Raw genomic sequence first — 142,729 nt, 5'->3', positions numbered from 1 at the left:
TTAAAATGGAAAATATGTTATTATCTATTTTTGGAGGATTTTCTAACTCTGCCTCCTTTTCACATTTTTTTTTTTCAGTCTCATACAAACTGTTTTTCTTTCTGGGATCTTTAAGGTATGTTCTTCCTTCTTCTGAGCTGAGATCTAGTGAATGAAATCTGTTTTTCTGAGCTCTAACTCTATCCCCAAGCCCATGGAAGCTTTTTCTGGATTTGGTGACATTAAGACCCCAGTTCCCTACTTACCCCACGCCCTCAAAATAAATTTTTAGATAGGATTACACAGGAAAATGCATTAGGAGAGGAAAGGCATTTAAAAATAGCTAGAATCTAAATCTGGGTGTAATCTCCTCTAATTCTCCCAGTATCTGAGCACAGGCCATGGGACTGTACTAGCCTGCTGTTGGTAAATTCAAGCCACGTGCAGGACATACATTTCACAAATAGTAACAGCTGGAAGCAAATCATAAGCCAGGGAGCAAAGAGGAAAGGCAGCACTATCCTAGTGCTTAAGTTTAATCAACAATGCAAGAAGAAAGAGGAAGAAATTAAGATGCACCAAAATTGTCCTAATTTTGATGGTGTTACTTTTAGTTGTCATGAAACCTGCAAGACTGTTAATATTTCAAAATTTTATATTGTAATGGCTGAATTTAAGAAGCTATTGTGTTTTAAAGTCACAAAATAAGTATTTGTTTTAAACTTAAACATAACAACAGGGCTCTTTATTTTAAACCCTGTTAGTTTTTTTAACATTGCAGATTTTTCATAGCTTTCTTTATCCAGCTTAGGTTGCTTGTACATTTTTTTCTAGCAATATCAGTGACCACCTGGAAGGTGCAACAGGGGAAAGCTAATGAAAAATTTTAAATATGTGACAATGAATAGGAAAATTTATTGCAAGAGGAACTGGAATTTGCGTCCTAACTCCTGTGATAAACAAAGACTTCTAGACTTCAAAACTCATTAACTCTTCCAGTTTCCTTATTGCATGAGCTTTGCTGCTCAGCAAGATTCTTTAAATATTTACAGACACCTCGTGATACCAGATAACGTCATGGTCAAAAAGAAACAGCTTTCTTTTAAGGAAGGACAAGAGATATATAGGATGGATGGATAGGATGGACATATATAGGATGGACAAGAGAGCCTCTACAACACATACAGTCTCAGTAGCATATTTTCAGTACAACCAAACTCCTTCCAGTTTCAGTTAAGCATGTGGAACAGCAGTTTAACTCACTTCCACTAAGTATTTTCCTAATTTCAGTTTCTTTTACTGCCTCTGCAGATAACTTATGCTCAGTTACAATCTTGGATCATGCTGTGGTGACTTGGCTGTTAATGTGTAACTGCTCCTCTTGCTCCAGGTCCACCATAACTCAGGGCTGGTAACAGAAAACATGAAGAGAACTATAAAATACCTACTGATTTTCTGTTAGCTTTTTTGTTTGTTTGCAATTTATGTTGTCCAAATAGATCTTCCTCCCAGAAATGCATGTTTGTGCCAATTTCTCATGTGTTTTCTGTGTGTACTGATCCCTGTAGCACACCCTTAATTCATGGTGCACTCAGTTATTTTAGGCATGGACATTGGAGAAACACAATTAATACAAGACTAATTAAAACAATCATAGATATGCAATTACTTTTTGTTTTCTTTCTTTTTTTTTTTTTTTCCTTTAGACACTGAACAGGCCAAAGTCATTGTTGGGGTTTCAGTTTAAAAATCCAAGGCTGTGGTTCCATGTGCTGTGTGAAGCTGCCCCTCTTTCCATTGTGTCCCTGCCCAGGCCACAGTCTCAGTGGTGCCACAGCTTCTCCATTAGATTTCTTGCAGGAAAAGGATCCAAGCTCCAAATACCCATCTTTGGTCAGGTTATTTTAATCCAGATCAGGTCCTTGACCGGGTTCACCATGCGACCCCACATGCAATTATGCCAGCAGAGCTTAGGGAAAGATGTGGGACTGGGGAGAAACAATGTGACTTTGGGCTGCAGCAGGCAGAGCTGCTGCCAAGAGAAACACTGATCAAGCTGTACCAAATATTTGTTTAGAAATAATTTTGAAATACAGTTTCAGAACACTGGCAAATGAAATGCGTTTAGTTGTTGGAGTAATAGGCTACGGCCAAAGCTAAATCTGCCCCCTAATTATACAGAATAAACAGATACAAAATTAGACTACAGAGTCTAAATAGGTAATTTCACTGTTCATATTTAAATATCAGCTCTTTAGCAACAAAAATGTTAAACAAATATTTTTGATTACTCATGTCTGTCACCCTGCTCACCAAACTACAGCTCATAATCAGTGTTTAGGAGTGAAGAGGCTTCCTGGGCAATGATGGACCCCTAATTCAAGCATGTCCTCACCTCACTTTAAAACTACAACAAAACTAGTTTTTTGCTAAAATGTCCTGTCTCACTTTTTCAGAATAGCTTTATTTTTGTTAATGATGCTGGGACTGGAACATTTCAGAAAGAGGTAGTTGAGAAGCCATACCCTGTAAAAACTTGTTGATTAAAGATTAGCATGTAGGAAAATACCTTTTGTTCAAACTATACAGAATGTTTTTCGTCTGGCAACTATTTTCCCTTTAAATAATAAAACATTAAAACCTGAACTAAAAATAATCCTGTTGACTGTTCCAGTTCAGGAAATTTCTATGAGCCAAGTTTTGTTGTTTTTTTCAGTGGCTGTTATTCCAAGTTAAGTCAGCTCAGCAATTGCTGACTCCACAATCTCAACTGCTTTCATACAACCTTAATTTACTTTCTTTTATTTTCGGAAACTATGACAAAACATCAGCTGGAACACTCAGTCCAGAATTTTCTTAATGTATCTGGAATAAAACAGCAGAGGATCATCTGCAAGAGAAATATTCTATAATAATGCACAGCCCCCTAAGGGATGTCTCATATCCCCGCCTGGAAGGTCCTCTAACACATGAAGATGTTTCTCATGCTGTTGTTTAAAATCACCAGTAAGTTGTAATTACAGTAACAATTTTATGCAGCAAAGAATATTTTAAGAAGAACAGTTCTCACCTTCCCAAATCCTTCACCATTCTGACAGGCATTTAAATCAGCATTTCTCATCTTTCAGCAGTTCTACATCTCTGTGTTTTGAAGGAGAATTTTATTTTGTTTCTTGTGAGAAGTTTGCTTTCAAGTAGAGTAAGAATCTGATAGAAAATGGTGATTTTTAAAGCTGTATTAAATAATATTTTCTCTTAAGCCATATGCCAGCATCTAAAGTAAATCTGCTATTAAACAACTCGGAGAACCAAATCCCTTGTGAGTAGTTGCAAGGATAACCGTGTGCATTAGAAATTGAGCTTGCTAGCAAAGGGCACAACCAAAACTTTTCCTTTGCAGCAAAAAATCCCGACGCTATGTCTGTGCAAAAGACGTGGACAAACACTCTGGGTTTCCAGCTGCCCAGGGAGGAGGCAGCGCGCAGCCCGTGGGATGCTCTGGCTGGAGGGGAGGGAGCGCCGGCACCGCGGGGCTGATGGAGGCGATCCCGGCTTTGGGAATTCTCCGCAGCCGGGCTGATGGAGGCGATCCCGGCTTTGGGAAGGCTCCGCAGCCGGGCTGATGGAGGCGATCCCGGCTTTGGGAATTCTCCGCAGCCGGGCTGATGGAAGCGATCCCGGCCTTGGGAATTCTCCGCAGCCGGGCTGATGGAAGCGATCCCGGCTTTGGGAAGGCTCCGCAGCCGGGCTGATGGAAGCGATCCCGGCTTTGGGAAGGCTCCGCAGCCGGGCTGATGGAGGCGATCCCGGCTTTGGGAATTCTCCGCAGCCGGGCTGATGGAGGCGATCCCGGCTTTGGGAAGGCTCCACAGCCACACCTGCTGGCCTGGCGGGCTCGGCACACGCGGCTGCAGCCCGGGAGGTTTTGGGGAATTCACTCCCTTAATGCTGTGTCACACCGCGGTGCCCTCCCGTGGTGTCAATGGTCAACGTTTTAAAATAGTGTTACACCGAGTGCTGTCTAGAGGTTCCTGTAAAAACCTCTTTGTGGCCAAGGCAAGCATTAAAAAAGCTAAAAAATAGAAATTACCTTTACTAAGCTCCAACAATCTGCTGGTGCTTCTTTATATATTAAAAGGTAATTGGATGGTATCTGCCATTCAGCTAGAGAGTTTGCTTTATTCACTGTCTATGGATTTTTTTTCACTGTTCACTCTGTGATTTCTTCACACTGCAAAAGGCCAAATTAGGTGCTTTTCCATGATACAGTTATGCCTTTTGGGGAGCAGGCTCAGAAAAGTGAAGACTTGGCCACTGTCTCTGAGTCTATGCTTGTGTAGGAGAACATAAAATCAACATTTTGTGAAAGCTCTTACAGAACTTTTGGGACACACAGGCTTTGGGGGATCTTCTGGGACATTCTGGGGCTCCTCTGAGTATCCCTCCTTTACTGGACACCCACACATAAACCAAGGACAATCTGTTCTACAGAAGCAGTTTACCAATGTCTACATAGTAATGGGCTGATATTTGTTCGTACCATTAGATAATCCATAAATTAATATAATCAGGTTATTAAAAGTCTTCTCATCTAGTACTATTCAATATTTGTTCTCTACTTAAATTATCTCACGTATTTTTTGTCATTGCACCTACTTCAGTAACATCTGGGATGTCTGTGCCTTATTCTATTGCTGTGTAACCTAGTTTACAGGTTTGGGCTCATCATTTTGAATAGGTACAGTGGGTGGGTGGAAGGTGAGTTATTATTTTAGATCCTAGTTCTAGGGTAGGTAAGGGCCCCAGAGTTTTGTCTAAATTATACTGGAGAAATTATTCCCTCTAGGAGAACTCTGCTGGCTGAGGACTGTCCCAAAATACTCTTCTAATTTGCTAGATAGAGGTTATGAATGGACTGTCAGGTAGCCGAGGTTGTTTCACCTCTCTTTAGCTAGTCCTTGTGTCTTTATTTCCAAATTGCATTTACTTGTGCTGCCCTACCCTTTATGTTTCTGTGGGTGTGAGTCACACTCATGAACAGAGCCTGAAGTTCTTAGAGTCATGCAGTTTTTCAGCATGGAGTAGGAAATTAGACACAAGATCATCAACTTAAAACTTCTGGGCAGCCAGGAAAATGTAGCATCCTTGACTATAGATTCTTCCTCCAACGTGCAGGAATCTTCTCTGAGTGTGTCAGAAGATGCAATGAGTTTTCAGCCCAGCTCAGGTGGGTTCAGACTCCCTGCCAGCAGGGTTTACAGAGCTGATTTTACCTTATCCACTTCCATATGTTCCTCTTCTGCATACCTGAGGGATATTGCCCAGCTTTCAGTCAGTCTAGAGCTTCTTAAACTAACGAGCCCGTGTGAGAAAGGTAGGATCCATATCTTCCATAAACAGTTTGGAACATCTGATTAAATAGTTTAATTATTGCCTAATTTGAGTCACATGAAGCATTTTCTGAGAATCTCTGCTTCTCTTCCTTGGCTGTTTGGATGAAAAACAGATGCTTCCAACATAAACCAATAAATCCAATGTGTGAAATGGATGGACTAATACCCCTCTAAAGCTGGAGGAAGAGACCAACTTCCTGCATCATGTCCTCATTCTGAAAGAACATTCTTCATCCCTCCATTTCTATTTAGCTTCCAGCCACCACAGCTGGATGGTGCTGGCCACTTCTGAAGGGGGGCACTTTATAATCCCTTTATGCTGCCTGTGTGGGATTCATCTTACATGGAAAAGAAACCCAAATAAGCATACTAAGAGAAAATAAAATGAATCTTCCTGAAAGCTCCAAAATGTTTGTGAAGGATTTTGAAGGGTTATAAAGACTTCTGGGGAATCTAAACAGCCTAATGGATAAATTGCTTTCTCTTCTCTCCAAAGCTCCATTTAATTTTAAGTGTTAAACTCATTATTTTAACTCAATACCTTCTGAAAATGTATCTGTAACACTAAGTCAATCTATCATCAAAAAAATCAATGACTCTGGAGATTTTAACACGTCCCACTACAGCTATCAGAGATTTGGAAAGACAGAACAAGAGAGATAAGGAGTAACCCCTTCTGTAATTGAGCTGTGGGAGGAAAACTTGGCCTCTGGTCTTTCCTTTTCCCGAGAAATGAACGAGATCCTTCATTCCTCTGCAGTAACTGCATTTTCTATTACAATAGAAAGAATGAGTCAGAAGAGCCTGCTGCTGGTGAAAGCTTCACTGGGCTGTCTTCAACTGAGTGCTTCACCCTTTTTGTTTGAGTTTTCGTGGTGTTAATCAGTTATTAAAAATGTCTGCTATCACCACGAGCATTCTGGATTTATAAAAAAGCTTTTTGCTTGTCATTTATTCTAAGACTTAATGAACAAGCTATCTTTGTGGAAGAAGACATTTTAGGTATGCTCTTAAAAATAAAACAGAGCAAGCTAGTAAAAAAGAAAATGCATCTCAATTAGATTATTCTTCCTCCATCTGTTCTCTCAGATCTTTTTATGGCAGGAAATTGCCTATTGGATTTTTGATTTTGCTTAATGGAAATGGCAAAATTTAAATCCATTCCCATTCTGACTGACATCAGAGGAAACAAAATTCAGTGTCTGAACACAACACTTTTTTTTAACCATTAGTGCCTGCAACTGCATCTCAGTGAATATAGAAATTATAACATCAGTGAATTTAAATTAACTGAAGTACTTAGAAAACTGTGGACTGGCACTTACACTTCTGAATCTTCTTGGCATTTCTGAAAATCCCATCTTCTCTAATTAGCAATTTCTCATATGCCACATTCTTCATGTGTGGACAACCCAGTTAAACCCTGTGAACTTCCCATATGATTCCAGGGCAACAGACTGCAACTGAATGGGATTTATAATAGGAAATAGGATTTCTAATAGGAAATAGGATTTCAAGTAAAGCAGTGAGGAGAAACCTTTTCCTTGCATATTTTAGGATCTTGAACTTCAGGAAGTACCATCCCTGAAAATCCTGGTCACAATAAAAATCTTCAAGTGTTTTTTGGAAGTATCCAGCTGCTTGACAAACAAGACATTATGAACAGACAATAAATCAGCTGGTTAAAAGAGACATAAAGATCGGATACCATATTCTTTTTTTTTAATCCATGTGGGGATTGGTAAAATACATTGCAAATCTCTCATCAAAAAGCCTACTGTCTTCAAAACTGAAATTAATCCAAATATCCAACACTGCTGTGCTCCTCTCTGTGCTTCCTCTCAGAGAAGAATCCTTCTCACTGACTCATTCTGCTCTGTAAACTCTATCTGAGGTTTGAGACTAAGGGAATTATCCTGGCTTGTTATTTACCTCCATGTTTAGAGTTCAGCACGGCCAGAATAACTGCTGCAGGGTACTGTTGTTATAATTATTACTACTACTACTAATAATAATAATCAATATCTAAAGCATGAATGAGACCATGACTTAGCACAGGAGTTCTCTCTCCTCTCCACAATTCCAAATCTCTACTGAATTTCATAATAGTAGGTGGACAACAACAGAATTTTATGAAGTCTTTAGTGGAAATTAAGTACACGCTTGGAAAAACTTCCAAGTTACCACGTACTTAACCATGTGTGCTATGTCTCCAAAGTTCCACATTCTTGCTTCCTCACTTTTCCAGCATTTTCTCTCGCATTGCTCCATAGAGAGCCCTTGTCACTGATCATCCAGGGGCTCAGTGCCAGCAGTGAGGGACATTTTTGATAAGGACAATATGGAAAACCATCTGCAGGGTAAACAGGCACAGGTTACCTGGGAATAACATAGACTACCATCTTCTACATGTTTAAAACAAGTCTGCTGTTTGGTTTATATAATAACATTGCTATTTTTGAAGACTAACTTTGCACTTCTTTGACTGAATCTGGAACCAGAACAGAATGGTAACTCTGACCTTAAATGTAGGCACATTACATGTCACCATTTTAATTTAGCTTTTATATTATTATTTTCCTTTTTCTAATGTAGCACTGTATCCAGAAGTTCATGTGCAGGAAACTGCTTTTTCTATACAGTTGAATTAGAGGTGCCATCCCCCTCCAAAAAGCCCTACACATGTATTTTTTATGTGTAGGGTCTCTTGAAATCAGTTAAGGAGCCCTGTACCATTGTGTAAGCACATAATCTGTGTAAACATCACCAGGGGCAGCTCATGCTTAAGCAAAACTTAAATCAGAAAGTTTAGTAATTCCACTTTGTGTTAACAAAATATTCTCAGATTAAATCATGGTGTATAACAAAGGAAGGGGAAAAATAAAAAGGAAAAAAAAGCCAACAAAACCAAACAATACATTTTAATAAGAAGCAGATTCTGTTTGTTTTAAAAGTACTCAAGGCATGAAAGCATGGGCTGAAAAAATCCTCCTGCTACATCAGAACTGACTCGGAGGCACAGAGTGCCCTCATTTCCCAAAGTCATCAATGTCCTGATCCTACTGCAATTAGCAACTCCTAATGTAGGTGATGAGCAAAAGAGAGCAGGATTTTGGCACAGCACAGTACAGATTTCGGCACAGTACCCAACCCATCAGCAGCAGGACAAGCCAGAAGTGATTAAAAGACAGAAGACAGAGTGAAGGAGAAGGACGAGGTGGGAATGCAAAGTACTGAATGCTTCTGGCTCTTCCAAATTTTAGAGAAGGGTCCAAATTCTCTGGAGCAGCATTGCTGCTACCCAAGTCCTCTTTCAATCATCTAGTCCAAGGTTCCAGTTGTGCAGGTAATTTCATACCAGTTGGAAGCCTTAAACTACAAAACTAATCCTTGTTCTTAATAAAAAAATTAACACATTTGATATCTGTATGACAAATCACAACAGTAAAGGTGTGGTCTAGAAGCAATAACATTTTATTTATGATTAATCTTTCCATGAATTCTTTCATGATTGTTGTGAAGGTACTCAATTGCTTTTCTAACTGGAAAAGGTATTTTTAAGCTCTTAGTTATCCAATCCATGGAAATGACACTGTAGCTCATTTAGAATTGTATGATTGATAAATTCCAATACTAACTAAAGTCTTTTCTTTCTGCTTAAATACATCCATCAGGTTAACAACATTTTTATGATGAAATCATTGTTGATAAAAGAAAAAAACCCACTTTCTACCATGGCTTTTTATTTCAGTTCATAGAGACTTCCTCTAAAATCCTGACAACAATAACTGTAATTTGCTTAGCTAAAGACTGTCATTAATTTGAAAACACACTCAAAGTCTTTGTTTCTGCTCCCTCAGCCTTCCTCCAATATTCAAACACATGTATCAGATTACTTTTCATGGTGCATCTTCAGGCTCTGAACCAACACAGCAGCATCAGGGATACAGTAAAGAAAGGAGCAGCTCCTTTCATCAGCTTAAAAATACCCTCTTGAATGTGTTTGATTTACACTAATAAATCATAGATAAGAACTCCTATATTAAAAGAATCAGTAAAAATATACTTTTTCACACTGAGGTCCATTTACCATTTAATTTTTACATTACTAGCTACTGATAATTTGAAGCAGTTTTAGGGTAACTACAAAACTGGTTTTAACTTGCTATAAAAGTATAGCATAAAAATATAAAATATATTTTAATTACAACCCCCATCCCCCTTTATTTTAAATTGAGGGCTACACTCTCACTGGTGCCAGGTCTCCTTATTGCCACCAGGACATAGACTGTGTTTAGAGGGAACTTCGAGGGAAGCTGAGGAACCCATATGGCAAAATGTGCCATTATCCTTAATTAAAAATTGAGAAGAACTAAATTTTTAAAGCATTCACTTAGAGCAAAGAGTGGAAATGGGATGGATATAAAGTATAGAGGTAAGAATCAAAATAAGAATCTAAATTTATAACCTTGTAATCTGACCACAAGTTATTGTTTCTGTACTTGGCAGGAGTTCAGTTAAATCACAGTGAGCTGATGTGTCCAGTATTGTAAATGCAGGTGAACCCAATGGGAAGAAATGACAATGTCTGACTTAATTCAGAAGGCTGAGTTATTTCTTTATTGTAACTATACAAAAATATATTAATATACTATATAAAAGGAGGATACTAAAACTACATACTACTTTCTCTAACACAATTCATGACCCTCTTTCGAGAGCCTAGCTACAGCTGGGTTGTATTGGCCATCAGGCTCAAACAATCCTGACCAGAATCTAATTAAGTACTTGCTCTAGGTAAACAATTCTCTAAACACATTCCACATAGGAAAAACAAGGAGCAGAAATATAAATTGTTTTCTTTTTCATTTCTCTCCGTGCACCTCTATGAAAAATCCTGAGAGTGAGAGAAATGTGCTCGCCACAGTCCAGCAAGGAGCAAACCCCACCTGCCCCACGTCCAGACTGAAATTCTTGTGGGCTTTTCACAGGCAGAGGTCTGAACTCAAGCTGAGCTTTTCAGGGAGAATTGGGCACTGGGCGAGCTCCCAGGATGGCCCCAAACCACAGAGCTGGCGTGTGAGAAATGCAGATTAAATGGCTGGCTCTTCACAAATATTAAATGGAATACTGTATGTGTTATGTTGGAAAGTTATTTTGTAGTATTCATCCTTTTAAGTAGTGTGTTAAATATAGTTTTAGATTATAGCATAATATTAAAATAGAAGCTGTATGATGTAAATATTCTTCATTACTGTAAATATTCTTAATGAAGAATATTAAAATAGAAGCTATGTGCTGGTCATAAGGAATGGATAAGATAACCAAGAAACTCTTTGCATAGAGATAACAGCAACAAGACAAAAAAAAAAAAATCCTAAAACAAGATTTATTGCCTCTTTATCAGACCATACAGCCTTCTTCCAGGCACTCAGAGACAAAAGGAGCTCCAAGGATGGCCTGTGAAAAATGCAGACTAAATGGCTGGCTCTTCACAAATATTAAATGGAATACTATATGTGTTATGTTGGAAAGTTATTTTGTAGTACTGTATTCATCCTTTTTATGTAGTGTGCTAAATATAGTTTTAGATTATAGCATAATGTTAAAATAGAAGCTATATGATGTAAATATTCTTCATTATTGTAAATCTTCTTAATGAAGAAAATTAAAATAGAAGCTATGTGCTGTTCATATTTTTGTGACCAGCATAAGGAATGGATAAGATAACCCAAGAAACTCTTCACATAGAGATAACAGCAACAAGACAAAAAAAAAAAAAAAATCCTAAGACAAGATTTATTGCCTCTTGATCGGACTATACAGCCTTCTTCCAGACACCCCAGAGCCAAAAGGATTCATCTATAAGATGAGGGGAGGAGCTGACAGAAAAAATTCCTAGTTTGAAAGGAATATTTGCATCATGTATGAGATATATAAATATGCAACAGGCTATTGCTTTTAAGAGTTAATCCTTTGTTAGCGAGCCATGTTTTCTTGAGGAAAGCATCCAGACGTCCGTAATTCTTTGCTTTTTATTGTCCTTTATTGTCCTAGCTCTGATTGTCGAAATTCTTATTGCCCTAATTTTTATTAATGTTTTTTTATAACTATTTTATTACCATTAAACTTTTAAAACTTTTAAACAAGCGATTGGCGCTTTTCACATGGGAGAAGCCTCTCAGCCAGCTCTGCTGTCCCTCTCCCATGGCTGGGTGGGGCTGAGGACACGCAAGAGCTCCGGGATGGAAGCAGCTCCAGCAGCTCCCAGGCAGGACACCAGGAACTCACCCAGCTCACACACATCCTCTCATGATGGGTCAAAGTTACCTTAGAAATTGTTTTGGTTTGTGAAATGCTGCACAAGGATCTAGTACTTACTCAAGATTAATATAAATTGTGCTGTAAAAAATTAAATTATTAAAATTATGTTGATATTTAAAATCATAAAACTATAAACCAAAATGTATTAAAATATTAATATTTTTAAAATTATAAAAATGCCCTATCAAATGGCATTAAAAAAAATAGAAATAAAAATTGAACTTGAAACAGCTTTCTGATCAGGAAGTTGTTATAGCCATCCCAGTATTATTTAGGAATGAACACATTACTTTCTGTTCTAGACCACAGATTGTGAAAGGATTTTTTCCAAGTGTTTGAAGCACTGTTACAGTGGATAACTTTAATGGTTGCACAGGAAAAAAAAACCTCTCCAGGAACCAAATGACAAAGTTAGTATTGCAATTGTTCTTTCCACTCATCAATGGAAGTCAGTGTGTTACAAGTACATGATAAATTGAAAACATTCGAACTAAAATGCCCATAGTGACATTATAATGGCAGTGATGCATTTAAGTTCATTAGGCAAGGAAGTACTAGAAATAATTATCACCAGATACAAATCTAAAGTGGATATTTAGTGCAGATTTCATTTTGAGACATATTAAACCACCTTTGCAAGGCCAGAACCTATATTTTATGGTTAGTTGGGACTGATTGCTACACATGTTACTGCCAGGTAGGATTAAAATATTCTATTAGATAACATCAATACACTGTTCCTCAGTGGTGTCAGAGGAGAATAAATATTGTCCCTGATGAGACATTGCTGAAAAAGTTCCCAAGCCATGTGGAAACAACAAGGGATTTCAGATTCAATCCAGCTTGGTGCTGCTGTTCAGTTTTTTGTTTATTTCCCTGCACAGGCTGAGTGTGACTTGGGCTTCAAAGGCAAAGAGCTGCCCTGGGCACAGGGGATGCCCTGTCTGGGCTTTGAAGCAGTGCCTGCTAATACTGAATTAATCAATGTTGTTGTGACCTTCATTTTGTGTACAGGTCCAAGCTTGCATTGGTTGTCACAGATTGCTTTCTCCCTCCCAAGTTAACAGGAGTGAAATAAAAGCTGGATAAAGGTAAAGGAGCAGCAGTGGAATGAAAACTGGAACGTGTGTGGTGGGAGGATGAGGAGGAGGAGGAGAGTCCAGAGGAGGGGATTGCTTGCCAGGAACCATTCCTCACTAGTGTGGGGAATAATGTTTTAGTGGCTGGGGTATTATAGTTTCTTATTACCAAATCTTTTGGAAAAGCTTGCTCCCCTGCAGTACCAGGCTTTGTGTGAATTCCTCACTTTTGCCATCTGACTGTTTTCACTAAGGTGGGACATTGGATTAAAGTGGTCTGAATAAATCTTTGCAGAGTTAAATCCCACCCCATGTGAAATGTGAATTCAACTTATAAATAACCCAGTCAGTGGTGCTGCTGCAGCAGGGCTGGCATTAACTTGGTGAAAAGGCAGTACTGAGCTTTGTGCTGTTAAACCCTGGGCTGATGCTGTTCCACCACCTGGATGGCTGCAGGCAAAGGGAATGGACAGGCAGTGTTTATTTCTGTCATTTCATTATACGTCCCATGATGGTTTGACCTCCTTAAAATCATCTGGAAAAAAAAAAAGCAGGGAGGCACATGTAACCACACAAATCCAAGTTCAGGGATAACTTCCAAGACTGCTTGTAAGAACTGGGTCACGACTTCAAAGAGACCTGCTCTGTCTGTTGGAGTAATGGGATTTTTAAAAAGGGCTGAGAGCCAGGACATCAGCCTGTATTTAGAGGGAACTTCGAGAGATGCTGAGAGGCCCATATGGCAAAATGGACCATTATCCCTAATTAAAATTTGATAAGAACTAAATTTTTAAAACCTCCAGTTACTGCAAATAGTGGGAGTGGGCTGAATACACAGCATAGAAGCAAGACTCGAAATGTACAACCTTGCAATCTGACCACGACTAATAGTTTCTGTACTTTGCAGACGTTCAGCTGATCACAGTGAGCTGGTGTGTCTGGCAAGGAGAAAACCCCACCGGCCCCACGCGTGGGCTGAAACGCCCGGGCAGCGCCGGGCTGGGCACTCCCGGCTCCTCCCGGACCCTGTCCCGGCACTCCTGGGGTGCCGCAGTCCCGGCTCTCTCCCGAGCCCTGTCCCAGCCCTTATCCCGGCAGTCCCGGCTCTCTCCCGGACTCTTTCCCGGTCCCAGTCCCGGCTCTCTCCCGGACCCTTTCCTGGCTCTCTCCCGGTCCCTTTCCCGGTCCCAGTCCCGGCTCTCTCCCAGACCCTTTCCCGGCTCCCTCCCGGACCCTTTCCCGGTCCCAGTCCCGGCTCGCTCCCGAACCCTGTCCCGGTCCCTGTCCCAGCAGTCCCGGCTCTCTCCCGGTCCCTTTCCCAGCTCTCGCCCGGTCCCTTTCCCGGCTCTCTCCCAGACCCTTTCCCGGCTCCCTCCCGGGCCCTTTCCCGGTCCAGTCCCGGCTCTCTCCCGGACCCTTTCCCAGCTCTCGCCCGGTCCCTTTCCCGGCTCTCTCCCAGACCCTTTCCCGGCTCCCTCCCGGACCCTTTCCCGGTCCAGTCCCGGCTCTCTCCCGGACCCTTTCCCGGCTCTCTCCCAGACCCTTTCCCGGCTCTCTCCCAGACCCTTTCCCGGCTCCCTCCCGGTCCCTTTCCCGGCTCTCTCCCGGACCCTTTCCCGGTCCAGTCCCGGCTCTCTCCCGGTCCCAGTCCCGGCTCTCTCCCGGACCCTTTCCCGGCTCTGTCCCGGACCCTTTCCCGGCTCTCTCCCGGACCCTTTCCCGGCTCTCTCCCGGACCCTTTCCCGGTCCAGTCCCGGCTCTCTCCCGGACCCTTTCCCGGCTCTCTCCCGGTCCCTTTCCCGGCTCTCTCCCGGTCCCTTTCCCGGCTCTCTCCCGGACCCTTTCCCGGCTCTCTCCCGGACCCTTTCCCGGCTCTCTCCCGGTCCCTTTCCCAGTCCCTTTTCCCGCTGCCTCTCCCCAAACTCCGCCGAGCGCGGAGCCGCGCGCACCCGCCTCCCCGCGCACCCCCCGCGCGGCGCGATGGTGCGGTCCCGCCCCCCCCGGTGCCGCAGTGGTGCGGCCGGCGCGGCCCCGCCCCGCGCGCGCCGCCGCCATTGCGGGTTGTTTGTGCGGGCGCAGCGGGCGCGGGCGGGAGGCGGCGCCGCGGCTCCGCCATGTCCACCCCGGCGCGCCGCCGCCTCATGCGCGACTTCAAGAGGTGAGCGGGGCCCGCACACGCCGCTGCCCGCGCCTTCCTGCCGGGCCCGGGGCTGGCCCCGAGCCGCCCGGGCAGGGGAGCGGAGTGCCGGGGGGAGCGGGGGCAGCGCCGGCTTTGTTCGAGCCGGCTCGGCCGGCGCCGACGGCTGGGGGCGTCTGAGGATAGAAGTTGGAGCTGCGAGCGGGGCGGGCCGGCAGCGCCCGCGGGGCCGGGGGCGCCGGGCTGGCGGGGGGACGCGGGCTCGGCCCGGCTCGGCCCGGCTCGGCCCGGCTCGGCTGGCACGGCCGTGCCCGTCCGCCCGGCCCGCCACCCGCGGGCTCCGGCTGTGGAATGGCTCGGCCGGAATTCAGAAGCGTTCCAGGCTTGCTGGGTCGCAGGGTCTCTCTGGAAAGAAGTTCGTAGCGATAGGCACCTGGAAACGAAGCGCAGAGAATTGGCGAACGCTTCGTTTGTATGTAGTAAGAGCCAAAATGACCTTTTGTGTTTTTATGCACAATCATGTGATACTGTGTTTAAAGTTTGCAATCATGAGGAGTCTTGTGTAATATATGCGAACTGCTAAAGGAGCGCTTATTAGTTGCACTCTTTTAAATGTTAATGACTGAACCACTGACTCTGGAATACATTATTTCCAGTCTGACACGTAAACATACTTAGAGTGTGGAAAGGGGTGGGAGGTTTCCTTGTAAGATGTACAGTAAGAGTTCTCCAGGCTGGGTCACTCAGCAGTAGTTGGAGGTGAGTCAGCTTTGATAGTGTCTCTTTTTTTAGCATGGCTATGTTATACCAGGCCCTGCGGACACATCAGTTAACACTTGACGTGTATTGTAGTTGCTTTACGTGGCTGCACAACAGCAACAGCGACAAAAATCTGATTCGTGAATCCAGAAGCAGTAGGAGGTTTTTGGGAAGTGGAGCCCTCCCCTGCTGTTTGTGCGAGTGTTGGTGTTTGTTAAGTGGGTGTTGCTTGATTCCTGTTCAAATCAAAACAGGATATTCAGACTTTTTATTGTATTTGGTTACACAGATGAATCAGTGATTTTTTTTTTCAGGCTGACTACCTCAATTTTTCAAGATTGCAATCAGATGTGGGTTTTATGCTTTTGTATTCCTACAGGGACTGGTTTAATAATTTTGGAATTAAGGCTCGAGAGAAGACTCTAAAGCTGTGGAAAAATATAACCAAGTAGACAATGTAAATCAAATCCATCAGTCATATATTTAGCGGCTTTTATATTCCAAAACTTATGTAACTTTTTCATATTAGTTTTTGTTTTACTCTGCTCTTCTGTGCTGCAAGTTGTGTATTTGTTTATGTTATTATACTTCATACTGAAAGAACAGACGGTGTGCTGTGAACTCTGATTCACTTCAATAAATACAAACTGCTTTTGCATACTGTGATTGTCAGGAGCAGTCAAGAGAGAAGAGTTCAGCAGATTTCTTACCTCCTCTAATTTGTTTGAATAAACCAAAAGAAATAAAAGGTTATTTATTTACTTTGCTGATAAAAAGGGCGTACTAAAACCACATTTTCCCTACTGTTTAGGACTTTCAGGATTAGTCCTATTTGCAGTCCTTGCCAGATCCGTTCTGTAGTTAGACCCTGTGACAAGTAGGGTGCACACATGCTTTGAAGTTGATCTAAAAACCAAAGTCATCTCCCAGATGCACTTGGCAGGCTAACACTCAGGCATTGCTGCTGGCCTGCAGCCTGGCTGTCACGTAGGAAGAAGTCCTGTTCCTGCTTTCCCTGACCAAAATAGTAGGTGGTTTATGCTGCTGATATTCAGCGGTCTGGACTGTGTGTGCTCAAAGAGCAGAGATGTAAACACAGAGTTTAAAGGGGCTCTGAGCAGCTTCAGGGCCCTCAGCATCTTTGGACAACACACGGTGTTACCCCAGGCTGAGGCAGGGCAAGTGCAGGGAGGGTTGCCTGGCTGTGCTGCTGACAGCTCTCAATAAATCTGCATATGGCATTTAGTGAGAATTTGTCCCTTGGTCTGCAGAGCTTTTTGTAGTGACTTGTTTATAAGTGTGCTGTGATATTATCGAGCCACATGGTAACACTCAAGAGTTGTTTGTGACACAAGGGCAGTCACTGCATTTTCCTTATTGGATAACTCCGGAGGCAAAACAGGTGAGGGGAGTAGGAGCTGTCACTGAGGGGGTTTGAGCAGGTGGATTGATTGGGGCCTGCTGGTGTACATTCATCAGGGTCTTGTGATCCTTAATATGGAGCAGTGATGGGCAGGGGGGGCATTTGGATCCTGCCCTCTGGCTGCAGTACATATTTCTGTTAGTGAAGCTTTCAGTAGGTAACATGCTTTTCCCTAGTCCGAGGATTAAGGAACTAAAAATAATTTCACATGTTCCCGTAATTGCTTTAGAGATAAACACGTTTGTGGGACTGGTAAGAGGGGGTAGCAGCACACAGGTTTCCCCTTTGCTCCCTTTTGAAGCAATCAGCTTGTCAGTTGAAATAGGCTTATACCAAATTTAGCCACTTGTCATGCATGGGTCTGGGTATGCAGGAAAAGCTCCGCTGACGGTCCTTTGCCTTGAGTCCCAGCAAGAGTGCTCTGTGTGTGTGTGTCACTGCCTGGATTTCAGCTCCTGGTTGTGGCTGCAGCTTGTTCTCCAATTCACTGTGGCAGCCAGCAGCAGTTGCTCTCTCATAGTTCACAGTGTAGCACCATAAATCCCAGCTGTCCGGGTGCTATAAGTTATTCTTACAGCTAATCCTTTGCTCCCTGAACACCTAATCAGACCTCTTGTGCCCTTGTGTCTCCATGTAAAACACGAGAAAATCTTGATGTGTGTTGCCTTGTAGATCTGTCTTTCAGAGTGTTGATAATCTGCATGTAATGCTTTGTGTATATTCTAATCTAGAATGAGAAAATATGTATAAAATGTGGATATTACTGGTAAATTATATCTGCAGGTGGAAGTATTTCATATATATGACTTGTGATTCTATGTAATTCTTAGATTGCAAGAAGACCCTCCTGTGGGTGTCAGTGGTGCACCATCTGAGAATAACATAATGCAATGGAATGCAGTTATATTTGGGTAAGTTTTTATCATTATGAAATTCGGTATTAGAGGGCTAAATATGATAACCTGATATTTGTTTTTAGTTATTCTCTTGTTTCATGTGTGTAAAGTCAGTAAACTTAAAAATGTCCAAAACGGGGAATGGTTAGGAAGGAAAAAAAACCTAAATTTTTAATTTGTTTAGCTTTGTTGTTGAATAAAGCTTGCATGTGGCTTAATAAGTAAGTTATACTGTGTTATGAAAAAGCAGAATTCCTCTTTAAAGTACATAAGTGCCACATGTTCTCAGCCATTAAATCCAGATGTATTAGTGATTGAAATGAATCCTAGTAGGACAAGGTGCAGGATCTGTCTGGGAAGTTACATTATGTATCCTGTGCAAGAAGAAGTGACAGTATCCTTTCCTAAAACTGAAGTATGCTTGCTAATAATCTGCTCATTTGTTCCAATCTAGTCACCTAAAGGCATGTATATTGTTTGGGATGATGATAAAGTAGATATCCCAAATAGCAGGTGTCTAGATACAGCAAAGCTCTCAGAGGTTACCTATGGATGCTTCTCTAATAATTTAAATTATTGCTTCTGCCTGTATCTTGGAGAGGATGAGAAAGAAGATACACATCTATTGTGCCTGTGTGGAAGTAGGTAATGATCACTTTTAACTAGAGTTTCTTTTTAAAACCTTTCAGGCCAGAAGGGACACCTTTTGAAGATGGTAAGTTGCTAACTTTTGTATCCTTTGTCATTCTAATAAATGTTGCCGGTATGAACATCGTTCTGCTTTTGAAAAATAATAGATGTTATCTGTGTATAATTTGAAACAAACCAAGTAAGTGAACCCATGAGGCTTGTTGGCTATAAAAATGTGTCTTGAGCTAAGCAGTGTCTCATTACACTGGCTCATGGTTGGTTAGAAAGCTACGAAGCAATGCTTCTATCAAGGCTTTTTCATTCATGCCCACAAGAGCTTTTAGCAGGGTTTATTGGACTTACACTGCCAGGTGTGTTTGCACATCTCTTTAGCTGAGCTCAACAAGAGCTTTTCTCATTTCATCTGTGGCATATTTGATTCATCACTGTTCTCCTAATGAAGAACAGGTGAGAAACCTTTAGGTGTTCTCAATATAGAACTCAGTGAGGTTGAGGGAATCCCAAATTTGTACATAAACATGAAAGCTAGTGTGTAATGACCCTCCCTTAGGCATATGAGGAATAATGAGTTTAATAATTATAGTATTATTACAGTAATTGGCAGCAGATGGGTTTTTCTCTGTGTTGGGTTGGAGGAATTACAGTAAATTATTCACTGATCCATAACAAAGGTTTTCAGTGAATAAGTTTTGAGCTCCAAAGACTGAGATTGCTGATTATGAAATTCCAGTGTTTCTTTGATGGCACCACAATGCCTTCTTAATGAAACGCCTTAAAGTCACCCAAGTCCATGGACCCAGCATACCTGGGTCGTGGAAAAGTGGGATAATGTTGGATAAGGCTGCCTTTGCCATGTATGCAGTGAGTCTCCAAGCTCCTACCCAACCACTACTGCAGGGTTTATTACTATAACCAGTAGTTCCATAGTTGCATTATCCCTTGAAATATATGAAAAGCAATCAGATTCACTGTTGCTTTTTTATATAATGGTGAGGAGAAATGCTGGTCATGGAGCACATAAATTAATTTCTTGTCTCTGTTCCTGGATATAGTCTTTTGTTGTTAGTTATCTGATTGTATTTATCTTTGTTTGGACAGGTACTTTTAAACTAGTAATAGAATTTTCCGAAGAATATCCAAATAAGCCTCCAACTGTTAGGTTTTTATCAAAAATGTTCCATCCAAATGGTGAGTAAACCATCTTTATTTAGCTGTAATACTCAATAAATATTACAGTGTGGTCATGCATTCTCTGAAGCTCCAGAATGCTTAATCTCTCTTCACTGCCATCTCCTAAGTATATATCTAGGACAGCAACTGCTTGATGAAAAATTGAGAGTTATGATGCTATTAAGAAGCAGCTATCTGCCTCTTAGTAATCAATATGTAGCCTCAGTAGCAAAGCCTGTGAGTATTTTCAGCAGCAGCTGCACTTAGGTTGGTTCAAAGAGGCAGTTCTGGCTGCAGATTCCTGCCCCTTTCCATTTAACAGCAGCCGTGTCTGTGCAGCCACAGCATGAGCTGCAGGGAGCTGCTGGGGCCAAGTGTTAATTATTCCCTGCCAGGTGAGGTTTCACCCAAGTCCCTGCTTTCATCTGGTGCTCTGTGCCTACCAGGACTAGCACAGGGAAGAAAATGAGGATGCTCAGTTGTAGAGGAGGTGTCTGACCCCATCTCATAGATGAAAGCAGCGATGAAAGTGCACTGTGCTGCCTCCCCCAGCACTGATAGGTTTTACTGAGTGCAGAAAAAGCCTGCCTGCTGCTCCTCTGTAGAAATTATGCCTCACATACTGTGCAGGCCAGTTTGTCTCTGCCCCAAGGTCTGTAATTTGTTAGGAACAAGCTGGAAGACAAGGGTGTAGAAGTTTGAGCAGTAAGTCTCAGGTTCATGTGAACTCCATAAGACTGAGAGATATCCGGACAGAAGTAGGATTTCAGGCACTTTTCCGTATTTTCTACTGTCTGCCTTGGTGCCTCTCATAGTGAGTGTGGAGTGTGTGGAAATGGGGTAGGAGCTGTCCCTGCTTGTGGAGTGAGAGTGGGAGTGGTGCCACTCCTGCAGTGAAGGCCTTGCTGCTCTCTGGGAGGCCTCTCTGCTGTGACAGTGTGGGTCAGTCACACTGGAGGAGCAGGACACCAAGTCTGCCCGTTCCTGTGCTAATGCCATAATCTTCAGACCTTCCTTCTTTCCCTCTTAGGTGTTCTGTTAATTTCAGTAATAAATCTGAATTCAAAGTATGTGTCAAGCCACAGAAGATGGTAAGACAAACTGCTGTCCTCTTTCCTAAAGCATTAATCTAAGCACAGACTGAATTGGAACAATAACTGCCCTGAACAGTGCCATAAATCTGACAGTTTCTAAGTGATACCTGTGTTGTATTTACAGTGTATGCAGATGGCAGCATATGTTTAGATATTCTTCAGAATCGCTGGAGTCCAACATATGATGTTTCATCTATTTTAACTTCAATTCAGGTAACTTTGCATCTGTTGTACCAAATAATTATGTTATTGTTGGTCTCTATTCCAGAATTCACAGCTCAGTGATGGGATAGCCATGTATCTGTATCAAGGGGAGCTGCAAATCCTTGTGAGCTAAGCAGTATTTTTATATCAAATAAAACCAAAATGCTACATAATCGCTAATTCTAAGATACAAAACTACCATTGTATATTTTTGCACAGGAAAGTGGTTACTGGTTTGTGTTAATTTTTAGCTGTTTTTACTCAAGATAGGATATCAGATGCAGAAATTTGCCTTGTGTTTGAAACATTTAACTTTATTGTGAAGCCCTCAAAGGGACAATATTACTGAAACACACTACATATAAGAAAAAATGGCCTAGCACAGTGGAAATGCACAATTCCTTTGCTTCTGTGTAATTGTTCTAATTTTTCAACAGTGATGTTTTGTAGGAGACATCTTAGCCCCTCTTTAGTCCTGAATGACAGTATAATGTAATTACCAAATAGTCAGCTAGCTTCATAGTGCTGACTAGCACAAACTGTCTCTGTTTTGTTTGTGGAGCTTCAAGTGTGTGCAGCACTAATGCATAGGCAGGGTGTAATTTGAGGGTCAATAATATAATTAGGGGTGCCTAACCATGAGTTTAACTAGGTTTTTTAACTGGGCCGTTCTGAGTTGTGTCTGCCTCTGAAACACATTTGACTTGAAAGTGAGTTGATTTTTTTTTTCTTGATTTACATGTGTTGGTTTGTCTCACATTATGTTTTCCCCTTTTTCCAGTCTCTGCTTGATGAACCCAATCCAAACAGTCCAGCAAACAGTCAGGCAGCACAACTTTACCAGGAGAACAAACGTGAATATGAGAAAAGAGTTTCAGCTATTGTTGAACAAAGTTGGAATGATTCGTAACAGCTGCTGTGTTACTCTCCATCCTCATAATCATTATGTACAATTTAACTCTCAATAGAAAGGCTACCAGAAATTTCAAGTGCCACAGTTCTATGAATTTGCATAAAAACTCATTTGCAAACAAAATTAAGCCCTCCAGTTTAGGGAAAGCTAAAAGCTTGTGTATCTCAATTAACGTCCTTTTTATTGCATGGTAAGAACTAAGTTATTGCTACATGAATTTGTAATATATCCTGTTTGTATTTTTTTTCCAAGTGTATAATGTTGGTGTGGAGTTTTCATGACAGAATATACACATTTTGTAAATCTGTACTTTTTCAAATATTGAATGCCTTATTTTTGAATTCTTTAGATTTTTAAATTGGAGAAAAGCACTTAAAAAAGTTTTTATATATGAATATTTCATGTAAAACTGTTAAATACATAACCTTAGTGCAAGACATTCTGCTCTCACTCTTATCTTTTTCCAAGGGCTCATTTTTTTGTCCATGCTGTTGATACCCTGCACTTTACAAACAGAAAAGTTAATCCACGATGCAACTGTCTTCATGGCATGTCTTTGCTTCTGCACCACAGCTTGACTTGATTCTGTGTGTCCTCAGTTGTATGAGGAAGAGACATTTTGGTAGCTGCCAATTACAAATGGGGAAACAGATGTAACTATTTTGCTAAAAGTCCCACCTTAAATCAGCAGCAGAGTTGCAAACATAACCTGGATGAGCAGGTTTGGTGATAATGTATTCTAATAAGTTTTATTTTTCTGAAATATTGTGTTTTACAAACCTGAAAATATTGTCATCCAAATCTGTCCTATATTCACATAGTGATACTGTAATGTAGTTTTGAATATCTTCTAATAATTAAAAGAGGTTTCCCATTAGTTTCCCTTGGAGATAGGGAAAAAATTAATCACCAATGAAAGAAAACATGTCTGCAGATTTAATGGAGTTATTCTTTAAAGCTGGACTGTGTACTGTGTGGTCAGGTCTCATGTCGGTATCACAGAGACTCCACATATTCTTAAACTGACAGTTTAAAGAACTTTGTTTTTGTAAGTGTTGATGTGGTGGTAATTTTTTACTGTATTATGTAAACCAGGCTAGCTGACTACAGTAAAGAATTAAGCTATTTTTTTCTTTCAGCATTAAAATTGTAACAACTTTTCATAATTCCAGCCAGCATTACATATATATTAAACTCCCCAAATCCCATACCAAAATACAGCTCAGTGGTGCCTAAAAAGCAATGGAAATGGATTTCACCTGGAAAAGAAAGTGTTGTTTATTTGCAGCAGTCATTACTAGAAGTTATTCTCAATGCACTGCAACAAGAATATCAATTTACACCTCACACCTGCTTGCAAAGGTCTGTGGTTTCTAGGAGCAGCACTCAAGTTTAGAAATGGCACTCAATACTGTGAAACCAGTCTGCGTAGCTTGTGGAGTAAAACTGCTGTGCTTTGGATAAGCATTAGTGAACAAAGGCTCAAAAAATATCAATGCTATATAATAACTTTGCTCTCATTAAGTCAGTATACTTTCCTTGAATTGCTGAATTTGTGTTTAAGAATTTCTCAATCTATGTCTGATTAATAACAGAAGGTCCAAAGGATCCAATTTGCTTTTGGTTCTGTTGAAGTTACAGTAACACAGGCAAAGTGGTGCTATGTGGCTTAAAACATCAATGCAAAGACTTTTTTGTTCATAAATATAACATGGAAAAGCGTCCTCGTTTTAAGAATTAATCTAAACTTGGATTTTTTTTTTAATTTGCCTCCTCTTTGAGTATTTTTATTCCTTTGACATGTGCATGAGCTGAGATTTGCTGTTCATTAGCGTTCACATTAATTTGATTTTTCCTGAACAGTCAGTTTGGCACAGTTATAGATTGATGACACTCAGAACATGTTTTTGTGTGTCTGGGATGCATGAGAAAAAAAACTGGAGCAGAAGGGAGTTTAATTAATGATGGGCACTGCAGGCTGCCTGTGCTGGGACCCACACTGTTCAGGGACAGGTGTTTTCTGAAGGTGTCTAAGAGTATTCTCTGCAGAAGGCAGAACTTGAAGCCTACACTTGGTAAAGTCTGGCTGGAAAATGTCCTGCTGTCCCTCAGACAAAGGTGAGGTGGGGAAGAGCATTCCCTTGCTCACTAGATTTCCCACAGTAACACCCGAGATGACTGTGCAAGCTGCATGGGCATGTGGGAATGGTGAGAACCCAGGCTCCACGGTCACCTGCGGGGACACAGGTGCTGTAGAGGAGCTGCTGCTTCTGGAGGGGGGATCCTGCAGCAGCTGGGGGCTGCACGGTGCATCCCCAAGGGGTGTGGGAGAAAGGGTCACTTCTGTGAGCCCTCCACCAATACACATTACAGAGAGCATAGGTTAAAATCTGCTAAAACTTGCCAGAAAACATACATTACCAGGCAGAAGGAAGCAGGCCAAAGGTGATGGTGTAAAGGACATAGTGAGTGTGAGCTGTCAGCACTCACTGGTGCTGCTCAGAGCTACAGATTCCTCTTGGAGCCTTCACATACCTATGTTCAGCATCTCCAGTGGGTTTAGATGTACTGACTGTTCAGACCTGAGCTTCCTTACTGCTCCCTGCTCCCACCACCCTCCTTTTGGGACTATCTGGTCCATGGGCTGAGCCATGCTGGCTGCCCCAAAGCTGTGTGTGGGTGCTGAAGCAGCTGGTGAGGAGTGTGGGTAATAGACAGGTGAAAGCCCTTTCCCTTTTTATGTTACAAATAACAGGAGTGATGACAAAAAGGTTCAAGTGCACTGATTCACAAGGGCACTCAGTAGTCACAATAAACTTCATGGCACAATTACCTTCTTAAATAGTATTCTGGGATGCTTGATTTTTAATGTATTAGGAGATGTAATGCACTAAGTTTGCTAGGATAGTGGGATTAATTAAGAAAGGACTGATGGGTTCACAGTTTTGGATTTATAGCTTCTCATGGGGTTTTCGTTCATTGATATTAAACAGTCTCTAATCACTTATTTTCCATTGGATTCATATAAAGATTGAAAAACACAGTGGAGATGTCTTTAAATTATTCACCCCAGAGTTGTTGTCCTGTACATCCATGTCATTCCCCTGATTTTACAGGTGGACAGATGGAGGCACCCAGGTTTGCAGTGTTACTGTGTGAGTCAGGAAGCCATTGGTGCGTTGTGGGTGTGAACCATTCCTGGGCATTCCCCAGTCTGAGTTTCATGTAAAAAACCACCTTTGCCTTCAGGTTTATCACACTAACATTATTCATAAGAAGAACCAAACACTGCACTGCTCGTGCTGCTTTCTTCAGATCTCGGTTCCCTGAAGATGTCTCATCCATATGCAGTCCCAAGCCAGAACTACGGGACTTGGATCTTCACAAATGTGATTAACTTCACTAGTGTGAGTCCTCCCATTGGGATTCTTCACCATAGTACAGATAAATGTGTGTAATTGAAGAATCAAGGCCTTAGGCTGTGAGAAGTGAAGAAATCACAGCTTGAGGTACTATATCTGCAGCTTCTTTGTGGGAGGTTTTGTATTAATAGTCAGTTAATTCAGTGTGTCAAACAAATAAAGCTTTAAATATTTAGAGATTAGGAGGTGCCTAATAAAAATTCACAGGAAAAAAGAAAGATTCCCTGATCACTACAGAACCACTGATATATTAAAAATAAAATAGGTAGGATAATGTAGACAGTTAAATACTTCACTTTTAACGTGTCAAGAGTCTGCGAGAATAGCTTTTGATGTATATAAAAACGTACCAGGAGAGGAAGAGACTTCTTATCCGGCCAGACTTCCCAACCTGTGTTTTTATTTGAGGTTTTTACTGTTTGTGGAAGCTGTCCCAGACAAATACTATGCCTTATTTGTTTGGAATTGATTTCTGGAAGAGGAAAGGTGTAATCAGCAGGCAATCTGCTGTAATGTGTGAGTTGGCAAGGCAGGTTCTCCACCTCTGCTTTGGATGGGGCTCCATGGTGAGTGGCTGGTTGGACTGTGAGTGGGAAACAGTGACCAGAGACTCTGGGTGAGTGGGCAGCATTTGCATGAGCAGTGCCAGCTCCAGCACTCTCTTTAATTTGTTGTTTAAGTATCAAAACAATTATCTGACCTCCTCTTCCTGATTTTATTAATCTTCCTAGTGGAGGAGCTTCAGGAGGGTACAGAATGTGAGTGTCCTATGTTGTCACAGACCCTCCTCAGCACACCTGACCTCCTTAGAAATGTAAACTGATATTAACCCTTGGGTCCAGCCTTGGGCCATATGAACACCCTGTAGCTACAGCAGTAATTCATAGGGGTTCTTTTTATTTCATTAAAGTTTTGGGGATAAAACCAGTCCAAAACTAGAAGACCAGCAAAGAATATGTGCTATTGCAGGCAAGTGGACAGTTTTGTTGAACATGAATTATCACAGGTAATCTTTGAAAATCTCTTCATATTAATGATGGTGAAAGAGGTGAGAAGGAAAGGTGCTAAGTCTAAAAAAAACTTAAATATGAAGAATCGATGAACAAACCCCATTAACAGGATGCTGCACTGCTTTTGCTGTGCATTCAAAGGATATGAGTCTTCTAGAAAATAATTTATCTTGGATTATGTGTGTGTATAGGAGAGGACTTTTTGAGCTATTATAGGAACTTGAGGTAGTAGTGTTTGAAAATAAATGGGCTTTGGGATTTGAGGAGATTTTTTGCTTAGCATTGTTACTGCACCTTGAGTTCATCTCGTAGCTCAGCCACCATGAGCAGAGAACAAAAAATAGGCAGAACTTTTTAGACTTTCTGATAATGACTGTAATTAGCATCACAAGCTATGGAAATTGTGATATTCCCTAAAGGTTTCTTGTCATTATCCTAGGTTTCTGCATTGAAAATAAAGATTTTCAAGACAGGGTATCTTCTGTATTTGGTACTGTCCCACTAATGGTAACATTCAGCCTCCGTGACTACGTGAATCCATTCTTAATGCTTGTGTCTGCTGTGGTCTGTGTGAAAGCTGTATCCTGCCAGAGAGCAAACATGCTCCTCTCAAACAGGGGATGTTGTTCAGCATCCAGAATGAGCCCTTTTTCATGATGTGGTCAAAGCACGTAGCGAGGGAGTTTTTGAGCTGGTGCAAATGTTACTAGAAGAAAGTTTGTTTTAAAATCCCACTATGTTAGTGTTTCAATCAGGAGTTCAGTGAGGTCATAAAATAAATTATTTTTGCCCTTTAGCAAATGCCAAAGCTGGGTCACACTAGTGCAATAATGGAGACGTGGTTTGATGGCACTGATAACAGACTGCAGAGGCTGTTAGTGGTGAAGGTGGGCAGATGTCCCTGCCCCAGCCTCCACCTGTAGCACAGGGTATTCAGCCCTCAGCCCCTAGAACTGAAAAGATCTTGTGTTTCTTCCCTTGTTTTTCAGTTTGGGTCATTAACCGCCGTGTCTGATGCATTTCTAAGCTGAATCATTTTGACAGCTGCCAATTTGGTACACATACCGTGGGAGCCACCAAGCTGGGGAGGATTCTGAAGCCTGAGCAGAGGCTCTACCTGGCACAGCAACAACCTCAGGCATAAAGGGGGCCCTAAAGAGGCATTCATCAGGGAATGAGTTGGTCAGAGAAAGGTCACCCCAAGCATCTGAGACCCACAGAGGTTTTTATCCTGGATAAAACTTGCAGAAATCATTGAACACATTCAATGATTTCACAAACAAACTCTGCTTGCAGAAATCATTGAACACATTCACATTGCTTACAAAGCCCTGTTGAACTTTTAATCACTCAGTCTCAGTGATAGATTATTAATTACACTGTTCATTATCATTGCCGTTTATTTACACTATAAATAATATTTTTAAAATGTTTTCTGGGTTTTTTATATTTCTGTCAATTTTGAAATTGATTTGGGTATGACTAGAAGATTATGGGTTCAGGGCTTTATGTAGAACTCTGCCAGATAACTGCAATGTCCAGTAAATATAAATATTGTTATTTAATTACTTCATGTTAGTTCTATCATTATGGGACTCGAAGGATTTAATTCTGAAATATGATACTTCACACAGGCTGAGGCAAATTGTCTTCAATGACTGACTGAAGTGGGAAGAAGGCAGAAATGCCATCTCCTCTGAATTAATTATGAACCACGCAGCTCTTGCTATTATCTGTTTACACATTATTGGCCTAGTGATGTGCTGGTGAGAGATTTTCTTTCACTGTCTGGTCCAAACGTACATTAAGTCCAATTTCATTAAGAAGGCTGCTCGCCTGCCTTGTTGAAAGGGTCATTGTGTTAGTTATTACAGTGTTTTCTTTGTGCTGGCTTCCCCCAAATTCCAGTAACTATTTTGTAGAAAAGTTGGAAAGTGAACTTTTGATGCCTGTGAAAGCTGCTTCATTGACTTTATTGACTCCAGAGCCTGAAGTTCTTTATCCACAGAGATCTTTTAATGGACATTAAAAAAGTTTCAGCCAAAGCTTATAGAATTTGGTACTTATAGTATAGTTACGTATTATAGACCCAATGCCGTTCCCATGGAGATCTAAAGGAATTTTTCCATTGAATTAAGTGGTAGCAAAGCATACCCTTTATTGAGTGGGAAAACTACTGGACTGGAGAACTCCATTTGTTGTTCCCAGTTTTGTTTGTGTGCTTTCTCTTCTGTAAAAAGAAATAGCAAGATTAGATTTTAGGTATTTTTAGTGAAATTTCAAGGATTTTCATTGTGATTCTTCTGCTTGAAGCTTGTGTTTGGGGGTGAGAGGTGTGTGTTCTAGGGTGATAACCCATGGCAGGCAAAGGCAGAGCTCTCCTTTCACTCACTGCTGGTGTCTTTCCCTGCAGTCTGGGTGGGAAGAGTTTCAGTTTCCCACTCTCCTGTGTGGGAGAGGTCAGGGGTGCAGCTGGTGCTGTTGGCAGGTGGTGTCAGTGCATCTATCTCGGGTTCTGTGCCACCTATCCTTGGGGACACTTCATGTCAATTTGTGGAAACACCAACTTGTTAGTGCTGGAACTTCAATTGTTTACTTAATACTCAAAGAAGTCCCAGGTAGACTCATATTTAGAAAGAGCTTTCCCATGCTGGAAGTTTGGGATATTGCTCAAAGGGTTGTTGGAATCCCCAAGGAGCCCTGCTCCAGCCATGGTTTCCAGTGGGAATTCTGCTGTGGGCACATGGCCAGATCCTGCAGTTCTGGGGTATAAACTTACAGAAAAAAATAGAATTGAGGCCTCAGATTGTACAATATGGCGCTAAAAAGTGGTTTTGGTTGAAGATGTGTCATTAAATCCTTGGCTACTGAAGTCAACAGATTTATGATTGATTTAACCAGAGTCAGAGTCTCGTCTATAATGAAGTCCTTTCATTTTGTGTCACTGAGATTCCTCTTGTTCTTTCTTAGTGCCTTATAACTTATTCACTCCATCCTTGCCTCAAACAAAGAGAAATTATACTATCATGATTGCCCTTTAAATATTTTCTATTTGAGGACCTACTGAAAAGGCTCCAGAGGCAAATTCTTGGTTTAGAAGTTGCTATTTATGTTTAGACACATCTGAATGTTTTTATGCTTTGAATGTCCTGGATTACTTGCTGCTTTCTTTGTAGAGATGGATGAGTCAAGAGAGAGAGCACATTATTTTAAATTAACTTGAAATAAGCTTTAAGCAGCTCAGGGTTTTACTTGTTGCAACTGGCTCCCTTGATAAAAATACATAACAGAATAAGTGACACCACAAGGAAAATCCTTATTTATTGATGTTTTAAAGCAGAGCAGAAGCAGGTTCTCAATACATGACATTGGATTCTGTTTGCATATTATTATTTGAATTATTATAGTGTCTCAGACTCCTGGACATGGCAAGGAGCCTACATGAGCTCTGCCTTGTCTTTACTCCAAAGGGCTTCCAGCACAGGTGTAAGGCACCAAAATCATGATTAGTGCCAAGAGAACTACTGGTCTCTTTTTGCTAACCAATTATCAAACATCATAATAAATCAATAGTTAAGCATGGAAATTTGTATATTTCATTAAAAATATGCACAGCTGAAGTAGAAAGCCAAATTGTCCTCAGTGTGTGTATTTCAGCTCCACAAGCAGGTTACACAATACACTTCTCATAGACCGGGTGATCTCCACCTCTGTTTTTCTGCAATTCTGCATTTCTAAAAGTATTGTAAAGCACCACAAGTTAAATTACTGCTTGTTTCTCTTCTTTCCTGCAAACTGTATCTGCTTACCAAGCAGGTGAGAGTTATGAAGGTCAACATGAAGAGCAGCCTGGCTCTCCAGCTGTACTGGTGCACATCCATCTAAAAAAGGATGGATTCACAGCTCTGAAATTACACCTTCATTGCAGTTTTGTAGGTATATATCTCACTACATTCCTGGGTGGGTTATATTAACAAATACACAGTTCTCTAGGATTTTTATTTCATGAGAAACAGTTCCTCTGGGTCAGTCACAAGACTTCTTATTTCTGAATTTGGTACAGGCAGGGCAGGACTTGCTGCAATATCAGTAGGTAAAATGTTAGGTGTGTACAGGTACAGACATAGCACAGAACCATAGAATCATTTAGGTAGGAAAACACCTTTTAAATCATTGAGTCAAACTGTTAACATCTCCATATCTGCCCTGGACCTCAGGGGTGGAGCTGCACAGACACTGAGTGCCTGTGCTGGCTCTGGCATCCACGCTCAGCCCAAATGGAATGCTTGGGCAGCATCTTCAACAACATTTCATCCTTAAAGCTGGCAAGATAGAGGCCAGATGTATACAGGAGAAGTGAAACTCTGGGTTTACATCACTTGAAAGACCACAAAATGTCATTAAATCTCTGCATATTAATTTATCCAGCTAAATTGTCTCATGCTGACTGCATGCTGGGTTACATTCATTTTCAAAGGATGAAGCAAATATTTCAAATGAATGATCAAAAGAATATTTTTCTCTTTTCGCTTTCTGAGTATGGAGTCTATGAAACATTTATTCAGGAAATGAGGTATTAGGACCTGACAGATATCTCTAGCATCACTGAGTAAGCGGGTTATCTGGAGATTTCTAGTGCAAACAATCCTGCACTTTGATGAATGCACAAGTAATTGCCATTACAAGGGGCTGGAAGCAATATTAGATTGAACTTCCAGTCATTTCAGCAATTATAAATAAACTCTCAAAATTAAATCAATTAAAATGAGAAATACCTTTTTTCATCTGTGCATTTCTTAAGCGAAGAATAGCAGAGAATTGTGCTTTAGAGTGTAAATAATAATGTTTTTGTTGAGCAGGGGGCTGGATGTAAGGGAAATAGATTGATGCCTGGAGTCTTAGGGAATTCTGCAGCAGTATCTGTGAAATGCTGCAGTCCTACATGGTCATAGCTTATGTTTGTCCTTGATTTTGTGTATGACATTCGTCTGGGATTTTGACACTTTATTTTCACTCACTGTTGTCATCAAAATGATGCAGACCTTCTCTGTTAACTTAAGTGTTTAGGAGCTCTGAGACCTTAAATTGTAATTACATTGCTTCAAATGTCAAGTTCTTCAACATCATATCCCTGCTGGTGATAGAAACCTAAGCAGCTTAGGTGATATAAACCTAAGGAGCTTAATAGCTTCACGATGCCACATAATGTATGGGGAATCTCCCTGCACAGGGAACCTGATAGGGGACATCTGAGTCACGGTGACAGCTTCAACAAGCAGGCAGGAGGGGAAGGCAGGGAGGGTGTGATGAGCTCAGAGGAGGTGAGCTGATGATTTGCTATTTATAGATGCACAAAGAGGCTCAGAGACAGGAACTCCAGGCAGGGCCACTCTGCGCTTTGCTGCGAAAATGATTCCTCGTCAGAGCTGCGAGAAAACACAATTTGTAGCTGGCAGAGTCTCAGGGTGCCCTCGTTGTATGAACACATGGGCATGCCACAGCAGCAGCAGCTTTTGATGAGAGCCTGAAATACAGCATGTTTTAGCAATTCACTGCTGAATTTTATCCTCCTATTCCTTGGTGTGTTGCTTTTACAGGGAAAGAATGAAATAATGCTTTCTATCCTCTACACCAAAAGCAGCCTCCTCTCATTATTTTAAACTGAAGGAGTGCCAATTAGATTAGATATAAAGAAGGGGATTTTTATAATGCAGGTGGTAAAATACTACCACAGGTTGCCTGGAGAGGTGGTGGGTCCATTGAAACATTTAAGGTCAGGTTGGACAGGGCTCTGAGCAGCCAACACCATGTCATTGATGTCCCTGCTCATTGCAGTGGGGTTGGATGGAAGACCTTGAACAGGTCTCTTCCAACTCAAACTGTTCTGTGATTATGATGGGGTACAGTCCAGGAATTAATTATTCCAGTTTATTTACTGGAGAACTCTCTTCTCAGCCAGTTCTGGAAACTAGAGTTGTAGTATTTAAATCCAGTAACCTTCTCTTCAAAGAAACAGTGATGATTACAAAAACCAGTTGTATCTAGCATCCTCATCACCTTCAATCAAAACCAAAGAGATTGTGTTTGTTTCAGTCCCTTGGTAAAAGGTTGTCATGATTTAGTGATTTCTGTAAAAATAAGGGCAGAAAGGGCAGACTGAGCTCAGAGTTCCAGCTAGAAGCCCCACAGTCATTGCTTGGAGACCATGAGCTGCAGCTGCAGCACTTTCCCAGACCATTTGTGTCCTAGGTAGGACTAAAGAGTAGTTTGGGCCATTTTCAAGCCGTGGTTTGGCCATGCCCCCTCTGCACCAGGGAGGGGAAGGCTTTAATGCTAATGCAATCCTGTCCTAACTACTCCCAGTTCCAGAGAGGGGTTCAGCACCTTCCATTCAGTCAGGGAGGCACCCCCTTTTTCCTTGAGAAAGGAAAATGTTCAATTAGATTAAGCTATAAACCAGCAGACATAATCTTACAAGCAGGTTGGAAATTCTGTCATAAATTACTTTCTCAATACTTAGAATCATAAAATCATTTGGTTTGGCAGGGCTCTTACAGATCATCTCATTGCAATTCCCTTGCCATGGACCTTCCTCCATCCCAGATTGCTCCAAGCCCCATCCAACCTTGGACACTTCCAAGGGATGTGGAAGCCACAGCTTCTCTGAGCACCCTGTGCCAGGGTCTCAGCACCCTCAAAGGGAAGAACTTCTTCCTAACATCTAATCTAAATCTCCCCTCTTTTAGTTTAAAACTGTCCCCCCTTGTTCCATCACTTTCTGCCAGTATAAAAAAATGTATCTCCCTCCTTTTTATAGGCTCCTTTTAGGTACTGGAAGGTGCTGTAAGTTCTCCCTGGACTCTTCTCCAGGCTGAACAACCCCAATTCTTTACCTGTCCTCCTAGGAGGGGTGCTCCAGCCCTCAGAGCATCTTCATGGCCCTCCTTTGGACCTGCTCTAATAAGATCTTTTCTGCCTTTCTGCTGCAAGAAAAAACCACTTCCCCAGCCCACCTGCATGAGTGAATGTAGCTCTGCTTCTGCTGTGTCTTAGACCCATCCAAGCCCAGGATCAATGTCCTGCCTGTTTCAGATGCTGAACCAAGTGCTCAGGGCTGAGCTCAGAGCCTGCACTCTGTTAAATCCCGAGGAGCTCAGAGAGGGAGCTCATCACCTCGGTGGATCAGGTGGATAGTGAAGCCACTGAAGCCCATGTCACATGCTTAGAAAGGCCAGTCCTATATTTACAAAAGCCCATCAGAGCTGAACTGTGCCCTGATTGAGATTTTACTGGAAGGAAGACCTGGCTGTGCTGATGTTATACATGATTTCCTGAGAAAGTAAAATTCAGGCATTTATTTCTGATGGTTTTGCACAGCACAGAGCTCTCAGCCTGATTTGTATTCAGCTGCTGTATATTAAGACTGGTCATTGCTCTTGTAAATGGTAGATAGGAAGAATTGCTATACAGAGAAATATTTCTTCTGTTTTAGGGTAGATTTTAGCTGTAGCCCTTCAACTCCTGATAACCAATGCCAGAGTGATGTGTCTGGCATTCTCTGCCCTGCACTCCCAGTTATTTATTCTGTGATGTGCAGGAAGGAAGGAGACGTGTGCAATCTCCATTCTTGTTACCAGGAATTGTGCACTTAATTCTCTGTGCATTGTACTGAAAATGAACTAGTAAGATGTGTTCTGCATCAGCAAAAAGGCTCCCTTATTCAGCTGGAATGAGAACATGCACACTTTAACTTAGGAGTAAAGAAAACCGCTGTAAATGATTTCTTTAAACAGAATCTGTTGGGTTTTGCCTTCAATTTTTGCTGAGAGTGAAGATTCTACAGAGTTTTTTCTCCTTTTTCCTACCCAATTGCTAACCTTGCTGTTGCATGTGTTTTTGCTGCTTCTAGCACTTTTCATTCTGATGGCAGTTTTTCATCTCTTCACTAGCTTATGGCTAAAACAGTCCCTGTAACAGGAATTTCAGTTACTCACTCTCCAGAATAATTATTTCCATTTGTTCCCACTCTGGTCCTGGGGCAAAGGGCTTCCTCGTGTCTTGCCTTGATGGATCTGTCCTCCCAATTCCTCTGTACAAATGTCTTTTCTGCAGGTGTTAACATCAGGTGACAGCCCATCCCTGAGATGTATTTTAAGTCAATCCCAGCTAATATGTGGCCTGTACATATTAGGACTTATTACTACTACTGGAATTTCCCGGCTGGCTACTCAATTAATAGAAATGCATCAGCATACACATGCATAATTATGGAAATGTGCATAATTCTGCGACTTACTCAGTCTGAAAACTTTGCAGAATGGTTCACAGACGAGCTGTGAAGTACCACTAATCACAGCGCAAAATCCAAACACACACAGGGAATGGAGTGGGTTCTCCTCACACTGTTACTCAACAAGTCCCTAAAATAACCAGGGAAACACATTAAAATCAGAATCTCCTCACCCACTGTTCTTTGTGTTAGTTACTACCTAGATCCAAGGTGTTATTTCTGTAGCAAAATTTCGAATAGAAAATTGCAACTCAGAGTTTTTCCTGAAGCAAAGTCATTGGTATACTGTGGTTGTCTAACAGTACAGACCTACAGCTTTATATAGTGCCTAGAGCTTTTAAAATTACATGTCTTGATGAATCTGAAGGATCTGAAGCTGATAGATATCTATTAATGAAAGAATCACTAAAATTAGAGGAAGAGTAGCTTATCTGTTCCCTCCACCTAATAGCTGAACACTGTTCTGTACAATCTTTTTTCCTATCAAGGTGTGTAGGGTGAAGGTAAAACCACTGCAGTTCTGTAAAGGCAGATGTTGGGGTACAGCGTGAGCACCTCCACACCAACCAAACAGCCAGGTACCAGGGAAAGGACAACGTTTGGAGCACAGGACAGGGCACTGCAGGGATGGCAGAGAATCCCTTTGGGAACAGAGCTCCCTGTGCTGGCACCTCACTGTGCATTTACAGGAGAAAGCCACCTGCTACACCTGATCTCTACATTTCAATCAAAACAAGTTAATATCAATTTTTCCTGGTTTGGTTGGGACCACATTTGACTAACCTATAATAAGCCACTTTATATGGAAATCAGTGTCAGTGCAGTCCTCACTCCAGTCAGACTGTATCTGTTTATGGATTCACATTAAGTTCTGCAGCAATGCAACTTTCTTCTTTAGCAAAGCCCTCGGAGAGTCATCAGCTTCCTGTAGCATCAAGGCATGGAAATATGAAGTGAAGGCTTAGGACATTTCAGCTGTATCAAAGTTATGAATTCTGCCTGAATTCATGAGGCTGCTGTATTATTTAATGCCTCACTGTATAAAGACTCAGAGCTTTGTTTCAAAATTTATGTTGTCTGCTTCAGGTTGGAGCTTAAAGAGTTTTGAGAGGAACAACCCAGTGTCACTTACTGCAGTGATCTGCTGGAGGGAGGTGAGGATGCTGACCTGGGCAAAAGGCAGAGGAAATCTGGGCTCTGCAAGGGACTGACAGCAGTGGGAAAGCCCCAGCAGAAAGGAGTAAAGGCAGATTTGGACTTAAGGGCTGTGAAGAGGGGACGTATCTGGTGATGGGAGGAGTGGTTACAAACAGGAATCATGAAGGAGCCCATGCCCAAAGAGGCCAGGAGGCAAATGACAAAATTAAAGCAGAAACCAAGAGGTGATGTGGGTTCTGAAGGGCTCGGAATTGCCTGGAGATGTTTAATGTACCACCTAAATCTGTGTGCACTCTCAGTCTGTGAGTAAATGCCTCGTGTGCCTGTCTGCCTTCCTCTGAGAGCCCTGTGCACAGAGCACTGGCTCGGGCTTTATTCCTCAAGGGTTAACCTACAAACTGAAGTGCCCTTGACTCAGAGCTTAAGTGAGGGTGGTTTTGAGTATCCAGCAGTCTTATAGCAGCTGGAATGTGGATTCTCATTCCTGAGCAGTAATGCCCGTGCACAGAAGCCGGGTCTGCAGAGACATTCATAGCACATTTACAGCAGCTCCCAGCTTTATGTTGGTCGTAAGCCCCCCAGTATTGATCAGAGGGGTTTCAAGGGTGCTAACCTGCATAAAAGGAAAAGTGGTCTTTAAATACTAAATAAAACAGCCATTTAGAGTTTCACCACTACAAGGATTTTCTGCTTGCTGGGAGCAATGTCTTGGCACTCATGGACTGTAGAGTTGCTTAAGGAATGAACCATGATGGATGAGCACACACAAATAAAATACTGATCCCAGCTCAGAGCTTCTAAATTCTACCCAAATCCCTTTGGCTAGTGTTTCACACTGGTCAGGCTTTGCTGGCAATAGGCACAGGGACCAGACACCTGACACTTTATGATAAATAAGAAGAAAGAAGAAAGATTTTACCCTTTATGAGAAGTAACCATGTGAAGTCATAACATTCCAAGAGCAGAGGTGTCCTTAGGCCATTTCCAGCTGTAAAAACCAGTGCAGGCATTTTGGCTGGGAGATATTCCTGGGATGAAGAGGCTGGGACACTGACCTCTCCACACCCATCAGGAGCCAGGGCTGCCCACAGCCTCAGAGTTCACTTTATGTCTGGCCTTCATAAGACACCAAAACAGAGATACCCATAAAACTGTCTTTCAGGTTACATTCAGTGAAAGGATGGTTTTCCTTCACCCTCCAGGGTTTACAGTGGGGATTTACACACCCAGGCTGGAGAACAGCAGGTTGTGTGACCCTGTTCACCAACACATCCACACATAGGGTCAGATTTCTTTATTTTTAGTTGCCTTGTGGCTTCTTTTTTGTCTTCAGTCTGGTGACTCTGTCCTGCAAAGGAAGTGTATTTAGGGAGGTACATCTATAGTTGCAGCCTTTTCATCATGTTCATTTTCCCCTGTAGAGAATATTTAACTGCTACTGCTGGAATGATTCTCCAGTGGTTCACATTACTAATTATTGAACACCCATTACAATTACAGTACTCTCTTCTTTCAACCCTGGGGATAAATTTTAGAGTATTAAGATTTATTTTCTTTTTTTTTTCAAAACCAGTGCAAAGCCGAACTTTCTGTGTTGCCCCTGGGTTTCACACTGCAAACTTGGTCAGTCAAGCATGCAAAAATCTGGTAAAATAAACCCTGGAGACCAGGTTTTAAATGGCCCTTTCACCATCCAGAATTCTCTTCTGCTGAAAGTAGTTGCCCAAACTCAGCACACAAGGTTTAATAAGAATTAATTACTCTAAGCCAGATAATGAAAAAGTGGTATGGACAGACTCCATGTACAGTTGAAAGCATTAAATTTATTTTCTTCTGGTGCAAACCATCAGTAATCAAATTTCCATTACCCAGTGATGGGTGTGAATGGTCAAGAAAAATACTTGGTCAACAGATTTCCAATTAGAGATCTGTGAGTATCCTGCTTTAAATATGGCAAAGTAAGGGAATATTTTCCCAAGAGGATGGTCCTCTGATGAGTAAGTATGGTTGAGTATTTCACTGTAGCAAGTATTTGGCAGGAACAAGATCAGTGAAACAAGCCTTTCTCAAGTGCCTGAAGAGAAAAAGAGAAGTGGTTTCCTTTGTAAATGAATCAGTCCTGCTCTGAAATTCTTCTTTAAAACATGGAGAAGCTTAAAAGTATGGTGAGACTGTCTCCCAAACATGACTTTTCATGCTGTATTTACTGCAGGATACTATTTATTCCATTTCTTCTGATTTGGAGGTACTGCTCAGATTTGGATGGTTGTTTGTGCCAGGTGAAGGATGCTGTGAGAAGCTACAGAGCATTATCATTCCTTGGGAAAACATGAGCAGCCATCCTTGCAGCTGGAGAGGAGGCAGGGTTGGGTTTGGTCCCAAAGATGAGGGCGTCAGGAGAGGGGAGTGCTTCTGACTTCACTACAGTCCTCATGCCTTTCACAGCCATGTAGCTGGGGTTTGCCTCAAAACTGTATGTCTTAGCTACATCACACATGAGCTTGAGACATAATTAATATTAATAAAGCCAAATATGTAAAATTAGCCATAGACAGGAGATTCTTTAAAAGGTGAAATCATAATAGTCATGATCGGAGTGTCTGTGTTGCTGGGAAACTGGGAGCTGTCCTGGGCTGCTCCTCAATATTTGCCTTTCATTACAGATCTTTCCTCCCTACTTGTGGAAAATGGGGGTTTAAAGGAGAAAAACAACAATGACTACAAAGAAAATTCTTTCTCTGAGTTTTGGTATTTTTTGCAGTTGGGTGTCTCAGGTCCAGCAGGTAAAAGACATGTGGAGATTCCTTAGCAATGTTGCTCTGCAAGGAAACCAGCAGCAGCACAGGTGGGTGTAAGGCATGATGCTTATTTGTTTGGGAGTATTTCTGGGGGATCCTCATTACTCATTCTTCCATTTTGTCTTCAGAAATCGTGGGTCAGGTTCCCAACCAGGTGTTATATCTGCAAATCCCTCATTTCCAGCACAGACTTTGGCCATTGACCTGTGAACACGTCCTTCAGCCACTCCAATATCTGTACATCTGCCATGAGAACTTAGGTGCAGCCTTCAAATAAAGCAGCTACACACTCTTGAAAAACCTGCAGCAAAAGTACATAAGCTTAAAAATAATCCCACGAGTGGCACATTCAGCTAATCAGGAGTTCCGATTGTCTCGGTGTTTCGGTGCACAAATCAGTTGCATTTCGGAGGCTGAAGCAGGGAGTCACCACTGGAGCCTGATTACATATTTTAAGTGCTGCCTGATTAAATTAAACTTGGTGCTGTTTAAGGCTGATTTTGAGCAAATGGGAAAAATCAGAGATGCAATTCAGGCACTTTAAGCTGATCCAGATTTTGAGAATGAAAAATTCAGGACTCAGACCTAGATCCAAGTTTTATCCTGAGGCCCCTATCTTCAGAATGGGCTGATTCAAAATCTTGCAAGCAAAGTCTTTGGGCTATTCCCCTGTAGTAAACTTATATTTACTTAGGAATAAGTGGCTTAATTCTGGAAGGCTTGTGTCCTCGGCACTGAGTTCACCATAACAAAATTCTAAACCACTGAGTGGTTTACTTAGAAATAGGCATCCGAAGGTATTTCATCAGCTCCTACAGTACAATCCAGCCTTTGCAGGTTGGCACATGTATTTTCTTTCAGCCTTTTGATTAACTGCATAGTACCAAACCCATACGTATTTATAGCTTGCAGAATTAGATAAATTCTCCAGATGTGGCTTCCTTTTAGTTATGCTGAGATGACTGGAGATCAAAGCCTTTGATCTTCAGCCTGACTGAAACCTGCTGCTGATATAAGTATAGAAAATGAAGCAGTGAGGGGAACTGGCCACTCTCAACCTGCCCCAGAAGCATCTCAAACAAAACTTATGGGATGAAACTTTGTGAAGGATATTTCTATACACACCATTGAGTCTCTGCTCCTGAAAGTATAAGGCAGGTTTCAATGAACCTTTTACTCTTAACAACATATTTAAATAGATTGATTTTCTGTTCCAGCTCAGAAATGATTTAAGACTTTTCAGTGCATGCATATCCTCTATGATACACAGATCTGGCAGGAAATGTCTTCATGAGCTAGTTTATAACCTCAGTTAAGGCCATTTCCATTGCTCCAGATGTCTAAAGCAGACCTATAGCTGAGTTCCTGGTATAGGGAACTCCCTGATGCATCCTAGGCTCAGCACTGCCAGTTCAATGATATCTTCCTCATGACTCTTGGAAAAAATGATGGATAGCCAGGGAGTTGCAAATTCAGACTGACTTCTGGCAACATGGGCACTTTATACAAGTCTTACTGGTTAGGCAGATAGCACAGTCTGAAGACCCTTACCTGGTGCCACAGGCTCTTCCAGCAGCCCCAGCTGCAGGGCAGTGCCCAGTTCTGTGTGGCCACTTGTGCCTGTCCCTGCAGCTTCACAAGCCCCACAGCAAAGCCACAAACCCTCAGCTCTTTGAGTTCTCACTCCCATGGCCACTGTCATGAGCTGTTTACTGTAAAAGAAGCTGATAACAAAACAAAACACGCACAAAATAAACCCCAACCAACCAACTATAACCAAAAAAAACCCATGCAAAAACCTTATATTTGAACTTCAGTAAAATCAGAGAATGGACAGATTTTCATTGGAGAGAAAAGGCAGAAATGTCCTATCCTATCCTAGAGAGAGCACAAAAAATGCTATTTATTTACTAAATCATAAATCCTTTATCAACATCGGAAGCCAGAACTATAATTTTAAGATTACTGATAATTATCATAAAGGATTAGCTCATAAAGGATTAGGGAAAATTCAAATGAAAAAGCTAGAAAACCAAATGCAGACAGCAAGAGACATCAGGGTCAACAAGAAATAGTCCTTAAGCCCATTAATAATGTGAGAAAAAGCAAATGAATGATTTGTCCTCCTGAGGGGTTTGGACCAAATGATCCTCAAGGTCCATTCCAACCCATTCTGTGATTCTATTCTTCTATAATATTTCACAATATTCAGTAGGAAGTAAATAGTGAATAAAAGTTTACTAAATTAATACTAAGGAAAAGAAAAATCAGCACAGATTAGGGTAAAATCAGGTTAAAGAATACTTAGATAAGTTAGAGATTTTGAAATTGGCTGGGCCTGACTTAATCCTGCAGTCCTTGAGAAACTGTAATCTCAGAACTATTAATGGTATCTCTGAATTCCTGGATGGGCTGGGGTGATACCAGAAGACTGATGTATTGCCTATCTTTAAAAGGTGAGAGAGGTGAGAGAAAAAAGAACAGGAGAAATGTACAACAGGCAGCTTACTCTTAAAATCTGGAAAAATGCTGGAGCAAATAGACACATACCTGGAAAATAAGAAGATGAACAACATCCAATACAGATTTGCCAAGCACAAGTCATGTCACAGTGCTCTAATTTAATTTTAAAGAGTAAAAGGCCATGGGGATAGAAGAAAAAGAAGAGATATCAAATATAATTACTTCAGTAAGGTTTTTAACACACTGATGGTGTTCTGCTTTTTGTCCCTTGCAGAATTTCCCTTTCTTATATAATTTCTTTTAAGAATAATCCAGAGGAAAATTAAAATCTAATATTAACCAATTTAAAAGACCATTTAAAGTTTGACAATTCAATATAATGTATAAAACAGAGGATAAAGATTAGAATTTGTGAAGGGTGCCAGGACAAACTTCCCCCCACCTCTCAAGAACTCTTATGAGGCCTCACACCTCTCTTAGGTGACAAGTTGTTTGTGTCTGAGGAACCCATGAACACAAGGAAAAATGTGAGGAATAGATGTCTTCCCATTGCAGGCTCACCTTAGATAAGGAGACACAGACACCCTATTTTCTCTTTTTTTTTCTGGTGTGGGTGTTTGGTTGTTGCTTTTTGTTGTTGTTTGGGGGAGGGGTTGGGGTTTTGTTTGTCTGTGGTGTTTTGTTTGTTTGCTTGTTTGCTTGGTTTTGTTTTGATTTTTGTTTTGTTTCGTTTTGTTTTGTTTTCTGTAAGTCTGCTGTTCTCAACCTCTCTGTTACAAACGTACCTAATGGAGACCACTGGAAATAGGGAAGGGAACAGGGTGAGACTGTAGAGAATGAACAATGGCCTTGTTTTTGATATAAGCACAATGCAATAGTGTAGGGGAAGCAAAGATGAGCACAGCAGAAAGAGTCAGCAGTAAGCAGAAAGATAAACGACAAGTGCACAGCTTACAAGCCAAAATATGGCCCTCTGGAGCTGTAAGGAGTGAGTAATGGGCACTTGCACCAGGCAAAATGTGTGGTCTGAGCCCTCCAACCTCTCTGGACTGCTCAGCTGAACTGAAGCCAAGGGCAGAGGGGTTTGCTGTCTTCTGCAGAGCCCAGGCATTGCCCTCGGGCTGCTGCTCAGCCAGCCCTGTGCCTCTCCAGGGAGCAGACTTTGTCCTTCAGCCTTTATGTGATGTCCTGCTGTCGTGCCAGACCCAGCAGCATGCAATCACCTTTTGCAATTTTATCTCCCTATATATTTTTATGGCATCATCCTGCGTCCCACTCCACCTGTCTGTCCTCGTCCCTCCTGGCTTGCAGCTCTGGAGCACACAGCTGCCTCATCATTACCTCTGGAATGAAAAAAAGTTTACAATCTCAAAAATCCCCAAGCCCATATGGTTCAACATCTGATTTGTTTCAAGTCACTTAAGTCACAAGTTGAAAACCCTCCCTTGTGCATATGCTTGGGAGTCAGGGTGTGGATTTCTCCAGAAAAAAGTCTCCTGTCTGCCTTTAAAGGGAGCAGCTTTGCCTTTGATGTTGCCATAAGCGGGGAGCTGGCCTTGTCTGACCGTGTGTTTCCTTCACAGATACCTTGACTGCTGGGCATTATTTACAGCTCATACAGAAAACCAGAAGCAGAGTCTTACAACACACTGCTAACCCTGCCCGGGCTGGATTTCGTAACCTCTGAAGTACAGATGCAGGTTTGGGTATTGTCACATGCAAAGTATAGATGTTGTCACATATTCTTCCCTTCTGAGGGAAGTGAATGTGGGCACTAGCAGACATTAATGCCCAGGAGCAGCTGGTCCCTCTCAGCTGGGGACACCCCTCAGCCTGTGCCCAGGAGCCCATTCCAGCTCAGCCCAGGAGCCTCCCCCTCTCCCTGAGCTGTGTCAGGGAGGTGCTGGCTGTCCATCCCCTCCCTCAGGCTCAGGTTATGGACCTCCTGCCATGATGGACCTGCCTGGGAATTGCTGGATGGTGTCTGGCCTACATCACCTTCACTGGATCTCACCTTGACCTGTGGTGTGTCCTCTGAGCTGCCCCATCTCCACCAACCTGCCTCAGCTTTTGGCTGAGCCTGGCTGTGACCTGTGGGTCTGCTCTTCTCCCTTGCTCAGGTACTGAGGGCTTTGCTGGCTGTGTTACCAGGCTGGGCTCCTGCCTTCCATCCCTAGAAGCATTTTTAAACCTTAAATCTCTTAGTTTAAAGTTAAGTTTAGTGAATTGACTCGTGGCAGAGGCTGAAGAAGTCAGTATAATGTGACCCTTCCCCAGGACTACAGGGCTTATTCTGGGGAGATGATGTTGTCCAGGGCCACCTTCTAGCTGGTAATGCCAGTTTTATTTTTGGGCGTAGGTGGATTAGGCTTACTACTGCAGTGTGGGGTATAACGTGCCCTTTTTTGGGTGCAGGAGGGCAATGGGAAGCTCAAAGGGATGTGGAGTGTTCAGATGCACCCACAGACTCCAGCTGACACAGGATCGCCACATGCTCCCAGAGCCCTGTACTCCTGAAGTATTATGAATTTTAAAAAAGATAAAAATTATATTTATAGGTGATATGAATGATTAAAAACATGGGTACTGTGTGTCTAGGTTTTCAGTCTGGAAGATGTTGCCTGACCCCCTGGCATCCCACCCAGGACTGAAACCCAGGGGTGTTGGCATTACCAGGAAGGGAGGCAGTCAGTAACATCTGTGAAGCAATCTTCGAGAGTCTGACATTTTCCTAAAGAAGGCTACATGATATGTAAACAATGTATTTTATTCTGTTGGGTAATTGAACTAATCAGTCCAAATAACTGAGGGTTTATCCCAAACTGAAGTTGAATCTAAGCTTGCTTTTGTACTTTGAACCATTTCTGCTGCCTTTGCTCCCCTCCCAAGCAGAGGCTTCCTCTGTGAGCACTGCAGACCTGCACTCTTATCTCCTGGTCAGGCAGCTGAGCCTTGCTCCCATCTTTCAGCACCTGGTGCACATCCAGTATTTTGTCTGGATTAATCACTGGCTGTAAGTTACAGTTTTCTGCATCCTAACATTAGCACTGAGCTCTGTCAGAGGGGGGAAAAAACCCTCTTTTCTGATTCTTAAGTTGTCTGTCCAAAGTTGAAGAATGTGTTGCAGCTGAAATGCTGATAAAAGCCCTAAATGTGGAGCTTGCTAATACAAAGCTATAGCAGCAATTTAGCTCGTTATCAGGCAGTAAATAAGACTTACCTGCTATTCTTTGATCAACCTTTTTTCTGTTACAACCTGCATGTGTTGACAAATTATGTCACCAAAAAGAAATCCAAGTCTTTGATGAAATAACAGGAAACATGCATGTGCTGGAAGTCTAAAAATTTTAAATAAAACTGTTATGGGATTTTGGATAGTGGTGCTGGATTTGCTTAAGGTGCATGAGGAAGGGCTGGGCACAACACTGGGAGGCCAGGAGAAGCTGGAGTGGCATCAAAGTCACCCTGAGCCCCACACAGGTTTTGAGCAGTGTTTCCAGAACACTGGAACTGCAGCCATCAGATGTGACTGATTCTGCTTTGGGTTTGTAACAATAAACGGGCAGTTTCTGTAAATGGGTGGAAATGGATGCCTCTTTAGAGAATGGGTGCCTCAAAGAGATCTGCACCCTGCATTTCCTCATTGTGATAAGCAGCTCTTTAAGGGTGAGATTTGGATCCAGGGCTCTGCCATGTGAAACTCTATTATTATTAGAATGCTAATAGTGGTGCTTGAAAGGTCCAGTGGAGCTTAGACATGAGTCTTGGTCAAATTCCAGCTTTCTGAACTGTTTCCCAGAATATTAGACAGGACTGAAACCAATAGGTTTCCACGGTTGCTTCTTGAAAAACACGGCCAGAGAGCCAAGTGAAACGAGATACCACAACAAGGGAGAAGTGTGAAGCTGGAAAGCACAGATTTGGACCTGAACTCCCCCAGAGTCTGGAGGCTTTCAGATCCAAATTCTTGATTTGCTCCATCTCAGAATGTGAGGCTGCCCCTTGCATCCTCTCTGCCTTGAATTCTCCCCAAGTGCAGGAGAGAAGCTGGGACTCTTTCTGAGGTCAGGTTTTTCTGCTGTAACTGAGCTCTGCAGTCGAAATCTCTAAAAACTGGATCTTCCCTAGCTATGGGCATGTGACTGAGATTGGCTTCTGTCAGGTGGGAAAGGTCTCAGACTGCACCATGCTGGGGTCCAGCTGGCTCCTTAGCCTGTCTCCAGCAGGCTCAGGCTCTCCCTGTCTCGGGGGCTGCAGAAGAGCAGCCAGGAGCTGTGGTGCTGGGCATGTGCACAAAAGCCTGTTCCCCAGGAGTATTTGCTCCCCCCAAATAGGTTAGTCTAATACTTAGAGGGACTGGCTCAAAACTTGATCTTTTCCCAGGCTGGGGCTCTGGAATATATGCAGTTATATTTACCCACACAGGACTTAGGGCTCTCCTTGGTTGCTGCTAATTTATGAGCATACAGGATTTCTTCCGGCAGATCTTACAGCGTACTTTATCAGTTTTGAGTTCACCTCTTCACCTTAATGAACATTAATTGACTACTAGATCAGATATTAGGAAGAAATTCTTTCCTGTGAGGGTGGTAAGGTGCTGGAAGAGATTTCCCAGAGAAGCTGTGGATGTGCCATCCCTGGAGTGTTCAAGGCCAGGTTGGAGCAGCCTGGTCTAGAAGAAAGTGTGGCAGAGGGAGTTGGAATAAGATGGGCTCTAAGGTCCTTTCTAGCCTAAACCATTCTATCATGATTAATTAAACAATATTACAGTTAAATTATCCTTTATGTAGTAATATATTCAAATTAATAAGAATTAAGCCCAGAGGAATTAAACAGGAATCTTTCACGTATTTTTCCAGTGGCTCCAGCACTCACTGATCTGAGTTCTCATCCCTTTCTACTGAACATTTCCCAAGTGAATAGGAGCTATTCTGCCAGAGTAGCACTTCAAATTGACCTTGTCAAGCACATTTTAACCATGGCTGCTCTAGGAGTAAATTCGTTTCTCCTTCCCCACTGACTGGCACATGCAGGATGGTCAGGCAGACCCTGCAATTAACAGGGAGAGACTCACAATTCATCTTAATCTCTCTCACATATAGTGCTCAATAAATACATTTGATTGCAGCCTTGATGGAGCTGCTGGAGCTCCAGAGGGCTCATGAAATCAGTGTGTTCAGTCAATTTTTAACCTGCAGAAGCAACCAGTGAAAGGTGTAGATCCATTTGTTGGGAAAACAGCTGAATTGGAGAAATGGAACATCTCACCAAGAACAAATACTGTTTGACAAGGTTGGGGGTAGCAAAATACTTTTCACGGTATTTTTCTGCCTGAGGCACCTCCCTTTTGCTGCCAATATCACATACAGGAGGGATGATGGTAACAGTGGTGAGATGGGGACAGATTTCCCCTGTACTTTCTTTGCCTCTCATCACAGCCACCAGCACAGCATGGGGAAAAAACCTTCAATGGGAAACTCCTTTGCTGTCTTTTTGCTAAATTAACCTGCACAGGGGTGATAGCTGTGGAGCAGGAAGGGGATTAGCCTTTCCAAATCCCTCTGATCCTCAGTTCTGCAGGAGTCTTGAGATTCTTCTGGAGACATTTTTCACTTGCAGTAAGTGCAGAGGTGTCCTTTCAAAGGTCTGGGAAGAGTTGCTCAGGAAAGCCAACCTACTGCAGCCCCTTAGGGGAAATGCTGGGGGCTTCTAAGCTGGAGAGGCTGCTGACCACCCCCTGGGAGTGGAGGTACAACCAGGTGGAGCTGTGCCCCTGTCTGAGCCTGCCTACTCCTGCCTCCCGCTCGGGGCTGTGCTGCACAGACTTGCCAGCTGTGGCTGCCCACAGAAACAGGCTCTATAACCTAAAGGGAGGTTTGTGATTCCAGACAAGCCTTGCTGCACCACCTGTGCTGGGGCAGGTCTTTCTCCTCCCCTCTCCTTAGAATTCACCCATTTGTTTTGTCTACATCTGCTGGATCTGGTAGGAGAGTCTCTGTAAATCCAAGGAGTAGGAGGTCACAGCTATGCAGGAATTGAAGACCTTTTTAATTTAGGAAAGGGATAGAACTGATATGGGAAGCCTGGGATGGATTTCTTCTAAAGCTTTTTTGTACATTTGGGTGATGTGAAGAGGACTTGACATAACCTTACTTCATGAGAAAGCCAAGAGACCAGCCCAACTGTGGTAAAATGTCTGTGGTCTCCAAATCTGCCCTAATTTGAACTTGAAAGTGAGCTCCAAAGCCCTGCTGCTCACTTTTGAAGCTACAACCTTTTCCTAGTGCAAGTGAAGCTCAAGCAGTCACCAGCTTGAAGGCTCTTAGATCCCCATCCCTGTAAAGAATAAACTCTGCCTTCCCACACCCCTCTCTGCAGGGATCATCAGTGCCCGTGGACGAAGCTCTGGGAGGATTTTTTTAAGCTTCCTGTAGTTATCTCAAACCTTCATCTCTAAAATGCAAAGGCTTTTATAGACTTTGTATTCTATTAGTGTAACACCAAATGCCCTCGTTCTTCAGGTATTTATAGCAACTTCTGCAGCTCCCATAATAACTCTTCGTGGCTCAGCACCTCACAACATGATGTCTTGTTATCCCCATTTCACAGATGTGGAAATAGGGCACACAGAAATTAAGTCATTTCTGCAGGATCTCCTGTAACCCACTGCAGTGCCTTGACTGTGCCACCACCTTCATCTGAGCTGCAGCTCAGGTAGGATATTGTGGGATGCTGCTATTCTCTTCATTTAAGATTGTATAAAGAGACATAAATACTAATTCTAGAGCAATGCCCTGATTTTCAGCAGTCCTGAGAAACCTCAGATGTCTCTGGACTCAATGCAGACATCCAGGAACTCAAAAAATTAGACTGAGTTTTAGTTGCTTAAATACTGGTGGTGTACTTGGTGGCAGAGCAGGGGATTAACAGGAGGTGGAGAGTTTGATTAATTCTTACAGCTACCCTTGGTCTCAATGAGGAGCTGAGCTGCAGGGGAGCCAGAGCCAGGCCCTGGGAACCAGGGCAGAAGTGGAGTGCAGGGCTCCCCAGCAGCTGTGTGGGATCAGGGGCTGGAGCAGCAAGGCTCTCCCGCCGGCCTGATGAGGCTGCAGGATCTGCAGGATCCAAGCACATTGCTCTCCCTCCATGCCTCAGTTTCCCCACACACAAATCATGCATGGTAAATTAACCACCACATTAAAGTGACATACAGCTGGATTATTTTCCAGCTTGAGTTTCAGGTCTTTGACTAAGTGACAAGAGTGTGATGTAGGGGCTGGACTATTTGGATACTTGATAAGCATGATGCTGTTTTGCAAGGTGATGACACATTATGGATTAAGTTCTTTATTCCCTAACGATGGAGCAGCTTTGGAATGCACTGTGCATGCAGGCAGTGAAGGATGACTGCTGGGCAAAGGGCTGCTCTTGGTACAGGAATCTTTCCCTAAGCTGATGGATAAACTGCTGCTGTGGGATGGTTTTATGTATCCAGAGATGTTTCCTTCTTTTTTTTTTTTTTTTGGCACAGCAGGCCATCACAAAGCTTGTGCATCACCAAAGTCCCTGCTTCGTGCCATCAGCAACAACTCTGACTAATCATAGAATCACAGAATGGTTTGGGTGGAAGGGATCTTAAAGATCATCTAGTTCCAACCTCCCTGTACTGGGCAGGGAGACTCACACTAGACCAGGTGGAAGGTCTAATGAATGGCACTGGACAGAGCTGGATCAGCAGGTGCTCAGCATCAGTTGCCATCCTCCTCAAAAAACACCCAAAGCTGAACCTTCAGCTTTTTTGAGGAGAGCTTGCCGTGTCCCGAACCACACTGAACTCGAGACTACTTGGGAAAACTCCAGGGGAATGGCTTCTCCCAATAAATCGATATAAAGACAGCCATTCGTAAGGTTTCCATTAGCCTTGCTCTGGGAATGTCTATTGCTTCCAGCCACGGTGTCTGGTACTGCTCGCTGCTGAGCACACGTGGAACAAACCATTCCTGCCCAAAAGAGCCAGCAGTGCAAAGCTCTGCCTGCTTTGGAGACGTTTGCACACGGACATCAAAGGTCTGCAAAGCCCTCCGTGTCAGTGTGTTACACACATGGAATCCTGGAAAACTGGCAGGTACCAACACAGGACATTTTTAGAAGGATTATGTTTGGTGCAGCACAATAGTCCTTTATAGCCAGGGCCTTGATGTGCTGCTGGCTCACGATGGCAATTAGCTGGATTAAGTTGCACCAATATAAACAAAGTATTAATGAGACAGTTACAGTAAATGGAATGAGCAGCACTCGTCCTGTGCCAGCTGCAGGGGCACTGTCAGGCATTTGGGATGCAAAGCCTTAGGTGTTTGTGGCACTGGGGAGGACATTCACAGCCAAGCCATGAACATCCACCTGCTGTGGTGGCCTCTGCTGCTAAATAGAGCAGGATGGGGAGCAGCAGCACTGCTGGCATCCCAGCAGGCAAGCTGGTTCCAGCCCCAAACAGGCAATGACAAATACTTCATCGTGGGAGAGACCAAGGGCTCAGAGGAAAGGTGAAGCAGCAAGGCTAGAAGTAGGACATAAAATCAGATTACAGCTTTGCTGTGTTTGAATTGCATTGCTTAATTCCAGTTTCTACTGCTCTAAGACTAGACATCAAATAGAATGTTAAAATTATTTGAAACCAAGCTACAAGTCTCAACATCAGAATGCCTATTATACTTATCTGTGACCTTCTCACCATTAAAACCACCACATTATCATTATTGTACATTTTCAGATTATTATTAGGCTTCTGAACTCTGCTGCAGCTTGATTTATAGAAACTGCTTAGTCACTGGCAGCAGTGCTGTGCTGGGAGTGGGAGAGATGCTCGCTGGTGTTTCAGCAGAGGCTTTTGCCAAGAAGCAGACACTGCCCTTGACAGATCATTGAGAGCTGGTGAGCATTTCCCTCTCGTGTAAAACTTCTGGAATAGCTGCAAACCAAACCAACCTTCTTCCCTACCAAGAGCAGGGGTAAAAAAACTCAAGGCTCAATTAATGCATCCCTTCCAGTCATTTTGGGCAGATTTATGTTGCCCTTTGCATGGAAAGCAACCTTCTGGTTTGCTGTGTGCCCTGCTGGGAGCACTGCTCTGGAATCTGGGGAGGTAGAGCCCCTGTGACATTGGGATTTAGGCTTTGGAAGGAGCAGTCTGACAGGACAAAAGTAGTCAGCAATGCAGGAAGGAGCCAGGTGGGGATGGGAGATGGGGGGCTCAGCAGGTCCAGGCACCAGAGCACAGAGGAGCACATCCAAAATGAACTATGGAGGAGGGCACCTGCTGCTTCATGACATTAATAGGGTGATGTCTCTGTGACCCCACACAAGGAGCAAATGCCCTGAGCAGAATTTGCAGGACAGGCCCTTACATGAAGGGTGTTTTCCCTGGGTTGTACATGCACCAGGGCATAGTAAATGCTAATAATTTACAACCCTCTGAACAAACCAAATTACAAACCTGTTTCTTTTAGCTATTTGCTGAGTAATGACTATGCTGAGCTCTTTATAAAGTGTATACAAAATCAGAGTCCTCAGCCCTGCATGCCCTGAACAGGTAGGGAGTGATGCTTTGTTCACCACTGCTTCAGTCAAACTTGCATCCCCAGTGCTCCAGCAGCCCTGCAGGTCTGGCCCTCCAGAGCCCTTTGAAACCTGTAACTGAATTGAACTGAAAATAAAACAATAGGAGTCAAACACTTCTATCCTGATTTGAGGAAATGTTTCAGCATCATTAATGAAGTGTGCCTGTTTGCAACATGCTGCTATCCCGGAGATTGCAATCCAATACTTCAAAGAACACACATTGGTTAAGTAGCTTAGTCTTTAGTTTTATTCAAGCTGGAGTAAACCATTGCCAGATATTTTCAGGGAGATAACAGGAGAGAAACAATGGCTCTATTTGGCAGAGTCCAGTGGATGAAAAGTATAAAAGTCCTAAACTGCTGAAAATAGTGAAAAATAATGGATTGGCTCTTCTCTCCTGACTCAATACCTTCATTCTTTTTGACATTTATTTTTTTATTGGCTTTTCTCCTCTAATGCATTGTGGTGACTCATGTGAAAGGTCTGTAATAGTGTTTCATTGCTGTGAAGTCACCAGATAACCACCACTCCTGCTCAGGCCCTACACAGTTATGTGTATTTAGAATATAGCCAGAAATGGGCTGACATTAATAGAACAGGGTAAAATAAGAGGTGGAAAGAGCATTTAAAAGCAGGTACTGAGAAGTCACACACCCAGAAGACAATGATTTATATACCTGTTGGAAATCAGAAAGGGCATGCAATAATCTGGGTGATATACAGAGCTATTTCATGGGATAGCTGGTGCCACGGCAGCTCACTTCTGCCTTTCTCCTGTTCAAATAATTGCACTCGCTCACAGATACAATGCTTGAGTCAATATTTTCAGGAACTTTGCAACTCACTTAGGCCCAGACCATATCTGGCACTTTCTGCTGTCTCAAAGAGCAAATCCCATTTCATGTGATCCTGCAGATGTGCAGGACTGTGCTGCAGGAGCTGGGATGAGGCTCTGGAGAAGGGACCCATCGCTTGGTTAGCCTTGGATTTGGTGTTCAGGAGGGAGGTGCCACCTCCCTTAAAGTCTCTGTGCCCAGTTCTGAGTTTTCCAGCTCATTCAGATGCCTGGGTGTTGCTGTGAGGAGCAGAGAGCCTGTTCCCAGGGACAGGCTTTCCTCTCTTAGCAGAGACATCCAAAGGGCCATATTACAAGTAGAGACATCATGGCTTTGCCTAATAATAAACCTATTGACTTAGGACATTTGGGGGCATGAATTAAATAAATTTGTGTTTTACTGAACATAATGTCGGCCAAGTCCCTTCTAGCCAAAGGCCATCTCTTCTGAAGCAATCAGGGCCTTAAATGCAGTAAAACTGAAAATTTATAACTAAAAAATGGAGTGAAGAGTGTTGGTTTGACAATATTGCACAGTCCTGTCCCAGTCTACATTCAGTTCTCAGCTATTCTCTGCCTGCAGTCCAATAGTAAAGTCATATTTATTTTCTTGGCTCTGCTGTGTTAATGAAAAAGCCACTTAACAAAACAAATAGAGGGAAGGACATTTGCAACCAATTATGGTATTGCTGATCAGTCACATTGTGCTGGAAATTACACGCTGAAGTTCAGCCCAGGCAGCTGATCAATGACCGGGCAGCTTGGCACCGGTGCACGCTATCAACTTCATAAATCAATGTAATTCCAGTCCCTGTGCCAGCATATATAGGTGTAGTCAATATGACATCAATATTATATAATGATGGTTAAAACTAATTGCCCAAACACCGTGGTCTCTTATCTACTGTGCCACCCCACCAGAATCTGATGCTGCTCCAGCAGGGAGGGTGGAATTTGGTACTGGCTGTTCCTTAAACATACGCCTGGGCATCGCTTAAAATCATGGGTTTAAGGCGTTTTTTGTTGGTTTTTTTTTTTTTTTTTAAACCACAAGGGAAGTCAGCACTCCAGCATGTCATTGAGGGCTGACCAAATTGCCAGCCAGCTCTGTGCCCCTGGGAGGACGTGGTGTGCACGCCGGGCCTGGCACGCGCGGCAGGAATGGGGCTTCTCCTTGGTGGCAGATGCACATCTTGGCTGGTTTATGCATGGCTTCCTCCTCTTAATTAGCTCTGACATTTTAGCTCTTGTAATATGGGTTTGGCTTAGGAGTTAAGGCTGAAAACTTTGGGAGATTTTTTTGCTGGAAATGAAGTTTGGTTTAAGTGCAGGAAATCTGGGATGCTTCTAACAGTATTTGAGCTTTGTGATGGTCTGGAGCAGGGAACTGCAGGAGCTGCTGAGCGTGCTGGTGGTCACTGCCTCCCACACCTGATACCACCAGTTTCAGTGCTCTCTGCTCTTGCAGTTCACTCTTGTCACAGAAAATACATCATTTGTACTTATAAAAAACCTGCAATTTATATTAACTATTTAGAAACAACTTTTTTAAGGGTACCTGGACACTGAAGACATCCTAATAGGATTTTTGTAAATCCCACTCCTCTCCAGCCAAGTGATTTACTTATCTCCCCACCTCTAATGTTTTATACACAATATTTTACCTGGAACCACAGCAACATCTACTCTGGCACATACACCAAGCCTCTTACTTGGCCATGGCTTCAGCTTTTCTGGGAGCACACCTGGCCCTGTGTTATGTGGGACCTGCTGTTTGTCCCACATCATAACAACAGGAAAAGGGACCTTTGGGCAGTACTGATCCACCTTGGCACAGTAACTTCTGTTGTGTCCTCATACCTCAGCTGCATTTCTCAGATTCATCGTGTCCTGGAGTCACTGGAAAAATGAGATTTCTATCTCATTCCTCTGTGCTTAATTCTTATTAATTCAAGTATTTTACTACATAAAGGATATTTTAACTGTAATATTGATTAATCAATCACCAATGAATCATGACAGAATGTTTTGGAAGAGACCTTAAAGTACATCCTGTTCCAACCCCTGCCATGGGCAGAGACACCTTCCACTAGATCAGGTTGCTCAAGTCCCATGCAACCTGGCTTTGAACATTTCCAGGGTTGGGGCATCCACAGCTTCTCTGGGCAACCTGTGCCAGGGCCTCCCCACTCTCACAGAGAAAAATTTCTTGTAATAACCAACCTCGGTCAGTTTGAAGCCATTTCTCTCATCCTGACCCTCCAGGTCCTTATCTGATCAGTCTTGTCTCCTGTCCCCCTCTGCTCTGTGCCAGTGCCAGCTGCAGCTCACTGCTGGCTCCCAGCTCTGCTGCACCTTTCATCCAGGGAATGCTCTGTTATCAGCACATCTTTATATTCTGGGAGCATGTACAGGAATGGAGCCATGGCTGTGCAAGGTGCTCTGCAAAAGTGGAGGGGAAAAGGCAATCCCTGCCCTGAGTGTATGTTCTGCAGGCACTAAGAGCCAAGGGGATATACAGCACATGCACATACACAAAATATATGTGCATATATATGTATATATATGTATATATATATATGGCAATGACCTTTCTTTGGTAGCATAATTAGGTTTGGCTAATGCTTAGCTGAGAGCAGACATAGGGAGCAAGGAAAAGAGGGAAAAAACTCCTGATTCATGTTGCCCAGCCACAGCTGAAGCTAAGTTTGGCTGGGTTTTTGGCAGAAGTGAGTTGTAAGGATAGTTTTGAAGGAGGAGAAAGGAGTGGCTGGTCAGATTTTATCAGGAAGGTTTTCCCAGGCTTAAAAGAAAGCTGGGCAGAATGTGAGCCTGAGCTTTGGGAAGGAGCTGACAGAAGGATTATAGAGCCCAGTGGGGCAAAGGCTGTGGGCTGGCCATATGTAGGTAGGCTGTTGGTTCATCCAGGTAAGAGATGTGCAAAGGTAACAGGAATAAAGACTAGAAGGCAAGAAGCTCATAAATTATGTAACTGAAGGACTGGTATGGTCATGGAGTGAATTGATGTGGCCTTGAGGGTAGCTGCTAAACCTGAAGTTTGTAATAACTGATGTAAGAAGAGGGAGGATTGGAGGAGATTTTAAAAAATAAAATTTTAGACATGATAAAAAGAGCGAATTTGAGACACAGTTCCAAGAAATCCAGCCTGGTATCACTTTGGTGAGAAGGAAATGGAGAAAACAACCTATTCCTGACTGACTGGGAGGTGTAAGGTCGGGGGGAACACTGACTGGGCTGCTCTGTAGAGCTCTTGCAGTCTTTTTGAGTTATTTGGCTATTTCCCCAATTTATTTTTTTATTAATGGACTTTTAAAAATATCATTACTGATTCTGGTAATTTACCCAGTGTCACAAAACATTGGTGACTGTGACTGTACCCAGCCTGATTCTTCTCATGGGACAACTGCTTCACACCAACTTGGTTTCTTTTGATATTTCCACAAGTTCTAGCAGAAAAATACTCTGAGAAAATTTTATCTTGTGGTGGCTTATCCTTTATAACTCTGGCCATCACTCAAATAAAAAATGGCAGTGGTCTGTGGAAAAAAAGAAAAATAATTGAAAAATTGATTCTTCCTTATGTTTTTCCAAACCACCAGAGCAGTTTACCATTTCTGGGAAAACATGCAATCAGGCACTATTTCCCTTAATGTCAGAATGTAGAATAATGCTTAGATGAATTTTTCAAAGAAGACACTTTTATATTTGTCCTATCAAATGGAGAACATAATCAGCTTTTTCTTTCTCTTACCTTAAATATTTACATCTAGAAACATTAAGTAGATTTGTTTTCCTTCCTTAGTGTGCTTGGTTGGGGAAAAAAAGGGGATTTTATACTGATTTTTTTGGTTTGTTTGCATTGGAGTATAAAACCAGGATATAGAACAGTTGGAAATGGGCTGGAGGATTTATCAGTTAATCTTGGAGGACATCATATCTAGTATGGTACAATGGAAAGGTGTGAAATCCTGCATCCAGTAGGAACACTTCCTTCAGTTTTCATTACCTTTATTAGATAAGAATAACAGAATAATTTGTACTCTTTCAAGGTTTCTACAAGATAATTGACTTCTTTGTGATCCTCTTCAAATTGGAAGCCGCCTGACTCTATGTGAGTTCCCAACCACACCAGTAACAGCTGTGTTTGTGTGAAGAAACCTTCATCACAACCTTGGGTTTGCACGAGGAGACCCCAGACCCTCCTGCAGCTGGGGTGGGATGCTGAGGAGCAGGGCTGCTCCTGGGCTCTGGCAGGGGACGTGGGTCACACCTGAGATGGGATGGGACGTTCCTGGGCTCTGGCAGGTGATGTGGGTCACACCTGAGATGGGATGGGACGTTCCTGGGCTCTGGCAGGTGATGTGGGTCACACCTGAGATGGGATGGGACGTTCCTGGGCTCTGGCAGGTGATGTGGGTCACACCTGAGATGGGATGGGACGTTCCTGGGCTCTGGCAGGTGACGTGGGTCACACCTGGGCTGGGGTGGGACGTTCCTGGGCTCTGGCAGGTGACGTGGGTCACACCTGGGCTGGGGTGGGACGTTCCTGGGCTCTGGCAGGTGACGTGGGTCACACCTGGGCTGGGGTGGGATGTTCCTGGGCTCTGGCAGGTGATGTGGGTCACACCTGGGCTGGGGTGGGATGTTCCTGGGCTCTGGCAGGTGACGTGGGTCACACCTGGGCTGGGGTGGGATGTTCCTGGGCTCTGGAAGGTGATGTGGGTCACACCTGAGATGGAGTGGGATATTCCTGGGCTCTGGAAGGTGATGTGGGTCACACCTGAGATGGAGTGGGATATTCCTGGGCTCTGGCAGGTGACGTGGGTCACACCTGGGCTCGGGTGGGATGTTCCTGGGCTCTGACAGGTGACGTGGGTCACACCTGGGCTGGGGTGGGATGTTCCTGGGCTCTGGCAGGTGACATGGGTCACACCTGAGATGGGATGGGACATTCCTGGGCTCTGGCAGGTGACGTGGGTCACACCTGAGATGGGATGGGATGTTCCTGGGCTCTGGCAGGTGACATGGGTCACACCTGAGATGGGATGGGATGTTCCTGGGCTCTGGCAGGTTACATGGATCACACCTGAGATGGGATGGGACATTCCTGGGCTCTGGCAGGTGACGTGGGTCACACCTGGGCTGGGATGGGATGTTCCTGGGCTCTGGCAGGTGACGTGGGTCACACCTGAGATGGGATGGGATGTTCCTGGGCTCTGGCAGGTGACGTGGGTCACACCCGGGCTCCTGTGGCCTTGCGGGGAGGGAGCAGCTCTGTGTGCCCGAGGATCTCCTCCCAGAGCTCTCCCGAGGCTCGCAGCAGCGCTGCACCTGCCCCCACGTGCTGGGACAGACATTTCCTCTCAACAGATGCTGCAGGGGGAGTGAAGAGGAAGGTGAAGTGGTGCAGTCTCAGACTCTGCTCCCCACCAAAAGATGCAGCTCCCGAGGCTCCAGTTTGGCCGGTGGACCCACAGATGTGCAGGAGCGCTGTCTGCCGGGACACACGGCCCCGAAGGAGCCCTGCGGCGGTCCCTGCTCCCGGCGGGCACGCACAGATGGGCATCTCCAGCAGCCCGAATTCCAGCTCCTGGCTCTGCCAGCCCGGTGACGGCAGCACATTTGCACAAGGAGCCACTGGGTGAGTAATACCTGCCTCTGCAGACACAAATCCTGCAAACACTTTGTGGTAAAGCTGCTGCTGCTCTGGGAAGGGAGGATGCACTTTACTCCGAAAGCAGAGGATGAAAGACTCTGTGGCAACGGCTTCTCTTTGAAAGGGCTGAGCCCAATCCTCTGCAGAAGCAGCTGGTTGTTATCAAATCTCTGATCTCCGGAGCATTAATGCCCTGCCTGCACCGAAGGCAGCCAGCACACACTGCAGCCTCGCAGCCTTCTGCTGAGCATCTCAGCCTCACTTCAGCAGCGCCGTGCTAGCTGCAGTGAAACGGAGGATGGAAGGGATTCGCCTGTCTCAGTCTCCTGTCAGGCAGGTCAGGAACAACCTGAAATGGCTGCGTTTGCTCAAATCCTGAGCTACAGGTGTGCCTGTCAGCACAGAACTGTCTAAAAATTAACCACGTTTGCGCCTTCCCTATCTGTCAGCAGATAAGAGCGTTACCTCAGAGACAGGCAGGGGATATTGCTGATAGACTGAACCCGGGTGCTGGGTAACTCCTGACTTTGACCTTGGCCACTTATATCACTGGAGCAAAATTCTGCATGCTTCTGTTTGCTTACATGGAGATAAGGATACTACCCTCTGGATTAAAAGTGTCATTAAAGAGGCACATTATGATTATAATTATTATTTTACAAGCTGAAAATAGTGCGCAGAAGCTGGCAGGGCTGCTGCTGAGGTGCTTCAAGGAGTGTGTGCCTTTGCAAAAGGCCGGAAGAAACTGCACAGGAGGATTTTCTCATACATAAGCTGAGGAAAAGGATTATCTGTGAAACAGCTAACAGTTTTTATTTACTGTGAAAATCTGAGTCTCACTCTCAATTTCCCATCAAGATAAAATGCAGGCATTTGGTTAAAATGGTAACTTAATGCTCCAGAGGTTTAATTACCACCACTCTATAATCAAAATCAACACAGAGTGCAAGCTGTAGCTCCCAACTCCAACAAGAAATGCAGCTTCCCACAAAGCAGTCAATAAAAAGAAGATATATAACATGTGCTTGGATTTTGTGGTCCTTCCCACAGCTGAACTTGCAAATCTGCTATTGCTAATGGTTTTATTTCAAACCCCAGGTTCTCCCTTAGCTTTTATCAAGCTCCAGATCTCCTTATTTCTACATTTTAATTTTGTCTGTGTATAATACCTATACACAAGGTACTGAAATAAGGGAGTTTGCAGTGCTGGAAGCTAATTTTTTTTTTTTTCTTGTACCAACAGAAAGCACTGAACTAATCTCAATAGTAGTTATTACTGAAATTTTATAAGGGCCTTGGTTGGAAAAAGTGTCATGAAAGCAGGGTTGTCTTCTGGGCTGAGGCTGGTGTGATCCCTGGCATGGATGTACACAGATCAAATGATCCATCCTCCTCCATTGAAGTTCCTGGTGCTTTTCTTTAAGGACTTCAGGACTTCTGGATCACAGGACCAGCTTGGGTCTTGCTTAGGACAGATTTCCCCCTGCAAGTTGAGATTTTTTTTCTCCAGTGCCTTCTCCCAGTGCATTTTCTGAATGGGGCCGTAGTTCTGAGCCAAGTGATGATCCCTGTGAAAATTGCACAAGCTCTTTATTTTGTCTGTTCCCTTGCAAGTCAAGTTTCTTGTGAGCAAAGCTTTTACCTGTCCTGCAGCCACACTCCTGCCAGGCACCAGGGCAAAGGTGTCCAGCATGGGTATACTGTTAACAAAGCAATCCTCTGCCAGGGGCTGAGCCCTGAATTTACATCCTGGGATGCTCCCAGATGCTGCAGTAGCAAGGACAGAAGTTGCTCTCCAAAAAAACTTTGCTATGGTGTCTGCCTTTTAAGCAAGGGTTAATTTTCCTCCTCATCAGCCCCCCATAAAAAGCAGCACATTCTGTGAGCTGCTCCTACCGACTTGTGGAAATAAGAGATACCCTATTAGCAATCCCTGTCCAAACACTGTTGGACTGGTTAGTGCCAGCACTTTCCATCCAGCACTAGTATTTGTTTTTCCATGCTCTTAATCTTAGAAATTGAATTGAGTCTGATAAAAGTGACTTCCTGAATATTGCATAACAGTTTACGTCTGTCAGGAGGGAAGACAAACAGACCTGACCTTGAACTCGTAAAGTTTCCTCCCAGCAGGTAAAAGCTTCCAAAAGTCTGAGCAGGGGATCGTTGTCTCCTCACTGCCCTGGGACAGCAATGAGATTTCCCTGGCAGCCATTCTCTCCATTAAAAAAAGCTCTGTAAAATGCTTTGGATCCTCCTCTGGGACCTGAGAATCCCCTGGAAAGAGCTGCAGCAGGAAGGCAGCTTCATGTTCTTGCTCCAAAAAGGAGGCAGAGGAGAAATCCTGTCCATATCTGGCAGGGTTTAGCCTCCAGGGATTAATTAAAGGCTTTTTCAGTTTTTCTTTCAAACCTCACAACATTCATCCCCGCCTCACTGAATAGGGAAAAAGGAGAGGCATTTTCTCTGGTGAAGCACCAGCCTGTTTCAATTTTCAGTTTTACATTGCAGTAATATGCTTTTCCTAAGGGAATACCACAGGAAGGGCAAACTTTGGCTTCTCACCATTGGAGCATTACGTCATTAAAACGAGCTGGAAATCTGAGCAGCGGGCAAAACAAATTCCCTAAACTTAATAATTCCCCCTTCCCTTGGTGCTTCTGTCCCTCTTCCCTGTCCACTGGCAAGGCAGGTGGAGGTGTTGGCAGAGCCAGCATGGGATGGGGACCAGGGCACGAGGAGTGGCTGATGGTGCTACAGGGGCAGGGAGGTGTCCTGCATCTTCTGAGCTGCTGGCACTGCTGGGGTTGGGACTAACGGAGCTCTGGGGCAGCAAAATCCTTTCTTCTTTAACTCAGACTTTGGTGATGGCTGCAACAGGGAGCCACCTGGCTCTCAGGACTCCCTGTGAAAGATCTGAAGAATTTTGCACAGCTTTCCCACTACCAGAAAAGTGCAGGGCTTGGTAGACTCTGGGTTTTTGGGCAGCATCCTAAGGAAGCACCACAGCTCCCAGCTCAGCCCACTCTGAGTGCGTGCATGGTGCCCTGCAGTTTTTGTTTTCTGACCCCATTACCTATTCTAGTTTGGCTTTCAGCTGCTTAGGCTTGATTATTTTAAACCTCTCTATCTGATTATCAGCAGCCCAGCCAGGCCAGCTAAGGGGATTCTGGGGGATCCCCGGCAGGGTTGCAGAAGGATAATTTGCCTCTCATTCATGCTTTTGAGTGCGTTGGTCAGCTGAGGGGACAGGGGGGAGAGTTACAGGGACATTCCAAGTGGGGAGAAGGCAGCTCCCCGTGCAGCCCCTGTGCCACAGCCTCACCAATCTCAAACCCTGCTGCAGGATGCAGTACCTTGCTGCCGTGGGCGCGGGGAAACGCGTCCTGGCAGGCACCCAGCACCCCCAGATCTCAGCGGTGGGCACCACGGCACACACCAGCCCACGCTGGCACGGCAGGATGCTTCTGGAAGCAGAGCAGCCCAGGGACACGCTGGCATGGCAGGGTGCAGCACATTGGTACCCAACCCAGGCATCCCTCGGCAACCTTTCCAGAGCTGCCTTGCTCTTGCTTTTCAGTTTTCTATTGTTGTCCTGGAGCTGTTTTCCTCCTCCTCCCCCAGCAGGATGAAGAAGCCTCCAGCTGGCCTAGGAGGCTTATCAGCTCTGTCTGGCTGGGTGTTAACAGTTTATTTGCATAAGTACCTGTCCCCGTCATATGCCGCTTGCCTTTGTGACTCACTGTAGCTGTTTATTTTTCCTCCAGCAGCCAGGCTTGCGGCTGCTGCTCCCTGAGGTATGCCAGGGCAGATGCCACCACCCCAGGGCACTGTGGGATGTCTGGCACGCTTGGGGCAGGAGCTCACCCTCGCTGGCTCACCCTATCCTGCCCTGCAGGACCAGCTTGGAAATTAAATGTGTAACTGGTCGGGTCCTGATTTCTCCTGGCTGTCAAGATAAAATTCAACTGAACCCCCTCCCCCGTTTCACACCTCAGCAGCTGTCCCTGGCTGGGGAGAGCAAGGTTTCACCTGGGACCACAGTCCCAGCTCCTGCTGCAGGGAAGGGTGATGGGTAGCTGCCTCATCCCTGCTGACAGCACTCAGAGAGGCATAGAATGCCCTGAATTGGAAGGGAGCCACACAGACTATAGAGTCCAATTCCTGGTCCTGCACAGGACAATCCCAGAAATCCCACGTGCCTGTGGGTGTCATCCTAAGGGAATTTGGACATTGTCCAAATGCTCCCGGAGGTCTGTCAGGCTTGGTGCTGTGACCATTCCCTGGGGAGCCTGCTCCTGGTCACAACCACCCCTGGGGGAAGAACCTTTTCCTGATATCTTTATTTTAAAGAGCTGAGACCCTTAAAGCATTTTCTGGTCTCAGCTCCAAAGGCAGAGGCAGTGTAACCTGCCACAAACTCTTGAGGCTGTGCAAAAACAAGCATTGTACAGCTCTGCTCCAAGTGCTGGTCGTGACCGCAGAGTCACCTCCTCAGCCAGGAGCCCAGCGATCTTGTTTCTGCTCATTAGCTCTGAAAGGTTTTTCCATCCATAATAAGAAAGTCATTAATGTTAAACTTCCACTGCCAGGTAGGATTGATTTGAAGATTACAACCACAATAAAAGGGGGATGCATTGCATATACAATGTGTTAAAGTCCTGGCATGCAGGAATTGTTGCTTTGATGGTTGCCTGTCATCTGTGGAGCTCACCAAAGCTCATCCATGGAGCTCAGACAGATGTCTGGAAAGGGTAGCAAGGAGTGGCTACTTTCAGAGGGAAAAGGTAAATTCAAATCAGTAGCATCCTCTGCAGAAGGGCTGTAATCCTGTCCCAGGAGATAATAGAATTGGTGACCTAACATGTCTCCATGCTCTTGTTGATCTGACATTTTATTAATATGGTGCACAGCCTAGAGATCCTCAGTGTTCCCAGATGGAAAATGGTCAGTGTGGGACTCTCTCTCTAAGGAGCTACCAAAACTGACTTATCTTCTCCTGAATGTGGCCCAGAAACCTGGGTGCTGTTGTGTGGTGTGTTCTGCTGATGTGCTCTGCCTCCCCTCCATGGCTGATGTGTCAGTGAATCAGCTGTCCATCCAGCCAGCCACTTCTTGTATGTAAAAGTTATTTTAGACATATATCATTCATCATATAAAATGCTTTTGACAATGAGCCGTACAGGTGTGCATTGCTCTTCTGAGTGGGAGATGGATGGATGGATGGATGGATGGATGGATGGATGGATGGATGGATGGATGGATGAACTTGGTGAGAAGAAAGAGGGATTTGGCTCAGCTCAGCACATCTAGCCTCAGCTCTGACTTTGTGATATTACAGGGCAGACCAAAGTGTGTGAGAAAGAAGTGAGCATGGGAAGGCAGATAAACAGTAATTTGCTATGAGTATGATCACTGAAGAGGATCAGTGGATTTGGTTTGTCCAAAGAAAAATGCAGAGAGAGAAAAATGCAGAGAGAAAGAAGCAACCCATACACCATGTGTGCCATTCAAAAAGTGGTTAAAGGAGCAGAACCACAGAAAGATAAATTCATGAAGCCAGGAGAGTGCTGCAGGAACCTCATTATAAATATCATGTTAAGTTGTAGATCAAGAAATCCCCGACTTTCCATCTTTATCTCTTGTCCTTAAAAGCATTAGCAGCTGACTTGTCCTTCTGGCTACTCTCAGGTTTTTCTGAGATGTAGTTTCCCATTCCATGTGCTTCCCTCATCCAGGCTGTGTTTGCTGCATGGGAACACTGATGGAGTGTCCATGTCAGCCCCCCTATGGTTAAAACCAACCCTGTAAGCAAACCTTCATAATTTTATTTATGACTTTTGGATGAGATAATGGTTTTCCACTTTGAAAAGAAAGCTTGCTACTTCAACATTTATTTTCTATAAATGCCATGGCATTTATATTGCAACAGGAGACTATTCAGTGACATTATCTGATAAATATCGTGTTATACAGCTGCAATTTACTATGCATATATTTTTAACGGTGCTTCTAAGCTAAATTAAATGCTTCTAAAATATGGTACTTAAGGAAAACAAATGTCTGTTCTAGCAATTTTGTTTTTCAGGGTGCACTATTTTTTTAAAAGCAGATACTATCTTCATTCTGTCAGGCAGTAAATTATGCACTTGCACTTTCATAAACTCTCCCCTTGGGAACTTAGTCAATGAAATGGAAATGTCTTTTTCACACCCTCCAACTCCAGAGAAATACAGGGAAATAGCCAACTTGGTTATAAACTGAATGTCTAGAGGGAATCCATATAAAATGTGGATTAATGCAGTCCTGATGCATGTATTGTTTAGCACATGTACCATTCACTCAAATGGTGCATTGAGTTGTGACTGGGATCATTAATGTTTCCCTACTTTTTTCTGAATTGGGAGAGTAATTGCATGTTCTGTGGTGGGATCTGCAGGTATAAAGACACTCACTGGCATTGGACTGTGAACCTCCCTCCCAAGCCAGCAGACCTGCAGGAGGAGGAAGGCTCTGCTGGCCTGCTCAAGGCATAAAGCAGGACAGCATTTACACCTCGGTTGGTCTTTCCTGTGCTGTGGGGTGGGACTGGGCAGGACAAGGGCTTGCAATGGCGTATCCTGCCCATGGGATAGCCTCTCACGAGGGAGAGCAGAGCTCCTGAGGCAGCTGAATTCGATGTTCCTTGTAGGTCCCTTCCAACTGAATTATTTAAATCTACTTCTATTTTCACCATCCATCACCCAGAACCACAGAGTTTTGCCTGTAGCAGTCGAATGTCTTCATACGCAGCCCTGTGTGGTCCAAGGAGTTGTGCTATCCCCCCACCACATCACGTGTGGAAAATGTGAAAAGCCAGCAAAAAGGCAGCAAAGAAAAGGAAGCCAGGAAGGGATTTGCAGGGGAGTCTGCTGAGATGCCCAAGGATCCCTCAGAAGCAGGAGGAGGAGCTACAGCATCTCTCCTGTCCCAGGAAGGGCACTGAAGCTGTTCACCTGATTACTGATGGTCCTCATTTTCCCCAATCTACCTTTAAGAGCCCTCTAAAAGCACCAACTCTTCCACTCTGGGGAATGCATTAAATGTGAGATGTATTAAATGCATTTGGCAATGGCAGCAAACTTAGAGAAAACAGGGAAATCAACAGCAACAACAACAAAAAAGGAATCTTGAAATTTGGCAGAAAAAATTGCAGTGCAAACCCCGCAAGAACGTGAGTATCTTTGCACAAAGCCACTTATGGATGCATTCCTTAAAGGTAATCCCTTCAGACAGTATGAGGCTGCCATTTCTTTGAAAGATATTAAAGCAGCTGTTGCTAGAACACAGAGAATTACTGAGCTATCTGTCAAGGGATGGACATTTGTAATGCTATATCTTTTTTTTTTTTTTAATTTACAGTTTATTTTGATACCAAATTTCCAGCTACTGAAGGTAATTGAGACTGCAAACAAAATCTCACCATCCACTGATCTGCCAAATCAAATTTTTTCTCCTGTAAGTAGAGTGTTTTTCCTTAGCTTCAGAGAGGAAAAGAATTATGCAGAATGAATGAGAAAGAAAAGGGGTTAGTTTAGAAGGGGATTAGTTTATATAATGACCATAGCAGCCATCTCTCCGTTGATCTGTCGTAGTTCATTCTCGAAGATGCAAATTATTATCATTGTCATTTAGAACAGAGCTTGTTCATTTTCCTCCTGCTGCATCTGCTTACCACTCTCCAAATTAACACATATTTTAATAAAAACTAAATATCCTGACTATAGCTGGGATATGGATGACCCCAGCTGGGATATGGATGAAGCAAGATTCTTATAATCTTTGTGCTGTCCTCCTGGAATGACTGTGCACTGCCCTGGTCCTAGAAAGGAATTAGAGTAGCCATAAGGCTATTTTGATGACTTTTGGCTACCAGAGGCCTCAAAAGAGGGCATCTAAGGCAGTAAGTTAGTAGCTGTGTGTCTCCTGTGCTGTTTCAAGTTGTGTGGTGTTTCTGAGGGCTCTCTAGGAACTCTCTGTCACTGGAGCAGCTCCCTGCTCCATGATGTCCTCCCACACCAGCACCGGGGCTGGGTGGGTGTCGCAGCAGGAATGGGCTAAGGGAGCTGAGCTTCCCTCGTGGCTTTTTCCCTAGCTAATGGCAGAAAACAGAATAGTTCTAAAGATCTTCAAAATGAATTTGGATTTTTGTTCTCTTTGGTGACTACTTGCACTCCCATGGACCAGTCCTATCCATCTGGTTTTCCTGTACTATGGTAATCAAATTTGATGCCAACATGGCAACTGGGCTTTCCTCCTCTCTTCTGTTTGCACTGAGATTTTCACTGGTCCCAACTCTTACTGAGAGGTTTCTTTTCAATCAAAGTGTTGAAGAGTAACTATTTCATATGCTTGTTCTCCTGAAGTTGCTTTAACACTTTTGTAGCTCTAAGGTGAGCCAATTCACCCCTACAATTCAGGTATTCACCTCTAAAATTCAGGAATTCACACACCTAATCGCTCCAAGCAGGATGCTCCTCCAAGGTGGGAAAGCAGCCCTGAAGTGACAGCTCTCCAGCATTTTGGGGGACTCAGGGTAAGTGCTGGGATTTAACTCTGCAGAACTCATATAAAACTCACAGAGACTCTGTCTTTGACTTCAAAACATCTGTTAATTCTACTTGTGTGCTCATCACTGAAAGGCTGCCTATATCTTTCCTTCCAGGTTTGTGAAAATAAGCACCGGTGAATGAAGATGAAAGAGAAATGTTGCTGGTTTCTTCCCTGGAGATCGTATTTCTTACTTGTTGCATAACTGCTTATTTTAGCATCAATCAGCCAAGCCTTTGTTGTGCAGACAATTCTGTCCTTTTAAAGGATTTGTGCAGTATTGTTTCTTCCAAAATGCTTTTTTTTTTGTTTTTATTATTAGATTTATTTCCTCTCTTAGCAAATGCCAACTGACAACACCCTGCAACACCCTGTCGGAGCTCTTCATAAGTGTTACATAAATGTCATACTATGTAAACTGAGTGTTGTATATAACATATACATGACCTTTCTGGAGAACCATCCATCAGGTGCTGTTCTCTGTGTGTGTCACGTTTATGCATTTGTACACAAGCTGTGTTTAAGTGTGCATATATGGTAGCCAAAAATCTCTTAAGAGGAGTACTTGAAAAGCAGAAATGTCCAAACTCTTGTCAGTGCAACTTCATCTACACCCTTTTGTCGAAGCAGAACAAGACTTCAATTGCATGTCCAGATACTCTTTTCCTTCTGTGTGTGCAGTGAGATGGTCAGCAAGGGGCTCAGCAATGCCTATTGTTCAGCACATGAGCCTAGGCAGAGCACATTATTCAGCACATTATTCACGTGTCCGACCACTTATGGATTTCACAGCAGTAGAAAATCCTGCTCCAGTATTTCTCCGTGCAGTTTTCAAAGCAGAGCAAGGTGCTCATGTTCTGGATGGTGAAAATGTAGTGAGGTTGCAACCAGGCATGCTGTGGACCTGCCATGCCATGACCCTCTTTAGATGTGCACTCCAGAAATCCTGGAGATATGGCCTAGAGGGTGGTAAGGCTGTAGCATGCTGTACAGGACCAGAGCAGGGACCTGCAGGTTCCTCAAAAGACAGTATTATTAATTTCCTCATGGCTTTTTCTACAGCACTTTGCACTACACTGCCTCAGCACCTTCATTAATCCTCCTCAAGCACTCATTCTGAAGATGGGTCAGAGTGACACATGGATGGATTAAGGTCAGTTTTGACTAATTCAGGGTACTCCATCTGAAAAGCATAGCGTCTGCGTTTTCGGAGCATTTAACATGATACAGCACTTCATACGTGCAAGCACAGCACCCACTGCTTCCAGCTGCACAAAGATGGATGTCAGCAATTCAGGCTAAAGGCTTCCAGCCACGCACCACAGTGTGGGCAATGCAGCCATCAGCAGCCAAAAGTTTGGGTTAATGACTTGTAGTGTTACATAGCCTGTGGCAAGGGCACAGAAAGAATCTGAGTCTTTGGGAGAGTTTTATCCTTCTGTCACAGTCTGCCTGTGTCTTGCAGCCCGTGCATGGCTCCTTGGGCAGTCTTTGGTTATTCAGGTAAGATGAGAATCTGGCCAAAATTTGTTTCCTTTCTGACTTACAGAGCAGATCCGTGCTGTGCAGGTGGCACAGGGAAATCAGATTGTGACACTGTAACTGAGAACTGCATTAGAGTAAGTGTGCACAAGAAAATCTCCAGAAATTGGTATGGAATGCCTCACTTTGGACATTTTTCATGTCCAGACCAGGTAACACAGTCACCTTCACAATATCCCTTAAGGCAGACTGTGCTGTAGATGAGGTGGGATCTGTAGGTGAAGTCCTGTCCAGATCTTAAAGACAGGGGCTGTGCTCATGAATCCCATTGCTCTTGTAATCCAAGGAAACACTTTTTAGTCAGTAGCTGATGTTCCTGTTCCCTGGGGGGCTGCTGAGAGGGCTCTGAGCACCTGAAGCAGCAGGTGCCCTAAGAGCAACATTTTGAGATATTTCAGCTGCCAGAACTGGGCATGTTTACTGCTATGTAGTGAACTGCTCTCCAAAACCCAGTAACATGACTAATTTGGGTGGATTTATCTAAAGGACCATAAAAGGCTGCTTCATGCCAAATTTCAAGACCCTGTTTTCAGTGTTAGTCCTAAGAACCACAGAAAGCTCAAGAATTACCAAAGCGATGCTCTTATCCTACTCTGCTGTCATCCTTGGAAGTGTGAAAGGACTTGGAACGTTTGGAAAATATCCAGCCCAGGCTGCCAAGGCAGAAAGTTACAACCGAATTCATTCAAGTTTGGTAATTTATAAGAAGCCACAACAGGGATGTAAGCTGGGGAGCATCTGGCTATTGTAGCTCTGGTTCCTAATGGTTTATAATTGGTAATTCGCAGGTTTAGGGCTGACCAGCTTAATGAATCGAAAGGGATGATGGCAGATTGTCATTGAAAGACAGTCTTTAACTTGAATTTTAATCTTCTGCAGCAATGGTTTAAAACAGTGCAAGCCAACTTCTGCAGGGCCCCTGGGAGTTGGGGTAGATGTATGCTGCACATCCAATTATTATTATGATGATTTTAATTTAAGAAGCCGTTTCTATCCCAAAAGCACTGCTGTCGTTTTTAATCCTAAGGAAAACAGCTGGCAACAGGCAGCCCTGAACCACCCAGAGCCCGAAACACTCGTCTGGGGAGGGTCACTCCGTGCGGAGTTGCGCGGCAGCCGCGCCGCTCCGCACCTCTCCGCGGAAACTCTGGGAAGTTTTTTTGGGGAACACACACATACAGACACACGCACGGGTCGGGGGGGGCTCTCCTGTTGCGGTCGCATCCCCAGCCCCGCCGTTCCTCGCCCCTCCGGACCGGCCGCGGTGCCGGCGCGGAGGCTCCGCGTCCCCCCCCGCGGTTCCCACGCCCCGCGCCCGCGGAACTTCGCTGCGCGGGTGCGGGAGGGAGGGAGCAGCTCCGCACCGCGGCCCCCGCCCCGCGATGGGCAAGAGCCGTCTTTTTGACGCAGGAGAAATGGCAAATTTTAAGTACGTCATTAATATGGCGCCAAAACCCTTTTTTTTTTTTTTTTTTTTTTAAGTATAAGCTTATTTTTTTATTATTTATTTTTTTTTTTTTAAGCTTGGCGAAGCCGCCCCGTGTACGCGTGTGCACGGCGCGGAGAGGGGGAGCGGGCGGGGTGGGGGGGGGCGGAGAGCGTGAGTGTGTGCGAGTGTGAGTGCGTGTGCAGGGCCGGGCTGCGGGGCGCCGGGGCTGCGGGCAGCGGCGCTGGGGCTCCGGGCAGCGCCATGGGGCCCCGGCGGCCGGCGGGGGGGTGACGCGGGGCGGGCGGCGGCGGCGGCGGCGCGGCCCGCCATGGGACCCGCGCTGCCCGCACCTGGCCCTGCCGCGGCGCCCGGCGAGGGGAAAAGGCGAAGAAATTGAAGAATTTGGGGCGGCCGAGGCGGGGTGGGGGGTGGGGGGGGGGGGGTGGAAGCACCGCCACCATTATCCGTCCCCGCTCCGAAAGTCGCTTCCCCGCCTCCCTGCCGGAGCCGGAGCCCGGGCGGCGGCGGGGCGCGGAGCGCCGGAGGAAGTGCGGGGTGAAAAAGAAAGAGAAACAGGCGGGCAGGGCTCGCCCGGCCGCGGCGGAGCGGCCATCTCGGCTGGGAGCGGGACCGCATCCATGGAGTTACCGGGCGGGCTCTCCTAAGGAGGGCCCGGGCGGCGCGGCCCTGGCAATGACACCGGATTGAGCCGCCGAGGGGGCTCTCCCGGCCGGGGACTGCGGGAGCATCCCCCGCCCCCGCCTCCTCCCGCCTGTCACCCCAGAGACCGGCGCAACTCCGGGCGGACACTCCTGGCCAAGGTAAAGGCTCGGCGGGGTGGCGGCGGGAGCGGGCTGGGTTTGCAGCGGATGGTTATTTTGCAGCTCCCCCTGCTTTTGCTGTACATACGTCTTTTTTTTTTTTTTTAATTTTTTTATTTATTTTTTTCCTCTCCCTCCCCCGGCTGCCGGGCGGGGGATGTGCAGCATTCCCGGGGCGGATGGCGCACGGTGGTCACTCTGCTTTGGAAGTGCGGGAGGGAGGCGGCGGGGACGTAAACAAGAACTTTTCAAGGCTCGGTTCGCCGCTTCGCCCCTTTATTCCCCGAATTAATGACTGCGGCAGCGGCCCCGCGCCCTGCCCTGCCCGCCGGGAGGGGAGGGGACGCCCCGCGGCGCTCGGGCGGGCGGCGGGGGCTCGGCGGGCGGCAGCGCGGGGCCGGGCGGCGCGCTCGGCGGCGGAGGGGCCGCGGGCGCGGAGCGCTGCGCGGGGCCGGGATGGCGGTGCCCGGGGGCGTGGCGGCTGCCGGCTCCCGCCTGCCCTCCCCTTCCTCCCCCCTTCCCTCCCCACCGCGGGGCTTTCCCCGCCGCCTTCCCTCGCCGCTGCGTCCCGGGGCTGCCGAGCCCGGAGGCACCGCCGCTCCCCCCGCGGCATCACCCGCGCTCGGGGACATCCCGCGTCCCCCCGCGCCGCTGTCCCCCCGGGCCGCCCCTCCTTCTCTCCCCGGCCACCTGCCCCCTCCCCAGGCTCTCCCCTGCATCCTTCGGGGAAGCGGCGCCCCCGCCGCGCTCCTGCCCCTTCCCCACCTGCCGAGCCGCTCCCGGTCGGGTGCGGGGCTGGGAGCGCCCCCCGGCTGCCCCGCGCCCGGGGTGGGAGCAGCGAGCTGCAAGTTGGGAAGCGCTGGAAAGGCGGGAGGCTGCTGGATTGTCAACCTCGATCGCAATTAGGGGAAAATAAAATTCTCCATACCTATGCATTTTGAGCGCTTTTCGAGTGGGAAGAGAAGGATGGCATGGCATTTACAGGGAAAATTTTCAGTGCCTTTCTCAGCCCCCACAGTGAAAATTATTTTGAAGGGCTGAAGCCAGGATCTTCCGACCGACCGCTTGGACAGTTCCAAGAGGAGGTTTTGCTTGGGGGAAAAAAAACCCAATTATCTGATCTCAGCCTTCTCGGGAGTAAGGAGCCCAGCTTTTAGGAATGGTGTTTGACCTTTAAGCATTTATTGGCTACTGGGGTTAAAATAAGCTTGAGATAGGAGTAAAAATAGCTTGCAGAAAGGTTAAATCGAAGGTTAAATTTGTTTTTCTTAAGAAAATTGAGCAGATGTTCAAAAATGTAGGCTTGGAGCAAAGGATGAAGGGTACATGTTAGGAGGTCTGTGGGCAAGGAGATGCAATTCCTTTAAACTATTGATGGCTGCCGATAGTGTTTGACACCCAAGTTCTGAAAGTGGGTGGGTGGGTGGTCCTTCAGACCAGGTCTAGTTTTTACCTTTCTGTGGGTTTTCATCTTTCACAAAGACTGGAGTGTCTGTAGCTCCTGTTGATTTCCTCTGAGTTTTTGATACTCAGGAGACCTGCAGGATGGGGCAGCTGGCTGTGGGTGTGGAGCTGTGCCTGGTGTCCCTTCTCATGCCCTGTGTCCCTGCCTGCACCTTCCCCCAGGAAGGCAGGGGTGGCCCCAGTGCCCTCAGTAACCTTTCTGATTACCTGTGCTCTGTCTGGGCTCGCTAAAGAAAAAGTAGATAATTATAAGGTAACGAGTTAGGAGAGACAAGTAAAGTTATAAATGTGAGTAGTCAAGAAAAAAAGCCCCTCGTAGGTGTGGAGAAAGGCAAAGCACAGGAAGTAAGAGAGGGCTTGTTTTGTTTTAAATTGTAATGAGATTAAATTTTGCCCCGGGGAGCCAAGACAGCAGCGTTGGTGTGGAGGAGAGGAGGGATGGCTTGCTCCTCACCTGGGCACCTGAGCTTTTGCTGGAAAGCTGGGGCTGGCAGCAGCCTGTAGAGGAGGCGAGGGACAGACGAGCCCCGGCAGGCAGGGGCAGGCTCCTGCTGCCCAAAAAATGGTTGTTCTAGGTACCAGGATCCTGCTCTTTAGCATTTATGCTTTGCAGGTTTACCAGCGAGGTCAGAAAAACTTCTCCCAGATGTAAGGGCTGAGCACCACGATTTGCTGTAGGTCTTGTTGGCCCCGCTGCTGTGCATCCTTTGGTCCAAAAGTTTGTCCTATTACTATGAAGTTGGGGCTGTGCCAATTTGGGGGATGCTGCTGCTCTCTCAGAGCCTCCTGTAGCAGCGCTTGGCTCCAGAATTTGTTCTTGGGAAAAGGCAATGGGACGAGGACAGCCCTCCCACGGTGTACTGACGGGGCTGTTCCAGCCCTCCACCCTTTTTATTACACTTTCTAACAACTGGCCGGTGTTCCTAGACAGAGGGAAGAGCACGCTGGAGGCAGAGGGGAGCGCCGGGAGCAGCCCCGGCTCGGTGGCGGCGGCGGGCGCAGGTGCCGGCGCGGCTCCGGGACGGGGTCCCCGGCGGGGTCGGTGGCCGGAGCCGTGTGCGTGCCGCTGGGGGCACTATGTTCTGTTTGTGTTCCTATTTCTGGGCTGGAAGAACAAACAGGGAAGTGGTTTTTCTGCAGTCTCATTGCAGCTCACAAACAGAGCACATCATTCAGCCGGTGTTGCTCACAGCGTCAGAGGTGACGGCGCGGGGACCGAGCGCGGCGCATCCCTCAACCTGCGGGGAGGCTGGGAAGAGGTGATGACCAAATACTTATCTTTTTTTTTTTTTTCTGCAACTTATGCAGGTTTCTGATGCCTGTTCCCTGTGGAAATGAGGAGCACAGGCATGTATGAATTTCTCTGTTTGCTTGCCACAGTTCAGAATGGTTCGTTCTTGGAAGCAGTGGAAACAGCCTCTGCATAGGGTGCTGGGATGCCACTAAAAATCTCCATATCGCACATGGAGTTGGTGTGCAGAAGAGTTTGCAGGGAGCTGGGAAACATCAGGGGGTTCTCCAGAGCACAGGGCTGGTGGAGGAGGGGTCTGCAGAGAAAGATTTCTGTGCTAGCTGAAGGCTGGATGAGGCATTTCGGTTTAGTGTGGATGGGAGCGGGTGCCTGTCCCTGGCAGTGTGCCCTGTTGAGCTCAGGATGTGGGCACAGGCATCTCTGTGTGCCAGCAGTAGTTGCCTTCACCTCTCCCAGGTTGCATGGACTGGGCAAAATTGCATTCCCAAGAGATCCTCTCCAACCTTCCCCTGCTGTGAGGCAGGACCAGCCAGCCTCAGGCCATCATCTCCATTTTAACACCAATCGTGGTGCTAATTTGTCCAAGGACATAGATTTACATTTGTTTAGGCTGATGAAGGGCCATCATCTTCTATCTGCCTTCCTCAGCTTTGAACAAAGGCAATGCTAAACATGTGTTGGTTTGCAAGCAGTTCAGTTTTTGGATTCCAGGCATTAACCAGGGCTATGCCTGTGGATTTGAGTTGCAGACACTTCAGGGGGATGTTCATTTGTTTATAAAAGAAACCCACATCTGTTTCTGTTTGAATTTTTTAAGCAAGCCTACATAGAAACCTTTCACTTGGTTTCTGGCTCTGTAAAAACTAGATTTTGGGCCAAGTTTGACCTAACAGTGACCTTTTCAAAGTATTACAAATTTTTTTGGTATTTGTTTATTACTTTATTAATGATGCCATGTGGGGAATGGGTCAGTTAAAGGTGAAATTAACTTCTAATGTAAACAAAAGATTAATTTTGGAGCAGAGACGATATTTTGTGGGTGACTTAATTTGCTCAGTAGTTCACCAGCTGAATTGCTCCTGAGAGCTCCAGCCCTGGGAGGGATGTGGGCAGTGAGTCCTCCCCACCCCCCAGCCACCTCCCCGCGGGTGCCAAAAGGGTGGTAGAAGCTCAGCCACCATCAGACTTTATAACTCTGGGATGCAGATGGGGAAATGGCCCAATTACCCTTCTACAGTAAATTCCTCTCTTTAGTGCCATGCGGTTTACTACTGTTCGGCTGCTCAAGATGAGTCCCTCAGAAAACAGGATCTTAGCAGGGCTTGGAAAGTAACAATTTTCTGGAATGACCTGGTTTTGGCCAAAACTTTTGCTTCTTTCAGGCACACAGTTCCTTGTGTGTCATCCCCTGCCCAGCCTTTCAGTGCTGCTGTTCAGAGATGTCCGTACTTTGCTCAAGCCAGAATTCCATTCACAAATTTAATGCAGTTTGGTTTGGAGGATGCTGTCTTGCATCCTGCCAAACAGTGGCAAAATGATTTACTGAAGTACAGATGCTATTTTTACCTGCAATGTGAACCACTTCTGTATGTGAACATCAATCCATCTTGTTACATAGTGAGTGTGTTAATTCGGTAGGCAGCTGTAGGGCAGCAGCAGGATGCAGGGACCAAGTTCAGTGAGAGGGATGATCAGTGCATCTCCTCATACACATCAGCCAAAACCAGTGCCAGCCTCCTGCTACCTGTGCTGAGCATTGGTTGCAAACCTTTTTCCCTGCCTTGGAAGGAAAGTGATGTCAGTGATGCTGCCTTGCTGTAAAAGCAAAGATGAGAAACCTGGGAAATCTCCCTGGCTATCAGTAGCATTCCTTTGCTTCACCTCAGGTAGTTTTTTTCCCTCCTCTTGGTTTTGGCTTATTTAATCTCTGTGATTAGGAGCTCCAGAATCAATAAAAGTATTGCTCTATCTTTGTGCTCCAAATGTCTGTTTGTCACTTCAGACCAGTAGGAACCAGTTTAAAAGGTTGAGGTAGGATTTTCACTAAAAGTAAGTAACTTGCAGTTAGAGCTATCTTCAATTTCATTTCCCCCAAGCAAAATCTAATGGCTATTTGGAACAAGGCTGTTTTAATAACATCTGTTTCCCCTTCAATCACCAGGGGAAAAGTACTGATATTGCCAAATTCTTAGGGAGTTTTAAGTCACATTTTGACAGGGCAATGCCTTACCACAACACTGATAGTTAAAATGTTTAGGATATTTTGTAGTATTTTCCTTTATAATGCTGTGATAGCACATATATTGTAAAACACAGCTGTTACAAGGTTTTTATATGCTTATGTGGAACATTTCCTGATGTCTGGGGGAAAATGTCATGCTCTAGCTTGCTATCCCAGTCTGTGTGCTGCTTGTACCTGCTGCAACCAAACCACACAAACCAAGTGTTTCATTATCATTCCCACTTACCATTTGTGGAATAATAGTGAGTATGACATATGAACACATTCAGATTCTTCGAAAATATCTGAGAAAGTACTGGGAAGATTTCAATGAGGTTAAGACTGTTTTCTGTGGATGTGTTTTGGCTTACAGACTGTTGCATAGCTGTCTGGTCCACAGGCAGCCTTTTCTATCCAGAGCTGCCCAAGCCCTGTATTGGGGGCCATGTTGATCAGCCAGCCACATTGGTAAAATTGGGATTTTCAAAAGTTAAAATACCTTTCTTCTTTCTTTTCCTGAAGCACCTACTTTGAATTCCAAGTGCTTGGTTCCCAAGGGTCGGGTTCAGGAGAACCTGATGATTCCAAGCGCTCCTGTGGCTTGTTCAAAGTCTCAAAGCAAATCAGCTGAGCGTGAACCGGGTCTCCTCATCAGTGCAGTGGTACCTGCTGCTGTGATTTTGGCTCTGAGAGGATGGAGAAATCACGGCAGCTGTGCAGAAGCCACTCGCCCACCCCTGGGAGCTCTGGTGCCAGGGGGAGCTCGGGCAGGGCAGTGCACAGTGATGGGAGGTGCTTCCTGTGACTGATACTCCCGATGCCTTCAAAGAAGCAGACGGGGCTGAATGGGAAGATGAGTCAGAGGGTAAAACCCCAGGCTGTGGTACTCAGGAGTTCTCTTCAGCTCTGGGATGCTCGTACTTCCCCCTGCAGACATACCGAGAGTGTGCAGTTTCTGTTCTTCTGTCTTCACATTTCTTCACTTTGCAGCTGGGACAGGTGGTTCCCAGGACATTTTTCTCCCATCCAACAGCACCAGGGCATCCTCCAGTCTGTTGGAGCTTCTTCCCTTGACAGTGCTCTTGCAGAGGAAGAGACATTCGGATGCAAATCTTGCACAGACAAATTTCCATGCAAAACTGCGTGATCCAAATGCACCCACTGTAACTACTGGGATCGGGAAAAGCTGGTAGAAAGACAATTAAAGTTTTTTAAAAAATCTGTGAGAATTGTTTTGTTGCATTTTTTTTTTCAGCCTCTGGGTAGTTGTCTGTCCTGAGGGTAAGGACTGACTGGTACTGGGATAAGAAGATGTGTGGATATTCATATAGCAGTGCTTTGGTGCTGGGATGAGTTTTCTGGACATGAAGTGTAATGTTCAATTTCTTTTATTACAGATGGAAGAAAAACGACGCAAGTACTCCATCAGCAGTGATAACTCGGACACCACTGACAGTAAGACTTTTAATTCAAAGCTTTGATCAAGATTCACCTCCAGCAGTCAAAATTCTTGAATAATTACTTTACAAAGAGTGGAGGAAGCTACATTTACTGGGAAGTCTCTGCACAATGAATAGCATACAGGGCTGGGTTTGTCAGAAATGCAGCAACAAGCTGATACCAATTTATTTAAACACTTGGCTGTGGCTCCTCTTAACTGATGAGTGTCTCCCTCGTGTGAGGAGAGCTGCTGAGTGCAGATCTGCTAATGAAGCAGCACCCTTCGTAGATGAGTTGTCCTTTCCTGTGAGGTGTAGCCTGAGACTAGTTTGCTCTTGATTTGGGTTGTACCAGGTGAAAGGGAAGTTTTTACTGGAGTCAGAGTAAAACTGGAGCCGCATTGTTCCCTTCTTGCAAACTGAAGAGTGATGTGGGAAAAGGGATAAGGCTCAAGCCAGCAAAACTTACAAGCCCACGCTTGCTTTTCAACATCTTCCTCACTTCATCCTCATTCAGGAAGGCACAGTGTCCAACAATAAACATGTGCAAATGTGCTGAATTTTAGCTATTAATAGGAGCACTCTCCTCTCCCACTTATCCCAGGGTTTCACCCACTGCAGACATACCGCAGTGCCTCGGTGTTCAGTACCCTCAAGGCACCAGCCTAATCCCTTGTCTGGACTCTGGAGTTTCTTACTAGTTGCTCTTGGTTTCTTACAAATGTCACAGTAATTTCATCTGGGCCATGCTGGGAATTTTCTCTCCACACTTTACAGGATCTGGCTGCTGGATATCCGAGAACGAAAGGGACTTTACTAAAGACACTAAACTTCTGGGCTTTTTCCTAACAGGATGATGGAGAGATTACAGGGGGTTATGGAAAGGCTGATCTTGCTGGGTTTGGCTGCTGTTCCCACAGCTTCAGCCAAAAAAATTGTCAGTGTGAGTGGTGTTTGCACCACGAGCGCCGACGGGAACCTGCTGTCCGGCTGCCAGCAGGGACCCCCATCCTGCTGGAGCCCAGGGGGCCTGGGGGCTGAGCTGTGCCTACAGAAAGTGTCAACACCCTCACTTCTCGTAAAATGAAACATCTCTATCTCAGAAAGGGGTTTGTTTTGGAAGCCTTGCTCTGAACTTCCCGTCTCCTAATCCCCAGATGCTCAAAGGCTTATGGCGCCGAGCTGTGCTCGCTGCCTTCACTGCCTTTCGGGGGTAAGGCATCTTTAATCATGGTATTAAACAACGTGGCCTTATCTCTATGGGGCTTGGATATTTATGCTCCAGGTGATATCTAAGCTTTTGACAAATGCTCTCCTGCAGGATAATTGTAAACAGAGTGGTGACCTTCTTTTCCATGCCTCTGCCAAGAAAGGGTAGTTGTGGTGTGTTATCCAAGCCTGTAGAGCTGTAGCATCACATTGTAGCTTGAGAAGAGGGGGCAAGGTGGAAATTAGTGGCTGATCTCTCCATGAAAGTTGTGGAGCTGTTGCTGCTGCACTCCTTGGAGCAGCTTGCTGAGTAAAGCAGCGTGTCCGTGGGGCTGCAGCCTAGGGGTGTCTGCTCTGGGCTTGTCTACACAGTCCTGTTATTCTCTGAAGTGTTATAAAGAATTTCATTTGTATGGAACCCTCTTTAATAATATCTGGCCTGCAGCTTCAAAAAACAAGCTGTATTTTGGGACCCGGTGATGCCCCTTCACTTAATTTTGTGAAGTACAAGAAAGTGCACTGCAGGTAAAGAATACAAGTGGAGCTGGTGCCTCTTCCCCTGCCAGGAAAAGTAGGCATGTAAAATTTACCTGGGCTCAGCTGCCTGAGCTGGTGGAAGAACAGTTTCCCACTGCAGTGGTACCACAGCTCTGAATCAGCTCAGCTCCTGGCTTCGTAGTGTTTGGATGTTGTTAATGTGCACAGTGTTGTTTCCTCCTATTTAGCCCTCCAAGGATAAAATCAGTGTTAAATAGGCCTATTGATAGTTATTTTGTTGCAACCTCACAGAAACATTTTTATATCCTGGAATATGGAGGGCTTCTTGTACAGAAGACTGAACTGTCATCATTATTATACACAAATTCCAATGATCAGTTTGTTATTTATTAATAACAAATCCAGTCTTACATTTAAGTGATAATGACACAAATGGGTTGGAAATAAAGATCAGTAATGTATGGTCCCAGTACATTTCAGGCTTTAGCTACTTTTCCCTTTCGGGGTGGCAGCAGTGGTGATGATACTGCACCAAAAAAGAGTCACGTCAAGGTGTTATCCCATCTTAGTGCTGACCCCAAGTGTTGGCTGAGGCTGGAGCTGTGGGGCTGGTGAGGTAAGGAAAAGCTTTAACTCTTTCCCAGGTAACCTGTCTCTGTTGCCTTGTTGCAGGTCACACCACATCCACCTCCAGATGCTCCAAAATTCCGAATACCAAATCCCCCTGGTCACGGCAGAAGGAGAAGAAGCCCTCTGAGGTACGTGGGCTTTTAGGCTTTTCCCAAAGGAGAGTTTTCCCATGGGACTGCACTTGCCCAGATGTGTCAACCAGCATGCCCATGGCTGTCTGTGGGCAATGGGTGCCAGGACAAGGCATCCCTGAGAAGCCAGAGCCCGTGGTGCAGAGCCACAGCTCCCAACAGCACTGTCAGCCCCAGCTCCCCTGGGGAGGGAGCTGGTGGGGACACACAGTGAGCATCTCTGGTGGAGGGGGGGTCCTTGTGCCCACTCCATCCTATTGAGGCAAATAGAGAAGTTTGGTGGGACTGGGAGATCCTATAGTATTGGGTGTCTGCATACCAAGATTCCCTGGTTTGGGTGCCCTCCTGGGTGCCCTTTCATTAATGGCACACGTCACAGCACTGATGGCAGGGGAGGATGATGTGAAGACTCCTCCCCATGAGCAAGTGGGAGGCACGGAGAGCTGTGAAATGAGAGCCAGCACAGCTGAGTTGCAGGTTGTGCTGTGTTGGTTTCCCCCTGTCATGGGGCTCAGCACGTTAAGCTGAGGCCATCAGTGTCTGACCTTGCTGCAGGGTTTCCCCTCGCTGGTGTGGGCAGTGATGCCCATTCTGGGGACACTGCCCAGGTTCACCTGCTGGCTCTGCAGTGCAGGGTCTGGGCCTCGGGTGGGAGGAGCTGTTTGTCCCCAGGACTGTGTTGGAAGGGGTGGTGCTGTGTCCTGTTTTCCTTTTGTGCCTCGGATACATTTCCACTAGCCATGGAAACTATACCAGGCATGAGCTGCTGTTGTAGCAACCGCAGTGTTTGGCAGTGGTCATCTTCATTTCAGCAGCAGCCTGAGCAAAGCCAGAGGGACATTGTTCTCACATTCCCTTCCCTCTGGACTGGGGTCTGGAGTCAAACAGTGCTAAGTTTAGAAGCAGATGAAGCTGGCATGGCTCATGTGAACTCCCCATTTCACCTCTCCTGACGCTGTGGCCTGGTGAGCACAAACCTCTGTAACATCCTCCTTTTGCATCAAGCTGAGTAGAGATTTTGAGGTTTTCCTGTGGTCACTGCCTGAATTACAGCTGCACTTGGTTCTTACTGCTCTGTTGGGTTTACATTGAAATATCTGTGTTGGCAAAGGATACAGGCTGAAAGAGTCGAAGTTATTTGTGCCTTGGGTAAAGAGAGGGACTGGAAAGCTGTTACTACCAGCTGAGTTAGTTGGAAATACTCCAGAGAGCAAGAACCAGGGGTGCAGATGTCACCGACTGCTAACAAGGCTGTTGGAAAATTGAATATTAGCACTGGTAATGTTGGCTTTTAGTTATAGAAGTGTCTCTCAGTGTGGGTGCAGGGGAGATTTCTGTGAGCTGAATCCTTCTTTGGAAAGTGAAGCATTTTGGGCATCTCCTCCTCCTGTGGCACTGTTACCCCTCTCTGAAATAACTGCCCATCCCTGTGCCTGATGTGTCCGTAAAGGCCTTGGGTGAGCCCTTTAGGTGCTGTCAGGAGTCCCTGCCACAGAGATGCCTCATGTTAGAGGATGTGACTCATGTCACAACAGTGTCATAGGTGCCACCCTGCTGCTGCTCAGTAAAATCCTTCTCCAAGAGTTGGGACATCTTCTTTCTGCCTCACTGGTGCAGACACATTTCTGTCTTTAATATGAGCTAGTTTAGTCAGCCATCTAGGATTTTACCTGGCTGCTACTGAATATAAGTACCAAGGTTTCAAGTGAAAATGCTTCTGGACTTGATGAAGTGTGGCAAGAGATGGATCCAAGTGGCTGCTCTACAGCAGCTGGAGTGAAAACTAGATATTAGTCCATGGCACCTGGGGAGACATCAGATGCCTGCAGAGGGCTCCTCCCTCTGCTTTATTATCCCCTGAGGAGGGCTCTCAGTGAAATGTAGCTGTGGAACAGATAAAGTGGAGCAGAAGCTGAACAGTGCCCAGCTTAGCAACAGTTGGGACAGAAAGTGAACCTCTGTGGCTTATGTGAACTGAGACTCTAGGGGAATTTGGGGAGGCGATGTGTGATTACTCAAGCTGGAGTTTGGCCAGGATGCTCAAGCTGACAAACCATCTTTTACAAAAGCATGGTGGGCACACAAGCAGATGGAACAGTCCAGATCTCAGCTGTGCTCCTCTCACTGTGCATTGCCCCTGCACTTGCTGGTGTCTGGGTCTGCTGGAAATCAGCACCAGCTGACACTCAGGGGTCAGGAGATGGTTGGAGGTGGAGAGAGTATCACCCCAAGACCTGCAGCAGTGCAGGGAGATGGTTTGGAGATCACTCAAGTGTGAATTTCCTCTCCAACAGCATGTTCTAAACTTCTACATGAGTGACCCAACTTTTGCTCTTCCTGTGAGCACCCATGAACGTGTCTGGTCCAAACACTGCGGGGTTTGGCACATCCTCCCAGGAACACTGGGAGATTTCAGGCATGGACTGTGATAGGCATCATGTCCTGTTGGAGCAATACTGAGAAATGTGAAACACAAACTGCACCACTATCAAACTACTTCACATGAAATAGTGAATCACCTTTCCTTTTGTCCATCCTTCTGAGGATGGATGTTGATCTCATCATCACTGACAGATAGAAACCACAGGAGAATAATGGGGAGAGCAGGATGAATGCATGATCAGATACTGAACCCCCAATATCTGGACACGTATTTTCAGAGGATAACTCAAACTCGAGGTTTTCACATTGTAGCTTTATCAAGAGCTGCAGTGGGTGCAGGCCTGTCTTGAGGGAAGGCCATGCTGGAGGATGGGCTGGGGAAATGGCATTCGTGTGTGTGGACCCACCAACCTGTCCTGCCCTTCTCCAAGTCATGTCCCCATTTCTCTGGGAGCTGCTGTCCCAGAGAAACACATATTCCTCCTGACAACTGGGCAGGGGATAAAAAAATAGAAAGCAATAGTGTTACATAGTTATTAGTCAGGTCAGGGGGTGATGTTTATTATGAAAGACTCTGTGAGAAGGGATTAACTATACACATTAAAAACCATCGGATACAAGGCATCTGGAAAAACAAGCTTCTTAACATGGAAAAGTACTGAGCTGTTTGTAAACATCCGCAAAGGGGCCATTGCCAGGGAGGGTGATTATATTTATCTGTGCCTGTCACGGGGCTCTGCCCGGGCTCTTTCCTGACTGTCCCAGGCACCAGGCCTCTGTCTTGGCTCTCTCCCTGGCAGAGGTGACAGTCGTCCTTCCCTGCCCCTTGCCTGGGCAGCAGAGCCTTCAAGGCTAAAACCTGATGCTGATGGTGCCCTGGGCTGCACTGCCTTGCCTGAAGGCAGAGGGTGAACGTGGGCAGTTGCCAACAGCTTCTTGCATCTGCAGCGATAGCAGTACCAATCTGGTGATTTTAATTAATCTCATTAGTGCTCGTTTGTCTCTTAACTTGTCTGCAAATGGAGCGTGGTGGCTGGTACCCATCTCCCCAGGTCCCTGTGAGGAGTTGCTGGTCGTGCTCCCCACCCTGGGAGCTGGAAGGAGGGGATGCTCGCTCAGGTTATCCCTGCCATAGATCTGAGTCTGCAGCATGGAGTAACACATGCCTGAAGCACAGATTTCTGCTTCTGTTAGTGGCACATTAGTGCAATCCTGCCCCCGGCTGTAGAGCTGCTGGGGATGTGAGCACGAGCCTCGCTGGTTTGACTGCAGCCTTTAAGCCTCTCTCCTGTTCCTGACAGGGAACAGTTGTCAGTGTCTAAGGAGAGAATCTAAGAACAAGGCAAGTGTGTAATGATAGTCTCTGGTTCTATCTGCCAGCTCCCAGCCATCAGCAGCCCAGGGACTCCCTCGGATGCTGCCTCTGAGTCACTGCCGTAGCTGCTATGTTAGTCATTGCCTCCAGAGCTATTTGAGATCCACGGTGCTCACCTGCACTGCTGGAATATCTTTTGGAGGGACAAAAGCCTGCTTTTTTTGTGCAGAACACCTGCCTGCCAGCCCTCCTGCCATCCTTTCTCAGCTGAAGAGCCCTGTGCAGTCTGGGCTGTGCTGTGCAGGTGCTGCTCATCCCACCGGACATCCTCGCTGCCTTTCTCCCTCACTCAGGACCTTTGGGAGGCGAGGGGACTGCAGCTGCAGGCTGGGCTCAGGATGAAGGGGAAACCACAAATTTATACAATTTACATTATTTTCTGCTTGCCTTGTTTAGATATTACTTCCGTGTTTTGAAAGGTGCCTTTTTTTATCTCTTTACGAGGATTTAACTCTTTTCCCTTCTAAAAAGTAATTCTTATTGCATTGGATCATGTTTTTTTTCTTCCTGCATTAGGTATATAATGACCCAGTGCAGTGGGAATTAATTCTTATACTCTCCTGTGCTTGGAGAAGAGCTTTAATGGATGTAGCCAAGCAAGACTGGACATGCTTTTATGGGGCTGGATGGGGAGAAAATCCCTCACTGTTGAAAGGTTTGACTGTAGTTTGGCTTTGTCAGTTTTCCCTTGCCAGCATGGGGATAACAGATTAAAACCATTGTCTTCTGAATGCTGAGAAGGGCTGGACAAAAATGCTTCTTGTTCCTATTTTGAGTTCTGTTGTTCATTGAATCTTTAACATCCAGCATTTCCAGAGGAAACAAGACTAGATGAAGAGATAGGAAGCTGGCTCCCCAAATGGACATGGGAGTTCAGGATTTCTTCCCCCACAGGCAGATAATATCTGTTTGCAAACACACTACTGGCATTACCACATTTCAAAACCTTGCTACTGAGTATCAACTCTTCTCATTTTGTAAAGGGTTGGAAAAATGTGATGGAACAGCAGGGATGTAGGACTGGGAGGTCCAGAGGGGAGTGGGGTGGGGCAGCCAGGGCTGCACCGACAGGGGTGCCATCTCGAGCTGATATCAAGACAGTTTGTACAACCAAAACCTATTCTCAGGGCTCCCATTGTTCCCGTTGTTTTCTCTTTCTCTAAAAATCCTTGTGACTCATGAGCTATAACAAACAATTTTATGCTTGAGAGAGTGAAGGGCTAAGAGAGCTGGCTGCAATGAGGAGAGAGTCCTGTGCATGAGGCAGCTGGAGACTTCCCTGGTCCCAGTGTGGATGGAGGCAGGTGGTTATGGCTGGGAGTATGCAGGAGTCAGCTGCCAGGACTGCAGTCAGGCAGGGAAAAAAGAGTGTTGAGCCAAAGCCTGAAGGAAACCTGTTATCTCAGTGTCAGGAAGGAGTCCTACACCCTGCCTGCCGTGATCTGCTGCTGCCCCTGCTTGGGAGCAGCTCTCGGAGCACCCACCGCTCCTGCTTGCTGTGGAGGGGTCATCACTGTGAGATACCACGTGGCTGCTGTGGGTGTGAGGGCATCAGGGAGGATTTCAGTTCTGCTGGGTGATGGAGGGAGTGAATTCGAAGGTGAGATCTCGGATGCAGGCTGTGACCATCCCTTCTCACCTCTCCTGCCCACCCTCACCCTAGTGAGCGCTGTTTTCTGCACGCACTTCATTTTGGGCTTCTCTTCTCTTACATTGTACCACTGCTCTGCAGCGTGGAGTGCTTTGGAAAGATATCTTTTTGCTAAACCTTTTAGAGACAGAGATATTATTGTGTATTAAAAAAATGGGATCCCATCCTGGGACTTGAAGGAGGAGGGTCTGAGCTCATTCCTCTACCCCAGGAGCAAGGTCTGAAAGCTCCAAAGTCAGCTGGGTGCAGATGCGGGGGAAAATGTGTGACAGAATTCCTGCCAGCTCAGGAAGCCTGGTGTGCAGGGACCCAGCCTGCTGGAGCCCATCTGTGTTGGGCTGAGCCTCCTGCTCCCTCTGGAGCTGTTTTCTCTCGGGCTGGCTTGCAGCAGGCGCCTGGAGCCGCGTGCCCGTGCCGGGGGTGCCGGGGCCGTGCCGCCTCGCCGGGCGCGCTCGGCTGCACCGGATCCGGCACAGCAGTGCCCGGGCTGGCTGCTGCTCTCAAAGCTAATTAAACCCAGTGCTAGACGAGTGTTTCTTTTCATTTCCAGTTAAAGCCCAAAACAGATCCGGCTCTTTGGCTCGCGCCCAGGAGCTGGTTTCGTACAAGAGGAAAGTCGTTACCACGGGATCCGAGTTTGGTGTTTTCGGGTGGGATATTTGGGGCAAAGGGGATATTTGGCAGGCTCAGAGCTACAGTACAGTCACTGGAAAAGCCAAGTCCTTGACAGAGCACATGGAGTGGGAGCTGAATGGCAGGGAGATTGCTAGCCACTTCATTATGAGGGGTTTGTGAGTGAATCACAGAGCCTAGAAATTGGTGTGAGAATTGCATGGAAAGGTGGTGGAGAGGCTCTCAGAGGGGCTGGATGGTGATGGGGTTGAGAAGGAGGAGAATGCTGGAAAGCAGCACAGCCTGGGAGTCCTTAGCTAAAGGAGGGATGGGGAGCAGCATTTCTGATGCCTCATGGCATTTCCATCGTCCTGCCTGTTGAGGTGAGGCACTCCGTGCCTTGGCATCCCCCAGGGGTATGTGGTTTTCTCTGAGGTTGTCCAGCTGTGGGACAAATTGATGCTGGTCCATGGAGAGCTCCCAGAGATGCCTCACAGGTGTCACAGGGCACAGGGAGAGGCTGCAGGGCTGTGTCCAGTGGGAGAAGCAGCAGTTCCTCACCAAAGTAGAGCAGCTGATCAGGGGCTCAAGGACGAGCCAAAACCAACCCCTGCCTTGCAGGTTTCTGCCATACCTGCAGGAGCATCCTTCCAATGCCAGGCTGATCCAAGTGACACATTGGGATGTAAACATCAGAGGATGTTACATATAATTATCTCAGGGTTTGTTAGGTTTTTTATTATTATTATTTTTGAAAGGTAAAAATAATACAGCTTTTGCTTCAAAATGGCAAATTACAGAAATTACAAGAGTACTGGTGTATTGTTGGGGAGCACCATGGCTGTGGTGTCCCATTGAGTTTTTAGTGGCTGGACTGCCAGGACTGGCCCTACTGGTGAGTCAGTCCAACACCACAAACTGGTGGGCTGCAAGGATGGGGAAGTACTGGGGGTGGGTAGTCCAGGCTTGCCTGGCCTGTGGAATACAAGGGAGATTAAGGTTTTCCTCACATTTCTTTCTTTGCATGGAGTCTGAGGCTGGTGTGGACTCAATGTCCATTTCTTTTGAAAATATGAAGGAAAAAATATCTTGGGATTTTGAAATTTCATGTTCTTTTTCCCTGTCTTTAAATCTGACAGTAACAAAGGGAGAGGCTGGCCCTGGGCACTGGTGTGATGCATCTCTGAGCATCACTAAACCTCCATGAGGTTCCTGAGCAAGCAGAGGTAATAAAGGAGCATCTTGGTTTGGCCTTTCCCATTGCTGGCAGATCGATAGACAATAACTCAGATCCCATTCAGGGCTGAAAGGGAAGGACAGAGCCTGGCCAGGGCTGTGGTGGTGGTGGGGGGAGTGGGTGCAGGGCAGCAGACAATCTGTCAGCTCCCACGGCCGGGGAGAAACAGTAAACACTCCTATTGAGGGAAAATTGCTTGTTTTCTGGTACCCAACTTTCTCTTCATCGCCAGGTCCTCGGTTCATCAGTGCCCAATTTATCCTTTATTTGGTTTTCATAAATAATTCAGAAGAGTTTGAGTAGAATAATTGAGTCTTTTCCCAACCCTAATCCCAGACAATTCAAAACAAAAAGACATTTAGATTACAATTTGAGCGTATTAGCTGTTGGGAGATTTCCAGACAACTGATCTGCTTTCCTTTACAATTTCTGTGCTGTTCTATCATTTCTAAAGTGTTCTGCTTTGATAGTTAATAATTTGAGCATATCCAGTTCTTCATGAAAAGACAGAGGCGTCGCTGTGATAAAGTGCGGGCGCGCGTGCTGCCGTCGGATGGGTGAGCTTATCTGTTTTCCAAGAAGGACTAAATAAATGAAGTAGTGAGATTGCAAATCCAGCCTGCGATGTGCCTTATCTTCAGGGAAATAGATACAATCATGCTTATTTGGCTTAAAATTAAAACTAAGCTTCTATTCTGATGTGAGCTGAAAGGCCAGAAGGGATGAATTTGGGGAAGACTTAATGCAGGAAACCGTGGGCTTGGGATCTGCACTGTGCAGAGGAGAGAAATTTTTCCGAGGGCTGGTCCTGTTGTGCAGGCTCCTCCACCTCCCTCTTCATCAGGAGGAGGAGGGTGGCAGGCCAGGATTTTGACACTGTTCCATGGATGCCCAGCCCTGGTGTTACCCAAAGAGACAGGGCTTGTCACCTCACTGCTCTCATCTGGTGCTGACCTAGCAAAAGAAAATGGTGATTTTTGCTTGGGGTAAGGCTCTGGGAAGTCCACAGCTGCTGTGGGTGCCTGGGGAGGCCTCAGGGCAGGGGAGTGATACAGCTGACCCTCCCAATGGTTGTTTGTCCTGGAAAGGGCAGTCCCATGATCTCCACTGCTCTGGAGCTGGCTGCCGAGTCTGTGCACTGAGGTGGAAGCAGGAGCATGCTGCCATCCTGCCCTGCACTGCCCTGAGCAGCTTCCTGGCAGAATTGGGTGTATTTGCCTGCATGAAAAAAGAATGCAATGCTCCTGCACCCCACAGGATCAAAGGAGATGTCCTCAGGAGGCAATTGAGCTGGCATTGAGGGAGGAGGGTACTCATATGTCAGCAGGATCCAGCCCAGGTTGTTCAGAAAAGTTTTGGGTGCCCTGCACCTTTGGAAACCATTCCTGCTTGCCTGTGCCCCCAGATCCCTAAGGCATGTGTCTTCAAAACAGTATTTTCTATAGCAGGATTGTGCTGTTGCCAGGGGAAGGTTAGATTGAATATTAGGAAAAAGTCTTTCACTGGGAGGGTGGTTAAGCACTGCCACAGGCTGCCCAGGGCAGTGGTGGAATCATCATCCGTGGAGGGAATTAAAAGACATGTGGCTGTGGCTCTTGGGGACATGCCTTAGTGCTGAGCTTGGCAGTGCTGGGCTGGCAGTTGGACTTGGTGATCTTGTAGGGCTTTTCCAACTTCAGTGATTCTGTGCATCAATGATCGTGTGGTGCTGTTGGCCAGAGGAGGGAGGTGGCACTGACCTCCCTGGTGCCCTCAGGCACAGGGGAGCATCTCATCCACCCAAGCCAAGAGCTCTGAGGCTGAGGGATTACTCAGGTTTGTGTTGTCCTCCTTGGAGCTGGGCACCTAAACTGGGCTAAGGAGATGTTGTTGACCCAGGCTGTGACCTGTCAGCACAGGGCTGTCAAGAACGTGGTGTATTTCTACCCTTTGTTTTAGAAAACTCTCTTCAGTGGGATTCCTGCACTTGTTTGGATCACAGACCCACACTGCTGGAGGGACTGTGATATCTCACATATCCCTTCTTATGTTTAATTAATGCCTCTCTTATTTTTTTTTTTTAAATTTCCCACACTGGTGGTGTGTTAAAAGGTTACTGTGGTGTTTGTAACACACAGAGGCTTAAAGGACCCTGATCTTTCCCAAACTGAGCTGACTGTAATCTATAGGCTGTTAATTATGTCTGTTGAAGGGTGTGCCAAGACTGTGTCTGACCAACTCAATCAGGTTTGTATGGACATAGTTAAAAATTACTCCAAACAGCTGCATCAGGAGGAGAGTACCAGTGAAATTCAGAGGTCCCAACATAGCAAAGGTTGTTTATATATTGTATTTAACTCTAATTGGGTTAGCAGCTGAGGCTCTGAGGATTAAACAAACTGACCTAAATACTGGTCTCAGTGGTCTTGCTTAATGCCTAGTTTCCTGCATTTCAGTCGATTTGGGTTCCCAAATACTCTCCAAAGTGTGTTATCTTTGTGTCAAAAAATCTGAAACTATACTGTATTATTTCTTGTGACTCTGACAAAGCAATTCTCATTTGGAGAACAGACTGTGAAGAGATTAAGCAATATCCAGAGAAAACACCTGATCCATCCCAGCCTTGTGGAAGGAATGCAGAAGTAGCAGGGATGGAGCGAGATGGTGTCCAGGCAGGATTGCTGGCACTGGCAGTTATTATTCCAGCTAATAGCAGATGGTAGAGAGGAGAAATCATCCATTTTCATTTACAATTTATTTTTATGCTGCAAGAGGCAGGATTGCTCGAGTCATTGCTGTCAGGCAGCCCTCTGGAAGGAAAACCGTACTTACCGTGAGGGATATTTTTAGAATGAGTTTTTCATCCCTGTATATTGGGAGAAGATGCTGCAGGGCCACAAGTGAGATGGAGAATGAGCACATTCACTGACTGAAGGACTGAAGGATTTTCCTGCAGAAGGGGACCAGTGTTGATCTCACAAGGGGTTTATTGAGTCAGGAAAAATCTGTGTTTGTGGATATGTAAGCAGCACCTAGATCCCATTTTAGCTGGATAATAACTGTTTTAAGCTTTTGTCTGTCCCTGTTCAGGACAATGAGGTGATGTGATGGAGACAGGAAGGTGCCTGGGGGCAGTGAGGTGACCTGAAAGGGACACAAAGGTGCTCAGGATGGTGAAGTGATGTGAGGAGGATATGGAGGTGCTTGGGACGAAGTGTCTCTGTGTCTCCCACATCTTCATTCAAGACAAGAACAACACTTTCTTGTGTCCTGTGAAGGCCAAATGTGGAGAAGCCCAGTTGCTGTGCATTCCTTGGCATTTGGAGTAGATTTGTGGTTATGCTGAAACCATCAATCCCCTAAGATAAAGCAGCCTGTTTCTTCAGTTTAAAACTAATTTTTGGTCTGCATCTTGTCCAAGCTCACACCCTGTGGCTGGATTTCCTGACTGCCCAGTATGGGGGACCTTGAAGGGGTTTCAGCTGCAGGGCTTGGGCTCTTGGCACTGCCTGGCTGGAGAGGAGTTCCTGCCTGTTGCCATGTTCTCCTGCCCAAAACTTGCCTTGCAGGGGCTTGATTTGACACCCTGAATCCCCTCGATTGGTGATGCAGACACCCCCTGTGCTGTGCTTTGGGGGCAGTTTCCCAGGGACACCCTCCCTGGGCGCGTGTGCCCCCAGCCTGTGCTGGGCTCGGTGCTCAGGATGGCTTTTCCCGGTGCAGGTTTTCCGGACGGATCTGATAACAGCCATGAAGATCCCTGACTCCTTCCAGCTGAGCCCTGACGAGTACTACATTCTGGCTGATCCCTGGAGACAGGAGTGGGAGAAGGGTGTCCAGGTGCCAGCAAGTGCTGAGGCCATCCCTGAACCTGTGGTCAGGTAAGTGAGCAGGGTCTCCTCCATCTGCTTCTGTGCCTGGTCCTGTCTGTGGGGTTCCTCTGCCTTGGTGGGGTGCACACCATCTCAGAGAGTACATAGAGGTGATGGGTTTTGGGATCCTGGGCTTGCACAGGGATGCATGGAGACCTCCCACTGCATCCTGAAAAGTCCCTCTCATGTGTGTGGCTTTTTTTTGGGCAGTGGCCAGCTGGGACAGCTCCTTATTTGCTCTTGGTCAGGAAAATTTAAAAAAGATCTGATAAAATTGAAGGAACGATAAAAAAAATAACAACAGAAAACAGTGCAGAATGCCAGCCCCTGCCTGGCTGCTTGATGCTTCTCTGTCTAGGAGCACGTGGTTGTACCGCTGGTATTTCACGGTAGGGGAGCAGGAGTTGGCCCTTAAATTAAAAACTTCCCTCTTTACCATGTTTGTGCAGATTGGAGACGTGCTGGGCATGCTGAGATTCAGGGCTTGGGAAAAGGAGCCCGGCAAACACAGAAGCATCTCCCAAGACCTTGTAGAGACGACGTCTGTCAGCAGAGATCGGGGGCTCATTAGCTATTTTAAAATAGGGAACTGAGTTTTAAAATAGACACTTAAACAGCTGCTCAGGCGAGAAGGAAACATGGGGGAGCTGCTACTCCCTTGACGTGTGCGGGGGATTATCCCAGGGCAGTGGCCAAAGCTGTGGGGGAAAGGTTGGTGCTGCCAATGGGGGGAATGGAAAAGGCTGGGAAGGGACCCCAGAACTTGTAGGGTTGGCTCTGAAAACTTGCAGGATCAGACCCAAAACTCCCCACAGGGTTGAGAGGAGCTTTGCATCTCTCGTGTGTTCCCTTTGTGACGTGTGACACCATGTGTGCATCCTGCAGCAACACTCGTGCAGCATCGTGCCAGGGTGATGCTGGGGTTGCTCATGGGAGCAGGGTGGCTGCTGGGGGATGTGTTTTACCAAGGGATTTGGGCACGGAGCAGAGGCTGGTGGAGGCTCCACTTGTCCCACAGCAACAGCAGCTGCTGCTGCTGCAGCTGCCGACCCCGCTTCTGAAATAAACTTTTGTGTACGCTCCCCTTCCTCCCCCGGGGAAAACAGAGAAAGAAATGAAACTTTAATGAGTCTGAACACATCAAAAGGGAAGTTGTAAAGGGGGCTGTTGAGTTGATTTAATCCTTGGGAAAAAAAAAAAAAGCAACCAAAAAAAAAGAGAAGGGAAAAAAAAAAGCCTGTGTGTGAAATATCTTTTTTTAGTTGTCTTTGATAGCTAACCGCAGTCTGGCCTCGCCAGTGCTCTGCTTCCCAGCTGAGGGCTCGTGCTGGGGCTATTTCCAGCTGAAAAGTGATAGCTTGGCACCGCCTGGGCTGGCAGTGCCCATGTAGAGCAGGGAGTGCTGCTTCCCAGCAGTGGGATTTGGCATCCCAGACCTCACAGCCAGGGCCTCCTGGGGTGCAGGACAGGCTGGAAATGTGCTTCTCTTCTTGTCTCCGAGCCCGTGGATTTGGGGGTCCTGGCGCAGCTCTGCTGCATGTTTTCATGCATGGATGTCCCTAGAGTGGTGCCTGGAATAGGTGATTCTCTCCCAGGTCCACTCTGTCCTGCTCTGGCACCCCCAGCACCACAATGGTGGTGGTGGTGTCCTGGAGGGGACATCCTGGTGCTGCCCACTCACCTGGAGTGTGACGTTTCACTTCCAGAGTCAGTTTCACTTCCAGTGTTATCCTCTGAAGAATTTCCTAATTCTTTGGATTATTTTACTTGTTTGATTATTCTCAAAATTGGCCCTTTTCCATAATCCTTGATGAATTGCCTCCTGAAATAGTTCCAGCTCTTTCTTCAGTACCTCAACATTGTTTTGAGTTCAAGCCTTGCTCTACAAAGAGTTTGTTTTGTTTTTAAAGCAACAGATATTAGAAAGAAATTCTTGCCTGTGAGGGTGGTGAGGTGCTGGCAAAGAAGCTGTTGCTGCATCTCTGGAAGAATGTCCAGGCTAGACAGGGCTTTGAGCAACCTGGTCTAGTGGAAGGTGTCCCTACTCATGACAGGGTATTGGGACTAGATGACCCCTTTAAAGTCCTTTGTAAGTCTGTAATTCTGAAATCTGACCCATTCTCTATGACCTCTCAGATACTCATTGCTGACTCTGTCACTCCCAGCTAATCCCAGGTGGATTTCTGCAACCCCTCTAGTTTGTGTCATGCCCTGCTCATCCCAGGCTGCTCCTGGCCTGCTTGGAGATCGTCCTCCTTGCCCACAGTTTCAGCTTCTTCTTCTTACTTCTCCTGCTGCTCTGTCATGCACTGTGTCTCAATTGCCTGAACCATCTCTCTTTGCTGACTGGACAGCAAGCATGGCCTGGAGGGCTTTGTCCTGGGATAGAAGCCTGTTTGGGATATTTTGCCTTCCCCAATGTGATGGGAGAGAAATGAAGAGCTCATTTTACAGCAGTGTTAATGGTTGCACCTGGTTTGTAGCCATGATGCACTCCCAGGGGGACAGGCAGTGACACTGCCAGATTTTTTTTTTAATCAGGACAGAATGCACAGCAGAAGGCATAGCAGAGATGGTGTGCTTCTGCTGAGCAGCTCTGCCTCCCAAAACATCCCTGCCCTCAAGGTTTTCCCCCTTGAGCCACTGATGTGAGAATGGGAGGTGGAGAGGGCAGTGTTGGACTGCCAGGGACAGTGCAGACTGCAGTAATTTTGCTATCTCCAGGGTTGACAACTCCTCCTTGCATCTTGCCCTGTTTTGGAGAAATGTCAAATTATTTTCACAAGAGATGACTCTATTTCATCTGCCTTAAGAGAGCAGCCTTAAAAGGCCTTACAACTCAATTTACCTCTCCTGTTTAATTGCTTTACCAGCTTAGTTGCTCACCCCAGTCTCCCTCCCAGGAGCAGTCACCTTGCTGGTCCTGCCTGAGCTGCTGCTTTTGCCCCTCACCCTGTGGCTGCTGCCCCATGGCCTCAGCATCACTTTCCTCTTTTGCTTCCAAACTTTCCTTTCTCCCTACTCAAAAAATTTTGTCTAAACTGAATATCCTCTCTGTGCTGGGTATGGACAATCCAAATTCCTTTAATCTGCTGAAAAAAGTCCCAGCACTGATGCTTCTTGTGGGCTGGAAATGTGGAGCCCAGTGGCTGATGCTTTTCCTCGATGTCAGTGCTCTGCTTTCCCCCATCTCAGAGGTGTAACAGAGCATCCTGCCTTTAGGGGGGGATGCCTGTGCTAATCCAGTCCTGATGTTGTCACTTCTGACAGCCACTTCCATGTGAGATTCCTAGAAGGAGTTGGGGAGGCTGGAGAGAAGAGCCCCGGGAGCATTGCCTGCAGAATTATAGCCAGCCCATGGTGCTGATGCTCAGGAGTTGGTTCCTGGGCTGAGCTATCAGCAGCCAGGGATTGTGCTGTGGGGTGTGTGGGAGCTGCTTCCCACTCCAGAGCTCCTTGTCCAAAAGGTGCCACAGAGCCACTGCTGCTCTTTTCATCTCCCGCCTGGCTGCTTGGAAATTGGCTCTAGGTTTTGTGCCTCCAAAGCTGAAAATGAGATTTTTAAAACATTTTGTTTTACTGGAGCTGTAAAATGTCAAAAGCTGGGGTAGAGGCAGAAGGCAAGAGCTGTATTTTAAGGAATGCTTTCTCCAGAAAGCAGCTGTCTCAAAATGCCTCCACTAAGAGCCACCTTAAACTCGAGGGTCCTTTCTAGGTTAGCACAAATTGCAATGCAGTTGTGAGGAAAGCAGGGAAGAAAGAGAGGCAGCATATCTTGGCTTGTTGTCCCAGGAGGATGCTGCTGGCAGCCACCTGGATGCCAGGGTCATCAGAGGCAGCACAGGAGATCAGCTGTTTCCTCTTCACGATCACTTCTGGCTCACGGCTATTCAAAAGGGTTTTATTTGAGCCTGAGAATTTTATTGGCCTGAGAATTGCCTGGAGCTTGAAGGGCTCCTCTTTGGAGATAAAAGCCACTTCCAGTCAGATGGGAGCTATCAGAGTGAGTAGTCAGGACAGCTTTCCCTTCCAGCAGGCAGGCTGGCATCCCCTGCCCATGTGTCTCTGCTCATCCACCTGCGATGTGGGTGGTGGTGACACGGCATCCCCGTGGTGCCCTGTGTTCCACCTCTGCTAGAGCCCATAGTGGAAGGATCTCCAAGGCTTTCTTGGATCAGAGCTGAGCCTTACAGCCCCTGTGTGAACTCTGCAGTTATTTTGCACTTGTGCAAACAGAGGCACAGAGATTTCCAGCGCGAGGAGATCCAGCTAAAAGGTCCCAGTCTGCTGTGGGGTGCAGTTGGGTGTTGGAGGCAAAGTTGGCTGGTTGCAGTATAGCTCCAGGATTAAACAAGGTAAAGTAAGAGTAAGAGCTATCAGCAGTTTGGGAGAATCAGGGCTTTGGGTACCTTTACTGTTGTAAATGGGAAGATATTTAAGGTGTGTTTTGTGTTCCCAGAGTCACACCATAATAAACACCAAAGGACACGGACTTTGCTGGTTGATATGGGTGCTTGTAGGAGGCTGTGAAGCCATTTTTGAGCAGTGAATGTGCCAGGGACCTGTGCTTGTCCCTTCCTACTGGTGGCGATGCTGGCAGCATGTTGAGCTTGCACAGCAGAGCATCACTTCGTAAAGCAGCGGCACCTATGTGGGATTTTATGCACCTGTGCAGGTTTTATTTCCTCCTTTATTTAATGATTTAATGTTCTTGGCATGTGGTTCCTTCCCCAGGCTGACAGGGATGGAAGCAGGATCTCAAGGTGGCTCTTGGATCTCGCATTAAGCCACATTAGTATGTGCTGTAGATTCTGTTTCCTGTGAATTTGCACACAGCGGGAGGACGAGCAGGAAGGCTGCTTCTTGCTGGCAGGCTTCCCAGATATTCTTGGCATTGCAGATCTATACTTGCATCGTCGCTGTGGCCCTGTTTTAACAGAAAACAGAAAGTGCTGTGCTAACAGGAAGGCACAGCCCCAGCGAGCACCAGCTCGGCGCTGGTAGCACCGGCGCAAACGCCGTCTGCCATGTCGGCACGGTGGCTGTGCCCCTGCCCTGGCCTCCTCCCTCAGTCCCCCTGCCCTTCTCCAGTGGCCACACACACACACAGCTCAGGCAGCTCCTGGCTGTGCCCATGGGAACACAGCCACGGCGGGATTGTGGTGGTGTGGCACTGCCCACTCGGTGTGCATCTCCTCCGGGCTGTGTTGTTCTTTACTGCACTCCCATAAGGAGCTGCCCCCAGGAGTTCCAGCAGCTCTTCCAAGGGTGTGTGGCTGCTGGCAGGTCGTGGTTTGTGATGCCAGTGTCCCTGGCAGAGGAGGCACACGGAGCAGGTCTGTCTGTGGGAAGCAGTGCTGGAGATGAGTGCACCGAGGCGGGGAGAAGAATGAACTGGTGCACCAGTAATGGGTGTAGGACTGGGACAAATCCCTTCCCCCATCTTGCAGTGAAAAGACAACACAGCTCCTCACAGGGCTGGGTGCTGCATCCAGAACACACAGTGCTGTGAGGGAGCAATTCCAGCAACGGGAGAAAATCCCTCCAGGAGCAGTGTCTGCTGCAATGTGGAGCATGGCAGCCTGAGGAGAGGTGGCCAGGCTGGCGTGGCAGCAGGGTGGCACCGTGCAGATGTCCCAGCCATGCCTGGACGTCACCTCTCCCTGTCCCTCGGGAGTGCTGGCTGGCAGCCAGGCTGTATCCTTCAGCTCCCAGCCCGGGGAGGGCTTCCCGAGGCTGTACTCTCAGTGTGTACTCCATGAACCAGCACACTTTGTTCTCAAGTGGTGAGATTGGACTTCCTTTCCTCGGTCGGCGACGCAGCCTGGCTGTTGACTCATCAGCTGCTTCCCTTGGGCTTTGCTGCAGAAGGGGCAGGCAGGATTCTGCAGCAGTTTGAGTAGCTTTTGGAGCAGAGATTTTTTTTATTTTTTTCTTTTAACATAATCCTTTTTTTTTTTTTCCCTGTTTTTTTTCTTCCCCTCCCTCCAGCTCATCATGAAAAATGTGTGAGTTTGGAGCTTGCAGATGGCATGCTGGCGATTTTACAAAGGGCTATTTCTTGGGTTGGTTACCCCCGTTCTGTGGCTGCCTGCCCTTAAATATGCTTGGGTTCTGGTATGATCCAGAAATACATGTACACTTCCCTCAGAGACTGTGCTCTGATCAAAAGAAATGAAAATCCCAGTTGCCGTAGGCCTAAATGTTTTGATCAGAAGCCCTGGACTATGTGTGGGAAGAGGAGGGCTCCCTGCTTGCCCATTCCTGGAGACCCCCACAGTGACAGCTGGCTGTGGTGAGGATGGGCTGGCCAGTGGCACTGATCCAGGACTGCAAAATAATCCGTGATGTAGCATCACTGAGTTTGGTCTCCAGCTCTGCCACTGGGAAAGGGAGGTTTCCAGTCAGATCTGCTCAGGCACCCCTTGTCCCTGCAAGCAGTGGGGAGGGGTGGCCTGTCCTGCCAGTACTTCAGGTACCTGGTTTAGGATGGGATGGATCACACCCAGGGCAGCAGAGGGTCTGGGCCATGCAGGAGGTGGCACTGGTGCTGCAGGAGGTTGTTGGCTCGTGCCCAGTGCCTGTGAGTGCTTTGCAAAGGAGTAAGCGTGATTTACTCTGCCTGTTACTTGTCATCATTTCTGGTTTACTCTCTGCTTGACAAGTTCTTGTGTGGGCTTTCAGCAAGTCCTCACCTTTATTAGTTTGCCATGGGAAATGTGTTAATCCAGCCTGTTCTTACCTCATTCTGAGCCACTTGGACTTTTATTTTGAATGTTTGCTAATCTTCCCAGTGGATGCCTGTGGTTTATACTGGATCAAGCACACAGAAAGTCAAGTGTACTAAAGCAGCAAATGTATAGAATGAGTGAGCTTGATTTCCTGCTGCTCTGTAACAAGGTTTACAGCCCTTGGGACTGACTCTGGTTTGGTACAGCCTTGGGAGCCTCCACATCTCACTCCATTGCCTCTGCTCTCCATCCAGAACCATGGATTTATCGTGTAGCCAGGCAAACCCCAGCAGCTCTGATTGCTGGGCTTGCAACTGCAGCACTAATGAAATCACCTCTTAGTGATTTAGTGCACCTTGGGCCCCCTTTGAACAATGCAAGCAACTATTACTTTTAAGTGCTCTCCAGAGGGATGGGAGGAACGGGGTAGCCCAGCAGCAGGAATAGCTGCTCAGTCCTTGGTGCTGCTGTGGGTAATCCTGTTGAATTTAGGTGAAGCATTGCTGGAAACTCAGCTTCACTATGTTGCCAGGACCTTGGGGAGGTGGAGGAGAGCTGGTAGTGGTTTCTCTCAGTGCACTTGGAGAAGATCTGGAAAATCTGATCTAGTTGAAGGTGTCCCTGCTCATGGCATGGGGCTTGGATTAGGTGACCTCTAAAAGTCTCTTCCAATTCAAACCATTCTGGGGTCTCATGAGGTGCACCCAAACAAGTGTGGCGATGGTGGAAGTGGCAGAATGATCCCTCCTTGTTTTCTGGGATGGGCTGTGGGCTGCTTCGAGTGTCTGAGGGTCAGAGCTGTTCCCATGTGTTTCAGGGTTCAGTGTTAGTTCAGTGATCCAGAACACATTAAAAGAGGCTGGATGCTGCCTTTTCAAATTCCTCAGAGCTTTGCTGGGTTTCTTTAAGGAGAGCTGTGTGAGGACACCATGCTGGTGGATGGGAGCTGTCATCTTGTGTCTGTGTTTTGAGCTTTGCCATACTCAGCTCTGTGAGTAGCAGTGTCAGGGGGATTTGTCCAGGTCTTGATCTGCCATGGCTCATGCTCAGACCATGGCAGGTGCAGAGCTGCCACCATTGCTCATGTCTTCTGTTTCTGGTCTCCATTAGTAGGTGGATACAAAAGCAAGTGGAGCTGTTTGCATTACTGAAGTAATTATGGAAACATTATCTGGCTGGGATAATTATTTCCAGATCCTTTAATGTTAGTAGCTTGGCTTAAGTTACATAAAGAAGCAACTTTTTTTTGTCTTTTTACATCCAGAAAACACACACTCGAGTGTTCCTGGCTTCTCTAGTAGCACTTCCATGACATATATCACCTAAATGGAAATAAGCAGAATACTGGCAGCCTTCAGGCTGAGTTGGGAGAAGGTTGCTGTGTGACATGGGTCCCTGAAGGGCCCCCAGGTGGGTCAGTGATGCTCTGGGAGAAGGGGGAGAGCAGCACCTGTGGGTGCTGGGGTTGGCTCTGCCCTGCTTGCCTGCAGGGAGAAGATGCAGTGTGAGTGTCCTCTGTAGCTGCCCTGGATCTGGAGGCTGCTGTGTTTTGCTGGGTTTCAGAGCCACAAGAGCAGCACAGGCTGTGGCACCTCCCAGCTGCAGGGCACAGTCCCCCTGCTGCCTTCAACACCACTGTTAGAGCTCAGTGGCACAGAGAGAAAAGGTGGAAAGGAATATGGAGAAGATCTTTGCACAGCATCAGAAATTATGTGTGTATTTTGCTCTCAGCCCAGACACTGCTTTTGTCTAGTCTGCCAGAAAAACATCTGCATTTTGTTGTTCCAGTCAGCCCACCAGCAAACCACTGCCCAGCCATTGCTGTGTCCCTGCAGCTGTGGTTTTCCTCTCACAGAAGTTGTGGAGATGAACCCTGCTGTGCTATGGTGCTGTCCTCTGCCTTGGGAGAGCAGACTCTGCTCTGCACCTCAATTTTTCTGTAGCAGGTCCCCCCTCCCATCTACATCAAAATTATTCTCTGGGCACTGAATCAGAGTTGTAACTTAAACAATTCATTTGTTGAGCTAAATCTCAGTGAGATTTAGGTTGGAATATAAATGTGAGAAAGACAGGGACATCAGCACTGGTCTTCCTCCAGTCTGCTGGGTATCAGGCTTTTTATGTGGTGATAAACAGCTCAGAAATGGAATTGGAAAAGCTGTCTGGGTTTCACAAGATGGCTGTTTAGTGCCTCCTGTTCACTTGTTTTCCTCTTTTTATCACATCAAAGAAGAGTGAATCACTTTCTCCTTAGAGGATTATGTTATTGCAGGGGCCTGGAAGGACCCACTATGGTTACAGGCTGTTAGAGGAGATTTCAGGTGGGGAGGGAACAACTAAACATTTTTCTTACTGCACCTGTTAACTGTAATTGGGAGCTTCAGCTGCATTTCTGTAAAACTTCCAGAACCTGCCTATGTAAATCCTAAATTGCCAGCAGCTCCAGAGGGGTCACCTTACCCCATCCTTAACGTTCTGCATGGAAATGGGATTGTCACAGGGAGATTTCCAAGCCCAGAGAGAGAGCCCTTGAATGGTCCTGGAGCTGAAAGGAGTTCGATGTGCCGAGGCTGTACCCTGCGGAGCTGTGCTGTGCTGCTCACGGATCAGATGCTCCCTGTGGCTGGGGATGTTTTAAAATAATGAAAATTTCAGATATTCACTGAGTGTCAGAATTCAGCTGGGCAGCGGCAGCTAAAGGGAGGGTGGGCGTAGCTGCAGCACCCTGTGCTGGGCTGGTCCCTGCCTGGCTGGGGACAGCAGGGTGAGACATGCCAGGGTCCCTGAGATGTGCTGGAGTCCCTGAGACGTTCTGGGGTCCCTGAGATGTGCCGGGGTCCCTGACACATCCTGTGGTCCCTGGCTGTGGTCCCTGGCGCATCCATCTCCAGCAGGAGGATGGGAGGCAGCCTGCTCACCACCCAGGCATTACGTCACCTGGAGCTGCACTCACTGGCTGCTGGTACCCGGGGGGCAGGACGCTGCTGCAAGCAGCATTAACCCCTTCCTCAGCATCCTCAGTGCCACTTGGGTAGCACAAAGGGACCTTCACAGAGCTGAGCATTAGCCACCCGTGTCCGTGCAGTCGGGGGTGCGTTTTGGGCACGTTACTGGAGCTTGGTAGATCCTCCTGGGGCCAAATTCAGCTGCTTTGTTCTCTCAGTACAGCAGCAAAAGCTGAGTGGAGCTTGATGGCTGGACTGTGTGTGTAACTGCCTGTGCAGGTTTGGGACGAGCACCTAAAGGAAGGTTTGGGTTATTGCACAGGGCAGTGCCAGCCCAGCCACCCGCTGTGCCCATCAGCAGCAGTGGGGACAGACTGCACGGTGGCACTGAGCTGCTCAGGCATGGATGTACACGGGAAGGGCTGATGTTAAGTTCCCTCCATCAACCTTTTTTGCTAGGAATGTGCTTGTTACAGCCCCTGCCATGAAAATAGCCTACAAATGGTGCAAACTGGGTGGCAGAGGGGCCATCAGCCATCACAGGTTTCCCTTCCCAGACCAGAGGTTCCCATTCCCGTGGCTGCTCTGTTGATGTATGTATGATAAATTTTCATGGATTTTCAGAGGCTCTTGCCAAATCTTGAGGGGGTTTTGGCTCTAGCAGTCAATAAGTAAATACTGGAAATCATTTATTTTCTGCACAAAGTGGTCCCAGCAGTGCCATCTCATTCTTCTCAGGTTCTTGTTTGTTTTAAAATAAAAGGGGTTGGTTACAGTGCCCTGTTGAGATACACTGTGTCACCTCTCTTTTCCCTCTCTGGGACCAGCCATCTCTTCTCCATCCACAGGGGGATGTGTTGACAGATTCTGGGTACCTGTGGTCCCTCCTGCAGGGTCCAGGGGCCCTAGTGCCAGGTGGCTTATGCCAGGGATGACAGCAGGGTGCCCACAGGGCTCTGAGCTCTCTGTGCTGCTGACCACAGTGGTCCAGATGTTACCTGGAGTATCTTCAGCCAAGGAAGGAAGGGGTGAAGTGCACAGGGACCTGTTAGCACCAAGACCTGGATCCTAAAGGCACTTTTAGACTCATCCAGCTGGTCAGGCCAGCTTGCTTGCAGGTCTGAACCTCAGGCCAGTTAATTTGAAACCTAAACATATATTATCTTCTTGGCATTCTCTCTTGTCTTTGAGCCCAGCTTTGGAAGTATAGTTTTTGGCTCATGGTTTTATAGCCTTTACTAGAAGCCATAATAATACAAGGAGTAGGAGTAACATGGTCAGTAAATCTGGGTGTGGGAACGCTGAGGATCACAAACCTTTGTGTGTGGGTTGTGGCTCATTATTGTGACCATACACCACTATCTCCAACCCTATCCTTCACCCTTACACCCCCAGGCACTTTTTCTAACTTAAATTCTGCTCTGCTGTTAAGAAGCAATACCATCTATACAATGTATTAGCTGAAGTTCATAAGAAAATGTGGCATCCGGTCCAAATGGCCTGCTAAATACTATTTTAATAAACAGAAAGTGAAAATCATCCCTTTAAATTGCCCTTTTAAAGTCGTGTGCCACAGGAGAATTCCCCCATAAGCAGAGCTGGCAGTAGGAACAGCATCAGCACTGAAGGTTGCTGGCAGAGCTATCATTCCACTGACTTTCTTAAGCTCTCTTATTTATGGACATTGGACAAGACTAATTTAGACTGGAATGGAGGTAAAGAAAATATTACTGACTAATGTCTTCATTGTAATAAAATTAAGTATTTTTAGATGAGAAACACTATGTAGGATTAATTATTTCTATCTGATATATTAAAAGGGAGCATATAGGGAAAAAAGCCTTCTCCCTTCAGCCAAGTGAAGCATTCAGTTTACAGAGATGATTAACCATGGGAATTTGCTGAGCATATTTTATTGCTGTGTAATCTTCTCCAGGGATAGATGTGATCCTCAAGAGTGTTGGGGTCCACTTACTCCTTTTCCTCAAGTGCCCTTGAGACCCACTTTCAGACTAATGGCCTCAGGTTTGTTGTGATTTTCAGGCTGATCCCAATTTTCAACCTTTCATTTAAAATCAGCCTTTGATTGATACAGGAGTTTAAAATAGTGCTGTGTCTCTGGATAAATAAAGGAATAAATGCTCCTCCCTTTGTAATCGAGCTTCTGTGAATGGTCTGGCTCTTGGTGGAGGCTTTGCCTCTGTGATTCTTTGCTGTGATGGTGAATTTGGGTGTGTTGGTGGCTCCTGTGCAGACTCCTCGTCACCCGGGTATTTCTTTGTCCACAGAGCAGCTGTTTGCAAACATGGTTTCCCAATGGACTAAGACTTGTCCCTGCACAAAAGGGGAGCCCTGATGACATCCCCAGCTCTTGGAGCCCAGCAGGAGATGGATAGACACTGGTGAGGGCAGCCTCTGTGCTCTGTTCCCTTTTTCTCACTGTCTATCCACTGCAGCGTTTGGACAGCAAAAAGCTTGCAACTTCTGGGCTCCAGTTTCTCAAAGCTACTGGAGGTGAGGAAGGGAGCCCAGCTTGGTCTGTTTTCTGTGTCGCTGAGAGGCAGGGCATGGTCTGTTCCAAAGGATTGCTCTCTTGTCTTTAGCTGTAGTTTAAGTAGTAACTGTAGTGGACTTCAGCTCCCAAAGCTCCTCCTGTCCTAAGGCACCATCACTGCAGTCACTGATCTTTGTGTCTCAGCACCAGGAAGCCCTTTGCAGGTGTGTTGGCATGTGTCAGGAAGGAGTGGGCTGCTTTTTAGGAGCGTGATTTTATCCATCAAAGCAAATCCAGGAATCAGTGGCAGGCTGTGCACCTCTGGGGCATTGGGATGCCCCATGTGAGCCTCAGCATCTGGCAGCCTTCAGCTCCCCTCAGGGTGGGAGGAATGTTCATGGGAACAGGCACAGGCTCCCCTTAGGGTTTGCTGAATTGTTTGCAAGCCATAAAACCCTTGTTTTTAACTGAGTGCTGGAGATGAGTTCCAGAATTGATCTGGACCAGGCTTCCAGCAGGTCTTCATAGGGTTATACAAGTTTCTCACCGTATAAAAAATAATTTATGAGCTATTTCAGTTTCTTCATTTCTGACCATCTCTGTTTGCTAATATTTGAAATGCTGAGAAAATGGCACGAATATGTCCCAACATCCCCATGCCTGAGTTAACTCCAGGGGATCCCAGCCCATGCTGCCAGATCAGCATGAGGTTGTGGGGAGGAAATTTCAAAAGTAAAGTTTAGTGATCCTCTTAAGAACTTTTTATATTAATACTTATTCCTTGTAGGAAAGTGTCTGCTGAGTGCTGCAGCACCTATCATCCCTCTCTGATCCCTGTGTTCCCAGATGGGGAGAGGCACCTGCCATCACTCCATTGGCATGTCTCAGACCTTTTAACAGAGTGCTGGTGAGCTTGTTAGATGTTTGTATCTTCATTACCTTGATCTTCATCATCAGTGACGTGGTGAGAGGCAGAATGTCACTCTCTGAGTGCCAGTTCCCATTAAACCAAATCAAACTGCATTTAATTACAGTGTTAGAAAAAGCTGGATGTTGATCACTGTGGAGCTGTTACCATCAGTGAGCCCCTGAGCTCCCTGTGCCCTCTGCATCACCAGGGACTGTGCAAAGCCAGGACCTGAGAGTGTAAGCATGAATCCAGGTCTGGGGGGGCTGGGAGGCTGGTACGGACTCGAGGGGAGAGTCACTTGCCTCCTGTCTCTGAGCATCAGGTTCAGCAAAAGTTTTCCATAAGATATCTGCAGAAAGGAAGTGGAGGCTGTGTGCCCAGGTGGGAGGGGACGTGCCCAGGCTCAGGCAGGAGCTGTGTCCCACACACGGGCAGTATCCCGTGCACTGTGTGAGATAACTCCAGCCACGTCAGCATCCTTATCACGCCGAGTGCATTTCAGTGCTGTCAATACAGTAAATGACCTGTTCAGGATGCTCCTTTGATATGTACACAGAGCATTAATCTTTGCAATTTTATGCCAGGGTAAAAATAGCAGCTCTTTTCCTCCTGCCATCCCGAGCATCCGTGGCTGGCTCGGTGTCAGAGCATCACCTGTTGCAGGGGCTTTTGGGTGAGCAGCTTGTGTAACTTGGCTTAATGAGGGCTTATGGCCCTGACCTCGTGCCTGCTCAGGCAGCTCTTCCCAACAGAAGCATCCCTTGCAGGTGGAGGACTGTTTTTTTCTCTCCTCTAACAAGGCTGTGCCCAGCCTGGCTGCTCCCACACCCAGGCTCTGTTTCTGTGAGGGATGACCCAGACTTGGGCTCGTGGGAAGGAGAGGTTCAGTCTGACATGAACCAATGCACGTTGCACCAGCAGCCCCCACTTTATTTTTTTGTTAATAGAATCTTTCAGTGGCTAAAGGGGCTACAAGAAAGTCTGGACGGGGACTTTTGAGATGGGTGTGTAGTGACTGGACAGGGTGGAGTAGCTTTGAACTGACAGAGGGCAGATTTTAGATTATATACTAGGAAGGAATTCTTTCCGGTGAGAGTGGTGAGGCCTTGGCACAGGTTGCCCAGAGAAGTTGTTGGCTGCTCCATCCCTGGAAGTGCCCAAGCCCAGGCTGTATGGGGCTTGGAGCAACCTGGGATAGGGGAAATTGTCCCTGCCCATGGCAGGGGGTGTTGGAAATGGGTGATCTTTGAGGTTCCCTCCAAACCCATCTATTCTGTGATTCTGTGGTTTTAGGGGTTTGGGAGCTCCTTAGATGCCAATCCTGAAGCTGTGGCTGGAGCATGCCTAGTTCCAGGTTAATGACTGCTCTCTGCATCAGTGAATCCCCAAGTCCTATCCTAGATTGTTTTAAAATGTGGGAACCTTTTGGTTCTTTAACATAAATTTGGAGATAACCCAGGACATTGTGTCACATCTTTATTTTTAATTTACTGGTGGGGAAAGTGAAGCAAAAGAGATAATAAGAACCCACTTCTTGATGTTTCCCTCTCTGAGCCATTAGTTGTTGCTTCTCCTGCTGGTAGCTCTGGAAGTACCTCCAGTATTTGTGACCACAGAGGACAGCAATTAAATTGCATGTCTGGGTCTGTAGGAACTCCAGGTTCATTTTCCTGCCGTGCTACAGATTTCCTTCCTGACCATGGGCAGGGCAGGAGGTAGGGTCTCATTCCCAAGGACAGCTGGGCTCAAGTGTCTCTCCTTGGCACATGCAGACCTTGGAGCATCGGGTACCACAATTCATCTGGTTCTGTGATGGACACCATGGCTTTGCCCCAGACACATCACAGAGCACAAGGCACTCAGTGCTCTGACATTAGCTTACATAGCAGGACAGAAGGCAAATAAAAGCCTTCCCAGCTGGCACTGGTGCAAGAGCAGGGCTGGGTCCTCCAGCTTTGCATGGGGAGAAGCTGTTTGGAAGGGGCTGACGTGCTGCAGTGAGGTATGTTTGGTTGCCGTTTCTTTGCAGCATCTTTCTGGCTTGGTATCTGTGCCAGGAGGTGGATTTCAGGGGAGGAAGTTTGAGCTGTGCAAATACTGCAGCAAGCTCCAGCTCCCAACTTCACTGAGATCTGTCAGCTGGCACCACAGGCTGCTTCTCATTTCCAGCTTGTCCTCTGCTTGCATGTCATTAGGCGTGACACTGTTGACATGTGCATGGCAAGTATCATGCATATTGCTGCAGAGTTGCCAAGGAAAGGCAGAAGAGCTGACAGCCAGAGCCTGGTTGCTCTCTGTGCAGGGAGTTTGCAGCAGATGAGGCAGCTCCTCTCTCCATCTCTCTGGTTGTGATTAGAGAGCACTCAGAACAAATCTCACAGGCCACCATGAGATCTTCCCCAGTGCCAAGTGTGCTGAAATGTGCCTTGCTGTCAGTACTTAGATCATCATCTCCATTGCTCCCCATTTTTCTCATGTAAAGAGTTAATTTCTATGGGTGAATGGGAACACTCTTGCTATAGGAGTTCTGCTGAGGCTGTCTGTCAGTGCTGGCCCATGGACTGACTTCAGGTGCAGTGGTTTGTTTTCCTTCACAGTCAGGTGTCCAGTGTGGTCTCACCCTCCATGGCAAGAAACAGAATATTTTTCTGAGTTGTAGCTCTTTCTGAACCTCCCCTTCTTTTCTTCCAGGATCATCCCCCAGCTGGAGAGCTCTCTTTCACAGGTCTCACCGAGCAGCCTGCCTGTCTCTGAGATTTCAGAAGCTACAAGGACTTACTTGCAAGGAATGAGCCGCTATGACCTGGACGAGCTCGATGCCTGCTGGTTGGAACTTGTTAACATGGAGCTCAAGGAGATGGGTGGGTATTGCTGTTTTATTTTCCCTTTATGGCCTGGGTGTCCCACAGTGGGTATTCAGGCTTTTTGAGTAAGCATGTGGAACTAAAGGCCTTGAAGAAGAAATGTCAGAAATGCTGGTCCTGATTGTTTCCTGTTCCAGGCATCTCTAGATACCACAGCATAACATTGCCTGCATCACTGCTGTTATATCACTGCACATTCTTCAAATCCTTTAGGGGATTTTGGTTGAGTGCAAGTACCTGAGCTTGGAATTTGACCATTGGCACTAGTGCTTAGCATGGTCTGCTGGGCAAATTTGTTGGCACAGACCCACGGGTGTGTGTAGTCCTGCCAGACTGTGGAGGGATTTTCCAGTCCTTGTTAGGGAAGGTTGCTGTGGTGTGGCTGCTGCTCTGCAGGTAAGAGTAATACCTCAATAAAGCATTCACCTTGTGAGGTCAGTGAGGGCTGACCAGGTGCTCGAGCAGATGGGATAGTGCACTGTGGAGCAGGAGGGTTGTGCTGGCTCTCACAGGCAGCTGGTTGAGGGCTGCAGCAGGATTCAGGATGAGGTCAGGAAGATGCAGTTCAGTGAGCTTGCATGGAGCACGAGCGAGCTCAGAAGTTGGCCATGACATTGATGGATCTTGTTTTTGGAAGATCTGTCCTTCTGGTGTGCTTATGATTTACAATGAAATTTTGTTACCATGACCTTGAGAAAGTTGTAGAAGCTGCTCTCACAGTTTCTCTGATTATCTGGTATAGTTATCCTGTATATTGGGTTTCCCAGAATCTCAACATTGTGGAGCCTGTAGCATCACAGAGAAATCAGAAGTCACTTCTGCCCTCATTAGATGGTTCTGTATTAGCCTCAGCTCTGTCATTAGCACACACAGGTTTTGAGGCACTGGCAGCTACACTGAAGTCCTTGGGCAGAGCAGAGGGTGCTGCTGGATAAAGGCAAGTGCCTCAGTCTTGCTCAGGACTTGCAGAGGATCCACCCTTCCTAACCCTGCACAGCTGCTGTTGTTGCATCAAGAAACCACCTTCAACCACACTGGGCATCATTCTGACCTTGCTGTGCCTTCACTGTATCCCCTGCTACATTTCCCTTGCCGTCTGCACAGCTGCATGGCCATCAGAAGTGTCTCTGGGCTCCAGAGAGGTGTTGTGTCTATTTACACTTCCTCTTGTGTGTATTTCATAAGTCTCTAGAAATGAAATGGGCAGAGATTTGGCTTCTCCAGCTCAGTTGGATTAAATTTTCCTTGCTTTATAATTTCTTCAAAGTATTAGGTTTCAAATGCAGTGTCCAGATGTGGAGCTCCTGGGGTGATGGAAGGTTGTGATCATTGAAAAGTCCCTGCCCCAGACCAGACTGGCTGCTGGCTGTCCCTATGTCACCTTTGGGCTGGCATGTGCCAAACCCTCGGGTGCTGGGGTAGAGTGCTGGCTGCTCCAGCAGCACTGCCTTGGGAATGAGTTGAGTTTAGGAGGGGAGCTTGAGTTCCATGCCAGCCATACCCCTGCTCCGTGCAGGCATGTGTGTGGGCTGGCACCTCAGCATCCCAGGGAGTCCCAGGTCAGGGCACAGGCAGTGCTTTGCTGCTGACCCTCAGCCATTCTGAGCAAGCTGCATTTTTTTCCCTCCATCTCATCATTTATCAGCCAGTCATCTTTTCCAAGGAGTGTCCTTAGGAGATGTTTGTCCAGGGCCAGGCTGGATGAAACCACAGAATCTGAGGAAGCTGTTGAGCCTTCCTGCCGTCATCAACTCCAGATGGTGATAAGGACCAAGGTGATCTCAGCAGTGGCAGTGCAGAGAACATCACTGCCCATCACCTGCTTCTCCAGCCCATTCCTGTCACTGAGGGAGCACTGTCATTACTGACTGAGCCTTAAATATGCTGGGGAGAGAGTAGCTTTGAAAACCAGTGTTTGGCATGTGAAATCCACTGCGGATACAGCTTCAGCCCAATAGATTCTGGTATCTTTCCCCCTTCCCTAGGCTCCCAACTTCTCTAGCAGTGCAAGGGCTAGTACATTTTTTCCAGTGAGCTGGAAAGGAAAAGATGTGGCTTTGATAATGCCCCATCCCTGATGCTGTGGGGAGCTGGGGGTTTGGCAGGTGGGCAGCAGGATGGGAGCTGGTGCTCCTGGCTGCAGGGCCACGGTCACATCACCATGGCAGCCGTGCCTGCTGTGGAGGCTGGAGGCTTCTTTGAGGGATGCATCCTCCCTGCCCGTGGAAGTGATGGGGTTTGGTGCTGGTAGAGGAAAGCTGTTGTAGCAAATCCACTGCTGCTCAGCTCCTAGGCTGGGACCGAGCAGGGGCTTTACTCCCTCTGCTTCCCAGGTGGGAAAAGCCAGGGTGGGATTTGGGTGCCCTTCCCCACCCAGGGCAGAGGATTGCCCTGCTGGGTTGGTCCAAAGGCAGTCCATAAATAGTGCTTTCTCCCGGAAGCCCTTGACATTAATGACACCATTAATGACTCCCTGAGATTTCCAAACCTGCTTTGCTAATCTCCAAGATCATTAACATGACTTAACTAGAGAATGGCAGCCTCTCCTCCTATTCAGAGGAGTCAGGAGTTACCTCCCAGCATTAATTTAGGAGGTAGGCAGAAGTTTAAATTCCTCATGGGTGTTTGGCTGAACTGTTGTCACTGGGCTGTCCAGGGGCACAGTATGTCATTCCCAAAATATTTAATGGCAAAGAAGGATCCAGATCTCTGACTGGCTCCTGAGGATGTGTGGGGAGGAGAGCTGGAAAACACCTATGAGATCATCCAGCTCGCCTTTCGTGGGTCTACGTAGCACACAGCACATGCCTTTTCCAGTCCTTTTTAGGTCACACCAGGGATAGAATTTTATCACCAAGATCAGATAAACCTCCAGATAGCTCCAGCTCTCTGCATTCTGCCTGCTGACTCTTCTCCCAATTAAGTGGAATTGCTCCAGAAAGCAAAGGTTTTACTTGAAAAGCAAAAGTTTTAAACATAAAAGAGCTTTAAATAGTTTTAAGCCCCCTAGTAAGATGCCTCAGTAGCTGTTGCTGTACTTGATGGAAATGTGCTGTTTAAAGAACCTTTGTGTGCTGGAGATGAAGTCAGTGTTTAGGCATGCCTAAGTGTTTTATTTGTTGCTGCTGCAATATGAGATTGTAAAAAATGTGGATCTGAAGAAGACTGAATGGAGCCCGGAGCCAGATTAATGTCCACGCCATTCCAGGCAGCACAGGCCTGTCCTTTTAGACAGGAGCCATGCCATAAGTCTTCATTTTTACATTAACATTTTATGCTGTGTTTTTTGATCTCCACTAAATCCAAAGCTATTGTAAGAGTGGAGCTAGAGAGACTTCAAAGACCAAGGCTGAAAGATCCTTTTGCAGTGATCGGCACTTCATAAACACACGGAAAATCCTCAAGAAATTGCTAAAATTGTTGTCGGAATCAATTTTGCTGAAGGCAGAGTCGAAGTTTCTAAGTATTCCCTTGACTTAATCCATATGGTGTATTCTGCTCACATATGCCCACCACAGCTTCTATCTTGGGAGCTGGAGGTGTTCCTGGTATTTTATGGCAGGAACATGCAAAGGTCACATGGATTGCTTTTGAAGCTCCGGGGGGAATTCATCGCTGCATACTTGAGATATGTCTGTGTACTAATGAGCTGATACCTCCCTCGGCAGAGGTGAGATTGGTCAAGTAGATGTGAAATAAGCTGGAGTCAGTGCAGTACCCTGGGCAAGATGTGCTCAGTGGAGCAGAGGCTGCTGTCAGTCCTGCTCCTCACAGAGTGGCTGCTTCCCACCCTGGCAGTCTTGGGTGTCACACTTGGAGGCTGCTCCCATCCCACTGCATCCTTTTGGGATTCTGGGAGCCCCTTTTTCACCCTGAGGCAGCAAGTTGGCACTCCCCAGACAGAGCCTGTTTCCAAGCAGCTGCTGCCCATTACCATGTGCCCGTGTCCCACTGTGCAGGACACCCCAGGATAGAATAGTAGAATGGCTTGGTTTGGAAAGGACCTTAAAGCTCATCCCATTCCAAGCCCCCTGCCATAGGCAGGGACAACCTCCACTAGCCCTGCTTGCCTCAAGCCCTTGAACACTTCCAGGGATGAGGCAGCCACAGCTTCTCTGGGCAACCTGTGCCAGGGCCTCAGCACCCTCACAGGGGAGAATTGCTTCCTAATACTCATCTCAGCCTGCCTTCTGTCAGTTTGAAGCTATTCCCCTCTGTAAAACACCACAAGCCTCTGGATCTGAGTTTATTTATCTCCTTAGAGATTCAGATAATCAATACCACGTGCAAATGAATGTATTAATTGTTTGTATGTGATGTATTAACGTATATATTATCAGGGTTGGAGACCAGTGGGAGACTCTTAACACATTTTCCCTCCACATTTTCAGCACAATCAGTTCTTACGTCAAGTCGCTGTTTTGCTGTTTCCATAAATTCCTGGCAGTAATTGCAGTAGTTTCCAGCAATACTCCAGTTTTGCTGCTGATGGGGTGAGGAGGCTTTCATCAGGAGTGCTCTAGGACAGCCCTGTCAGAGCCAAGCATCGCTGCAGAGAGACAGCAGCTTCTAAAGTGGCTTCTGAAACATTTTGTCATCATCTTAAATTTGAGCAATAATTGATGTCGGTGGGTGGCAGAAAGGGTGATAATTGGTTCCTGTAAATCTTTTAAGTGCATTAGCAGGCTGTGTTTGTAACAAAATGTCTGGAGGTTTCACTGTGGATGCTCAGTTCACTGTGTGTTGGTCACACTTTACATGTAAGGTCTATTTATAAATAACACTGATAAAAGATTAATGTACAACTGCTGCATCGTCCCAAGAGTTGTGTGTCTGCAGGTGGTGGGGTGGAGGTGGCTTGGGCGTCTCAGGTGGTCTGGTGTGGTGTTCAGGTGGTTGGCTGTCGTGCCCTGATGTCCCTGCAGGATGCCTGGGGGGCACTCAGCCCAGGGCAGGGTGGCTGGTGTCCCCATGAGTGCCAAAGCAGGCAGGTCTGAAGTGGCTTGCCTGGAGCGAGCTGGAGGCCAGTGAGCTGGAAGGAGATTTCTGGAGTGTGTGGTCCCTGTACCATGTGTGAACACCCCATCCCATCAGGGACCTGTCATTCTTTCACCTCAGGTTTTCAAAGATAGTCCGAGACAAGCCTACATCATCTCACAATTGCTTTCCCTTTTTTTTTTTGTTTATTATCATTTTAAAAAGCAGCAATTTTGCTTGTTTTTTTATATATATCTTTCCTGAAAAGTAGACTCCCAGGTTTATAGTCTGTGAATCAGCGAAAGGCACAGCCTGCAGTCCTGATAGCTGTTTGTTCATGAGCAGTGTCTATCTCCAGGTATTCTCCACAGGGGGAACGCATTTATTGTTTCAGTAAATTGATATTAGTGGAGCACAGTTCAGTCAGAAATAGGGCTCTATTTTGTGAAAGGTGGCTCTCCAGCTATTTTTTTCCTCCCCTCACAGTGAGTTGGCTCACACCACGACAAGGAGTAGCTGAGAATTCATTTAGCAGAAGAATATTGCTCCTTCATGCCACATAAATTACAATATTACAGGAATAATTACAGTGGAGGGCGGCGTTGTGTGAAGGAATGTGCCTGGTACTTCTCCCCGGCGCGGCGCTGTGGCTGCAGTGCCAGCCCAGTAATCCCAGTTCCTTTGGGATGGAGTGCTGAAACTCTGGTGCTGTATGGGCAGCTGTAAGGGCTGAGTTGTGTGGAGTTGGGCCAGGCCCCTTGGGAGCCCCTGGGATGCTCTGTGGAGCTGCAGGGACCATGGCAGACCCTGACACAGACACACAGGGAAGACTTTTTTGCTTGAAGCAAAGTTCCTTCATGTTTTCTTTTCATGAATCAGATGTAGAGACCTCCTGTAGTGCATCATTATCTGTCACCTCTTCTCTATTTCTGAAGCAAGCCCCATTTTCTGGTGCTTCCTTTAGCTGGGAAGGTGCTACCCTGCAGCATCCTGCCCTGTGCAAAGAGGGGACAGATTTTCTCATCTGAGAGGCCGTGGGAGGCTGCATTCCCTGGATTACAGCCCTTCCCACTGTGGGGCAATACTGGGGTGTTCCAGGGAGGCTGGGTAGCCACATCAAAACCCATCATTGTTAATGAACTCAGTGTTAATGGGGAAAGGGTGTGGGTGGCCTCCTGGAAGGGGTGATGGGACATATTCCTCCTGTGTTGGTGTTTTGAACTAAATAGTCAGGGAATATATTGGCATGGGATTGAAGTCTCACCTCTGCCTGTGTCTCTCCAGACAGAAACTCTGAAGAAATGTGTAGTTATCACTGCTGTCTTCTGTGGGGGCTCAGAAAAGCTTTGTTTTCTTGTCCAATGCCTTGGCACACCTTAACCAGGTGAAAATACCGTTCTCTTGGTCAGCAGGTAGAGTCTGCTGACCTGGGGATGGTCCCACATGTGGACATCGCTGGATTTGTTAATTGTGGCCAAGATCAGTTGCCTGTGTCTTTGCTTTCCTTCTCTGGGGACAACAACAGTGTCACTTGTGCATGTACACAGGGAGCATTTTGGTGGAGAATTTTTTTGTTCGCTGTTTAGCTGGCCACAATCAATAAAGAGAGAGTTTTTGCAGCCAAAAAGATGACAATTTTATGAATGGAGTTTAGTAGCACAAACTTCATGTGATGCAGAAGGAGATAAGTGGAGCACAAATGGAAAAAGCACTTCACCCCCAGGCCCCATTGTTTAGTGTTTCATAAACGATTAATCGCTTCATCCCCATCAAGTGCAATTGTCAATTCAATCAGCTCCGAGGTGTTTGGGATGCCGCTTGGCAAGAGCATTCCTGATGTAATTACACCTCAGTGGAGTGTGAGAGCGTGTGTGTGTGTGTGTGTGTGTGTGTGCAGGGGGATGGATCCACACTCCCCGTGTGCTGCTGGAGCAGCTGCATGCCACACAGCCTGGTGAGGGAACCCCACCAAAGTGCTGCTCTCCCTCTGCCTCCAGCCTTCTCTGGCGCAGGAGTTGTGGGATCAGCATGAACTTTCTTCCCAGGGTTAAGCGGGTGATGGTGGAAAATTCAGGATGTGGGAGCGGTGATGCTTCTTTCCACTCGAGGTGAAGTGGAATGGTGGAAATGCCAGCATGATCCTGACCCTGGGCAAGGTTGAGTTCATGATTCCTGTGGGAAACCCCCTCCCTTTCCTTCCTCTTGCTGCCTGCAGCTGCCAGCTCTCTGCCTGCCCTCTCCCATGAGCACAGGGCAGCTCTGGAAATTGTGTGGGGAAAAGCACTGGGAACACCTTGATCGTTTTGCTTTCCAGAAGAGCAGAGCCTGAAATGTTGGGAGGAATGGAGTAACTCCAGACTGGCACTCTGATGCCCAGGCTCATACTCACAGACGAGGAGTTGAAACCCTGACCAAGAGGAGGATATTCTTGCTGGACTAGTTTAATACTCACATAAAATCATGTTGAGCAAGTGCACCTCGGGTGGTGTGTTTGTAAAAGGACTCCATTGAGGCAGAAATAATGCTCTGACTTTCTCTGTAACACACAGGCAATGGTAGGACAAGGGAGGATGGCTTTGATTTGAAAGAGGATCTATTTAGATTAGATACTGGAAATAAATTTTTCCCTGTGAGGGTGGGGAAGTTACCCAGAGAAGCTGTGGCTGGAAGTGTTCAAGGGAACACTTGGACAGGGCTTGGAGCAACCTGGTCTAGTGGAAGTTGTCCCTGCCCATGGAGGGGAGGCTGGAACAAGAAGATCTTTAAAGTCCCTTCCAAGCTAAACCATTGCCATGACACCCAACCATTACTATGCCAAGAGCAAGGGGGTGGCTCCATCCCAGCCCTGGTGCTCAGGGCTGTGCTAGTGCAGGATGCTTCACACTGCTGAGCTGCAGAGGCCGCAGGCAGCCTGTGCCAGCCTGGGGCTGCGATCCCACGCCCATGGCGGGGCTGCTGCAGGATCAAACAGGTACCGGCAGGTTCCTTGGCGTGTTGCAGCACAGCAGCCCGAGCTCTTGAAAGGGCTGTGATAGGGAACAGTGTTGTCTGTCTTAGATGGTATCTCAGACTCGACATAGACGTGTAAAATGCCAGGCTGGATGTTTGCAGGGACTTGTCAAGCCAAGGGAAACCGTGCCAGTGAAACATTGGGGAAGAGCTTAAAAAGGCAGACAATGGTGTGTTTGCTTGCCGAGCTCGCCTACATGATGCTTTCCCCTTTGACAGAGTTTTTTTCAGTTGATCAGTGGCTATGGGGGGGAAAGATGCAGCCTCTGCCAGCTCCATCCAGCCAGAGGTGTTGGGACTCCCTGCAACTCCATCCCTTGGGGCTTTAGAGCAGCCCAGAGTTCAGCCCAGAACAGGGACATCACACTGTGGCTTGAGAGATGACCAGGATGCCAGATCTTTCACTGAACATTTAATTAGTAACTGGTTCTTATGGGTTCTTCCTCAAGCCCTTTTTCTCCATCTCTTTTTATAAATGAGGTATTTTCTTCCATTACTTTGGAGTAAGAAGGGTGGACAGCGGTTTGGGCCAGGCTCCTCCACTGTCTGGCCAGTGGTGGATATTTCACACTAATGAACTACAAAGTCTTAATCATTTTGTATTGCATCCTGCTGGTACTTTTGTTGTCCCTGTCCCTTCTCCTCTGATGACATAGAGCTTATTGGGAGTCAGGGTGTGATGGGGGCTTTACAGAAAACCTCACTCCTGCTCCTGACAGATTTTCTTCCTTGCCTGGAGTGACCTCACATTTCATTTGTGGCACCAGGATCTTTGTGTGCAGGTGGGATGCAGCACTTCTGGGAGAAGTCTTCTGTGTTGCACCATTTTGGGGCTGCTGAGCTCCTGGTAGCAGCATGCCCTGTCTAAAGGCAGCTGGGTATCTCACTCCTAGAGGCTGTTGCTCTAAAAAACCTCTGCTGGTTATTGACCTTATATTCCTGGTTGTCTCTGTGGAGAAAGCTCTGGTAAAGCATCTCTGCCATCTCTCTCCATTAAAGATCCTGGTGTGGGGGGAATAAAAGACCCACTTGGGTCTGACCTCCTGATTTCACTGAACCCAAACACAAAAAAAACCCCTCATTTATCCTCAGTTTCTGCCTTTGGCTTCAGCTTTACTTTTCCGTTTAATTGGCCTTAAAATGGTCAATTTTCAGTCTCAACAATTAAAGCACTGACTTTGTGTTGCCAAAGCTTGTCTGAGCCCTCGCTGCAGAAAGCATCTTTGCAAACTTGTCTCCTTGAACATTTAAACTGTCAGCCCCAATTATCCGCATTGCTTCAGCTGAATGGGTTTCCTTCCTCTCAGCCAGCAGCAATATTTTGTTACTGTCTATGAAATACAAACTGCATCCCCAGTTAGGAGCAGCCCTTTTCCGAATCGCCGCGTTTGCCGTCGCTGTGGATTTGCCACGTTCTCGAGTTGCCACGAAATGCTCAGCCCCTGGCAAAACGCTCCCCAGGGCGGGTGGGAGCTGCGTCGGTGGCTCTGCCCTCACGCTTCTCCTTGTGCCTTGCAGAAAAGCCCGAGCTGGACGAGATCACCCTGGAGCGAGTGCTGGAGGAGCTGGAGACCATGTGCTACGAGAACATGAACATCGCCATCGAGACCGAGGAGGGCTTGGGCATCGAGTACGACGAGGACGTGGTGTGTGACGTGTGCCGCTCGCCCGAGGGGGAGGATGGCAACGAGATGGTTTTTTGTGACAAGTGCAACGTCTGCGTGCACCAGGTGAGCCCGGCGCGGGCTGGCAGCGCGGGGCTCTGCTCGGCACTCCCTGGTGCCCTCCTGCTCTGCGTCCTCCCATCCCTTCCCCTGGGCTGCTGTAGGCACCTGTTCAGCTTTCCCCATGGATCCCTAGTGCAGCTCCACAGGAGTGGGGATAGCAGTGGACTCTTGAACAGCTGGCTGACAGCAAACTTGTTTTTCTTACTTTCTTAGCCCCAGCCATTTATTAGTGCCCACAGAAACACACAACCAGAGTGTGCCCCTTCCTCCTTATTCTCTGGTCTCTGTAATATTTTATGTCTCCTCATCCTTTCTGCTTATTCCTCTTTACCCCATTTATTAAACCCCAGTGGGATCTTCAGCACTTTCAGATGACACTTGACTTTGTGCAAGACTTGTCAGGTGGCTGGGTGGGATGTGGGTCTGCAGTCCTGTGCTCACCAGAGGGGTGGGCTTGCATAGACCCTCCAGCTTCCTCCTCCTCCTCTGCTTTGTCTGGAGAGTGGTTGGACCTTCCAGCTCCACCAGTGCAGTCTCACATCGCAGGGTTTCTGTCCCAGCTTCCCCACTGTGTGAGCGTGGGATTGCATTTTGTTTTGCTGCCTGGAGGAAAATAATTTTATTTTTAGAATTGAATGCTAATGCTTCAAGCTCTTGCTGGGGGGAGTCTGTGGGCCTCCTGCTTTTGGGGAAACCTTGACAAGAGGAAGGCAGTCAGGTGAGGGTCTCCTGAGTCCCTCATGGACCCAGGGAGGTTCTACTGGTTGTGCTTCCAGGGGAAACGCTGTGTGGTACTGGGATGGCAGCAGCAGCAGCACCTGGGCTTCACCCTCTCTGTGAATGGTTTTGGGTTTTTTTAGTTCTCAAGAGAGCCATTTGCTCATCTTTTGGGCAGCTTTTCCATCAGTGCTTCCTGGAGGTGGGAGGGCACTGGAGATATCTATAGTTGCGGGTGGTGGGTGTTTTGAATGGTTTCCATCAGTGAATCAGATTCCACAAAATACCAGAATGATTCAGGGTTGGGTTCAAGGTATTTTTTTGTCTTGGGTTCTTTTTTAACAAGCCCAAGTGGCAATGTCAGGCTGTGAGCTGGCATGAGCCACAGCAGGGACTCAGGAGGAGCCGTGGCACCATGTGGGCTCCACTTTAAGCAGCAGCCCCAATGTTGCAGAAGGGGACACAGCAGCTTGGATTTCAAGGCTGTTGAAAGAAAAGAGGGATTTTCAGTTGTTTCAGGAAGCAAAGTCCAACCCTAAACCCTGTGCCAGCCCATAAGCTGCCCATGATTTAATCTCTGCCCCAATTTACACCCTAAACCATGAAGTCCAGAGCCACAGTGCAGGGTGTTACATGGCATCACAGTTATCTAACCTGCATCATGCCTTTGCAGCACCACGTCCAAAACCTGCTGGGAATAACACTTTCCTGCAGGCATATGGGTGCTGGTGCCAAGGGCTTCACCAGAGCCGTGCCTTGTCCTCCTGCATCCTTTTGGGAAGGGGCTCAAGACACAGGTGGTGGGTTATGGTGCCAGGTGATATCGTGGTACTCACTTCATCTGCATAACAAGCCATGAGGCTTGCTATTAATTAACTCCTATGAAGTGAAGCTTTTAGAAAGCACGTGCAGTTGTCCTTTTAAAAATTGTCAGTGAGGTGGAACCATGCCCCTCGCTGTTAAATCACAGTTCATTGCTCTCACAGTGACAACATCACTCTTCTGTTTAGCATGGGAATGATCCACCTTCAGTTTCCAGCCACCATGCCATGGGCCTGTCATCACTGAATTCCCTTTCCTGCTGTGGGCACATGGCTGAACCCACCCTCTGTTCCATGGATCACAGCAAGCTTGTCTATGGCTTGGCATCCTCCCTGGTTTTTTGGCATCTCATTCTCAGTGATGTTGCACCCCAAATAGATGCAGCAATAAAAATAGCTGTGCTGCTCCTATTCAGCATTCCTCTGGCTTCATATTTCTAGAGCACCTTCTGCCTGGTGCTGGACTTGGAAGAGTGTGTTTAGCTGATAATGCACCTTGTTTCTAGAGCTGCTCCTTGTCTCGGATGGAAGCCCTATATTTGCTTCTCAGGAGAAAAATTGCACCTTCAGCTACTCCAAAATCACTAGAAATAAATAACCATGGTCCAAGAGTCTGCTAGAGATGGTCATAATTCCTGATTTCCCCTGGATTTTGAGATGAGTCTGCCAGTTCATTCTGCTGGTAGTGCATATTAGGCTGATTCCTGCCTGGTAATAAATCACATGTTTTATTTCTGTGTTACAGAAATGATTTATCTATCAGTTTTGGAGACAGTTAAGTCTCTTTGAACCATGTAGACTCACAGCAGTGATATTTCCTCTCTTATTTCCTTGTTATCCCAATAATCTGTTCACAAAGTGTCTATTTCCACTTGGAAACCACTACCAATTTGTGATTTGGGGTGACCTAAAGTCATGTTGTAGTCTTCTGGGCCAGTAGAGACTGATGATGTACTTTTGCCAAGCTCACACATCTCCATGTGCCCCCTCTGTTCCTATCCCCACCCACAGCACTGTTACTTGCAGTGACAATAACCTGAAACAGAAGGAGAAAAAGCTGCTCTTTTTGGAGGTAAACTTCAAGAAGTGGAGCTGATGAATGCCTGGGCTCAATTTGCAGCCACCAGTGCTGGGGGTCCTTGTCAGCACTGGCTGCTTGCCTTCTGCAGGGATGTCAGAGCAGCCAGATGTAGAATTAATTACATCTCCTCGCTTTAAATAGGGACACAGCCCTGTGTTAGTGCCCAAGGCAGTGCGTTGCCCTCTGAAAACCCTTTAAGTGTGAGTTATCAGGACCTGCCAGTTAAAAACTGTCTAGTTTCAGTAGTAGCTGTTTAATACAGTCATAAATCATGGTGAAAGTGGGAAGTATTTATCATTATGTGATATGGCTTATCATTTGGCTCTTCCCCAAGTACAGAAGAGAAATATTTATGGAACACTTTGGCCTCTCAGTGTCCTGCATTACCCCAGCAGGTCAGGGAGTTCCATGGGCAGCCTGAGTCCTTCAATTCTCACTCTCTTGGCTGGAGACTTGTCTGTGCCCCCTTTAGATGTGTTATCCTTAAGCTTTATTATCCCTTTTGGTTCCTCCCATCTCATTTACATTCATTACTATTGGCTTCCCCTTTTTGCCTTTCCATATTTATTTTTGCTTCCCCTTTGGGCTGTGCTGTGTCTCTAACCAGTGTGGTCAACTTTCTCAATCATGGGCTTGTGGTTTTTCAGCCCTCAGTGACCTCAGAAGATTTCTCTGCATATCATTTCTGACTTTCCCCAGTCACCGTGGGTCAGGAGCAGGCAGGACATGAGCGGGCAGATGTCTGCACCGCAGAGCTGCTGGTGGAGGGGGCTCTGCCCACCCCCAGCCCGGAGCCAGGCGGGTGCTTGGCACGATGCACAGCACATTTTTATACTTAGCTTGTAGTTAAAACCCAGGACACACTGATCCACCACGAGGGAAAGGAGTAAGGAAGAACTTCAGCTCCCTGTCTGTGCTGCATGGAGTCTGCTGTTTATGGGGAGGCAGCGGCAGTGAGAAAGGTGGGAGTGACCGAGGAGGTTTGGGAGGGTGTTCATCCCGGGCTGCTGGATTAACCCTTGTCCCTCGTGTCTCCACAGGCGTGCTATGGCATCCTGAAGGTCCCCATCGGGAGCTGGCTGTGCCGCACCTGCGCCCTCGGCGTCCAGCCCAAGTGTCTGCTGTGCCCCAAGAGGGGCGGAGCGCTGAAGCCCACCCGGAGCGGCACGAAATGGGTCCACGTTAGCTGTGCCTTATGGATACCTGAAGTAAGACATTGTCCACCTCCTCCTGACAGTGAGCACAGTCCTGGTGTCAGATCTTGGCCCAGGGTGTTATTTACAAATGCAGTTTGGCTCTCGTCAGGCTGTGCCAGAGCCGCAACGCCGGGCAGTTATCGTGCCGTGTGTTTAATTAGCAGCCAAGGAGCACCCTGTTAAGGGAGGGCAGAGAATTGGGCTGCAAGGCCACAGAGGTGGGGGGCATACCTTTGAGCAGAGTAAAGCTAATTTCATATGCCCATCTGAGATACACCTCACATGAGGAATTCATGCAGAGGGAAAAACAACATATTTTTTTCCTTCTTTGTCATCCAGATTTGTTTCTGGTTTTGGGGGTTGGGGTTTTTTTCCAAATTACAGCTGACCCTGAAGAATAAGAAATATAATCCATCCTTCATTCAGACTGCCACAGACACCCCCTTGTAGGAGATTTGGGACCATAGGCGATACTTACAACTTGTCTTCTATCTTGTGGCCAGGTTAGCATTGGATGTCCTGAAAAAATGGAACCCATTACGAAGATCTCACATATCCCAGCAAGCAGATGGGCTTTGTCCTGCAGCCTCTGCAAGGAGTGCACTGGGACATGCATTCAGGTATGTAACTTGGCACTGGAGAAACTTAGAGCTCTGGGGTTGTACCTGATTAGCCACTGGAGCATCTTGAGATGCTGAAGGACATGGTGTGAATGACTCTTTTTTTCTGTTTTGAGTAAACCTAATGACAAGAGCCTGTCAGGCATCATCAGATGCTGTTTGCAATCATTTAATGCACTGAGTGCTAGAAATCTAGATTAACTTTATTTGCATAACACAGTGGTGTTGCTGTAGTGACACTAATTACTGGGACTGCAAGTGACCTTGATTTAGATGAGAAACCTCCAGGAGAAGGGCTTTGTGAGGCTGCCAGGAAAGTGAGATGCTAATGGGATACATAACATAAGTATTTCACAAACCTCAGCCTTTCAGTTGTGGGGATATCAGGGTGCACCAGGGTTGGATAGTCCTCACTGACCTGCTGGCTGGGAAAATAAAGTGCTTACCATGTGTTACATTTCCACATTTTCTGTTGTGCCACACCTAAACAAATCACTGCAGATACCTGATTGCCTGCCCTCCCCACAACAGGAGAGGCAGGCATTCTGTTTTCAGATAGAAAGCAGGATTTTTCAGGCTTTTCTATTGCAAAAGTGGGACATAGCTTCCCACAGCATGATCTCTATTCTTGGGGAGCAGAGCAGAAGCTCCCATCCACAATGCAGCACTCTTGGTGTGAGGGCATTTGGGGAGCACTGCTGAACCCCATGATTCCCTCTGTTTCCACCTGCTTGGCCAGTGTGATGTGTTGGTGGTCCCAGAGGATAGCCATTAAGCTTTGAAAAATTGAGAGAAATTGAGGGATGTGTCCTGACCCCAAGTGATCAGCTCAGCAGGAGCTGCACGGTGGAAGTCAATGTTTGCAGCAGTGACTGGGGACCAGGAGCTGCTGTCTGGTGGCAGAAGGACAGCAGGGATAGGAGCTCTGCAGTGCTGAGCTGTGTTTGTGCTGTTGTCTTGGGTTTAATACCTTAAAGGCAGCTATTTAAAAGTAATCCCCATAGTTTGAAGTGAAATCTCACAATGCTTCTTTAAATCTGTCGCATTGACTCATTTTTTGATGGCTCTGGGTGCTTATTCACCCTGCCAGATGGAGATACTGTGTCAGAATGGCAAGTGCTTTCAAAGAACAGAGGGGCAGGGAAGGAAGCAAACAGGCTTGGCAGCATCAAAAAGAATTCAGTGTCTCTCAGGCTTCATCCTCTTAGTGCCATCGTGACATGGGAGCTGTGAGATCCTGGGTACTGAATGGATTTGCATTAAAGGTCACCTGAGACAGAACAGGAGCCTTGCTGCCTCATGTGCTCAGATGGTTTAAGGCTTCATGAGATTGCCACTGGAGCATTTGCCGAGGCCACCCTGCTGTGTGCCTGCTGGTTTTGCTTCAAGGAAAAGGGGGAGAAGTGACAAAAAAGCAGGCAGTGCCTTTATTTAAGGGGTAAATTAACACCCATAGGTAAATAAATACGCTCTGTACTCATCCATGATACAGAGCTCTGTTTTGAAAGCTTATGTTTATGGAGCATATTTTGTGGAGCATATTTTATGGAGTGTATTTTATGAAGCATATTTTTCTAGTGCTTGTTTATACAGGTGGGATCTACCCTTGTCAGCATTTTGGGTTTGTGACCCAGCTCTGAAAGGAGAATGTTGTTTTCTGCAAAAGCATCGGGTGTTTGTTCCTGGCAGCAGCAGTCAGGTGCTGCAGGTGGGCAGGTCTGTGGAAAGAAGGAAGGTGCTTCCAGGAGAGAGTTTTCCAAGTGGCCAAGAGGGTTTTGTGAAGGCGAAATCTGGGAGGCAGGCTGGAGGAGTAGAAGACTGTCATCCAAGCAGGGCATCTCAGAAGCAGCCCTGCAGCTTGAGAAAACACCCACCTCAGCCACATTTGCAGAGACAAACATGAGAAGTCTTTGTAGGGACCTCTGTGTGTGGAGGTGTTTTTCCCCCATCCAAGTTTGACCATCAAAAGGGAAAGAAACTCAGAGAAGCCCGAGAAAAGGCTCCCTGCTTCTGGTCCATGCCTTTGGCCTTGCTGCTGCACCTAACTCAACCCCTGCTCTCTGGTACAGAGCTGGGAGCCCAGTGTAAGTTGGTGTGACCGTGATCGAGCCTGAAGTACTGGATGCTGTGCAGGGATGCAGCTTTGGAAACACCCTTTGCCTGACTCCTGTTAAGGGGAAGTCATTACTTCATGGTGGTTCTTGTGGTCAGACATCAGGAGATGCCAGAGAGCTCAGAACACAGGAGGAATTTTCTTGTTTGCATTTCTGAGATGGAAAAGAGAGTGCCAGCAGCCAGAATCTGGAGCAGCCTGAGTCCTGACCATGCTTTTTTGGGACTCTCCTCCCTCCTCCTTGCTTGTCAGAGCGACTGGAAGAGCTCACAGAGGCAGCACAGAATGCCAGGGCTCTCTTGATTGTTGTCAAGCTTCTCCAAAGAAGTCATCATCTTCCAGCTTTCTTTTTGTTGTTGCTTTTTAGAGAAAAAGCCCTTGGAAATGTCCTCTATCACTCCCCCATTCATCATCACTTCTCTGCCCATTGCTACCCCCTCCCATTAAACAAGCAGTGCCCTTGGTCCTCATCCACTGGGATAACTGGTGGTTCCCAAAGCTGTCTTCCGCCTGTAGTTCTGAAAAGGCATCAGGGATAAGAGCAGGGTGTGTTGCCCATGGTACCCCAGTCCTGTCCATCCTCTGCCCTGCATCCTCCGAGGAGCCTGTGAGGCTGAAATTGCCATTTTTTGCTGAGAAGCTGTACCAGGCTCCAGACCATCTGTGGTCATGAAAAATCACATGGTAGTTTTTTAAGGATGCAGAAGTGTTGTGTCTGATGGCTTGGCCAGTGTTCAGCACCGGTAATTAATTTTTCCTTCCTGAGCTCCCCTCGCAGGTCTGTTGGAGGAGCCACTTCCTTCCCCTCAGTCCCAAACTGCACCGGAGCACCACTGCAAGCTGCTAAACTTCTGTTTGAATGACCTTGGCAGCTAAAATCATCCCTGTCTTTCTTCCCAGTAAGAATGATTTTTAAGACTAATTAGGAGCCCACTTTAAGTCTCTGGGGCAGTTTTTACCTTCTCTCTGTCTTTCAGAATTTTATTTGGGAATGGATTTGCCTGGATAAGCAAAGTGTGCTTGAAGTGCTTGAATGAAAGGTGCTGTAAGACAATGAAGCACAATCGATACCGAAGCGGGGACTGCTCCAGTCTTTTGAGCCTGGTTCATTCTGTGTGGCAGATCCCTCCCTCCTGCCACAAGTGGCTTCATTCCAGCGCCATTCTGGGATGGATCAATTTGTTTTTATCGTTAGTTTATCCAGCATCCCTCAGTGCCTGTAGCCGACCAGGTATCTTTCTTTGTTGCCCTGTCAGCTGAACTGCCTAATTATTTTCTGTTTGCATTTTGGGCACAGTTTCTGACAAGTGCTGCTTGCCATCTGTTGGAGTAGAGAGATCCAGGATGAGTGTCACTGGATTTGCTTTATTCCTAAGGTGGAGGGATGGTCATTGCTGTTAGCAGGACGCTGTCCTGGCAGAAGACATGGGCGTGCTGTTAATGCTGTTTTTAGCACTGATGGCAGAAACAGAAGGGAAGGGACAGCACTGTGTGTGCTTTAAAAGCCAGCGTGTGATATACTGACTGCCCTGAGTAAATCTGGAAGCTGCAAGTCAGGCTGGGCTCCCTCTGTCCCTCCTTCATTGCCAAAAATAAATACTTGGGAACGGAGCTGGTGCTTCAGCTGCGTGTGTGGCTGTGACAGGGCTTGTCCCAGGGGAGGGCCAGGGTGGCAGGGCATTCACCCTCTGCCCACTGTGGTGCTGAGTGCCCTGGGCTGGCACAGGGACCATCAGCAGGTCTCTCACAGTGCCAGGCTCCAAGCGAGTGCCAGCAGCATAGCAGAAGGAGTCGAGTTTTGCAAGTTACCAGATATTTTCGTGAACGATTCCAGACTGAAATTAGGACCAAATGGCCATTTTTAAACAGGATGAAGGTGGTGTCGGAGTTCATAATCCACTTTCTTGTGGTGCCTGCAGGACTTGGTGCCCAGCATTGCTGCCCAGAGCCATGCTGGTACAGCCAGAGCTGCATCAAGCTCTTCCCACTGCACTCTGAGGCTTTGGAGCAGGGCCTGGAGAGCTCTGGAAGTGAAGGATTTGGACAATGCTTGCCTATGCTTTTCTTGGTCCTGGCAGCTTCTTGAGCACTAGCAGACTCATAAAAAAAGTCAAAGGAAAATATCTAAAAGCAGCAACGTCAAAGTTTGCCCCAGGGTGCCTGAGCAGGATTCAGGGCTGATGGATGGGATGATGATAAAAAGCTGTAAAACTTCTGTTCCTCAACTACTACCAGAATATATTTTTCTTTTTGAGAATTAAGGTGCAGCAGAGCCCCAGTAAAACTAAATGGTTTGTCATCAACATTCAGGAAATTTCACATGCTTCCACCTGGTCCTTCAGGCCACAAGTGCATCTTCATCCCCCACAAGAACAATTCTTGTATTAATGCCAAAGTAGTGCCTACAGTAATAGCCCACTTAAAAGGTCTCATTATTGCAGTGTAACTGGTCATTAGCAGCTGGAATAGACTGATTTTTTATGGATTATGGTTGAAATAATTACGTGACACTCTGAGCCATTAAAAACAGTTAATGAGTGGAGGGGGAGAAGGTGCTGACATGGATACAGGCACAGCTGGCTGTTGGGAGTTCCTCTGTAGGACACCAGGCTGAGATTTGTTGCCTGTGGGATCCAAAGTAATTTAAGCCTGAGGTAAGTTCAGAAGATAATTTAAAAACTTGTTCTGATGCATGTTTGACAACATTGTAGCCAATGTACAAGTTCTAAAGCATTCAGTTTGTGATGTTTTGCTCCAGTTGCATTTTTCTCTCTTTTTAAATGGAGCAAGTTAGAGGCTGTGTAACTTCCTGAGGAGGAAGGCATTTAGGAGCATTGGCTGCTTCTTAGATCCCATGTTCACTCCTAAACCTTGCCATGTTCTGTGTAAAAATGGCATATTGGCTTTAGATGTGGTAACAGAAGGAGAATAGCTTGAGAGTGAAATACAGGTGAGCATTTCTCCATCAAGAGAAACCCACTGACAGCCTTGAGCATCCCATTGGCACGTGCTGTTCTTTGGCTTTGGACATATCTTGTTGGAAGAACCAGTGGAAGCTTCTGGTTATGGTAGGTGAGAGTTGAGCAGGGCCCATTACAGAGGTGGATTAAAGAAGGTTAGGTGGGAAAATGCCACCTGGTGAGCTGTGGGGTTCTTCTGCTTGTGTTTGTGGTGTTGGGCCCTTGGGTCTCTGCGACTGGGGCAATGTAGGCGTTCCTCCATCAGGAATTGCTGTTGGAGCATCCATCACTTCCTGGCAGGTGTCACCCTGATGGCTCCCCGGGTTTGTGGCATGCCCACGTTGCCTGTAGTGCTGGTGAGTGTCCCCTCAGCCTTGGTGCCTGGCCCTGAGCCTGTCCTTCTCCCGCAGTGCTCCATGCCCGCCTGTGTCACCGCATTCCACGTCACCTGCGCCTTCGACCACAACCTCGACATGCGGACCATCCTTGCAGACAACGACGAAGTCAAGTTCAAGTCCTTCTGCCTTGAGCACAGCACCGGGGCCACCAAGTTGCCCGAGGAGGCACGGACAGAGCCTGACCAAGCCCAGCTGGACTTGGAGAAGGTCACGCTGCGGAAGCAGAAGCTCCAGCAGCTGGAGGAGGACTTCTATGAGCTCGTGAAGCCTTCCGAGGTGGCAGAGAACCTTGATTTAAGTGAATCACTGGTGGACTTTGTCTACCAGTACTGGAAGCTGAAGAGGAAAGCAAACTCCAACAAACCGCTGCTGACACCAAAAACGGATGAAGTGGACAACCTGGCTCAGCAAGAGCAGGATGTTCTCTACCGACGCCTAAAGCTCTTCATGCACCTCAGGCAAGACCTGGAGAGGGTGAGTACAGTTTCTCCTTCAGTGGTGTACCCATGTGCTCCATCAGGGCTGCTGGCACCCACAGGCAGCACAAGTCCTGTTTTCCCTGACTCAGTTTGACTCCCCTTACAGTTTCGTTCTTTCATTTTCATTCAGAAACGTAGCAGTGCTCAGTGTGTGTGCATCATCACTGCCAAAACACTGACATTGATGGAACAAGTTAATGTTGGGCTCATATGGGGGTTCAAAAGAGCAAATGTCTGCAGGGAGAGGTGCCTTGGCAGGGCTGGGTGGATGGGAGGCAGATGATGCTTCAGGTTATGTCCACTACACTGAAATAGTTTCACAAAATTATCCTGTGTTACCCCTGAGATGCTTTGCAGAAGCAAGGCTTGGGAACACATCGTTACTTACTTAAACAGAGCGAGAGCAGGGCCAGTGGGACTGGGCATCCCCTGCCCTGCTGCAGCCAAAAGTGGGTCAGCTCCTCAGGGAGCTGCTGGCAGAGGCAGAGCCGGGCCAGAGGATGCAGGCACCTGCAGCTCCCAGGGCATCCATGAATCCTCCCAGCCAGAGCAAAGGATGCAGCCTCCACAGCAGCGTTTTGGGTGAGAGGGAGCATTGGTGGAGCAGCAGTGCCCAAGTGGTGCCAGAGCTCCCTGGGCTGGGCTGCTGCCACACCGTGCAGCTGCCTGTGGATTTGGCTGTCCTGGCTGCACAGAGGGCAGGAGCAGGGATGGGGCAGAGGCTGGAGAGTAGCAGCAGCCATGAGGGTGAGAAGCAGCAAGAGGAAGAAGCAGAGGGGAAGAAGCAGCACACCCAGAACCTGGGGTGAGATGGCAGTAGTGCTGCTGCAGGGGAGGCACATGGGCGTAGCACATGGCAGCAGTGGCACAGGGACAGGGACAGGTGGGCAGGGATGCCGAGCTTGGCACACACAGCCTGAGCTCCTTCTCCTCCTTTGCTAATACCCAAGCCCTGCCTGGTCCCCTCTCTCCTGTTCCTGCCAGGGGAGTGAATCCATTGCCCTTGCCCAGGTCCCTGTTACACCACCCACCCACGGCTCAGGGAGTCTCCAGGAGCAAGGAAGAAGGAAAGCAGACAAATAGCATTGTTCTGACCTGGGGATATGATGCTGTGGTTTCCTGAGCAGGGGCTGAGGGTGCTGTAGGTGACATACTGTTGCCTGGGAGGTGAAGGTGGTGAGGAAGCTGCCCCTGCATGTCCCTGAACCCTCTCTTCAAGCTGCTGTGGGTCTGTAGCAGAACTGAAGCTATGGGGAGAAGGGCAGTGTGAGTGAGCACTGTGTTCATGTCCAGGTGGGGGTTCAGCTTTGGACCAGCCTGCCCTGGTCCCCTGCTGCACCCAGCACCTGTGTGGATCCTGCAGCCCGAGAGCCTTCGTCTGTTTAGAAATAGTTGGATTTGAACCTGGATTTTCTGTCCTTCTGTGGGCTTTCATCCCTGTGGTCATCATTGCCATCCCTCAGCCAGTCTGTCCCTGCTTTGTTCCTGCCTTTACTTAGCACATTTCCATCTCTGTGTTGTGCTGGGCTGGTGCCACCATTAGTGGGTCTCCAGCAACAGGCTGCATCTGCCTGATCTGAGGGTGACAAGTTCAACTCACTTTTTCCCCTCATCTGCTCTATACTGTAAATCTAAAACAGGCTGCTTTGCCTCCTGCTGCTTGCTTTTGTTCCAGCTTGGCTTTTCCAGCTGCACTGAACCACTGTGCATCCCTGGGTACCATGCTTTGCTCACGGCAGCTTCTCTTTGATTTCTTTGTGTCAAAACTACGTGTTTTACCAGATTTCTCATTTTCCAGAATTGCCTCCAGGCTTTGTGGGGTGTGCCCATCAGCATTCAGCCTCCGCTTAGCAACTCCCTGCCAGGTTTCACTGCCTGGCCCTGGAAGAGCTGTTTGTTTGTTCTGCTTCCAAGAGTGGAACAATAAACACCAGCCAGATCAAAGTCCAGTGCTCAGATGGGTGATAGGGGTTTAAATCCAATTGTGAGCAGAGCATCCCAGGTATCTGATCCTGCACCTGGCAGGTCATGGCCACCCTGTTTCACTTGCAAATAGTGAGGAATCACATCAAATTGGGATCAGAGATGAGCAGCCTCAAAGGCTCTGAAGGCTTTCAGAGGGTGTCCACAGGAGGTCATGTTGGATTTTAGCAATTTCAGCAATTAATCTGGCAGAAGTGATTTTGAGGCTGATAATGGTATAGGGGTCCAGGAGTTGGGGAGGCAGAAGCAGAGAGCAGATGACATGGGGACAGCCAGAATGATGGTAGTTCTCTCTGTAATTTCCTAGTTCTTGACGTTTTTGTACTTCACAGTGTCAGCAAATGAAAGCTATTACCTGGGAATCCTAATAGAGTCTCTCCATTTTATTTTTGGCCATTTTTAACCCTCTTTGCCTTTTTTAAAAATCTTTTTAAGGGACTGTGTGTTTAAATTAGCTTTAACAAAAGCTGTGGTTTCCAGGCTTTCACACCAGCATCTAAACTTGGCTTGGAGAAGCAGCTCTGGGTGGTGTTGAGCTGTGTAAGTGTGGGTAAATACCAGCAGTCTCTAAGCAAAGATAAAGTAATGTTTTCTTTCAGGAATATCAAATTATGGAGAAGAGATATGGCCAAACTCTTGAAGAGTCAGGTTGCCAGAAGCAGTTGTTTTCTTCATAAAGAAATAGTTTGATGTTTTCTCCAATCCAGAAAGAAAAAAGAGAACATAGTAAAATACACTATATAACTCCCTGCCCTGTATTTACAGCTAAGGGATTCAACAACAACAAAAGAGCAGCTTTTTCTCCTTTGTTTTTAAACATTCTCAAATTGTCCTTAAGTGAGGCAGCACTAGGTGTTGACTGCAGTTGTCCTGCTGCCCTCACAGCCTTTGGTGGCAGATACAAGGTAAACATGGGATGGTGTCCTGGCTTGCTGTATTGTTGTGAGAGGCTCACAGGCTCCTGGCCACGTTGGGACAGTCCCCCAAGCCTGGAAATACTTTCTGCAGAGAAGGGTGTGAACATGAGGAGGGGGAGAAATCAAAGACATCAGGGTCACCTGTGAGTGTGGACATACCCATGTGCATGTTCCCCTATTGAGGTCACCTCCTCCTTACCTTGTTACAGTCAGCTTTGCTCTTTCAGAGCATCAAAAAGCTGAGTAAATGTTTTCAAATCCTGTTAGCTGCCATTAGCATTTTATGCTCTGCAGCTGAAAGCCTCTGCTTGCTCCAAAAGCCTTGATGTCCATTGTGGCAGCAGTGCCAGAGCCTGGCTCTCCAGCTACCTTTACGTGGGGCTGGCAAAAGCATGGCACTGAAACTATCAAGTGCCAGGTGCCAGGAGATATCAGCAGTAGCTCTGTCATCTTGTGCTACTGGGGGTGTTTATCAGCAGCAGGTTTAGCTGCTGCTGCTGCTCACATGAGCAGTTATATTTTGTGCTTTGCTGTTTGTGTTCAGAGCTTCAGATAATCATAGAATGGGTTGGGTTAGAAGGGACTTTGAAAGATCATTGTCTTCCAACCTCACTGCCATGGTTGATGAAATTTCTTGAACTAGGACAGAATGCACCAGTGATTTGCAGGTAGCTGTGGAGCAAGTGTGAATAACTATATGGAGGGGCCAGATTGGAGGTAGGGAGCTGCTCCAGCTACTGACCTGGGTTGGCATCACCAGGGTATTTTCCTGTATTTTCTATGCTTTTTCCTGGAATCTGCTTTAGGGCAGTTCTGTGAGGCTCTGACATCCCCATCCCAGCTCAGTCTCTTCCCTGCACTGGCTGTGGGAAGAGGGTTTATCCCTCCCTGCAAAAGGTGCAATTTGTGTATGAGAGCTGGTGCATTGACTCAGGGCACCAAGCTGCTTCATCGAATGTGGCATTTTTTTGTGCAGGTGGCCATGCCAGGTGTGAACAGGACATGTGCATGGTGCAGCAGCTGGGCCAAGGGTTCAGCACAATGCTCAGATGGTTGGTGCTGGCCCTTTGCATGACTGGGTTATAATGCTCCTTCTACAGCATCTTCCTTTTCCAGCCTTCCTGCCCTCCGTGGGACCCTGGCTGTTGGAGCCAGGACAGAGGTGTTTGTGCTGGGAATTATTCACTGCATGGTTTTTCCCATGGGTACCACCCAGTTTGGATGAAAAGCCCTCACTGCTAGCCTGGCTCACCCAAAAGGCCATGGTAGGAATGCAGCACAGATGATGTTGAGGTGAAAAGGATGCAATCCCAGGAACTGGGGATTTCCCTAGGCAGCAGCAGCAGCAGCACAGCTTGAGGGGACCTGCTTTGACCCTTCCTAAAACAGACACTGTTTCTTGTGTTTCTGTAGGTTAGAAATCTCTGTTACATGGTGACAAGACGGGAGAAAATGAAACACACCATTTGTAAACTGCAGGAGCAGATCTTCCATCTCCAGATGAAGCTTATTGAGAAAGATCTTTACCCAGGTCAGTACCACAAAACTCGTTCTCACAGGTGCTTCCCACTGAAGCCAAATTGTGAGCCCCAGCTCCCCTCACCAGGGAAGCCAGAGCTGCTCCCTCCCCTGATCTTTTCATGGTTCATATACTGACTCAGAAACACTCAATAAAACCAGACTCTGGGTGACTGGAGTGCTGGAGCTTTTTGTTTTCACAGATCCTTCTTGATCCTCCCTTTCCCAGAAATCAGTCAGAAGGACCAAACATTTGCTTAGGTGGGGATGCTAAGACAGTGTTTGGTGACTTTTGTGAGCTGGGACTGCTTGGCACATCCTGGAGATGGCACATCCTGGGCACAGGGCTGCTCTGCAGCTGGCTCCCTGGCACAGGGTGGAAGCCCTGCTTCAGGCTCTTTGCAGATGCCTTTGAGCATTCTGTCAAGAATCAAGGGTTAAGCTGCTGGTGGGGAGTCTGTTGCTTCAGGAGACCAGCTCCTTTAGCTCTGGGCAGCTGCAGCTCCCTGCTTCACATACCCCTCAGTGGAGATCATGCTGCTGACTGCAAAGCCTCTGCCAGCTTTTATTAAGGAGCTGAAATAAAGCTGGTTTCCTTTTGTCCTACTTTTTTTTTTTCCTTTTGCACAAGCAGTGCTGGAGCCCACAGCTCCCGTTCCCTCCTCCTTCTCCTCCTTTGCCTTGTGGCAGGGCAGGCCAGACCCCGTGGCTGCAGAACAGTTTTTCCAGCAGCAGCATCTGGTGCTTTGGCAGCTGCTTCCGACGGTTGTTGTGTTTGTGGCTTTGGAGTTGTGTTTGAAGCCATCACATGGTTGGGGTTTCTTCAGGAACTGTCTGGGCTGAGCTTTCCTTGACAAAAGTCTCCTTTGACTGAAGTTTTGGAGGCTGAGGAATGTGTATGCTGAGATGTCTGTGACTCAGGCCCATGCAAATTCCTCTTGATAGCCAAGGCCAGGCAGAGATGGGGCACAGGAGGGCTGGGGCCCCAGGCTGTGCTCTGGGGTGATGTGGGTCCTGTAAATCCCAGTCCCTGTCATACTCTGAGTGTCCTTACTGGACCAGAGGTACAGCTCAGCAGCCTGAGCACATACAAATGGTGTTCCCACCGACTGGGGACCCCACACTGCACATCCATTCCCTGGCACCCAGGGTATTATGTGCACGTTATCCCTGAGCTGGAATAACCCCCCTCACTGCCCCAGCCAGCAGCACCACCTGCCATGAGCTGTCACTGCTGGCTTCTATGGGTGTTGGAGGCATCACAGGGGACTTCAGGATGCTGGGCAAACCCAGCCCAGCATTCTCAGCTCTCAGAAGGAGATAGGCTCAGGGTTGTTCACCAGGATGGGTTTTTAAGCTCTCCTCTCTTGCAGACAAGATGTTAGATAGCTGGAAATGCCCTTGGGGACCTGTGTTCCCCAAAATGCCTTGGGGGTACATGTCCAACCCTCTCTCTGATGCAGCAGTGATCTGGATGGGAGCCAGTGATTCCTCCCAGGGAGAGCTGGGGTAGGTGAGCTGGGAGCCTCCCCAGTGGGTGCAGATGCCAGCCAGTGATGGGGAGCTGATGTTGAAGCTCTGCTGATGGTGTTTTGGGGTTGTCTGCCCTGCTCAGTGTCCCTGCTGTGCTATTGCCCTTCCCAAAAATGTCATGGGTGTACGTGAGAAAAACATGTCTGCTGTGCCCATGATATTTGTTCTGCCTAAAGGTGAGTGATCAGAGACAAACACACAGTGGGAGGGTGGCTGGGGTGGGGATTGGTGTGCAGGGATCACTTCAGACCTTGTGGTGCAGATGGTCTTCTCTCCTGTCCTGCCTGGCTGGCGTTGGCACTTCTCCACTCTGAACCAACCGAGCTGAGCTGCTTGTCTCTCCTAGGATGGACTTACTGGTTGAGCCTGAGCAGGGTCTGAGTGCTTCCTCTGAGTCCCTGCTGCCAGGGAAACAGCCCAGCTCCAGGAATTTGGTCCTGGGATCTCCAGGTGGTTTGGGCATCTGGGTCCTTCCCATGCCAGGGGGACATTAAGGCCCTGAGTGCCTTTCAGCATCAGTCTGAGCTCAGGAGGAGATCCCTTGCCAAGACCACACCAGGAGCTGCAGATACTCAGCATCAGTGGAACCAAAGCTTTGGATAACTCACTGCTGCCTTTTCCAGCATTACAAAGCACTTACTGGTTTGGAAAGGGGGGAATGGTTCCATTAGCATCCTCCCCCACAGCTCCTGACCAGGATGCTCTCCACACCTGGAGTTCCTAGGAGAAAGGAAGAAGTCTCCATTATTTCACCAGGATGAGGGCAGTTTTTAGCTGCTGTTACGGTAGCCATCGACTGAGATCTGTTGGGGTTGTTCCAAAGATGGTTTTGGCACAAAGGTTTTTTTGGACTGGCTCCCACACAAAACTCAGAACAGGAGGGGTTTATTTTTCCCCGCTGTCAAATGATCATTTAAGCAGGAGATTCTTAATAAAATCAGTGAGAACTTCCCATGTAAAATGAACTGTCCTCTCTTCCCTGTATTTTTCTTGCACTGAGTGGAAAGTAAACATTGTCTGGCTTTGAAACATGGCTACTATTTTGACAGGTTCCTCTTCAAAAAGTGCTGCTCGGGTTTCTCTTTAGCCCCGTTGTGCTGTCTAAACAAAGTTAGATTTTGATTTTGTAAGCGAAGTGAAAAATGTGTCTGCCTTCCTCCCATTACTTGGCAGGAACGTAGCAAATACCAAATTTGCTTTTGCATTTCTTTCTTCCTGTAAGTCCTTTGGTCAGGAGGGGTTCCTGGCTGGTAACTCCAGGACTGTAAATCCTCTGTTAATTCAGACTTAGGCAGGTGCAATGCAAATTCTCTCCCCTGCTCACCCAGTACATTTCCACTGCTGCTGCAGGGGGAGAGCCGAGGTTATTCCCTCTGACCCATCCACCCCATGGCCTCTCTGCTGAGGATTTGCTGCTGGCTGACACAATAAACTGAGTTCTTCCTTAAGATCATTGTTTAGCCTATGGGCCAGACTCTGAAAAACTGCCTGTCTTGCCTCCATTTCCTTGAGCCACCCACATTTTGGTTTAAGGGCAATATCCTTCCCTCTCTGAAAATTAATAGAAGTTTTAGCATGGATTTCTGGGGAAGAATAACCTAACAGAGTAAGTAAAAACTGCTGAAAGTATTTTACTTGGCAATACAACTTGTACTTTTATAGGGTATTTGTCCTGTTTACCCAAGAGGAATAAATCTAGTAGAAGTTCAAAGCCATTTAGGAAATGTAAATATTTAGCTGAATGTCTTTATAGCTAAGAGATAGATCCCTACATTTCCATTGGCACTCCTGGTCATCTTTCCTACCTCATGTACCTGTATCACTTTGGGTTTTTTTTCACTCCTGCACAGTTTTGTCAAAACGTCAAAGCAAGTTTGGCTTTAAAACTGCTGGTACATTGCTCTGCCAGTCTGCTGTGCAGCTGAATCCCTTCTGGAGATGTTCTTGTTTGTGATGGGTGACACAGCTCGAGGTTTATGGGTCACTGTGGCTCCTGCAAGGTGTCTGAGCAGGATCTGGGCTTACTCCCTAGTGGGTCCTCACCCCAAAGTCCAGGTCTGTGGCTGTAGAATCTCCAGCAAGCCACCTGCCTTCAATGGGGTTGCTCCTGTCCTCTCCAAGGCTAAAATCTCTTTTTTTTTAATAACCTACAGGATTAAGATTTTCTTAACATGCAGAGACCTTAGCCTGCAGATGGCCAAGAGTGGCCCTTGTTCTCCCTTTGGCTTGGAGCTGTTTGCAGGTCTGCTCCTGGTCTCCACTGCAGGGGTGTGCCCCAGGGGAACTTGCTCACCGCAGCATCCCTGATGCCTCGTCTCACACGGCGTTTTCCTTTTTTCCTAAAAAATGCCAGAACAAACTGGGAAGAAGACAAAGGGTAAGAAAAGTGACCCAAGAAGGAAAGGAAGAGATGGTAGAAAAAATAGTCCTGAGAAGACAGAGAAAAGGAAATCGGTCAACGAAACTGTTTTGGGACAGCTGGGTAAGTCTGATTTTATGGCGCAGAGTTGACCCGCGGTGCTGGAGGCTCCCTGTTTTGGGGAGCAGGGTTAAGAGTCCCAGCCCCTGATCCCTCCTGCACGTAACACGGTGGAGTTGCACTTTCCATCTCTCCTTTGTGGGAATCAGCCTGAATTATCCAGGTCCTACCAGAGAGACTGGGTCAGAAACGTGCTCACTGGCAGGGCAGGGGATTTAAAATTCCCCTCTGTAGCTCCAGGATTGGGAGAATGTGTTACAAAACCTGTGGTGTGCTGCTGGAGCGGGATTTCACTTTCAGGTGATAAAATCAGACTTACCCACCCCATGACAGGGCTGCTCCCCTGTGCCCCCTGTGCTGTGCAGTGATGGTGAGTACAGTACGTGGGCTGTGAGGTTTCATGTACCATCCAAGGCATATATGGCCATGCTGGCTGTGCCAATGCTGCAGGAACGTCCATGAGTCAGGCACAAAGCACATCCAACTCTTGAATTTGCTCAGGGGGTGAGGAGCCTGGCCCTGCAGATGCTTCAGCCACCTCCAGCAGGTCCCCATCGCCTACAGCAGCAGGCAGGGCTGGGGGAAGAAAAAGAAACAGAAGAAAAAGGTTGCTTTGGGCAAGGTCCTTGACAACTGCATATGGTTTTTACATAGAATTGGGTTGTTGCTTGACTTCCTCTGGTGCTGCCACCTCCACCAGCAGAGGTAGAAGGTGATGAGTTCCATGTGTGCCTAGCTGCCAGGGCACAGGGGAGCACTGGTCCTGTGAGGCTCTCAGGCAGTCTGGAGATGCTGTAAAACCCCCCAGGGGGTACAGAGCATTTCTGTGGGAGGTTTGGTGGTCTGGACCACCTTGCCTTGCTCTGCTTTGCACATTGCTCACCTGACTATGCTGCTTTCTGGTCATCTCAGAACTGTTGGACCTTTGGAAATGGGGCTTTTGCAGTCATTCTGTCTCTGCTCTGTTCTTGGCTAAAGAAGTTTTGGATTTACTGGGGCAAATTCCAGAAAACAGTGGAGGCTGGAGAATCTCAGAGGAAAGCTGCATGGCTATGAGATTGGGAAACCAGGCAACTTGACCCAAAGCTTCACCAAGATCTTGTTACTTTCTGCATTTTGTGAAGGGTTTGAAGTATCCCTTGGGCTGCTGTCGTCAGAGCAGGGCTGGGGAAGCTGAGCTGGGCAGTGCCCTTGCCCACAGAACTTGGGCTTTTTGGTATTTGGGTACCACACAGTGCCCAAAGTTCATCCTTGCTCTTGTGTCACCTTCTCTGCCTTGGGCTGGTGTCAGGGTGGGATGCTGTCTTCTCCAAAAAGGCTGTGGTGAGTTGCAGGAGGTGCAGGGTCACAGCCTGCGTTTCTGCTCACAGGTGAGAGTGATGTAAAGCTAACACTGCTACCAGCAAACATAGTGGGCATGAGTCACCCTGCCTGGGCCACTGCTCTTTCCCTCTCTGTTGCTAGACTGACTGTTTCAAAGGAAAGCCCTTCCTGAAATCCACAATTAAACCTCATTTTTCCTCCATCCATAAAACCAACTCAAATGTTGAACCCGTGGGTTTCTGTTTCAGAGATTGAAACTGCCTGTGCCTGTGTAGGTGTGCACCTTTCCATTGCTAATTGGACCCAATTAGCCCAGCCCACAGTGCTCACTCTTGCTCCCAGTGATCATTATAAGGAAGTTTTTCAGCTTTTCCCATTCCAGCCTTCATCTCTGCTCCTCTTCTTCAGTTCCCATGCCTTCTGAGATGTTCTCAGACCTGCAGAAGTAGCAGTGGAGTGGTCCCATCACCACTCTGGCTGCCTGGCTCTGGTGGTGAGCTTGCAGCAGCTGCTTCCTGGAGAACCTGTCATCCCCTGTCTGGGCACAAGTCTTGCTCTGTCAACATATTTTTTAACTTATACTTGAATTATTTGTGTTCTGCCTTTGCATGAGAATGTTTCCACCTTAGCTGGGATGCGTCACTCCTCATCTTCACTGAAGAAAGAAGCTTGGTTTGGGTTCAGGGAGGTTTATGGAGAGTTGGATGTGAAGGACTGCTCAGGTTGCTGTGCTGTGACCTCAGTGAACCCCAAGTTCAGCACAAGTGCTGGAGTAAATCCTGCTCTGTGTCCGGTGTGGTGCGTTATAGTTGATCTTTCAAGGGTTTCTCCAGTGCCAGGGAGTTCTGGTGGGGTGGGTGATGGTGACAGAGGGCAGCATAGCTGTTCTTAGCTTCTGAGGCAGTCTTCCACTCTTGTTTTTTGCAGGGTTGTCAACGTCCTTCCCTATTGATGGGACCTTCTTCAACAGCTGGTTGGCACAGTCGGTGCAGATCACTGCAGAGAACATGGCCATGAGCGAGTGGTCACTCAACAATGCCCACCATGAGGACAGCACCCCTGGCCTCTCCGAGGAGCTCCTCCAGGATGAGGAGACCTTGCTGAGCTTCATGATGGACCATTCCCTCAGGTCCCCATTCAGGCAGAGTGAGACCACAAAGAAAGTGAAAAGCAGAACGAGAACGAACACTAAGAAAAAGCTGCCGAGGAGCAGCCCCTCTGCAGTGGGTGGGGGCCACCCGGAGGGCTCGGAGCCCTGGACTAACAATGCCAGCAGCCTGTCGGATGACCCCGCCAAGCCCTTCCCGCTGGATTCCAGACCGAGCAAGTCGGAAAAAGGGGCAGCAAAGCTTCCCACCGACCGCAGAGGGACGGGCGAGGCCAAAAAGGTGTCCAGGAAGGGCTCTCTCCAGAAGGCCAGCGAGCCTCATCCCCCTGCTGGGACACGGGGCTGCGTCAATGAGGAGGAGGAGGAGGAGGAGACGCCGCGATGCGCTCAGACGGAGCCCAGCCCCGCGGCCAAAGTGCCTGACTCCATAGGTAGCCCCAAAACCATCGTGCGGTTCAAATTACCAAAGGAGAGCCGGGGCACGCGGCGCTCGCAGCCCCCCAAGGCTGACGGCGCTGGCGGAGCTCCCTTGCGTCGCTTCGACGCCGACACGGACGGATACTTCTCCGACGCCGAGATGAGCGACTCGGACGGGGAGTCCCGCGGCAGCCGGGCGCAGCGGGGCCAGCTGGACGCGGCCGGCGAGGACATCGTCAGGATGAGCATCCTGGCGTCCTAACTCCTCCGACCGCGCCGGCTCCATGAGGCCTCAACCCAGTTCCAACTGCCATGTCCAATTTCTGCCTGGTATCACGGCGAGGGGGGTTTTTAATATGTGTATATAGTTGGAAATTCGGCACTGTTGTCTTTCTCTTCTCGATACGCCTGAGATACAGCTTCAGCTTCACCGACATCGACGACTATGACAGCAGTGGTCCCTCCCCAGCTCCCTGCCAGACCCCACTTGCTGGGAACGTGAGGCAGCACCTGCCAGGACCGACGTCGAGGGCGCTGAGAGGGTGGAGGGTGCCGGTACCCGTGCTTTCTGCAGGGATGACAGTTCAATTAATGGGCATTATTTAACGAGGGGCAGATTTCTGCCTGGGACGGTTGCCCTCAGAGCAGGGAGCCAGTAGAGGGTCCGGCAGTGGCCAGCTGTGGGAGGGGAAATTCCCACCTGTGTGTGTGGAGAGAAGGAGGCAAAATAAGCGATTCTAAAATAAATAATGACTAAAGCACAAAAAGCTTGTTGGAGGAAAACGCTTGGGGTGGAAGAGAGCAATGTTACATTTCTATTTTTAGGGAAAAAACCTCTTAGTCATTATTTTCCCCCTCACCTTTCCATCTGGTTGGGATCCGTCCAGGGGCCAGGATGCAAAAGTCCTCCCTGTCCTTGCCCCCACTGAGGTTCTTAAAAACACTGAAGTGATTACTCAGGTGAATGGATCAGCAAGTGGAAAGTGGAAATGTGGGGCTGGATGGAGGAGGAAAGTGTCCTTTAAAACCACCGTGGGGAGTCAGGGTTGTTGTAACCCAGGAGGTTGAGCAATTTTTTTGCCCATGTTTCCCTCCAGTGCTGCCGTGGTCTCACCATGCCAGGGCAGCACATTTGAAATCCCCCTTGCAAACCAAAACCATGGCCCCAAGGCCAAATGTGCTGTCACTGAGGGGAAATGGCAACCCTTGCCACAACCATTATGTTCTCCTTCTAAATGCTACAATGGAAATGGTGAATTTATTCCTCTCCATCCTTTGTTTTGGTTTGTTTGGGTTTTTTTTACCTTAAATCCTGGTTACAAGCTGTTGACTCGTTGTGGAGGGGTGATTCACAGAAGCTGACATTATAAATATTACAATAATTTAATGCATAAAATGTCCCCAATAAGCCTTAAATGTTGTTTAAAAGCCCATGTTACCTATAAGTCAGGCGAATTTCCATGTTTGCACTTAATTGCACCATTACTTCGGTTTTGGCTTCAAAGGTCACAGTTAAGTCATGCTACGTGTTTTATTGGAGTGACCCCAGTGTGAGCTCAGGGAACAAAAAAAAAAAAAAGGAATTCACTGAAACTTTTGTTGTTGTTGTTTTTTAAAAATTAAAAATGTTTTAAAAAAAGCTAAAAAAAAAAAAAAAAAAACCACAAAACCAACCCAAACCTGGGACACTTCTGCAACCGGTTAAACCCATCACTAAACAAAACAACCTTGCAATTGTCAAACCAATCAGTCAAAGAATTTTGTGGATGCCAAAGAAATATTTTGACAGTCAAGCAGCACAGCCAGAAACCGGAAACTTGTCATTATGAAAAAAAATTGGAAGTTATTTAGCAACCAAGGACTAAAGACACACTCATACCACACTGCTGCGGCGTTAGGTTCCAAGCTTGCTCCGAGGGATGCTGCTGCTCCGAGACCGCATCCTGCCATTTTGGTTTCCGATGCTTTTTGCTCATTTCACTGTGAGCTTTCTTTTTGAAACTCTGAGACTATTTCGATTGATGTTTTAGAGTAGATCATCATCTTTATCAGCCTTCCAAAGTCCTTATTATTGATAAAATTGCAGCAAAGATCAGCGATGACAGCCCAGCTGATCCCAGACACGGCGATCGGTGGGGGCTTCGGGTGGGATGCCCAGCCCTGCCTAAGCCCAACACTCACCTGGCTGAGACTGACCGTGCCTGGGAAGGAATCTTCCTCAGAATGGAAAAATGTGACACAAGTTATTAGTGTTAAAAAAAAAAAGAAAACAAAAAAACAGCAAAATACCAACAAAACAGGAACTACCTTTGTTATAAATTAGCATAATCCATTGAGGTTGGAAATGAAAATCTGCTCATTAATTAAGGCTCAGTATGTTCAGATAATGTTAAATACAGTAAATAGGACTTAGTTTATCTTATCAGGCTTGCTAGCTTTAGCTCCAGTATCCTAGTATACGAGTCATAACAATAATCAATATGCTGCCTTTTAATGAATCTTGCTTCCGTGTGCTTCACTCAATTATGGTTAAAAAAAAAGCAATCCACAAATTTCACTGTACACAGTTCCATTCATCAGCTTCTGCACTACTTGTCTTCTCAGTACAGGAAAGCAAAAATGGGGAAACTTTAAAGAACAACCAACCTGGCACCTCCAACATTGGGCAATAGCACAGTTTGAAACACTCCCAAAACATCAAGCATCATGTTTTGCCATCAGGAGATGGGGGAAAAGCTAAGCAAGCTGGTGGGGCACAGGGAGAAGAATGGGATGGCAGGAACAGAGTGGAGGAAAAGGGCTCTGGTGAGCTTTGGGGCTGAGCAAGGGCTGGACCATGGCAGGATGGCTGCAGCCACCCCAGAGCATCCCCTGCCTGGAGCATCCTCGGAGCAGGGGAGTCTGGTGTTCTGGAGTAAAAATGCACAAGGAAAATATTTTTGATGTTAATGTAAATGTATTTTGAAATGAATAGAAAGAGAAGAAAAAAAGGTTTATTTTAGTACAGAAGTGTTATCTTTTGAGATGTATAAACTGCAGGAATTGACATTTGCACTGTAAGAGTACCTGTTTCCTTGGAGAAGCAGCCGCTGTTGAGATGAGGATGCAGAAAGCATCATTCCCTGATGGAGCACAGCCCCACACCAGCCCCAGCCCTGATGGTTGAGGGAGTTTCCCCAGGACAGCTCCCATTCCACACTCCCATTTTCCGCACACCCATCTTTTGATTTTTTTTTTCTTTTTTCTTTTTTTTTTTTTTTTTCTCTTTTTACTTGCACCTATTTTATGGGGTTAGGATGCCTGCTGTCCCATGGAGCTCGCCCCAAGGTTGGATGCAGAATGGAGCCAGGATGGATGCAGGCTGCAGGAAGATGCTGCTACAGGGCAAGGCATGAGGTTTGGTTGCTCTTTAAGGAAATCCCCTGCAGTTTGCACCATTCCACATTCAAAACAACCCACTTCACATCAGTTACAGGAAACGATATGAATGTCACAGGAGGAGAAACCCTTCTGTTTTCTTTGTTTCAAAGAACGTGATGTGCCATTTGTTAATACAAAAGAGAAATATTGAAAATATATTGAAAAGAGCAATTTTAAATTATTTTTGGCTTATGTTGCAATATTTATTTTCTTGTATTAGAAATTCCTTTGTAGAGAAAAAATGTATTTTTCATTAATGCAAAAACCTATTTCTCCTTTTTGTACATTTTCCATGTTAGTTAATCCTTAAAGCAATATAATGTTATCAAACTTGTTCTGTGTGAGACTGTATTATGCATGCTATTTGTGTTGCCTTGGAATAGCTCTGTCTGCCATTATTTTCATCCTGTTTAGATACAGTGTATGCTTTAATACACATTGGGACCATGGCCCATTGCTTATGAAAAGAAACCCCTTTGCATTCCTCAATGTGTTGGCTAATGCAGTCAATAAAGCAGTGTTTTCTGTGTACCTCGTGTCAGTCTAGTAGCATGGTCACACAGAGCAAACTCATCCCAGGGATGCAGCTCTGTGGGGATGCAGGGCTGGTCCAGTCCAGATGATGCAGCCACTCTGCCTGTGAGCAGCACATTTTTGAACTTTCATTGCATTTCCATTGCCAAATCTTAGCCAGCTCTTGGGAAACACAGCTGGAGACATGTGTAACAGCTGGAAGGGCAAGCCCAAGCAAGGGGATGTTCACAATTTTCCTCATGCCTAAAAGTTTCTGTAATTCAAGGTAGCCACCTTTCTGATGGAGATTTAAGTCTTGTTTTGCAGACTTGGAGCAAAGCCCACAGAGGAAGTCCTGCTGCAAGACAGGATGCTCAGAGGAGCAGCTTCTTGCACCAGGAGCTGGTTTAACAGGCAGGGAAACAAACTGCTAGATCTGCTACTCATGGGAGCAAAAGCAAGCTGAGAAATCCAAAATACTCCAGTGATGTGTTCCTGTTTGTAAGGCACTCCTTGTACCCTGCTGATACCAACCAGCAGCCTACCTAGTGAGTGGCATGGAAGGGAACTAAATGGTCTCTAAGGTCCCTTCCAGCCCAAAACATTCTGTGACTGCTGATATGGGCTGTGGTTGGCAGCCTGACCCTCCCTCCACCTGTGTGGTGGGAGCCCAGGGCTCATCACACAGCTTTAAAAACTTGAATGGGATCCACATTTTGTGCATGCTTGGCTGGTTTGGAGGCCACAGGCAAGGCTGCTGCCTTGCTTCCATAAATACTGGAGTCATTAAGGAATGGCTCTTCTCTTCCACCTTTTTTGGCCTTTATTGGCACATGTTTCTTCTGTGAAATTGCCCAAGTGCTCAAGCGGCTGAAGGAAAATTAGCTGCTTAGTAGACATACTTTGTTCAGTTTGTTGGTGAAGTGGCAGGTCATGGTGCAGAGTGAAGACAGTGCAAAACCATTCATCTGAGATGGGTCTTCTGGGGGGTGGAGCAGCTACCATGGCCTCACATTTAGCTCTTCAATGAAAAGGGAAAGGACTGGTTTATTGCAAGCTAAGGATTTTGTTACTGGGCTGTGTTCTTGCTCACAGCTTTCCAGGCATCAGAGTGATGAACCCAAACTCCAGTCTAGTCACCAAAGCCCCTCGGTGCAGGTGTGATGCCCACAGCAGTGCTTGAACCTGCAAAAAGCCAGTTCAAGAGTTGCTTTCTGTAGCAAGTTTTTCACCCATTCTAGGCAGGGAGATATTCAGGAGTTCAATTCCATACAGCAAGGAGCAAGGCCAGCCTGACTGCTATTGTTTAACTTGAAACACCAACCCCTTTCCCAGCCCCAAAATGTCCAAGGGGGTGATGGCAAGCCCAGATGGATCTCAGGGTTCTGATGCTGGGAACATGAGGCATCATCTTTACAAACTGGCAAGGATTTTGTCTCCAATATTTAAGGCTCATGGAAGAGAGAGCTAGCCAAATTCCTGGGAAGATGCATCCCTGCCTGCTGGCACCTGCATTAGACCAGAGATGGCTGGGATGGTCTAGCTGGATGTATCATGGAAATGGGCATGGGGGATGGGACAGAAATGCCTGTAAGCAAAGGAAGAGAATTTTGGGCTGCTGAAAAGACTACATCACCTCTGTATGTTGCCTCCTCTCCCAGAGACCCCATTTCACAGGAGATAAAATAACCAAGCTGACAACAAAACCAACTCACCAGGAACAGGCCAGCAGCTCAAGTCTGACATCTTTTTGTTTAGTCAGACACCTTCTAAACCCCAGGCTGGCTTTTGAAGGAATGAGGTGCAGGAGGGAGTTCCACAAGGTCAGGACCCCAACCCTAAATAGCAAACCC

The 142,729-nt window shown here is 46.7% G+C and overlaps 2 protein-coding genes and 1 long non-coding RNA gene across 3 annotated transcripts; all 3 read left to right on the top strand.

The window, feature by feature from the left end:
- The first annotated feature begins 14,822 nt into the window (after positions 1–14,822).
- Positions 14,823–23,744, top strand: UBE2B (ubiquitin conjugating enzyme E2 B). The gene is made up of 6 exons (XM_021549444.2): positions 14,823–14,933; positions 17,925–18,005; positions 18,680–18,705; positions 19,740–19,829; positions 21,030–21,118; positions 21,891–23,744. Exons 1-6 carry the CDS (start codon positions 14,890–14,892, stop codon positions 22,017–22,019), a joined length of 459 nt encoding a protein of 152 aa, XP_021405119.1. The 5' UTR covers positions 14,823–14,889; the 3' UTR covers positions 22,020–23,744.
- A 31,941-nt stretch (positions 23,745–55,685) lies between these two features.
- Positions 55,686–66,174, top strand: LOC110481030 (uncharacterized). Its single transcript, XR_002467194.3, has 5 exons — positions 55,686–55,748; positions 57,008–57,278; positions 64,692–64,787; positions 65,771–65,865; positions 65,995–66,174. It is a non-coding gene; the product is annotated as an uncharacterized LOC110481030 (long non-coding RNA).
- A 6,038-nt stretch (positions 66,175–72,212) lies between these two features.
- Positions 72,213–140,894, top strand: JADE2 (jade family PHD finger 2). Its single transcript, XM_021549502.3, is given in 13 exon segments — positions 72,213–72,290; positions 72,293–72,394; positions 76,006–76,063; positions 78,427–78,512; positions 89,475–89,632; positions 105,395–105,564; positions 115,072–115,283; positions 118,940–119,107; positions 119,599–119,715; positions 125,199–125,660; positions 129,979–130,096; positions 133,970–134,098; positions 136,346–140,894. Coding segments are annotated over 13 exon segments (2,718 nt in total). The 3' UTR covers positions 137,206–140,894.
- The last annotated feature ends 1,835 nt before the right edge of the window (positions 140,895–142,729 follow it).

This window comes from Lonchura striata, chromosome 15 (assembly GCF_046129695.1).
Source record: "Lonchura striata isolate bLonStr1 chromosome 15, bLonStr1.mat, whole genome shotgun sequence".
Classification (NCBI taxonomy): domain Eukaryota; kingdom Metazoa; phylum Chordata; class Aves; order Passeriformes; family Estrildidae; genus Lonchura; species Lonchura striata.
Note: the sequence above shows the minus strand (reverse complement) of the source record. Positions and strands in the feature narration are given on the sequence as shown.

What these genes read in the sequence shown, in the direction of transcription:
- UBE2B (XM_021549444.2), top strand. Translation starts at nt 14,890, where the DNA reads ATGTCCACCCCGGCGCGCCGCCGCCTCATGCGCGACTTCAAGAG. An exon ending in AGGGACACCTTTTGAAGATG is followed by an intron (nt 18,706 to 19,739) that starts GTAAGTTGCTAA and finishes TTGTTTGGACAG; the next exon opens with GTACTTTTAAACTAGTAATA. An exon ending in AAAAATGTTCCATCCAAATG is followed by an intron (nt 19,830 to 21,029) that starts GTGAGTAAACCA and finishes TTGTATTTACAG; the next exon opens with TGTATGCAGATGGCAGCATA.